The 144179-nt window shown below is 41.4% G+C and overlaps 6 protein-coding genes across 10 annotated transcripts in view; 3 read left to right on the top strand and 3 right to left on the bottom strand.

The window, feature by feature from the left end:
- Nucleotides 1–1833, top strand: part of RNFT1 (ring finger protein, transmembrane 1) — a 9440-nt gene extending 7607 nt beyond the window's left edge. For both annotated transcript variants that reach the window (XM_057397251.1, XM_057397252.1), the window contains exons 8-9: nucleotides 593–694; nucleotides 888–1833. In XM_057397251.1, coding sequence (XP_057253234.1) covers nucleotides 593–694; nucleotides 888–1022 — 237 coding nt within the window. In that variant the 3' untranslated portion in view covers nucleotides 1023–1833. The remainder of the gene's footprint in view (nucleotides 1–592; nucleotides 695–887) is intronic.
- A 3393-nt stretch (nucleotides 1834–5226) lies between these two features.
- RPS6KB1 (ribosomal protein S6 kinase B1) lies at nucleotides 5227–18177 on the bottom strand. Of its 3 annotated transcripts, XM_057397249.1 has the most exons (14): nucleotides 18104–18177; nucleotides 16972–17092; nucleotides 16637–16705; nucleotides 16148–16295; nucleotides 15414–15471; nucleotides 14246–14346; nucleotides 13516–13606; nucleotides 13223–13313; nucleotides 12810–12917; nucleotides 12465–12527; nucleotides 11574–11651; nucleotides 9772–9879; nucleotides 9070–9182; nucleotides 5227–8522 (listed from the first exon to the last, which is right to left on the bottom strand). In XM_057397249.1, exons 1-14 carry the CDS (start codon nucleotides 18133–18135, stop codon nucleotides 8285–8287), a joined length of 1419 nt encoding a protein of 472 aa, XP_057253232.1. In that variant the 5' UTR covers nucleotides 18136–18177; the 3' UTR covers nucleotides 5227–8284. The 3 variants fall into 3 exon arrangements, 1 of the variants encoding a protein (XP_057253232.1); XR_008970636.1 differs by lacking the exon at nucleotides 5227–8522 and having other exon boundaries at nucleotides 9142–9182; nucleotides 9772–10065; nucleotides 18104–18150; XR_008970637.1 differs by lacking the exons at nucleotides 5227–8522; nucleotides 9070–9182; nucleotides 9772–9879; nucleotides 11574–11651 and having other exon boundaries at nucleotides 13219–13313; nucleotides 18104–18150.
- Nucleotides 18178–21778: 3601 nt separating this feature from the next.
- On the top strand, nucleotides 21779–27940 carry TUBD1 (tubulin delta 1). Its single transcript, XM_057397248.1, has 8 exons — nucleotides 21779–21971; nucleotides 22552–22699; nucleotides 23137–23353; nucleotides 23754–23985; nucleotides 24953–25117; nucleotides 25781–25921; nucleotides 26452–26635; nucleotides 27620–27940. Exons 1-8 carry the CDS (start codon nucleotides 21800–21802, stop codon nucleotides 27720–27722), a joined length of 1362 nt encoding a protein of 453 aa, XP_057253231.1. The 5' UTR covers nucleotides 21779–21799; the 3' UTR covers nucleotides 27723–27940.
- Nucleotides 27941–40445: 12505 nt separating this feature from the next.
- Nucleotides 40446–105141, bottom strand: VMP1 (vacuole membrane protein 1). Its single transcript, XM_057397247.1, has 13 exons — nucleotides 105109–105141; nucleotides 102878–103006; nucleotides 98534–98635; nucleotides 96351–96483; nucleotides 93895–93985; nucleotides 91889–91999; nucleotides 79064–79231; nucleotides 74235–74366; nucleotides 60196–60276; nucleotides 56348–56464; nucleotides 53889–53950; nucleotides 42574–42676; nucleotides 40446–41253 (listed from the first exon to the last, which is right to left on the bottom strand). The coding sequence occupies exons 3-13, from the start codon at nucleotides 98607–98609 to the stop codon at nucleotides 41110–41112; spliced, it is 1218 nt and encodes a 405-aa protein (XP_057253230.1). The 5' UTR covers nucleotides 98610–98635; nucleotides 102878–103006; nucleotides 105109–105141; the 3' UTR covers nucleotides 40446–41109.
- A 3003-nt stretch (nucleotides 105142–108144) lies between these two features.
- On the top strand, nucleotides 108145–108714 carry PTRH2 (peptidyl-tRNA hydrolase 2). The gene has a single exon (XM_057397244.1). The coding sequence runs from the start codon at nucleotides 108163–108165 to the stop codon at nucleotides 108676–108678; it is 516 nt and encodes a 171-aa protein (XP_057253227.1). The 5' UTR covers nucleotides 108145–108162; the 3' UTR covers nucleotides 108679–108714.
- A 1354-nt stretch (nucleotides 108715–110068) lies between these two features.
- CLTC (clathrin heavy chain) lies at nucleotides 110069–143588 on the bottom strand. Of its 2 annotated transcripts, XM_057397245.1 has the most exons (33): nucleotides 143429–143588; nucleotides 134810–135017; nucleotides 132454–132722; nucleotides 131964–132125; nucleotides 131069–131182; nucleotides 130502–130675; nucleotides 129457–129654; nucleotides 128601–128801; nucleotides 127848–128000; nucleotides 127424–127546; nucleotides 127001–127138; nucleotides 126717–126881; nucleotides 126450–126630; nucleotides 125351–125514; nucleotides 123523–123648; nucleotides 122822–122964; nucleotides 122183–122417; nucleotides 121721–121843; nucleotides 121479–121624; nucleotides 121129–121312; nucleotides 120595–120787; nucleotides 119986–120143; nucleotides 119624–119788; nucleotides 119423–119530; nucleotides 119143–119310; nucleotides 118828–118977; nucleotides 118446–118577; nucleotides 118167–118277; nucleotides 117320–117490; nucleotides 116819–117040; nucleotides 115760–115780; nucleotides 112765–112840; nucleotides 110069–111478 (listed from the first exon to the last, which is right to left on the bottom strand). In XM_057397245.1, exons 1-33 carry the CDS (start codon nucleotides 143468–143470, stop codon nucleotides 111354–111356), a joined length of 5049 nt encoding a protein of 1682 aa, XP_057253228.1. In that variant the 5' UTR covers nucleotides 143471–143588; the 3' UTR covers nucleotides 110069–111353. The 2 variants fall into 2 exon arrangements, with proteins under 2 accessions (XP_057253228.1, XP_057253229.1); XM_057397246.1 differs by lacking the exon at nucleotides 115760–115780 and having other exon boundaries at nucleotides 143429–143585.
- Between the last annotated feature and the right edge of the window lie 591 nt (nucleotides 143589–144179).

The following is a 144179-nucleotide window of genomic DNA, read 5'->3' as shown; positions in this document are numbered from 1 at the left end:
TGTACGTGTAATAACATACCCTTTTTGTCCCTCTTCCTGCTTTTTAACTGGAATAAACTTTGGTTGGATGCAGACAGCTTTATGCTGAAATACGGTCATAATTGAAGCTTGCCAAAATAACTGACATGCAAGTAACTTGTTGGAATTCTAAGTTTCTAGATAATCTTTCTCTGTAGCAGACATACTGTTTAGAGCCTGCTGTTCATGTCGTAAAATGCGTAGAAGGTTTTGGAGCACAGTTTCATTGAACTTCAAGAACAATAAAGCACTCCTCATTTTCTAAGTGCTATCTTGATCAAATTGGAACTTACCACAGAATTTTGCTTAGAGGACACTGTCAAAATAAATGTGTGGCTTATCCAGTAACTGTGATCAGGGGAAGATACTAACTGGACAGCATGGTATGTAGGAGCAGATAAGCTTTAGGCCCCAAGGCAACTATTAAAAACCACAGCAACATCTCGCTGAGTAAGGACTGAATAGTTTTCCTGACACAGCAGCCCTTATTCCCAATACCTTTCTGTCCTGGTATTTCTCTGTTTTGTTTTGGCTTTTTTTCTCTCTCTATTAACTAAAATCCCTTGTTTTACAGCACTATGGGGTGACAGCTAGCAAGAGACAGTGCTCTGAATCGGATGACATTTGTTCAATCTGCCAAGCTGAATTTCAGAAGCCTATTCTGCTTATCTGCCAGGTAATACACACTATGAGAATTATTTGTTGCAAACTTAAAATTACTTTAACCAGCTGGTAAACCCACCAACATGAAGTTAGATTAGTGAGTGTGTGTCTTCTGATTATTTTTAGAAATTAGGCTATGCAAATTATATACCATCTTATAAATGGAAGAGCTTAGAAGCTCTAAGTTCTCATTCTTTTCATTACAGCACACATTTTGTGAAGAATGCATCTCTTTATGGTTTAATAGAGAAAAAACGTGTCCACTCTGCAGAACTGTTATTGCAGACCATGTTAACAAGTGGAAGGATGGAGCTACATCTATGCATCTACAGATTTTCTAAAGCATGTTGAAACAACTTGGTTTGCCATTTGTTTGTTCAAGCCAAGGTTTTTCAGTTTACTGCAGATAAACTGTAGGTGGCAGAAGGAACGAGTTCCCAAATTCTAGATAACATGCTTCTATGAAACGTTCTGGTACTTAAAACCGCACAGAAAACGTTAACTTGACCTTAAGCATAAGAAAAGTAAGTTTACAGACTGGATGCACAGAAGTCGGCATTGCTTCTCTTGTGATGCTTGTAGGAAACAAGTCCTTGAAAAAATGCTGCGTTATTTCTTGTAGCAGCTTCTTAATGCAACATTTTATCTTAAAAGTTTTCAGTAGAGTTCCACATTGTACTGAATTGTATTTACCTTTCTAACATGACTCAAATCAAAAGGTTGACCTACCAATTTTATTAAGCTAATGAGTAAATTTTGTACTCTGGACTACAGTGAGAATTAGAGCTACTTGTCACTTTTTGCATTAAAGATCCTTTAATGCTCGCCCAACTGATGAGAGAAATGAGCTTCTTATTCATGCACTTGTAACAGCAACTATTTCTCACTGTACCTGGAGATAAGCCATAAGACTTTTCCCCTTTAGGTTCTTGTAGGCTTCTAATGGATCTTTGGCTCAATAGAGAAACCAACCACTATTGGTAGTTTTTTACTTAACATTTTACAAAGTTGATATTTTTAAAACAAATCCTTAATACTATATTTTTGTTGTAACAGGAACCAGATTTTCTTACAGGGGAGAACCTATTTTATACTATATTTGCAATTTGTAGTATGCATAAAAATCAGAGAGAATAAATGCATTTAAATCTATTCGTTTGGTGCATGTTGAATAAAGAAGTAAGATTCATTACGGTTTTAAGTATGACCCTACACCTAAGCACAGAACAGCTCACTGCTAGCTATACTTTTCCTGTTAAACTAATGTCTCTGAAAAACAAAAACCATCCAAATGCTACAACTTATTCATGACTAGTCTTTATGCTAATTGTAGAGCTAAGTTAGATAAAATCTCCCTTTTTTTCCTACTTGTCTTTTTTCACCTTGCTATTCAGCTAAAACTGAAAAAAAACCACTCAAATTATTGTTACAGCAAAGTTAAACTGAGTTGCCATTTACTTGAGCATGTCTTAATAGCTTTATGGAACTTGTAAATTTGGGAAAAAAAAACCCACAACCCTACAATTAAAAAGTTAGAGACTGACTTGATGGGTGATGTAGTAACTCAACTAGCCAGGCAGAGTATCTGAGTACTATGAAGTTGCAGCTGACACAGCCAGATTTATAGGGCATGATGGCACCCTTAAAGGTACAGGTAAACCAGTAGAATTTAGTATAAATTAGAATTTAGATGGAAGATTCAAGCTAAGAGGTATCATTTTATGTTCAGCCTGGGTTTTGCTATAGTGTGCTGTGTATTTTTCTAATTGCATATTTGTTTGAAGTTTACTGCAGTTCAGTGTAATTATGCCCTATGATTGCTTCACCATGGTACTGGAGTGACTGGGCAAAAAGACTCCAGCTTAAAGAAAACAGGCAAAAGCTTCTAAATCTGTAACTGGAAACCTATGGGAGTAGAAGAGGCTGGTTCTCATGGAAGCCATTCCCAGCAGGTGAGGTACATAACTGGAGAATGTGCAGCTGAATGGCATCAGAGCAATCCTGAGGGTGGCAGGGAAGAATGAGAGCTTGGTCACCGCCACAGCTGTGCTGTAAGGGGTTTGTGCCTGTATCTTCAGTTCTGTCCGAACAAACTGCTCTTTGTTTCCCCAGAGAGGTCTAGCTATGCCTTAACTTGCATTTGAAGTTTGTACAAGATCAGAACTGTTCATTTTTAAGTTTCATCAGTGCTTATACTCAGACTGCTGCTGCTGCAGAGCTTCCCTTGAGAGATGGACAAGAACTGAATCAGTCAAAGAACAAAAATCAGTAGGGGGAACTTAAGGCTGGATTTGGAATCTCTGGTGGGACCACAAAGACATTGGCAGCTGACTTGGTTACAAAACCATATTTAGGCTTTCCCAAACTTAATCATGAACATACGGTTGAGCTTCTTTAGCATTTGAAGGTTTTTCTCTTCATACAGGCATAGTGTGGGTACTGTGTAAACACAAGGAGTGCTCTACTTAATTTAGTCAACAAGTAACACCTTTAGAAAAAGCTTTGCTTGTGTGAGTAAAATGAGTGACTAAGCCCAATACACAGCTTAGAAGGGCAGATGTACTAACCAATCCTTCCTAAAATACTGGGCAAACCAAAAATTGTAACTTACTGTGGATTAGCTTTTCCTGAAACACCAATACCAACAGCTTAATCACTCTTTAATTAAAAAATCCTCTCAGAGAAAATACATTCTAAGTTCATCAGACTTACGATGTTAGAACAAGGAAATGCACTTCCTGATGCTAGGAAGTTTATTGATTATTGATTAGATTCTTGATTAAATTAACCACCTACCTGGAATGGGCAGCCATTCATCAGAATTGCAGTAGTCTGTGACAGCGTTTTAAACAGCTTTTTAGAACAACAGGTCTAAATCACCGTGTGCATTCCTGAAATCTTAACTGGGAAGGTACAGATGCTTCATACAGGGAAATTTGACAGAAATTAACCTGAACTAAATTTTCTTTTCCTATAGAATGGAACTATGTATCAGCTACTTACCTCAATAGGTAGTTCAGTATCTGAACCAGATCCTCTACGCTGAGGAATTAAAACCTCGAGTAAGACCAGCATTATTACTAAAAAATATGAAACTAATTTAGAAGTACTACACTTACAATTAGGGAAAAAAAAACCTTCAACCCAAGAACTTGTCAGTGTCACCAAAGACTATTTAATGGAGAACAACAAAACATGGCATCAGTGCTTTAAGGCAGCCCTGGGTTGTTGCTGATCCTTTGGTCTTTGTCTATCACAGAGTAGTAACAACACCTTACTAAGTCAGGGTGGATATTGGGCAGAGATAGGAGTAGGGAACAATTTGTCTTTTATTCTCTCTTTTGATGAGTTTTTTTTGTCCTTCAGGAGAGAGTGAAAATTATCCAAACCCAGTAATATTATCAAACACATTTTATTAAAAATCAAAGAACTAAAAAGAGATTTTGATCAACCAGTTAGGATTTACACTTCATAAACGAAACAAGTCATTCTCATTTTAGTTACAGAGAGGAAAAAACCCAACTTACACCCATGAATGACATCCTCTCTGATCCACTTGTCAGCATCATGGTATCAAGATTCAACTCTTCCTTATTAAGCCCGCTCAGGCCAGGGTAGCTGCCCTGCTTTCCACACACACAGACACCCAGCACACATCTGACTGCAGGAGACACAACAGGAAAGGGAATGACAAGTGGCAATCCACAGGCACTCTTTTAAGAGCCTAAGAACCTTGGTGAAGGTGCCAGCCCTTGGTACAACGGATCAGAACTAGCATCTGTCAGGTCCTTTAAGTTCTCAGTGGAATTCCTCTTTCCTCCCTTTCCCTTCAAAGCTGTCATGAAAGACAATGATTTAGATCCACAGTTAAGACCTATCTAATTCCTAAAAAAAAATAAAATAAAATAAAAAAGGTCACTTGGATTAGCATATGTTTAAATTTGCATTTAGTTGCTATTCACATCCACCTTACTCAGCAGTTGAGTATATTTAGTTACCGTAAACTGTGAAAGATAAAAAACAGAGTAGGGATTACCTTTATTTCCACTAAGGCAGCTCAAGTGTGTTTCTTGAAGACAGCTACAAAGCCAAGTTAATCTAGAAAAAAACAATCTGTGGAAGTTCATCTATTTCATATATAGGAACTGTGTACATTATATCATCAAGGATCTGCAGGAAGACTATATAAGTAATTTGCCTTTTTCTTAACCACTTCTCCTCCCTTACCTCTTAGGATAAAGGATTTCCCTTTAAACTGGGAAGCTGAAACAGTGACTGTCCTGCTATAGAGACAGGATTTTAAAGAGCCAACCAGGACCCCGAAACCCCAGTAGATATCCTTAAAAACAACAGCAGTCCGTCAGTGTTTGATGCACTTCCTGATTAACAGTAAGAGAATGGATGTTTGTATTACAAGGAGACTAAACCCAGGGTAAACATCGACTGTGTAGGTAGAGTGGACTTAAAAATTAAATGCTCTCCAGCAGTTCAGCTTTTAGATAGCAAGACCCCCCCAAAAAAGGGATATTCAAAAGAACAATTGACTCATTTATTTTCATCTTTTATTATGAGCTAATACCAGGATGACATTCAAATGTCAGATGGCACAATTAAGACAGTCTTGGTAGGAATTATTCCAGCATTCCCAAAATTACAATTTAGTACACGAATGGCATCAAATTGTATGCATCACTCCCACAGCGAATTATGAAATTCTGAGTATCTTATACCAGAATAGGTTCTGCATCAAATGGGAAATAAAAACTGCTGGTAACACAGCTGACCTATGAACCTTTTGAGATAATGACCTGCAGAACAGAACAGTCCCCTACTTAACATCTAGTAAAAAAAAATATGACTTTTGTTCAAGTTTAATACTTTTATATGGTTAGCCACAACAGGTATTAACCTCAGTTTTACTATATTTTTGTAATGCTACAAAAATCCTATAAAATCAAATTATAGTGAATTTTTCAGTGATTATAATTAAAAAAGCGCAGCTTGTACAAAATAAAAAAAATAAGATTCTATACTCTAATGAAAAATTTAAGACATTTTTAAATGAACAAAAGAAAGCACTTGTTAAGCTCTCCAATATTCAATGCATTCTGCACTTATCTGAAATAGCCAGACGGGAGCTAGAACTCCACTCCCCTTAGTTCACGACTAGTAATTTTGACACTATTATATATATATAGAGGATCTATGTCTGATATTTTTACAAATAAATACAGGATAAACCATATTGCATAGTGTGTGCTTTCTGTCTGAGTCACACTCCAAAAGTTTCACAGTTATGGTAGGGAATTAAACTTACCACCTATGGGATGAAACCTTGTCAATACATGAAATTTACTTGTAAAACTGATGAACTGTAGTTTTAATTAATCAGTGAACTCAGACAAACAACTCTTGCCATTCTTGCCAGCCATATTAAACCAATTCTACTGGACAATTAACATCCAGCCAACCAAAAAGCAACTGTTAGCTGTAGCTAGGACCAAGAGAGATCTGCATCAAAAAACATATTGTTTCTAAAGTTCCTTTATCCTCAGTAAACATGTTGGGAAGCTGATGTCAGTAACTGGCACAGAGAGGCACAGCTTCAAGTGTTGCATATTTGCAGATATGCATTATACAAACACGTATCAGCACTTTGATTTCAGTTTCACAACATGTCACCAGTGGCCCTATTACCAAATGAAAAGTGGTAACTTGCCAGGACAGTTTATGTCACTATAAGGTAACTTGATTTTCCTTGTAAAACTCAAAAAATAAATTCTCCAACAAAAGCCTTGTCGTGAAGAAGAAAAAAAAATGTACTTCTTTTTGCTCACTCATAACCATCATTTGTTGGTTCTTTGTTGGTATCGACAAAATATCGATCAATCCCTCTGACTTGCACATTTGAGAAAACAGCACTCTGATTGGATTTAACATGGTAGAGAGTTTTATGGCTTGGATCCTATGGCTCAAAAAGATTCAGTATACACAGAGTAAGCAGAATCTATTAAAAAATCCCTACTGTTGTGAAACACTAGAATTTGCACAGTTTGACTAAAGATAATGCAACGTGTGGCAGGCAAAAAGTGACAGGACTTGTATGCAGTTGCATGATCATATACACACACACGCACACACCATACACACGCTAACTAGTGTAAAGCTCTGCAGATATTAACCCTTTCACCAGCTATGTTCATGGAAATGCTTTCTTTAAGGCAGGAAGTATTTAAGTAAGATAAAGTTACCTTTATTTTATTCTTTGTACCTGTAAGTCATTTGTACAGATTGTGACAATTTCAAAAACATAAATAGTGTCCTTAGAACATGTTTCCTAAATTAAGTTGCTAAAGTTCTGACCCACTGTGGAAGACATTCACTGAAAGGCCATTTAACACTTTTCTCATACAATCAGCAAATTTATTGCCCCAGCATAGAAAAAAAACTGTTGATAAATTTAGAAATGTATCATGGCAGGGAACTCCCATTAGCAAAATCTGATTAAAAAGAAAAAAAAAGAAATCCTCAAATTCTTACCCACTGGTTAGAAAAAGGTTTATTTTCTTACAGCGTGTAGAATCTGTCTTTCCTGTGGTGCTTCCTGTGCGTTTCTACTGACCTTGTATTCCAATGCACTTTTTCCTGATCTTTTATATGGGTAAGAATCTGAACATACTCAGCTGTCTCCATCTAAGGATTAGCGTATACAAAAGTGATGTTTCCCAGTGAAATGTCTGCTGAGGACAAGGATGAAATAAGCAGGACACGTGTGTGAGCCCATGGCTTCCAGTTAAGCCTAGAACATAGCAGCACTGCCGTTTGATTAGATCCGTTTCTTTTTGCAGGAACAGGTATTTCAGCTGGGTAAGCAAGTGAAACAGTTCTCTCCCACCCCACATTGCAAAGTTGGTCATCTAGTGATCCGCTTACTGATTTGCTGTTTCATAAGGAGAAGAATCAGAACTAGAGCTTTTTTCACAGCAACCAATTATTTTGTATTTTAATTTTGGGATACTTTCCATAATGAGCTGATTCAAAAAATCTATCTGAAAAATATATATATTTTTATATATAAAAAACCCTCATTATGTTTTGACTGTGAACTACCAATTAGTTTCATCTTTCATCTTTGATTCCACCCTATTGCAGGAAACAGCTTAACCAAGCTTGCATGCTAATTATTCCTCAGATGCAAGCATGTAGGCATTTCGTATTTTGCCTAGTGAAAGGGCTAACCCTCCTTGACACACTCATGACTAGACCAGTGATTCTGAAGCAACATCCTGACCCTTAATACTGTCAGTTTCAAGCTATCAAGCTGAAAAATCCTTGATAAGGTGAGAAGATGTCACTGCGAATCAGTTAGATGATGTGCCTAGAGTTCTGCAATACCATTTTCTAGAGTTTTTTTATGCACCATTGATTGACAGAAAAAAAAAATCCGTTTTGCTTTGCTTTCCAAGTCGCTCTGTGCAATGACTGACTCTTTGATACTGTCACTTTTTAAAAGTAAACCATACCAGCCCTCGTCTTTCAACATCAAGGGGGCTTATGTCCGTTCCTTGGTTTCCACCTTCAAAGGCTTAAAAAAATGGTGTTGTCATAGATTCATGCGCAAGTGCTCTGGTCGTTTGGAAATCATGGGAAAAGCTTGTTTTTTGTATGGCCCAGAGTTTGGTTGCCGGATCGGAAGTGGTGCCGAGGCCTCTCCACAGACTGTCACATCCATTTGTTCTATTCCGCTTGTCTCCATTGGATATTCCACAGGTGTCTGAGTATTTGATGCGCCGGCAGAAGCACCTCTTCCCCAGAATTCCCCAGGGGAAAACTTTACAGGGCTTTAAAACAGGAAATACAAAAATCAGAGATGAAGATAGGCACAGCACCAAGGTACGTCCTTTACACTGCAGGAAGCTGAACTTAAATGCCTATTGAGAAGCATTTCTAATTCTTCCTTCCAGTCCCAAAAGTTTAAGAAAGTTTCCATGTCTCATTTCTACCACAATCTCTGGGGTGAAGTAAAACTCTCTCACTGGAGTAGTGAGGATATATTTCTAGATGACTGCAGAAGGGATTTTTTTGTACTAACGTGATTCTTTAGTGACATCTTTAAGATGCTGTGAAACAATTCTAGAAGGCTGGTGTACCAAAGTCACCAGACTCTGAGGTTCCCTCAGTGCTGAACAGCAAGCACATTAGTATTTGTGTGCCAAACACCACGGATTTGCCTCTAATAATGTTGTTTGTAGAATAGCATCAATACTGCACTTCTGATGGAAGTGATGTGCTTACTGAGAACTAAAATCTAGTGCAGATCTATTTCAGGTACTTGCTGAAAAGCATATTACAAAAAAGAGAGGGTAAAAAGACAAAGCAAAGAGATACCTGACTGGTGTCCTGGGGCTACCTATGAATCTGCGAGGTGATCGGATTTTTGGTTCAAAGGAAAATTTCTCTTTCACGCTTTCAAGTACAGATGGAGCCACGTATGTAAAACCCTGCAAAACAGGAACGAAGGCACTGTCACTTCCAGGCAAGGTTCAACTTGTGCAGTTTTGACTGGCATGAAATAGTGAATGAAAATTATAAAAGCAAGAGTAAATGGAGACATAAGAATTTCTACTCACTTCCTGAAGCAAACAACAGGACTTTAGGAAGTTCCTCATCCGGGTGTCTGCACACCCCAGCTATTTCTACTCAGATCACAGATTCCCAGAGGCATACTCAATTCAATTAATTTTGCTCTATAGAACGGACACTGTTCTTGCTGCGAGACTACGAAAGCAATGACATGTCCTGGGTTCATAACACAACTATGAATTAGAATGCTGACATTTCAGAACGTAAGCAACATTTGTTGGCTGTTTTATCTGTATAAAGAAAGCGTCAGCAATAACCGAAGTATCTTCAAAGTCCTTAGAATATTTCAAACCTGTTGCAGAATGGGTGTTTAAAATTATGACAGTTTGCTTCAAGTATCAGGTGTTAAGATTCACTAGAACTAGTTTAGCTGATATGCCCTACTGTTCCCAAATAACACTACATACCTCTCCACAGTCCTTACGCACTTGGCCTTGGCTCACTTACCAGAAAGACCTGGTTGGCACTTTCACTGAGAGTAGAGTCATCTGGGCTATCAACTGGTGTCTGTCGTGTAAACTTTGAATCAAACTGGCTCACATCCTCTTCAGATTGCTTTGCAAAAACAAAATGATTAAGGGTTTATATTACAGATATCAACCAAATGGCTTAGCGGTGATCAGTGTAGCCTCTGGATGGAGTTCATTCCATAGGTTTTTGGCAGAGCTCTGCTGTAGTAAAACCCTGGAGAGGTGTCGGAATCCTGTCGCTGCCATTGGGAGGTCACTATGGGCACTGACACTGAGAAATAAAGGCAAGGGGGAGGGGCAAAAAATTATGGATCAAAAAGGAACACAAAAAGATGCCTTTTTTTAAAAAAAATCTCAAATTACAGACAAAAACTTTTAGAAATGTAATGTCAGCTTCTTGCAAGTTCAGCCCTTGTCACAACTCTAGTATAGAACAGTTGCAACTAGTAGTTTTTGGATGCCTCTCCAGATAATTTCATCCCACTTTTGCAGATACAGAGGTGTTTATACTGTGAGGGACAGATGAGAAGTCTGGAATAAGTGACTATGAAGAATATGGTTTAATTTAAAGAATAACAAGATGTAATTCCATGATCTAAGTGTAACTGGAAAGGCAACATGTATTCATTTATGCAGGCCTCCACCCTACCATGAAATCGCATTTTCAAAAATCATCTGGTTTGTGCAAGTAATCTTCATAATTTTTGCTAATAACAGGTAAACCCCAAACTATGTTCAGATAATACACTTGGAAATACCAGTCTTGGGTCATTCTGAATTTCATTCAAGATGGCAGGCATAAAAGGTCTGGAGTCCCCATGCTGCAGTATGCTCAACATCAGTGATGCCTATATCAGTTTAAGGTGAGATTTTTTGAGCAGTCTGGAACTATCAGGGTAGCAATACCCATTGCTGCTCTAGCTAACTGTACCCAGAGAGGAAAAAAAAGACACCTCACACTATGAAAATACTAGATAAGATAATAGAGGCTTATTCATCACATCACTGGTTTGAGTGAAACTTTAATTACTGCCTATAACACACAAAAGATGCATTGTAAATATTAATAAGCAAACACAATATGCTTCATTAGGGGATTTCATTTAGTTTTGCTTAGCAACCATTTATCATCTTAGTTTCAACTACGTGCTGACTTAGTTTAATGTTTAGAATTTATAACATTTATGTTTACTGACTTCCTGTATAATGTTTAGAAGCAGAAATTCAGAGGTAACTGCACTCACAAGTCTGTTTACCCTATAGTTTAGAAGCAGGAGGAATTAAAACTGAAGCAGAACCTTCTTCCTCCAGGAGACTCAGAAGAATAAATTAGCCCTTAGCTGATTTTTTTCCACCTTCTCACATAAAAGAAACAAGATCCTATTCCAGTGACCAGTGACTCACTACTCCAGTGAGTACCGTGACCACAGAGTAGTAAGACAGAACAGCGTGCTCATGACAGCCAGTATTTCATGCTCTTTGGAGACTTAAAAAGTTTTTTAATGCTGATACAGCATCAGTTCTCAGGAGAAAAAAAAAAAAACCATGAGGTAGTATAGATCAGGTGGTAGATCTGCTATCTTTATTTGACAAGAGTGAATCTGAGAACCAGAACCTGAAGGTGATGCATTTAACTATTTAAAGTACCAGAAACCAGTAGGCACTTCAGTTTGCCAGAATTAACGTTTGTAAGTTTTAGATTCCACATTATTTAAGACCTTCACTAAAAGCCTTTTCTTAAAGATACATGGAATATCTCGCAGTGTTCTAAGTACATACCAATAAGGGTTTAAAAGGAGGTTCCACCTTTCGTGCCAATAGCTCATCCCAGTTAATGTGTCGGAAGAATGGGTGAGCCTATAAGGGTGAGGAATAGCACAGTCATAACCCGCCTTCTGGGTATAAATCAAGAATCAAGCAGCATGTTTTTTCAGACCTTCTCTGTGGTGTCTTTCTTTCCAAAATCACATACGGGTCTACTGTAATATATTCTGCAGCCCTACATCAGAATAGCTGGAAGAGCTGAAAATTCATAGCATGCCTCCAGGTCGAACAGCATATGTCCCTTTCATGTTTTCCTTTAAAGTATTAGAAAAAGCCAATTTACATGCAAAATATTTTTTAAATTTAAAAGTTAGATATCTAAAAATGATGATACTGCATTAATGACAAATTATCAAAACTGAAATAAGGATGACTCTAATACATTGTTAATCACACCACAAAAAAAAGGTCAAGCTGGAAGCAACAAGAATCAGGCCTCTACCTTAACTTCCAACCATGCAACGCTGAATGCAAACTGATGCCACTTTTCCCTTGGAAAAGCTACACTAGATGCAAGGGCTGGCAGGTTTTTTGTCAGACTGCCAGAGTATCGTTGCTCTTATATTGTTGACTATACAATTAGCATTGTGCAACTAACAGAAAAGATTTACTGGAAGAGAGAGCTAAAGAATAGAAGTTACTTTCCAACTCTTGTAATTATCAAATAGGTAGACAGCTGCTTCTGTTAAGCTTTAAAGGATCCATAGTTTGATCAGCTGTCACATGGGTTTGCCTCTTTGCTCGTTACACTTCAAGACAGACATACTCTCTGTCCCCAATGTACCCTCAAAGCTGTTTTATTTTCAATAAGGTAATTTAAGAATTCTCAAGTTAAGCCAAAGTTACCTGAACTTCTCCAGCATCTCCAGGACCAGCTCCTAGACGTGAAGCAGCATTTCTTTTTAGCAGCTTCATGAGAAATATCCAAAAAGCAAAATTAGTTATACCGTTATGACGAGACTAGTTTTGACATGAATCATCATCTGAATGAATACCGTGCAGAATGAATGCAAAACGATCTGCATGCATTAGAAACCAGTTGTATTTTCAAGGAAAATCACTTTTTGTACCATGCAAAACAAAACTGACTTACTTGGAATAAAATAAGCTTGGACTGAATAGCCATAGTGGTACCATTACATTTCTATTTTCTACATACACATGTAGTACTGACATTCACTAAAATCCTACCTTTTTAAGCAGATCTCTGGCTTCTTGTGTGAGGTAGGGAGGCAAGTTGAGTTTACACTTGAGGATCTTGTCAATTGTCTTCTTTCTATTCTCCCCAGTGAAAGGAGGCTGGAAAGCACCATTGATATGGGAGGAAAAATACAACTTGTTCAGATCTCTTATTTGTGTATACAGAACTCACTTCAGTAATTTAGAAAGCAGATAAAACTACTGCAAATGGGACTTCCTAATAACGGGATGAGAGCAGCTAACGAGACAGTAGTCAGCATCAGTGTAGCTGTGTTTTAGTTACTTCTTACTTGCAGTCTGTATATATACAAATGTATATGTATTTACACATGCATCAGAATTAGAATACAGGTAACTACAAAAGCTACAAAGAGAAATACATGCAATTATAACTGTGCACCTACTGCTCCAGTCAGCATGTCATACATTAGTGCCCCCAAACTCCACCAGTCCACAGCACGATTATGCCCACTCCTCATCAAGATTTCAGGGGCCCTATAATCAGAAAAAATGAAAATATGGAAGTATTTTAACAAGCTTAATTCTAATTTTGACTACAAATTTTCAAACAAAACCACACTTATCAAGTAAAATTTCCCTTAGTGACTGAGCATAGGAACCATCAGTTAAAAAAGGCAGAATTTAGTCTTTACCCCCCAACCAGAGTAATACTTTTCTATTTCATCATGCAGCTCACATGTATTCAATTGTTCCACAGAACGTGTGTGTGACTGTTCCATCATGAATGGATTCTTTACATAATCCGAAGTCAGTCAATTTTACATGACCTGAAATTAAATATATAAAATTTAAGACTCGCCAGAATTCTGAGATTTGTGTAACATTAAAAAACAGGAATTTTTAACATGGATACGTAGTAACTCTGAACTACTTCCACATATCTTCAATAGTCTGACAAAGTGATACAGCTGTAAAACAGAATGAGGCAATCACACTTGCAGATAAAACCTCTGCATTACACCTGCATAAGAAGCTATTGCCACTTGAAGAGAAACAAGACAAACTACCAAACCTTATTCACGTATAATGTATTTAAAGATTGTAGAGCATCACTCAGGTAACAAAATAGGATATCAAGTGTTACTGCTTTCTTCAAGGTTCAGAGAACCTTCAACAAATTGTAAAGTGTCCTGAGTAATTCAGAATAAAGTTGTCTTTGTAGCAAGTCAGCCGTTAAAAAAAATGCCTGTGTCTCTACACATACAACTTGCAGCTTGCTGCGACCTGTTAAAGCCAAAGAAGCTGTGTTTTAAACAAGCAATTAGCTTTGGCAATTCTTCAGTTATACTGAGAAGGATAAGGAACATGCCCATGTTCTAAAGGAAAATCACGTAACAGTGACAAGTTTTGACCTTTGAAGAACTGTTTCCTAATGACTGGTAACGTAACTGTTGCTGTATTTCTACCTTGGTGATTAAGCATGATATTTTCTGGCTTCAGATCACGGTAGATGATTCCTTTTTGATGCAAGTGCCCCAGTGCCATTGAGATTTCTGCCAAGTAAAAGCTGTAAGGAAACATACACCACAAAATCAGACGTATTCAATCATGCAAAGCATCTTAAGCAGCAAGGCTATTACGTACATAGCAACAGTCCCTTGAAAGCATCATTAGAAGTGTCTGACAGAATAAATGAGAGAAACAATGATGCCTTTGAGGCTGTTTTGCTAAAAGGCATACACACTCCAAGATAAACTACAAAATGACACCATTAGCATTAGACTTACCTGTTCAGTAGCTATCTTATCATGCATATATTTGGAGGAATCTGAATTTACTAGTGTTTGAAATGCTTCAATCTGTATTGCCACATCTAGATGGCTAAGTGGAAGAAAAAGTAAATGAGGCTAGGAATGTAATGGGCAGCAGGCAGAGTACATCAAGGCTTTTCTAAGGCATTACTGCCCTGCACAGACATAACTAGTCAGTTCTGTGAAGCCTAATCAATAAGGGACAATTTCAACTTGTTTATATGTAAAATACCACTACTCAAAAGGCTTTTTCTCCTTCATTACCATAATTACCTTTATCACTTCACACACAAATACAGCCATTGGAGTGAATGAGCTGCCCAAGGAAGTTGGGAATGCTCCATCCCTGGTGTTCAAGGCCAGGGTGGACAGAGCCTTGGGTGACACCGTTTAGTGTGAGGTGTCCCTGCCCATAGCAGGGGGGTTGGAACTAGATGATCTTAAGGTCCTTTCCAACCCTAGCTATTCTGATTCTATGACTTGGAAATTCTGTAACTGGCTGGTAGAATGGTGTGTGAATAGAGAAGGAAAAGAAATTTATATCAAGTCTTTCACAATCTTTTCTTCATCACCCAAACCACTTCCTTTACCACAACCATACGGAATACAGCCAGCAACCAGCAATGGACCCTCTTCTGTAGGAAGACTGGAGTTACACCAGCACAAACCGGTAAGTACAGAACACACGTATCTTCCCAAACCCAGTTAACTGCTCTTTTCACTAGACTATGAAATGGATAAGTAGTTTTTCAAGTTAGAACATACAGTTTAAACACTTGAAAAAAACCCAAAACTATTAATTTACCAGAATTGTTTCACTTACCAGGCTGTGTCTTCCATAAATATCCCTTCTCTCTCTAACTGCATAAATAGTTCTCCTCCTGTCATGAGTAAAATCATGAGATTATACTCTAGTTAAGGTATTCTTTTTTAGTCAGTCAAGTCTTACTTTCTAGAAGAACTATAATCAACAGGTATTCTGTCCTGCTCTACAAAAAGCTGTTCCACAAAAACAACTGAGAACTTGCTATCCTGTTAATTCTCAGAATTCTAGCAACCTAAAGAAATTCCAAAAGAAATTCCAGAAGAAATCAGAGCATGTTGAAAAAGCCAACAGCATTTCTGTCCCTCCTTATTCTGCTGTTACAGCTTAGGCAAATTTCTTCTAATCTGCATCCTGTTTTCCTACCCATGAAATAAAGATAAAACTTTCTTGTTTCACAAAGAATCTGCAAGGACTAAAATCTCAGGTACTCTGTATGACTGTACAGAATCTAAGTGTGACATAGAGGAATTACAAGCCTGATGGAAGAAAAGGTACAGAAAACCCTCCTCTCATGTAGTGTTATGAGAAATAACTATTTACATTTCATTCATTTTTAACACACTGAATTAGAAGGTTTATTAATGTGATTCTGTGTATTTCACTACTAACCAATTTTACATCTTAAGACACCGTGCCAATAGTTAGCTGGCCTTCTACAGGTAGACTAAGAAATCCAAATTCTTGATTACGTAAGACACCTATAAGCAGGTAACAGAATTTCGTATACTGACCACTGAGATACTCAAGGATGAGGTAGAGTTTTCCACCAGTCTGAAAGGCATAAATTAAGTCTACAATGAAGGGATGTTTTACTTCCTCCAGTATATTCCGCTCTGCTTTTGTATGAGCTGTATCTTTTGCGTTCCTTACAATCATTGCCTACAAAAAGCAGAGATATGTCAGCACAAGAACATGCTAAACAAGGCCACCACAATATATACATAACGTGAAAGGTTCCGTGTGGAAGTTGAAGTTATTTATTTCATAGAATTATAAGATAATGTAGGTTGGAAGGGACCTCCTGGCCTATTTAAGCTATCTGCTAACAACTGCACAGCCAGAACAATTTCAAGTTTAATTCTAATTCCAACTGCACCCCTGAATAGAGGATAAAGTTTATTTTTGGTAAATGAAATAATCAGATAATTGTAAAAGCTTAATGGAGGGGCACATTATTTTTTTTTACATTTAAGCTGTAGTGAACTGTGAACATTCGTTACCTTTTTAAGAACTTTCATGGCAAATATTTTCCCAGTGTTTGCTCCAGTTACTTTTCGTACTTGAAATACCTACACAACACAATACAAATGCAAACACGTTATGACCACATTTGCCATCAGAAGTTAAAAATCCAAGCTCTGCAAAAGAGAGACGAGATGACCCACAAACTGCACCACTACCTGAAGAGCTAGTGGTCTGAACCAGGACCAGGCTGGGACATTCCCTACTGCCACCAGCTGGCGAGGTTCTGCCAAAGGACTTCAGTCCAACAGCACCAACCCTTTAACTGCCTTCAGTGTAATAGGGTTTACTTCTGGAGAAAAGAGTTCCTTACCTTTCCATAGCCACCTTTGCCAAGTACGCGCAGTAACTCAAAGCACTCTGGGCGGATCTTTTCTGGACCTCTGTTTACACTAGTCTCTGAAATCTCAAATTTTTCACAATGTTCCATGCCACTGGATAAAACCGAAACAACAATATAAGACTATCTAATACTCAAAAAAATCAATCAACTGAAACTAAGCAAGCAAATTACTTTCTGAAAAGCATACAGTGTATCTGATATCGCTATCAGATGTTTTATTTTGGGGCGTGCAAAGCAGTAAGTTGCAACTTGCACAGGAAAGATTACCTGCAAATTTGGGGGATTTACAGTATCAAGATTTCCTTCAAATCCCTTCATTTTAATGCATAATCTCTGCATTACACCAGAATTCAGTTTAAAAGCCCAAAGCCTCAAACTGACTTGGATGTTTGTGTAAGACCTCAAGTAAAGACAAGGCAAGTTGTGTTTAAGTTTCAGATCATATTCAGCAACCCCAAAAGTCATGGTAACACTCCTACAACACAAATATTTTGCAGAAAAAGCTGCAATACAAAAAAAAGTCTCACAACTCTGAATATGCCACAAAAGACTGATCCATAATTTAATGATGCTTCTAGATTATGCTACAGTTCTGCAAAAGACGTAACAGATTGAGCCTGCTAAAGTAAATATCACTGCTTTCTTCTCACAACATAGTAAACTGAAACAATCTGGAAATCTATAAATCAAGTAATGCTAAAGGTAGCTGTCTCCTGAACTTCAAATCAGAGCTTCTGAAGTCTCATTTGCTTCAGACTGCTACGCAGATCTGCCACTGGAGCCTTTAGAGCATGAACAGAACATACATGTTCTGCAGACAGTACATTATCTTCAGATTACAAATATCGTCCAAGCACAAGAGATACGTTGGGAGAAACAAGGATTAAAAGACAAACAGCAAGTTTGGACAGAATTTGTTTTTATTATTATTTCAAGATACAGTTCACAAATTTTTATCTGAAGAAATACTGGAAGGACTAGAAACAACTCAAAATTGAACAAGGGTAACAATTTTTTTCTATTTAACTTAACAATGTAGCAAAATTAGAAGTTATATATAGTTGGCATAAATGATACGGAACATTTTCTAGCAGCAACTTACAGGTCATATTGGCCAACTCCTCCATGGTCCATGCTCTCACTTAATTGACCCTGGGGATGGGAGGGGTAGAAGGAAAATTATAAGAAAAAAAAGCAGAGTTAAAAATGTGTTTTACGACTTCTTAAATTATAACATAGGTCAATATATAATTATGATTTATATGATATAATCAAACAAGCCAAAAGGCCAGGAATAAGAACTTAGCAGCAGAAGATAAGAGATCTACAAAGGTCTGTGTGAGATTTGCAATACTTCCACAGTGACACAGGAAACCACTGTTTTACCTGACTGCATTGAGACTCAACCGCTGAAATACTAGAGGTAAGAACTTTGCACCCCCGGGGTGAATTTGAAAAACACTGATGCACTGCATTTGTTTTAACAGTTGCTCTTATAGACAGATTTTTAAAACCTATTACAGTAAAGGTGGTGTGAATAAAGTAACCAGGGTTTCTACACACTAGAACAAATAATGTAGTGAGAACGTTTTCTCCTGTATTTTATCCTGTATTGGCAAATCCCAATACTAATGAAAGACTAAGCTTTACTCTAATGTTAAATACCCTTCCTGACCAATATCATCCAGATAGATTAATGTATGCAAACGTTACTAACGAAGGTTCAAGCACTTCAAAATCAGAACTAGTCAGTTCAAAAGAATTTACTTTGATTCTGAAGAAAGATTTTCTTCAAAGAATTTTAAACATGATCCCTTATGCAAGATAATGCTTCCCTGTAACTGTGGCTCTAAGAAGTGCAAACCAAGCAGACAGCTGGAATGAACGCAAATAGAACTTAATGGACAAGCTGCTAATAAGCTTTAGACTATACATTAACGTTTTTATTTTTAAAAATAGGTACAAAAAAATAACAACCACAAGTGAGCGAGGAACAGCCTGAAATCTGCAGGCTGGATACCCGTATATTGAGTGAGGTGGGAAATTTAGAGAACCAGAAGGGGAAAAAAAGCAAACATGGAGATCTGCTTTTTGCATTTTCAACTGCTACGGAGGTGAAAACACTGACCCAAGAAAATCAGAAACTTTCAACAGCTTCCAAACTATTTGAACATTAAAGTCTACACAGGCTGGTTTACTTTGGTGGGCAATCTAGAGGGAGATTTTAACTCCTGGTTTCACCTATTAGCACCACAAGCAATTATGGCATCCAAAAGGTCAAGTTTGCTTCCAGGCCAGAGAGTTGCTGGCTTGTATAGTCTGGATAATATTTATTAGGGAAATCCAGATTATCAACATCTGTTTGGATGCCAAGAAACCAATTACAAATCAACAGAGAATAAACACCCATTCCATCCCTACAACAGCTTCTCAAGTAACCCAAGGGTTCTGGGACAGTTTACACATGCGTTTCTCACTCCTGTGAACTATGGTTTTCATTCTCAGTATTACTTTAAACAAAATTCACTTTAGACACCATTCCACTACTTTCAGGATTTCTTCTTGTTTCTCAAGCCCAAGAAATGTAGCGGTGGTCTGGCTGGGAGAGTAGCAGATCTTTAGTCTGTGGCTATACGTGGCTCCATTTCTTACAAACACAAAAATTAACGCTGCTTTTTTTCCACCACAATAATTAGCACAACAAACCATGCACCTTAGGAATAAAGTGCCCATTTAAACGATTCTGCATTTTTGCTACAAAGCCCATGCCTACTCAAAACTACATCTGACCTCTCCTTGCTACTCCTAGGCTCAGAGCTTTCAAGAGGTACCAGGGACCAGCACCACAGAGATCTGACAAGCTAGTCGAGACTTTACACCTTGCTCACTTCTAGTTTCATCTCAACTACTCTGCCTTCAATGTCTTTCTGACGCACACCTACAGAGATAACCTCCAGTTTCCTCCTTACATGTTCCTGACACTTCCCCTTCTTTGCTGCTCTTATATTCCTCTGCTTTTCAGTTCTAATTTCAAGACCACTCTTACTCTCCTTTCTGTGTTTGCCAAAAGGCACCTCAAAACCACATCAGGTTGCCAATGCACATTCATGTCCACATGCCATAAAAAAATTCAGTCACAGCAATAGTTTTAAATTAAATAACAAATTAATTTTTTACTTGGTCCCCAAGATGTATTTGGGAACATGAGATAGAACAAATTCAACTTTCTTGCCACCCCCCTCAGAACCTGTTCTTGGCAGCATTAATGGCGTGATGCAAGAGACATTGTTTTAAGCCAAGGACTTTATTGATCACTGAGGTGACAGACAGTGCTTTTCCCTGTAGGCTGAGAAGCTTTTGAGCTGCCGGCTGTCAAACAATGTCCCTAAAGTTCATATGCAGTGTGGGTATTCCAACTCTGATAAGAGTATCCGGTTATCTCAAAGACACCAGGGATGTCATTAGGATTTAAATAGCAAAAAATAATTGCAGTAGCAGTTTAAGCAACAGCAAATGTTTAATATACAAAACAATATAAAAAAGCAACAGCAACACTAAAAAAATATATACAGAGACCCTGTAATAAAATTTCCCCAAAGCCTCAGCAGGATCTGTAGGAACATTTCCGTTCTACGGTTACAAAACGACAAACTGCAGATTACAAGGTGAACCGTTCAGGGAAGCGTGGGATGGAGATGCACGTTGATCCACAGAGACAGGAAGGGGCCGAGGGACGGGAGGCAGGCAGGCACCGGGAACATGGCGGCCCCGGAGGGCAGGCGGCCTGCGGTGGGTCCCCCCCACACAGATGGGTGGCTGCAGCTCCGGAGGGGAGGGCGCCTTCTCGGCGGAGTACAGCGATAACGGGCACGGGAGGGTCGGTACGCGCCGGGGTTGGACATGAATCTTTTCCGAAGATCATGTACATGGCTTGTTTATTGGTTTGCTTTCTCGGTGCGGTGTAACGCGGCTTGCAGTAACACACAGGCTGGCTTGAGGCTGGGAGGTGCAGACTGGCAGCAGTGCTGAAATCAAGCACGGGATTCAAGAAATAACACGTAAAATGCCTCCAGAATGCAGCAGGATGGAACTGCAGGCACTGGCAGTTACCCAAAGTTACAGATGTGTATGGCACATCTGATAAGGAAAAGTAGCAGCCCCAGGATAATGAAGTGATTAAAAAAAATGGCCTTGTCTCTGTGAAAGGAGAGCCAAAAAGCGAGAAAACAGCTACTGCAAGATGCTGGGGGGGGGGGGGGGGGGAATGTCAAAACATCCCAAAATTGCATCCAAAACTTTGCTGTCCTTGGTGGAAGCAAAAGGAATACTTTTGTCACCTCAGCAGGCTTTGCCGTCAGGCCCATAGCAGGACAGTAGTGGAAGTCGGCTAGGCTTTTGAACAGGCTTCACGTTGCCAAAAGCATGGGGTGCTTCCTTATGATGCTACAACCTAATCTGATAATTTTGTTTGAGCTACAGCTATTTGTTTCTGTCCTGCCTTACAACGCGAAAGAAAGGAAATACAGATTTTACTGGCTCCCTCCAGGTGTAGAGCAACAGTAAACCCATGGATTTCCTCTCGATTGCCATCCAGTTCTGACATCCAGGATAAAGTGCTCACCGGCTGCTTTTCCCCACACAGGGTGGCGGCTGTAGCGTAGCCTTCTCCTCACTAGAGGGTCTCATAAAATGGCAGAACTGATCAGAAATCTTGTCAGAACCTTTTTCCTTCCTGTGTTCTCCACTGTTACTGAAGTCATACTTCTCGTTTTTAGGCCTAAATGCAAAGTGAATAAGAATGTCAATAGTCACAGTTCAGCTTGGTCAATGTGGGAATCAGATTGGTCATGAGGTGTTTAACACTATCTGTAGTGACGTCCGCGACACACATGGGTTGTGTTCCAAGAAGGAGAACGAATCCTACTGTGATGCTTGCAAAGAACGTTTTTTCTGCGAGGAGCAATTTGAAGGTACAGCATTTAAGTGCTTGTTTCCCACACAGGGTCTGTTTTCCAGCCTAATAGCCTAAAGAATACAGAAATAATAGAAGTCTTTAACCTTCAGCTGAAGAATGAGTTTTATCCATCTTCAGTCTCGAAGAATTGTCACAACCCTCTGCCTTCAAAACATTGGTAACAACCATGGAAGCACAATTTGTGCAGTAAATGCCCAATACCACAGAGCAACTGTGGCAGTAACGCAGCATAAATGCATACATAATCTTTCCTTCCAAATCTGCACTTTCACTGTAGATGGATTGCACCACAGAGTAGGACCCAGGGTATCTGAATTTGGTGTTACCAAACACATTAAGTGGATTCTTTTCTTAAAGATATATGGTCTCTAGAGCTCAGATTTGTCTTTGGAATAATAGATGGTTAACCAGACTTTGCCAGGTCCTTCTTTCTGTACTTGCCTCTACTCTCCCATTAATAGTTTGTCTTATGTGGAAGGAATACAATCTGGGCTGTGGTTCAACTTCATCCATCTTACGGAAACATGTTCCAATATTGGCACATTATTCTTAGTTCTGTTTTTCTTCCTGTCCAGTACCTGTTGCCCGGGCTGTGCTTATTGATATGGAACCTAAAGTAATCAGCCAAACCGTATCAATGGCTGCCAGGTCTGGCTGCTGGAAATATGATGATGGATCACACTTCTGTCAGAAGCAAGGATCTGGGAACAACTGGGCAAATGGGTATGAACAATGGTTTCTAGCTTCACTGGGGACTGTAGAGGCTATTGAGGGGTCTAGACCCTCTGGGAGTGGTAGTATTACAGCTGTGTGAGGTACAGAGTGTGTAACATTAACTTGATTTATTTTTAAGTTAAAGCAGCAATATATAGAACAGTGAAATTTCTAAACTGTCTTTTGCAAGATGAAACTGGTGTAACATTTTAGAATCGATTTAGATTAAATCAAATTAGATTTAAGAATAGGAAACAATCAGGACAGTTTATAAACTGCTGTTTGCAAAATATCACTTGAGGACTGTTTACTGCAGATAGAATGGATGACAATGTGAGGTCATATAAATAATAATAAGAAAAGTATGCTTTATGAATAGCTTCACCTTTCTGCTTTTATTTTGATATAAACTGCCACGTCTTGCTGTCTTGTCTGTTATTCAACAGTTATTCTGTTCACGGGCCTAGACACAAAGAAGTGATAATGGATCTGGTGCAAAAAGAAGCAGAGAAATGTGATCGACTCGGTGGATTTTTCACAATCATGAGCATGGCTGGTGGTACAGGGTCTGGCTTGGGAGCATTTGTGACCCAGTGTTTAAGAGATGCTTTTCCAAGCTCATTTCTACTAAACCATGTTATCTGGCCCTACAGCACTGGTGAGGTGAATGTCGTATTTCCCAGAGACACTCTACAAGTTGATAGTCACTGTTTACTTCTAAACATACAATTTCTGTAACTGAAACTAGAAAAGAGGTACATTTTACTTTTAAAAAATGCAACATAACAGAAAGCAACACAGCTAATGTATTGTTTGCTAATATTTGGTACATGTTGTTTCACACCCCCAAAAAAGAAAATTCTCGAGAAGTGCTCAAGTATGATGCAGTTTCATGAGAAGCTCTATGAGAGAAGTAGAAATCTGCTGTTATGGTAGTATCTCAGCATTATAATCAGTTCCCAGAAAGATTTTATTGGCATGTTTGTGTGAAGTGAGATTGATAACATGATTTTTACAGGTCTTGCTCTCCTTCCGTGAAAAAACTCTGTTTGTTTGTTTCCAGGTTATTGTTCAAAACTACAACTCTGTTTTGACTCTGTCACATCTGTACAAGTCAGCAGATGCTCTTCTTGTTCATGAGAATGATGTTGTCCACAAGATCTGTGCTCAGCTGATGAACATTAAACAGATCTCCTTCAGGGATATAAATCAAGTCATTGCACATCAACTGGGGAGTGTTTTCCAGCCCACTTACACAGCAGAAGGTGGCTTGCACTACAGCAGAAACCCATTAGGTATCTAAATACAATATAGCTGACTAGTGCAAACTCACACACCTTTCTGTAATCATTTCATATTGTAAATTTAAGTTCTTCAGGCTCCTTACTCAAGTGTTCAGATACATCCCAAGTTTTAAGATAGGAAAAGTGTAGCAAAAGACTGAATCAGAACTTCAGTCCCAGTTTTGTAGCAGAGTCAGAAACAGATCCCTCAGCTTCTGGTTTCATTCTTTACAAAAAGAACCCTGGTTTCTCCTTTTTCAAGACACTCTTGTACCTATTTTACATTTCAGAGGCAATTTGCACAGGACAGTAATTTTGGACTGAGTTTTAAGTTTCACATTAGGTTAGAAGTTTGTATAAACTGAAACCGAATGAAAGGTTTGTGTTTGGCTCAAGCAGAAGACAGGCTAGCATACAACTTTGTAGCAACAAGCTGACATTTGTATCTTTAAGGGATTAGAACAAGTTAGCCATATTGCCAAGAGTTTTGCTTGTAAAATCATAGAATCATAGAACAGTTAGGGTTGGAAAGGACCTTAAGATCATCCAGTTCCAACCCCCTGACATGGGCAGGGACAGCTCCCACTAAACCATGCCACCCAAGGCTCTGTCCAACCTGGCCTTGAACACTGCCAGGGATGGAGCATTCACAGCTTCCCTGGGCATTAAATTAAAAATTAAACTCTGAGATCTGTCTTTCTCTAGCAGTGCATTGTGGTGAGACTGAGCCAGACTACAAAGTGAGACAAGTCTAAATTGCAAAATAAGAGCAACTAACCTTTATAGAACTCAGTAGTACGTAGCAAGTTTGTATTACTTTGTCCAATATCTGTCCATATATTTGTCAAATTAAAATGTTATATATCCCACTTTGTTTCTTACCTTAACTTGCTAGATCTTTGTAAGATTCCCCACTCTCCTATTTTAGCCTATGCAATATTTTTGTCAAACATGAGCAGCTGTTAATTTCTTCCTTCAGGAGACTTAATGGAGACGTTAGTTCCACATCCTGAATTCAAGATGTTGGGTCTTCGTAACATACCTCAGATGCCTGAAAACTCCCTTGCTTATAGCACATTCAGTTGGCCTGGACTCATCAAACATTTAAGGCAGATGCTCATTGCTAATGCTAAAATGGAGGAAGGTAAAAGACATTCACTCACCTTCAGTATCCATCACTCGTTAAGCATTTGTTTTTACAGAGCTTATTGTTTTGTGGAACTTGTGATTAACTTTAGTCATTTCAAAAATGAGTTGCTGCCCTCAGACAGCAGGAATTTGCCTCTACATAGCCAGCTGCTCCATTAACTATTCAGGCAGCTGCCACAGCATCTCCTGGCTTGCTCCTGGTTTTGCTCCCAGACATCTCAGTTAATTATAGGTATTGAAAGTACGCAAAACAAACCAACAGTTTTTGGCTGGGCACTTAATTTCCATGATTCGTTTGGAACATTCCCTGGATAGTTATTTCTGCTGTGCTTTTTCTTTGTACACCTACTAATAAAAATCCCGCTAAGCTCTCCTATATCATTTACATGGGGAATTCAGGATAGCTTCCAGTTATGCAAAGAATGGGCTGGCAGATTGCTAATTATAGAAACAAGTATGCATTTTCTCTGGTAAGACTAGTGACTACCAGGCAGATACTGCAGGATTAACACTGGTTTTCTCTGAGAATTGTGTAATTGCTGCTTAACTGACAAACTAATATGATTTCAGCTTGGGCACAGTGTAAGTTACCATCTGACTCTTCAGCTAATCTGAATCCACATTTCATGAACCATTACCTTTCTTTTATATCTCATAGGTATTGATTGGCAAGTACAACCTCCACGTCTGGGCTCCTCCGTCCCCTCAAGCCATTCCACAAAAAAGCCTCTGCATTTCAATACTTCCATTGCCAACCTGGTTATCCTGAGAGGAAAAGATGTGCACAGTGTAGACTTAGGTAAGAAGGAAAAACACAGCACCATCGTGATTCTTGTTTCACATCTCACTGTTTTCTTTGCAACCATATCTGTTGAAAGTGAAAAAATCAAAACCCAAGGCCACATATTTGACTCCTAAGGTCAATATTCCTTCTAGAAACATTTTAATGTCCAAGGCCACGTTGTATAATTGCTAAGGGCTGTTGTATTTTGTATTTACAACTCACTTGGATGTTTCCTGAAGCACTTTGGGGAAGCAAGAAGAGGCTGAAGTCCATATTATATGATAGCATTCTTGGCTGTATTGTCTGGAAATATTTAGCAGCTTTTGGAATGATGAGCATAACTTGCAGATGAAGTTCCAATACAAGACTATGCTTCTAGGCATACGATAGTTACATTCTCTACAGGCTGACCACTCTGCAGATTTTTTTTCAAGGCCTGAACTGATCTTGCAAGCAACAGTTAGGTCACACAGGACTGCAGAGATCAAGATGTAAGAGCTTGTAGCTTTACATTTATCAAAAGGTCTGTCTTATTTCTGGTACAGGAAGTTTCCAAGATCCCTCATTATATACATCATGGCTAAAACCCGAGGATGCTTTTCATTCATGGAAAACACTAAGAGCATTTAACAAGTATGAAAAGTCGGCTTCTTTGGTCAGCAATAGCCAGTTCCTGCTGAAACCTCTTGACAACGTTGTAGGAAAAGCTTGGAATATGTTTGCTTCCAAGTAAGTGAAAATAATTATGCTGATAACTCACTAACAACTGCCAATATCTTCAGTGATAGCAAAATCATTGTTATGTACAGCTCCCTCAGTGGAGTAAAGTAGTGGTGAAGAAGCATGAAGATTGTTTCCAAACTTCAGTAGAAATGTCTTTATGCTTGAAACATGGTAGGGCGAGGAACACAGAACAGCGCTTATGTTCTGTGGCTAAGACAGACCAGATATTCCAGTGCCGTCAGTTTGACTATTTATTTCCTCAGTACTACAACTTCCCAGATTTAGTGCATTCCAATGTGACCATTCTAAATATAACGCACAGAAGTACTTTTACTGATCATATAGTTTCTAAATTGCGTACAGACATGCTGCACAGTCCAGGGGAAAAAGTTCTTGGCTCAATTCAGAAGCATTTAGGGGATTTGTGTTTATTAAGGCTCCCACACTATTAGGTTGATTTTACGTTAGAACCAAGAAATCTGGGAAAGAATTGCCTCTTTACATTGATCATCATGCAGCCAAATTACTGCGTAACGGGAGATACCTGCTAAATGTGAGTTTATAGCACAGAAATTCTGCAATTAAAAACCACTAGCTGTGCTCTCAATTCCACCCTGTTACAAAACCACGAGTGATAAGAAGCAAGCTGTCCTGCGCACACAAGTTTAAGCTTTGCATCTCAAATCTGTGTTACTTTTCTCCCTTAATAATCACTTCTCCTTCCATTTCCCAGTTAGCCCAATTTTGTTAGCTGTCATTTTGTTTCCTTAAGCAATATATAAAGTTATAAAACCTATAAGAAATGAGTCATAACTTACTGGTAAGTTTGAATTACAAAATGACACAGCAGAAACCAACCAGACTAGTTATTGTGTGGAAGCCAATCTTCGTTTCAAGTTTTTACAATAACTGTACAATGATCTCATGTGTCAGATTCTTCACTGATTTCTAACGTCTTACCTGTTTTCCTACTGTGACTTCAACACCCAGAGCCTATATTCACCAGTACACTAAATTCGGAATTGAAGAGGAAGATTTCCTGGACAGCTTCACAGCTCTGGAACAAGTTATCTCCAGTTACAGCAGCCTTTGATTATATTTTTTAATAGCCTGAACTAGAGCTTTCCTGAAAGAACCCAGTGCTGGAAAGCCTTCCATCAGCTTCCTGAAGTATATGAATTACTGGACTGTAACTATTTTTCAGTCTTGTAAGAAGTGTGTGCATGCTACAAAAGTAAGAACTGAATATATTAATATGGGAAGGTATTATTCATATTTGATATATTTAATAAATAGCTATTTTTCAAGACATTTGCTGTGTACTGTGGCTGAGTCTTTGAACATCATTTGTGGCACTTGGGTGTTTTTCATAAAGAATGTTTATACAGAAGGCTTTTTCTCCAGGCTAAACTCTCAGCATGTAAACTATCATGAACTAATATGCCATAAAAATTAAATGTGGGATTGACTGCAGGAGTGAGATGTTCCTGATCCTCCAATTTCAATTTTTCATGATTACACTTTGCCCTAAGAACGCTTCAATATTGATAAAAATGCACACGATCAGAATTATTAATCCAAACTCCGTATCATTCAAGATAGATACAACAGTGTCTCACCAGTTCCTATAAAGCAAAGCAGGACTTAAATTCTACTTTAAGGACCTTGACTTTGACAAAATAGTGGAAGTTTGGAACCATCTTTAAAAATAAGGTATGAAAGGTTCTTCATTTTCCTGTCATCCTCATCTTATATTAGAGATTATTATAGACATTAATGAATTATATGCTTTTCTGGCCATTTTACTGTGCCATATTTTCTTTTCCCTCTAGTATATCAGAGGTTTTGGCTACTTGTTACAGGCAAAGCACAGGTTTAAGCAGAACTACAATTCCTGTAAACAATTCTTCCTGTAAAGTTAGAAGTAGGAAGGTTTTTAATTCTTTATTTATTTGAACATATCTGGCAGGAGAACTCCGGTAGATTTAAGAGGCTCTAATAGTATACAATAGATTATATCATTTCATAAGTTAAGAATGGGCTTTTTTGCACAGATTTTACCACGACCACAAGGTGGAGCCCCAGTGAAGCTGCTGCCTGCAAACACTGCGCTGCACCAGCCTGACGGGAGGAACAGACAGCAATAGCTTGTGGGGTCATAGACTGGGTGCCTATAAACTAAAAGAGTGCAGTGGAATTGAGGATTGTGTTGTAACACTGAGCTTTTTTCTGCCTCTGTTAGTTCTCAGTTAATGGTAGGGAGAACTTTTGGAATTCTTGCCATTCCTCCTCCCATGTCACACTGTTCTCCCTGTTAATAGAAATAATCTTACTCACTATTAAATACGTAAAAATGAAAGTGAAAAAATCAGTCTCAAGGGCTTTTCCTTTGACAAGTGGACAAATCTCATAGTTTCCCTTGGCGTTTCAGTGTGGTTTCATGCCAGAGCTCTCAGCTTTTAAAAAGAGGAGCACACGCATTGTATGATGCTAAATACACTGGACATTTGCAACATGGCAAACAATGCCCATGTAGAAATCTTGCCCTGTTAGAGATCCTGATTTAGTTTTTAAATCTGCAAATAATTAACAGTGGTAGATGCAGAAGTGACCTTGTAATTCTGCTAGGCTGCAGTTGGAGCACAGCAGACACTCTCTATTACTTTTGCCTGTATTTTATTTCCTTTCCTGGTTTCATTTACCTCTTCACTTTGTTCAGGCCAGGTACAGCAGCACTAAAATACCCCCTGGAACACCTGTTCTCAAAGCAGCTCTGGCACGACACCTGGAACAGCAAACAGCCTTCTTGACAAGATTCAAGTACAACTGAAACTGAACAAAATAAGTAAGTGCTGAGGCTAAGTTCTCAATTGCTCAAATACACCCACAGTAACAGCCCATCACTGGCATGGTTGTGTCAACGTGAGCCTCAGTGGATTCTGACAGATTTCACAGTACCTTATAGACAAGCTAATAGAGGGAAATTAGAATAATCTGTGGGATGGTTGGGAAGAAAACAAAAGGGAAAGCAAAGAGGAAAAAGCAAATAGGGTAAATGTATCTAATAAATATAAAGCCACTTGACATTTATGGCAAAACATTTTGACTATTCTTCATGCAGACCGCAGTACATAATCCAACAACTTGACCTGTTTTGCCTTCTGTTTTCAGTCAGCTCTGCTGGTTTAGGAGCTCCCTCACAAAAGGGGAAGACATAATAATCATAGTTCATATCCTGCCATACTTCAAGCCCTATGCTGCAATGCAAAATTAGAGTTGTTTGGAAGTTCAAAACTATGTATAACTTTAGTTATATTATTTATGATGTTTTGGGTTTGTTTTTTTTCCACTACATCACTGTCCAGCAGTGCAGAGCTCGGGGACTGTGCTGATCCAAAGGCCTTTTCTAGTGTAGTGTTTCTGTCAGTTTTAACCATTGTCTCTAAGCTGGATATTTTCACAGAAGAAATGGGAGAAAAGATTGTACAAGAAGTTAAGATAAACAGCACAGGCGATTCAAGTCTGCAGGGTACAAAGGGTCAGGAAAGGAGACAGTATGGTGAGGTTCTCCCTCCTCCCTCCTTTAAAAGGCACAGGATGTTTAGCAACATAGAAATACTTTTCCCTAGTGTTTTTAACAGATACCAGACTGAAAACTTCTTCTGGTATCAGAGATGAGAGTAGGCAACTCCATGTCTGAAAAAAAACGACTAAGGCCCAGGAATGCACACTCTTCCTCATTGTTCCACAGGACAGGCAAAAGAGAGATTTAAAAAGCTAAGGACAGACAAGTCATCTCAGAAACAAGGAAGACAGTAATGGGTCATCTTACTGCTATATCAATAAGTAACTTTATTGCAGAAATAACCTCAAGTTACCTCTATGTACTTCTAATTCTGAGCATGAAGCAGATACAGCAGGTGCCCACTGCACCTATGAATGACATCCTCATTTATTCATTCTTTATAAGTACATTTATTATTTATGACTTATGGCACTTTCAGTTAATGGAGCTGGATATTTGGGATCTTTTGCTTGTTTAAGTTTGATGGCAGAATTTGGACCACATCAGGAAACACGGCACACAGCTGAGATGTATAACCCCAGAGCAAAAATTACCATTTCCTTACTTAACCTATAGTTCTAACATATGAAAGCACAGACGAGGATTCTGCAGCTCAAGGACAGAGCTAGGCCAACAGGTTCATTCCTGCTGAACAAGGATATTTCTGTAAGAACTTGTTCACAGTTAGGATTCAGTACTCCTACTTCCATGGGAAAACAAAGTTTTTCAGAGCAGCACTAGGGGATCACAACCAACAGCCAAATTTTGACAACACAGATTCCTCAAAACTACAAAACTAAAAAAACCCAAGGAATTGAAAACAAAAGTGTAGCTGTTGTATGAACTGTTCAATCCTTCCCATTGCTCTGGAGAAGAGATTGGCAGGAATTATTTCTGGCATCTCTAGGCTTCTTCCTGTTAGTGTTTTTCACTACTGGCCTCAGTTCTGAAATTCTCACACCCTTTCCCAAACTAAGCCTTCATTTTTTGATCTATGGCTGGATTCCTCTGTTTTTTTCCCCAGGATGTGGAGAAGGTCACAGTGACAGGAAGTGAATAGCTGTTCTCAAATACTCATTATCTACAATTATATTAGAAAGTGGAGGAGTAATTTTCAATTCTATTGGTAAAAATTACTCATGTAAAGAGTGAGAGCCTCGAAAAGGGCCTTCATCACATTAGAAATCAAAATTAATGAGGCAGATCAAAGGTCAGCACAAGCCAGTGGCTAACCAGGGCAGGAACAACAGAATCAGTGGCCTTGACCTAGCTAGTTTTGGGCAAACTACCCACAGGATGTCCATAAACCAAGGAACAATGCATCAAATCTCACTATTGTTTTTTGTAATGGACAGGTGCAGCTCACTTGGAAGTTGATTCAAGGACTCTAACTATAGCAGACATCTTTAATGAGTAGGATAACTTTTATTTGGCCGCAAAAAAAACCCTAAAAGCAAACCCAAAAATTAACCTGTTACAAATACTTTAAACATAAGTGTTAGGCAAGTGACAGGGCACTAAGGCAGTGATAGATACAACTGATTTGGACTTAAGCATATATTGCTGCTTATAAGGTTAGACTGACTACCAGTACAGAAAGGGTAGAGTCTTAATGTAAATATGTAAGGGGTTTTCAAGAGGATTACCTGCAGAGATTTACCAAACTGAAAGAGCTCAGGATTGAGGGGGAAAAAAAAAAATCTGTGTTTTCCACAACCACCAGGATTTTATCAAGAAGAAACAAGTTATATTCAAATTACCAGCTGATATACTACTGGGAAGCATCAAGGTGCAAAAGGATATGGAATAATTAATTCCTTCTACGTTTGTTAATGAATTTCATATAGATAAATATGCAATCTGGGCCAAACATACAAAGGAAATACTCCCAGAAATTAAAGCATACTTTAGAGGAGCTTGCATTTTGCTGGACACCACTTTAAAAACTGCACACAAGTCACCAGGAATGTGATTCATGGATCTGAAATGGTACCAAAAAACTTCCAGAAGGAATTGAGCTGCTGCCTTTCCTCTGCTGCTTTCAAGGGCAGCCCAACCACAGCTTTACCAAGGCAGCAAATTCCAGCATAGCTTCCTCCTCAAGCCTCCTGCCTCTAGCTTCCTACCCCACCTCTGCCCATGCTCCAGAAGCACAGCCTGGACACTCAAGACAGCTTTTAGCTCCCCTGGATGCAGCTGGTAATCCTGAATTTTAACTACAGAGCCTTTCCGGTCCTTTCAGTCAAACCCGAAGTTCACAATGGTCCCTTCTGATTTCACATTGTATGAATCCTCTCCCTCTAGACAGCCACTTCCCCTCTACCCGGGTGGGGTAATGAGTCACCTACCTCTGTGAATCAGCAGGACCTGCTTAACCCTTTTCCAGAAGCACAAACAGCTGCAAATAGGCTGGTGGTTCAAACAAATGTTACTGCCAGCCATAGGGAACACACTGGGAAAGGTGAAGATAGCCTGAAGTAAGAGATCAGAGAAGCTGCTTCTGCTCATTACGAAATTTAAAGGCAGTTTTTAGAGGTACAAATCTGTTACAAGATCATGGAAGAAGTCTAAACCTTACCCTATGGTTCATACAAACCAGACAGATTCTAAACAGTGACTCCTAAGAGTCTGGTGGTGTAAGACAAAGGTATAGGCTTCTGTGCTTACCTGTTGGTTGCAGAAACCTTCTTGTCTGTTACTCTAAAAAAGCAAAATCTTTAAAATGTGCAGTGTTATACCATAAAATAGAGAAATAAATAAAATCTCTGGGCCAAGACTGCTGTTTTTAAAAAGCAGTAAGTAGAGAAACTAAAGTAAGCCACTGGTTAATACAGAAACACAGACTAAACACTGCTTGAGCTTCAGTGAGCTAGTTTCACCAGTTTCATGACAAAGAAAATACCCTCTGATATGGTATATTTGCATTTAAATCGATGTGTTCTGCAAAAGTGATTATTGTACATACTTGGTTACATGCACAATGTAATGTTTATTCAAAGGCTCACAAAAACACACTTCAGTTGCCTGAGAATGGTGTAATTGTGGTCAGATGGCATGATTTAATTTGAAATTTTGCCCAGCAGTCTCCAATATGTAAGAGATGATTTACAGGAGCATGTAAGCAGAACACCACTGAAGGAGCCAAATGGAAAGCAGCCTTATCCCACACACTGAAGGTGTAATAAAAAACTGACACTGTGCTCGGCTGGCAAGGGTGGCTGTAGCTGTGCATTGTAATATCCTCACGAAGTAATGGTGAGAGCTGGGCAGTAGTTCAGAGCTACTGCTCTCCAGATGGCCCAGAACAATACTGAGTTCAAGAACACATTTTTCCATGTCCGAATGCTCGCTGCTGTCAGGCATTTCTGCCACTTGCAAAGAAAACACTGGGAAATTTCCTCCCCACCCCACTTTGGGCAACTTCAGCCTCTGTTACTACCTGATTCCAAGTCATGTGGTCAGTAAGTGTATTTAATATGTAGTTCTTTGACAGCATAAGCTAGCAATTTCTCCTCCCTAGGGCAAATTTTGGTGACGAAACCTAATGCAAAAAAAAACCCCAAACAGTTAAAACCATAAATTGGGCAACGGATGAACAAAAATCCAGTTAGATACTTTTCTCCCAAAAAACTCCGGTTCCCTCCCTCCCAGATTTTTACATTATTTTCCTCCGTATTTAGCCAAGCTTTGCCACAAAACTAGTATTTCCACAGTGAAGTAAGGTCTTTTCCAACCCTAACTCTTCTGTGATTCTGTATTAAAAAATAGATACAACCTAATGCGTGCTCTGAAAGGGGAGCTTATTCTTCAATGACATGACAAAGGAAACCTGAACTTGCTTTAGTACACAGGGTCCTGTTCAAACTGAACAAAACTCCAGTCAACAGGCCTGAACTTGTCCAAAAATCACTGCTCCAAGGTCAGACAGGGCTACAGGAGGACTGAGAGGAAAAATATGAGAGCCAGCTAGGGCCCTCAGGATCAGCTCTGCCAAACACTTACACACTTTCTTATTCACTTAGTAAGAATGATCCTCTCTCAGCCCCAGCTGAAATCTATTGCCAAAGGATAGCACAGGAGATTTCCACACTTCCCTTAACACCAGGCTCCTCCCTGGCAGCCCTAACAGCTCCAGTTCATGCACAAATGCTGCAGCGTGATTTGCCAGTGGTGGTTGTGCACATGCAGAAGTGTTTAAGCAGGTTTATACAGAAGTTAAGGGAAGCAACAGAATTAAAATCACCAATTGCATTAGCACAGCTGTAGTCAAAATACTGCTTTGAATTTTTTCTTTTGGCATCTGTAACTTTGAACATCACTAAACCCTGCCCTCGGGCATCTTAAAAGTGTCTCTCTTCATTGCAGCTCCCCACCTATTATCTTATGCAACACACATGACTGCATGTGACTGTACGTCACAACAGGTCAGCTGCACTGAGACGAGACATAAAAGTCGAGGAATCAGAGAAATTAAATTGGCTATGAAAATATAAAAGCTATCCTAGCTCTTAAGAAAACAGCTGCAACAAACAAGGCACTGAGAGAAGCATTGTTTCTGAACAGGAGATTTTGTGAACATGGTTATGTTTGTACAATGTTATAAACGTGCATTTTCTCTTTATGCATGTCCCATTTCTTTCAGGGAATGAAAAGAAATCCTGAGCACATAAACCAGCTGTTTTCAGCCTTTTCAACAAATGGAAAGAGCCTCAAGAAAGACAGAGTCCCTTAACACTTGTGCGTGTAAGTGTAAGCCTCACACAAAGTATGTCTGTGTTTGCATTTCAGTTAGTATTTACATGGTTTAGTTAGCAGCAGGTCCCATGAGAGAATTGCCACTTCCTTTCTTGACAACATGGAAGGAAAGCAGAGGTGCCATGAGGCCACTGCATGCAGACAGAACAAGCTTTGGGAAACACATCTCATGTCTTAAAAACTGTCGTATACTTTGTGAAATGGTTTGAGGCAGAGTTCAACCTCCCCAGGACACGGGGCAGGGGTGGTGCCTGTGCTCGAGCAGGTCAGAGCTCTGGCTGATGCCTTCATCCAGATCGATGCCACCTTCCAGTGAAAAGGCTTTGGGCCTTAGAAACATCCTGCAGATCAGCTGGTACCCAAGAAAGGTAACAGGTGAGTACCTGAGATTGATGTCGTCGATCGTAACCGGTCACAACCTTGTGTAAAAGCAGGCTAATGAACAAACACTTCAGCGTGGTGCATAGAATTTGCCCAGCTCCGAGTTATCTTTGAGGTACAGTATTTCATATAGGGAAAAGCAGCAAAATGAGACATTAGTGAGGCCACAAGGAAACAGAGTTCCAACCACCTCACCAAGAGACAGAGTCAGACCCGTGTGGCCTGCTCTGTCATATGAGCATTATAAAAACCCATCCAAACAACAAACCCAAACCCCAAACTGGTGGGCTCTGCACTGAATCACAGGTACTGACCACACAGCCTCTCCCTTGCAGGACACCCCAGCGCCTCTACGAGCTCACCAGAGAAAACCCAACTTGTTACAAGGATGGCAAAGCCATTTCAGAAGCCATCAGCAAAGGGTGTGGTTTGCAGGGCAGTTATGGGAGCAGGGAACAACCCAGGGACCCCTATCTCTTGCCCTTCATCAGGAAATAGCAGCTAGTTTCCTTATTACCAGCTAGCTGCCTGGGCAGCTCATTTAAGCTTCTTGGGAAACCAGAACAATTAAACTGGGAGTGACTCCCTGGAAACCCGGAAGATGCAGCACACTTGCTTACCCATATCTGAACAGCTCCTCAAATGAGGTTTAAAGAAGGATGATTTAATGACTTAACCTTTGATTTAATGCCAATGTAGTCAATGCTCTTTGAATCATTCCACGAGTGAATAGTAACAACACCCCCTTGAGCACTAAAGGGCAGTGTTAAAGGCAAACTAAACCAAAGCTTGCCCCCCTATGCAGGTTCACCTTTGTTTATCCACCAGCAGTGAGGTGGTTGTATAACTTCCCCGCTCAGCAGCCTCCTCACCTTAACTTCAGCACACAGCAGTCAGCTCTTTTGGAATACCATTTTGCATAACTCCTGACACATGCCAAGAACCCAATTGCAGATCTTTGGGCTCTTCCTGTTTGCTTGTACCTGGGAGGCGATGCAGCCGGAGGGCTTTTGGGCATTGGATGAGAGCTGCTACATCTGACCTCCCTTCCTAACAGACCCAGGTTGTTCTGGCCTCTCCCATTCTGAAACACTGTTTTGCTGCTTGTTAATGAAAGCTGAGCAGTTCATCAGTAAAGCCAGTGAAATGGGTAAGAAATAAACACTACCATTTCATGCCCTCGATTAGACATGTGAATTAGGGGAGTCACAGCAAGCTCAAAGACTTTTTCAGTATAATCCTTTCAGAAATGAGTTTGCAAAAGCATACGCCAATACTTACCCTCATTATACGTTAGCAGGGTGTTCACAGGGGAGGCGATCGCTTCACTCCATGTTCTGAAGGTTACAGCAAATCCTCCCTCCACTACACCCTCACCTGGACCCCCCCTGCAAGGGGACAGCCCAGCAGGAAGCCCTCCTGCTTCCCCCCTCCACGCTGCAATCTGCAGAAGGCTGAGCCAGGTACTTGCTGGTTTTATTTCTTCCTTTCCAAAAAATAAAAATGACAGAAAAAAACCCTAGAATTTAAACCCTAGAATTTAAATCTAAGAAGAGCAATTTCAATTCTCTTCCATGTAATTGCATTGCACCTTGAAACTGCTGATTATGAAGTATTTATGGGTTGCCCAGGGAGGCTGTGAATGCTCCATCCCTGGTGGTGGTCAAGGCCAGGTTGGACGAGGCCTTGGGTGACATGGTTTAGTGTGAGGTGTCCCTGCCCATGGCAGGGTGGTTGGAACTTGATGATCTTAAGGTCCTTTCCAACTCTGACTATTCTATGATTCTATTTTTTAACCATGTGCTTCAAGGAAAATAGAATTCCTGTCACCTCCAAGGAGCACACCCAATCACCACTTATTTTTACACCTGCAATCAAGCAATTTTGTTCACTATATTTGTGCTTGATTATCAGGGAAACATGCACAGTATTTATGCTTGCAGTTAGCACTGCCTGCAGTGAGAGGGAGGCTGATCCTGACAAATAACGAAGCCCGAAAGCACAGGAGGGAAGGACTTCTGGAACAACATTAAGCCATCATCAAGTATTAATGACAAGTATCTTTTAGCACGAACAGGCAGCTGGGTGAGTTCAGAGGGAGCTGCTTTAAGAAGAAACACGGGATGACACCGCGGCAGAGGTAAGACACTACAAGCAGTGACAGGGAGCAGGAGGTTTTGATCGAGCCGAGGGAAGCCTGTAACTGGATGATGTGCCCTGACGTGGCCTGTGGCAGTGCCATAGCTCAGCCTGGCCCAGAGCAGCGTGACCTTTCTAACTAGGCTTACATCAGCACCGTTCATGCCCAACGGTGCAGAGGGACGCAGCCGCATGCTTACGTCTCACGCAGCCTTCAGAGCGCGCTGTTGGTGAGGCACAATTCACAGGTCAGAGAATTAGGGCAAGCTGCTGCCCTCCTGCCCTCAGCCTAGGGGTGCTTCTCTGAATTAGGCTGGCAGCACAGCCAGCTTTCTGCTTTGCTCCCTATTTACAGGGTACCTGTGAAGGCAGAGGTTTAGCCATGTGCCACAGAAGAACAGTCTAAAATAAATCTGTCACCTCAAAGTCATCTTTGAGGTTTAACCAAACATTAGTTGTTACCAGGACTGTTACTTCTGTGTGATTTTTAGTCATTCCAAGGGAAAAAAAAGCACAATAATCAGTGTCTAAACATAATCAGCTAAAACCAGTGATGACCAGTACTGAGATTATTCCCATGCAGCACAGCTCACTTTGGGTTTTAATCTAACACACTTTGAAGTAGATGATTGACTTTGTCCTATGTGTAACTGAAAATATGCACAACAAAAGCAAACTTTGGATTGAGGGAGCAAAACACGTTTGCAAATGAAAACTTAAAGGCTCTGGGACTTTCTCTAAAGCTACAAAATGCAGCTGCAAATGTAGATTCACACTCACTGTTGAATGCTTGGGACAACAAATTTCCCAGTGTAACTGCCGAGCTCAAGCTACAGGAATCAAAACAATCCAACTGAAATAAACACCAGGAAAGAGTTAATTGTTTATTTAAGCAAACATGAAACTGTCCATTTGCAAATCTCATTAGGTTTGCATAACTTTCATTTCTATTGGCTTTTTTATCTTTTACCAAGTCGTCTTATCTCCCAGCATCCAAACAGGTAGAAGTGAGTAGAATGACCAGCCCCTTCTTTGAATAGTGTTAGAAAGCTTCGAAATAATAGCATGGCTTACTGGGATGGACACATACAAGAGGAGTTGCAGAACAATATATATATATATATTTTGCAGTGTATGTATGTAAACATATGTTGAAATAAAAGTGGGAGAAAGCTTTCAATTTGTCAGGTGATTTTTCAATAGGCAAGGAAGCAGAGTTATAAGGAGATATTATAAGACACAGTTTATTGACTCGAGCTCTAGGAAGAGTTTGTTTTAACTGTTGTTACAGTCTCCTCATTTCAATCTGACAGCACACAGGGACCTCAGCATGGCAAAAATAACATTCACTGTCATGAAAGGCTTTAAGACTCTACCAGGACTGCGTGAAGTAAATACCAGTGTCCCTAAGGTGAACGGCAGATTGGAGGGTAAAAAGCACCAGAACTGGAGGAAGGAGCAAACACACAGCTTTCACTGCACCAAGTATCCTGATGAAAAATGAAACAAGCAGCTGTGAACTGCTGAATGAGCCCCGAAAGTGCAAAACTGAAGCTCCAGTACATGGGAAAAAGTGAAGTATTGAATGAAGCTGCGAGTTTTTGGGATGTGCCTTGTGCTAGAACCAGCTCTGTGCGGCGCTCTTGTCAAAGACTGCAGTTAGGCCAAAAAATGACAACGCTGCTAGGGCCATGATTTAAGAAATTCTGTTCATCTTTCAAAAAACAACAGGAACAAACGAGCAACCGTTGTGCTTTTAACTGCTGTGTGCGGCCTCGCAGCACTTGCTCCGAGCTTCGGATACTTAGGTTTCCTCTAAGTTTCCCCAGCAGCTCTGTTGCAAGGTGTCCATGTTAAAGCCTCCCCATTAATTCAGTCACATTGTTTGGAGTTAAATATGAAGCATACAGGAAAAACTTTACAAACCTCACACGCAACTGAGATGGAAACTGTAAGAGATGTGTCTTAGGCAGATGGCTGCGCTGCGTGACTGCTGAACTCCTTCCCACCTCAACTGAAACACATTTAGATGCTGTTGATGTTCAATGAAAACAGCTGGAGATGGATGAGCAAACGGTCAGATGAAAGATACCAAAATGTCAGACAGCCTACCGACTGTTGTTGCCATGAGATCCAACAGTCAACATCAGTCTGATAAGCTATCCGACAGGATGGTACGGCCATGGAGATGTCACGATGGTTGGCAACACAAGAGGACATTCAGGTGGGATTGAACAAAATACGTATTTCTCACCCCTTGCTCAAGACCTGCCCTAACGTGCTGTGGGGCTAAACCCAACCTGAGCAGGAGCAAGCTCTCACCTACTCTATGCTCATCTGCCACCTTTTGATAACATTAATTGAAAGTAAAATTAATTCTTGTTACTTACCCCTAGGATAAAAATAAAAAACAACAGTTCAAAAAGTATTAAAGTAATGAGATGAGTACAGCGGCACTGGGATGGATGTCTACTTACTAAGGAGGGAAAGATCCATTTTAATATTAGTTATGTCCATGTACGTTAGAACTGGAACACACACTGATTCCGAACAATGATTTCAGGATATCTGGCTCCAGAAGCCTCAGGTTAAGGCTCTCTGCACCATTACCGGGTTTGACATCTGTTTCCAGTTGGAATCTTTACTTTTCCTCCCTCTCTTCTCCTTCATTACCCACGGTGCTGTGATTGGTGGCAAACATCTGAGAAGAACTTAGGGTACCAAGTCCTGCTATTTAACGTGTGCTTTAACCAGCGAGCCGTGCTTCAAGCAAGTGAAAGCCTTTCTACGTCCTTCTGCTAAGTGAGAAGTTCTTAGGAAAAAGGAAAAAACCAAAAAAGAACGAAGGGCTTCAGCACCGTTTGTGCAGGCAGGGCGAGGAGAGCATGCAGTGCGTGGGATTAAGGCTCAATAAAGAAACCGAGCATACAGAAGTGGAGAGGGAAAGAAACAGCTTCAAAAGACTGACACAAGAAATTCTGGAATGCTCCAAGGTGACTTTATAAAGTTTTATCTTAACTTCGTTCTAAATATACAGAATAAAAAACGTCAGCTTCAGCATTTTGACATCAATCATCTCCGCTAACATCATGAAGGTAAGAGGGGGGCTTTTTCCAACCAAGAGCACGTGCAATGCAGCGGGACACGGGGGGGGTTCAGCTGAAACAGCCTTACCACGAGGGACATGCAACGGTTTGTATCCAACCTGTATTCATTTATATACATTTTGATGGTCTTGAAAGTTACGGAAAAAGCAAACCAGCCACCCTTCAAAATCAAAAGTTACCCTTAGGTCAGCCTGAAGTTAAATCAGGGAACGGAGGGTATTAAATCATCAGGTCTGGAGATAATCTGGATGGACATTAGTGTTAAGCACCATTTAACATCACATTGTCCACCCCGTGTAATACAGCTCAGACTCGTAAAGTGTTTGTATCTTACCTTAGCATTTATAAGTTTGTCAATGAAACGTTTGCTCTAATATCCAAATTGCTTTCAAAATTAAATAAAAACTCGTTATAGTTGAAAATGGATGTTAAAAAGTTTCCCCCATTTTGAATAATGCTGATTTTTAAACACAGGGAAAGATGTGTCACTTTTCATGTCTGCTAAAACCCATTCTGGGTTTTTCTTTCCAAGCTCATTTGGTTTTTTCTTCAGAGGACATCTTCTGTTGCAGTCGCTTGGCATAGCTTTGGGCCATGGAGTTGATTATAGACAAGATAAAATAACAAACCATGACAATCACCAATTTTTCAAACATCCACGATAGCCAGTTTTCCCCCTGAAGAGACAAAACAGAAGGAGGAAAATGAAGATTAGTGGAAAAGCTCAATGGAGAAGTCTCCATTTTCTGGGCAAAGGGAAAACCCTGACCCCAACCAATGTTTTATTATGTAATTTATCAAATTAAACCCAGGACCCGAGTGCAAGCTGACAGGATTCCTGCAGGTCCCTCTATAGAGCTGACTTTAGTCCCCTGAAAGACAATGCAGGCCGGCTTGCCAAAGACACTGCAGGGCAGATGACGAACCCTTGATCATTACTAGTGTCCTCATGAAGTGATTTATTATTCCTAGTATTGTTTTGTCTTTGCTAACAATTCATAGAGCTCAGAATTAGCAACTCCTGACCGTCATTCCCTGTCGTGGCCCTTGCAATGAAAACAATCACGTCATTGGTTAATACTGGGTTTTTCCTAAACTGCATATGCTGTGTTCTCTTCCAGTCAGGGTCCGATTCTTCAGGTGTCCCTGGAAGTTACCGCTGTGACTCCACAGTCCCACTCCCAGCGCCTCCCATGGCTGCCCTTGTACTGGTTGTTGTCAAAGGAGGGCAGCAACGTACTACATACAAATCACTTCAACACACCGAACAGCAATCTGCATATTCAGTTATTCTGGCCTGACCCTCCCTAATTTAACCTCTTCTGTGGTAAGAAATGGGCAAAGAAACATTTATGAGAGCTACAGGGATGAGATGTGAAATGTGAATTAATGGATTTTATCTCAAAATGCCTCAGTATCCTGAGGATTTTCAAGTCAGAGGTGCTCCGATCCCGCAAAAAATTCCGGGGATGTTTTCCAACATAACTTTTTTTATTAATTTGGTGGTTTGGGTTTCTTTGGTTTTCTTTTTTCCATACTTCCCGCCCCCCCCGCCTGTATGAAAGGGCACTTCTGCCCCTTTGTCCTGGCTATAAACACCTGATTTTACTTCCCCTTTCGGACACTAAAGGTGTGGGGATTTGGTTTCTCTTATTGGGTATCCAGCCACAGATCCCACTGGCTTCTGCAGTACCGAGGCTGAAGTTTGTTGCAACTTTTTGCTGCTTAAACTCATCTTTCCAAACAGGCAGCTGAGATAAGGCAGAAATGCGCCTGGTCTTGCTTTACTGTTTTCTTTTTGCCTTTAAGTCCAGTTGCACGCAACTGCAGCAAGAGCTTTAATTCCCAGGTTGCTTCTACAATGAGATTTTAAGCTACTCCCTGGGCCATCGCCAGGCTTTGAAAACAAGGATCCATCAGTAAACCTGACAAGTCAAAAGCCAGCCAGAGAAGGGAAAACATGACATAGGGAGGGAAGGAGGCAGGGAGGTTCTTACCTGGGGCACGCCAGTGTCAGATCTGTGGTGAAGTTTTATCCTCTGAGCTTCCAAATATTCTTGAAATGGCTTCTGAAGAGAAGGACCTACACTTGGAATAGCACTGATGCAGAGTTCATCCGAGAGAACAGGACAAAATAGGGAGAAAAAAACAAAAACAGAAAAACAAAACCATTGGGGTTTTTTTCGTTTTTTTTTTTCTTTCTTTTTCTAAAACTTACCACTGACCCAACCAGAACAAAGCTCGGTCTGAGCTAGAGCTCAGAGGGGCACTGCTATGGGAGAAAAGAGATAACCACGCAGTGAAGTGCACTGCATCTTTTTGATGCATCTGAAAGGGGAGCATTTCCCCAGGTCCTCAAAAAGGGCTTAAAAAGAAAAAGCCTTCAGAGCAAAGCAGTGACAAGGCACTGCTGGTTACACAGAACACTGCTGCGAGCGAGAGCATTTCCTTATAGCCAGGGAGAGGCCAGCTGAGGCTGTGCACTGCTGCGGTGCTGAGAATCAAATGAATGACTTCTGAGAAGTCCCACATTTATCACCAGCAGTTCCTGTAAGAACTGGTTTGAACCGATTAATAAGGAAATGACTTGTGCTTGTGTCATCCCCCAGTTAAAAAAGAAACTGCTCGCCCTATGACTTGCCCCTATCTTCTCCGAGGAGACGGCCCCTTTCTCAAACTAAGTCCTTATTAGGACAATCTGTGCGTCATCCTTACCCAAAAAGAATGCATTAGCAAATTCTGCAGGCACCTCCCACAAGTCAGTGATTAACAAAGGAACAAAGAAGGAACTATGAACCCTGTTCTGAATCATGCCACGGTTTATGGCAGATGACTTGCACAAAAGCTACAATACGTTACTGAACACCTTGTCCTTACATTAACGTTAGAAAGATCACAGATACAGGTTTGGAACCAGGAGCCCTCTGCTGCCTCTGTTGCGGGAAGGTGCTCCCACCGGGCAGCCTTGCAGCAGCCTCCAACCTCCATCCTGCAAACACCAGAGCCTGCCCAGGCTCCACCGACCCCAACCTCTGTGCCCTGCCTGAAATCTACACACAGGGCTCTTTAGCAAGTCCAAGGAGCCTTAATAATTGTCAGGACACTTTAAAGAGCCCCAAGCAGAAGAAAGGAGCACAAGCAACACCACGAGCTGAGCTGGTGTGGTGAGAACTGTTAAAATGGACAGTTTAGTTATAAGGAAATCGAGATGGTCCTCCCCATTCAAACAAAAGCAGAAGGCTCTCTTAATTTCTGCATTTCAACCCTTCCGTTTTGAATCTCTACACAAGTACTTCAGGGAGGATTGAGTGAAACACTTCAAACACCAAGATGCACACAGTTTTACACACTCATCTCCTCTGGCAGTGACTGCAGGAGGGCTCAGCAGTCTCCTCAGCCTCCTGACACAATCTTCCCTTTTCCAGGCTAAAGCCCAGTTAAAACCCCACAGCTCCCCACTCTTAAGAACGTACGAAAAGGCGCAGACTGAAGCAACACCGTGACTCGCCCTCCTCCACTACCTCTATTTCCTTCGCTAGCCAGAGGCAAAGAATTTCTGTGAACATATTTACAAGGAGAACGATTTACAATCGCTTCCCTCATGATTCACCATCCCGATGGTACAAATGGGCGAGGAAATTCCGCGCCTGCACTGGTGAAAACGCAGGGGGAAAAAACCCCACCGAAACCTGAGCAGAGACCAAAGCCCATCCAGTGCCTGCTTTACACAAGAGTACATCAACGTTGACAAAGGATTCCCGGTTTGTCAGCACCATCCCTTGGGAAGCCGAGTGTTCCGGGTGAAACCTCTCCCAGTGACTCGCTCATCACTCGGAGTCACAGTTTTAAGGGTTACACTTTGAGGCTTCTTTTCTTTTCCAGATGCCACTGGGATGCCCAGAAAAGCGACTGAAAAGGAACAGTTTACTTTTAGCCTTCTGCAGGGTTATAAAATGAGGACTATTTAAATGATGAGAGATGAATGACTAACAGAATGCTTGGTTGCTCAAATGATTTCTGAGAGCCGAAGCACATCAGTGCCCAGTTCACATTCAGCAGCCGAACAAAGCCATGAAACCCAAGCTCTGACAGCATGAGGAGATCCTGGGCACCAACACCCAATTTCACCATTTTTTCACTAAAAATATTCAGGTTTTTTTTCCTTTTCCCCTTTTGTGAGCATAACTGAGAATCAAGCACACAGCAGGCATCTGAATAAAGCTGTTTTGAAGACCTGAAAGACCCTGACTGCAAGGACCCTGGCTTCTCAAACTGCACAGCCACAGAGACTTTAATGCTGAAAAAAAGGGGCATAAATGTAACTAAGGAGTCAAATGAAGCAGACCAACGTCTGGGAAATAACGAATCCACAGCATGAGGAATGCAATTCCTGAAATCCCATCTCAGTGGGACAGTGTCGGCCACTTGTACTCTTTTGACAAGAGTCAATAATTTAATCAACCAGCTAAGGTATATGTCACCTCATATCCAGAGCGCAGACATAATCTTACATCTTAAAAAACAATCTCACATCCAATCTTAGACTTAGAGCTAAGCCTTAAAAATCAGTTTTCATTTTATTTAATTACAAACCAGGCAGTGCTTTTTCCCCTGCAGACCTAGTGAAGTTCAACCCAATAACCCTGTTCTTACCTAAGGAGGAGGGGGAAGACTTGTGTGCACATCTTCAGGGGTTACACTCAAGCCAGATACAAGTACATAGGCAGAAGGGACAGATTTGCATCATAATTCTGTGCGGCTTCGCAAGGACTTAAAGACAGACCTTCAAAAGCCAGTTTCAGGAGTCAAGATGCAAACCACAAGCCCATTTACACATCCGACTTCAGAAGGGAAGATAAGCCTGTTTGTCGAACCATCTCAAACCAATTCCTTGCATTTTCCTTTGAGAATCAAGCCTATTGTCTTTCAAACAGGGAATATGAAAGAAAATAAAAGGCCCTTAGTGCACAACAGAACTTTGTTCATCCGCACTCTGGGGGCTCTATCTGCCAAAACAAAACACACAAGAAAAGCCCCAAACACACAACCTGCTGCCCTTCTTACAGCTCTGGGCAAGCTGCTTAAGGACTTGAGCTTTAAAAGGGGAAAACATAAATAAGAGGTCATTCACTACAAGTTGTTCACCGAAATAAGCCACGAAGTCAGTGGCACTGGTGGTTGCCATTGCTATTAATGAATTCTGCACCTAATCAGCAACAAGGATGCACTCCTAGAAGGAGCGGTGCTGCTCTTGTGTCCTTTCAGCACAATTCACTTGGAAAGCAAAGAGGCTTGCTGCACTTTTACCAGGAGATCCAGACAGAAACTGGGGGGGAACTCTGAAGAAATTCTGATTCAGAGGAAATTTCTGAAACAGCGACCATTAAAGCACCAGATTTTGTCTGAGTTCCTCCTGCTCCTCTGCTGAAATCAAACGCTTCACAAGGGACTGAAACTGAAAACAGGCTTCCAAGAAACTGCACTAGCTTTTGGTCCAGCCTCAATTCAGTAAAATCATCACATTGCAGTAAAAAACAGTGTTAGCACTCTAACACTGCAACACAAGCACCCATTGAGAACTCAGCTTCACTGAACAAGCCACTGCTGAAGCCTGTTTCAGAGTTACCCGGTATCTGTAATTAAACAGATGCAGCTGGTTGCTTCTGATTTCAAGCCATGATTCCTATGCAAATGAAAAATTATATTGCCCCCCCCCAATAACCCCAAATTTCACATCTCTCTGAAGCAGCACGCACAGGGATCCAGCCAAGGCGCTCCAGGTTTAAGCATTACACCCTCCATGTACAGATTGTGTGAGTTTGACTTCGAAGGCTTCCATTCGGTTACAGCGAAGCCGTGTTTAAGACACACCACAACTGATTCAGTTGCTTTTCAAAGAATGACCGAGCCTCCATGAAGTCTCCAGCCAGGAAAAGGCAGGAGGGATTCTGGGAAACCTGGTTTTTAACAGAATCTTTGGAACTGCAGGTAGGAGCTTTCTCACTCACCTGGGGGTGAAGCCCCAGCCAGGGAGGGAACAAACCAAGTAAGTATTTCCCTGTGTCAGTGAACAAGGAGGAGGAAGTTAATCAACACATGCCACGGCATTTTTACTGCTATTAAAACTACTTCTTTAAAATGATTCTGTCCTGATCTTGCCTTTCTGAAAGGCACGGCTTTAATCTCACCGGATCTTTAGGAGCAGAGGTTACTCCTGAGCTATTGAAATTTCCTAACCTCTGTTTTCCGAACTGTGAGTGCTCAGGTAACTAATGACAGGCTGTGCTGAATGCTGCAGTACGGATCTCAGGCAAATGCTGCAGTTCAGTGTCACTGCAGTAACACTGCACTATGAAATCTACCAGTCCACGATTTCGGATATAAAGTTCCCATCTTACAAACACACACTTATGCCCTTGCCTGCTTTTCCAGAGGGAAATGATAGATCTAGCAAGTATTTCCAAGGATTACTGAAGCTGCCGTTGCAGAATCACCTCTTAGGAACATAAACATGATGGGGTTCACTGCTAATCAAAGTTTCTCATTTGTAAAAGGCCTCTTGGAGCCGGTGATGATTAAGCAGCTGAGTAACTCTAAGCAGTTCTTAAAGTCCATTTATTCTGATAGAAAATAAAGATGTAAATACCAGCTTCAGGAGCATCCAGTTCTGAGCTTTATACGTACCCAGCGGTACCACTGGAATCAGTCCCATTGATCAGGAAACGTTCAGCACAGCAGGTTTAAAAACACGGAGGTTGTTTGACCATGGAAATAATAATGTGAAGGGAAGTGAGCAGCGCAGGCATCGAAGAGATGGTGCAAACAAGCCACCAGGCTGAAGCGCACCGAAGCCCTGCTTGGGAAGGTGATGCAATATTGAGTCAGAGCCCCATTTTATGGATGATCTCTGGAATAGCCACAGCTGTTAATTTGGGAAAAACCCCAATGTTTAACTGTTCATATGGGGACTGGTGCTCTCAGACCGCCTGGCTCTGTCCTCGTCCGGACCCTCCCCGGGTCTGGGGACAAACAGCATCGTACACATTTTGCTCAGATTCAGCTATTTGGGCTACAGAAAAACATCCTTTTAGGAAATGCCAGCGCTACAATCCACAAGGACACAGCATCAACAGCGAAGCAAACCAGGAGGAAAACAGCATTGTGTAGTTGGTTTTGTCCCCACAAACACATTCAGCATCTCAGGGTCCTGCTTCCCCAGAGCAAGCGTGGCCGAAGGCCAGGGATTATCTCCTTCTACAAAATAGGGAGTTAAGTGGCAGTGAAGAATGTGACAAAGGAAGGAGGGAGCGTGCTGGGCTGGAGCTTCCAGCACCTCCAACCCTCTTTTAATAATGTCTTTAAAGCAAGCCCAGCTCTTGACAGCTAGGCCAGAGGGCCAGAGCAAAGGCTTCCACCTTCTAACAATTGCGCAAAAGCTCATTAAATCATCACACCCAACACCCATTCCTCCCACAGTTTCTCTGTGTTAGATTCACATCCCTCCATTCCCCTGTAAGAACATAAGGAAAATCCCTCCCACAGCTCAGAAGCAATCTGAAGGCATTTGGTAAGAGGCACCGTATTTGGTTATTTTGGCCATCCCTCCCTCAGGAGGAGCTGGCAGTTTTGTTCCAGCGTGGCACTGACTTGGGAAGTTCAGAGACTTTAGAACCCACTGCAAAACAGATTCCGACAGGAACATTTTTATGCCGCTGGACCATCAGCAAGGCTCATTAATTTGCCCCCCGTGCTCACAGCCTGCACAGAGCACCTTGCTCCTGCAAGTGATCTGAACCCTCAAGGGTTAATTTTTTCCCAGACAGTGATCTAAACAGGCCCAACGGTTAGTATTTTAATGAGCTGTCATTTCCTGTGCTGATAAAGATTCTCACAGTATTTAAACCATCCATTTCCCTGAGGCTCCACCAATACCAGGACCCGGCAGTGACTCAGTGGACCTCCGGCTCCCTGACTCAGCCCCACACTGATGCTGCTGCAGCAAACCTGGACCCTGGCTCAGGGGGAGCAGCCACAGCAAAACTTGGGCTCCCCAGTCCCCCAGGGAGTAACCACAGCCTCCAGCTTCCATCCCCACCACCGCCACTTGGGCCTCAGAACATTCGGTGACTTTGAGATGTTACCTGCGTTCAGGGTTCTAAAACTGCAGAAAATAAAGCTGGTTCATGGTCAGGATCAACAGAAGCATTTTGGAGGGTTCCAAGGCTGTGTGGCAGAGTCACTTGCTTTACGAGACGAAGAAAGAAAATGTCTCATTTGAAGATTACTAAGCTAAAATTGTTACACGTTTGACGTCATTTTTACCTTGAGCTATGCTCCAATACCCACGTTAAGCAAGCTGTCTGCAAAACTGTTGGGTTTTTCCTCTGGGACATTCTGTTATGTTAAAATCAAGGCTTTCAAAAATAGGAATTGCAACATCTTCGAACCGCTGGTTCAGCTCTGCTCAATACGGCTCTTTGTAAGGAAACTTCTGTTTGTGTTCTAAAGATGGATTTTTGAACACGATTCATAATAAAAAAGGTTTGCTTGTTCGGAGTTAAAACCTACAGGCCTTTTGCAAATAAACCTGTATAATTCTGTTGTGATCCACTGGAAGGTTTTCAACACCAAAGCTACTCAGATTTCATCCACATCTGCGTTCCTTTCAGGGCACTAAAGCCTTTTTTGTGCAGACTGAATCCATTGTGTAGAGGGTGTTATTACGAGGGCACAGTCCCACAGGTTTCTGATATACTTGTGGGAAGAAAGCTGTTGATTTACTGCACCAAGGAATGTCAGGTGCATGGGGATAACCTTCCAGAAGCAGCTCTCTCTGGGGATCCTGCGGTCACTGCTCAGTTATCCATGTTCTCGATGTTACTCGTGGTTGAATTCTGCTCCACAGGTTTTGTTTTAAATGCTGATCAGAACCTGCTTTTCAAAATCTCCTTTACTGGCGAGGCCAGTTAACAGGATATGGACTGGCACACATGCAAAACAAAGGGCCACCCAGTCAGAAGGAAGGAGTGGCAGATAGGGCCGGGCTCCTTTGCAGGGGGTATGCCCAGAGGACATGAGGCAGTGAAGACAGGCACTGGCCATGCGATGCAGTCAACCCCTGCTGAAGCCCCCCCTGCCCCAAGCACCACGTACAATGCAAACCCACAAAAGGGCTCATCCCACTCCAGGCCAACTGATTCCTGGTGCCCTTTCTATCCTTGCAGATTCCTGGCTTGTATTGTAAGTAGCAATCTAAGCCTACATTGTAAATTAGCCTTGAAAACCATACACAATTGTTAAGCAAACTCTCAGTTACCTCAGTCACCATCATTTCACTTGTACTTTTTCTGTGAAAGGAACATCGTGCTCCTTACAAGAGTCAACCGAGATTAAGTTGTGAAGCAAAGAATTACAGCACAATAAATAGCAGCAAACTGGTTTGTCAAGGCAGCGATTCAAGTCCCTGGTACCAAAAAGCTGGTTTTCCTTTAAGATGTGCAAGCATTCAACCCGGCCCGCACAGCCAGTAAGTAAGCATGAACATTTGCTCCCCAAAAGGTAGGGGGTTAAGAAGCCCTTCAGAAGCAGTGATATACTGGGGGAGGTTGCTGAGTGACACTTCACAGTGTTATGACACATCTCACCCACGGATCACAGCACTAACAGCTTCACTGCTGAAATCTGTGGAAGCATGCAAAGGTTTTGTTACATGCATTTCACTTGTTTCTATTTAAACTTCAAATCAGTTTATTGACTCAGCTCACTAACCGAATACATCAGTTTCTGCTGCTCTTCAAATCAGGCGTATTTGCTCCAGGCAGTCATTCACTCCTTTTGTTAAGGAGATCGCATACCTGGTGTATCACATGAGCACTTCTCAGTGCTCAGCCTCCCTCTGAGTAACTCTCACAGCCTGCAATTAAGACGTTCTGCAGCCTACAGGAGTTTACTGTTAAGGTGCAGAGGGAATGTCTCTGCCTGAAGGGCGGGATGTGTCCAAGGGATGCAGCCCTACCGCTTGCCACTGAAGTTCAGATGCTCGTGAGGCAAAGGCCACGTGCTGCCTAATGCTATGTAAAGCGCGTTTAGAGGTCTGTTGAAGTTCTAAGGTGATCAACTCACTGTCACAAACATGCATTACAAGCATGCTGAACTAACAAAGTTAAGGTGAGATTGTTTTCTTTCCTGACATTCCACCAGAACTGATGGCAGGCGTTTCTGAGCATGGTGTGTGCTTTGAGAACCGTTTTTCCTGGGAATTCTTAATCCACGTCTGCAACTGCCACTTCCAAGAAAACACGACTGTGATTAAAAGCAATGTGCTTAGTGTGACTTCACAAACACTCCTGCAGCTGCAGGTAAAAAAACAATAAATGGAAAGACTTAGGAGCCAGAATAAACCCCACAACACACATGCTAATGAAACATTTTACGTGGCCTAGGTTTGGCCCAAACCCAGCATTTTACATGGATGATCAGTAAGTTGAACTCTTGTGCAAGTGACGGAACACAAGACAAAACTGACACACCATCTTTCTTCACCAAAGCTTATGAACACAACAAAACCTGAGGGGGAACATTATCCTCTACTAGCATTCTAGACAGCAACAATACCACTGTAAACTATTAACTGCCAGAACAGGCTGATCATCACCAGCCGCATGTGAGCTACCAGTATATTTGTAATCCTCCTCAGCTTTGATTTCAAGACTTGTGCTCAGGTTCCTAAACCCATACAGGTCTCCTTGTCCCTTCCCACAAGGTTTGCTGCACCTCCTGTCCTTCTCACCTTTTCTTTCAAACACTGGCTACCAGCAGTGTTTTACCACCATTTCTGCAAACAGCTGCTTAATTTCCTGCCACATTTTCTTTTCCTCTCTTTCTTCTCTTAATCAATATGAGGAGTATTTTAAGAGTCTTTTGTAATGGAGACCTAGACAAAATTGTGCAATCAGATTACCCTAAATTATATTTAAAAAGCCTTGTTGCAGCAGGCTGGGTGTGCAGCGCCAGCAGCATCCACTAACAGAAGCAAACAACATCTGGGCTATGGGCAAGGTCCACAGGTGAATCATTTCTGCTTCCTGACCAAGACTCGTGGAGTTAGAGACATTTTCTCTGGCTTTTAAAATCAAATATTCTCAGCCTTTATCTCATAACTGAATCTTCTGTCTGGATTTTAGTTATTCTGTGTATTAATACGCCCATTATTTTAACGTATTGTACTCATACATTTCCTAGTGAAAGAGCAACATCCCAGGCAAAAATGTCTTAAGCCATTGTGTCGGGTAGAATTTGACTAAAATAAAGTTACCGACCATTAAATGAAACTGCATTTTAATTTAATAACAAGGGATTTAATGCAGGCTATTGTTGAACATGTTTTATGCTCCGCTCTAAAAGAAGCTGATGAGGTAATGCTAGCAGACAGCTTGACAAAAGTCAAGGATACCGGGACATTCCGAAATCTTGCTGTCTCCCGAGAACATTTTTTAACTCTGACATCAACCATCCAATAAAATCTGAATCCAGCAGAGGCCTTGTGAATGCATTCGAAGTAATTCAATGCAAAATTATCTCCAAGACAGATGAAGCTGGAAAAAACTACTAGTTTTGGCTTGAAGAGTTGCAGGAGAGTAAATCTGTGGAAGCATACCTGACCTAGTAACAGATCAGAAGTCAGCAGGAAAGCCTCTCCTGTGATTGATAACTGACTAATGATGGTTCAGAGTAACCACGCTTTTCTCTCTTATTTCCTTTAAACAATGTTCAAAGCAGCAAATGAATTTTGGAGTTTGGTACACACCAGACACGCAATCAGAAGATCAGGAAGTACTAATGTCAGGATTCGTTTCATTACTGAAAGGCCCTAGAATGTTTGGTGCGACACTCCTTTTTCTTTGTCTAGCATTACTACTTCAGGTTTACGTATTTTAAAAGGAATCATTTCCAGACATTCCTCCTCTGAAACTGTTCTTGTGGAGTGTGGCTTTTTGGATGTTACCTGAAAACAGCTACTACAGTTTGTGTAGCAAAGTGTCCATCAATTCACACTATAAAACAAGTAAAAGACCTTGCAAAAACAGAAAACACCTTAGAATTTATCCTACGGATCAATAATATGTACCTAGTGAAAAACAAAACCACAGAAAGTGAAGAAAAACCCCAACCCACAACAACAAAGCTATTTAAATGTTAGAGACCCACATTTAAAACTTTAAACCTGCATCCCTGACTTTAAGCTGATCGGTGTGCTGAAAACAGGCAGTACCTTCCCCCCACCCCAAGAAGACAATTTTTCCTTTAAACAATAATGCATGAATTTTTGATGCAATCCACCTGATCTGATCTAGCTGCCTACATTTAAATTAAGCTGCATACTTTGTTCGCATTCAAGCAGTTCATGAAACATCTACATGTTCAGAGAGGTGCTGTTGCGATGCCATTTGCTGGATTACCAGGCAGGAACTGTTAACACCAACAATGCATCTTAAAATCACAATGAATTTAATGACCGAACAGATAGGTATGAAGCAAAAATCTAACATTTCACCATTGGTGTCCAACCTCCATTTAAACCCACTGAGGCAACATGGAAGTATGTTGTTTTACTTGTTCTCCCCCCCACACTAACTCTTCCTCACTAATGCTTTTGCTTAGCTTTCCTGTTTTAAACTGAGATTTTAACTTAAAATATAAACCAGGAATCAATTACTGAAGAACTCAGTCCAAAGAAAAGATAAACCTACAAAAAAAACAAAACCAACAAAAACCCCCCAAACTTTCTCAGAATCTGAACCGTTCACCCATGAAAACTGTCCCTTCTCCTCCCCAAAACCCCAGGAGGATGGAGATAAAACTTTACACAGCAAACTTCTCATTCTGGCATTTTATGAGAGATTCAATATTTTAAATGTATGGGGTAGTTTAAACTATAGAAAATGTTTACTGTCACCTTGAGACACTGCATAAAGCACAGCAGTTCCTTCGGTTTTTGTCACAGGATCACACTACAGCATTGAAGAAAGTCCTTAAAACAGCCTGTTTGCAGCTACCAGTGTGGCGATCTATAACTGGAAAAGTGGCATCACATTTCGGGGTGAAAGTTAACTGTTGGTGCTGTATACTCAGGCCATCTGACCTTCGGTGCTATTATGTTTCTTGAAGTGCTTGAAGCCTTTGAGGGGAGGAATGAAGTTGCAAGGAAGACCTAAAATAATGTGCTGGCCAAAGCTTGCGCTTCGAAGCAAAGCGCAGTTTTCAGCACAACTCCAGTATTTTTCCACTTAATGAATGTTAAAGAATTACTCACCCGATTAGGGACACCATCTGCTCCACTATATGTTTGCTGAATGTTATAATAACGAAGAGTTTCTGTAGGAAGGAAAACATCAGTTAAGAGAAACATCTGATCAAAAGGGAAGCAGAGACAATGGGGTATGACAATTTAGGTTCCTTTCCAGCCAGACAGCTCCTCCAGCACTCACACACGGTTTTCCCTTCCCTTTTCAAGATCTTTATTTTTCAATACTCTCTTCAAACAGAGGCAGGAGAGCAAAAAGCTCTTTATGATTCTGTTCCCTCCTAGGCTTCATTTCTTGCAGTGTTTGTGTAAGCCTGTGTTACTAACCATTCGCATCCTCCCCAAACTTCAATTCCCAGAAGCTCAAGGTCACTTTACTCCGTCAACAATGTTTTAATGGAAAAACAGTCATCACTGTGCAGAAAAATTCACATCCCCTTACACAAACACACGCACTTAAAGATCGCAGAAGGGAAAAATAATAGAACTTTTAGTCCCCTGGTTTGTGTGCTTCAGACAGAGACAAAACCAAAAACTACTTAGTGAAGAGCGAATTAAGAGCCACAGGGTACCTGTCTGTCCAAAACCCTTTAGGATGTCAGTCTCTAATGCATCGGCCTATTTGGAGCAGAGCAATTCCAATAAAACTTCTGTGACATAGCTTATTTTGCAGAAAATCCCAATGTCCGGAATTTTACCACTCCCTTCTCTTCTAAGTTCAAATTTTGTTAAAACAGCCTCTGCAAATTCCACTTTTGGCACACTTGACAGCTTGTTCTTTTGCAAAGGGTGAGCAAGACTGTGCGCAGATGAGTATGCACACACACAAACGGTTCCCACAGTCTCCTTAAACCCATTTAAACATGATCTAACGAGAACTGCATTCACCAGTCTGGAAATAAGGGATGTGACTGGGACTACACAAAATGGTTTTGTGGAGGAAGAGGCCAGTTAAAAGCAGCTCCGGGATGGCCACTGCACCCGAGTCACTCGCTTCCTGTCTAGAGAAAGATTCATTAGAAGCCTTTTCCATGACTCTTACATTTCCTAAATTCCAAGTTGCAGCAAGATCACTACAAAATCAAGGCTATTGCACAAGAGTGTGCTTGAAATTAAGCATTGCAGAAAAGAGACTCCTAGTAACTAAATGTATTACAAAATAAGATGGTTTACCAACTGTACAAGACACTGGGAAATATTTTTTCACTTGCATTTGATGTGAGTGGGGATTACTACAAATTACATGGCAAACATCGTGCTAGCTAAACAAGGCAACATAAAAGGAATATTACACAAATACTGTTCACTTTCCTATGTTGCCAGAACCGAGTCTAACAGTACATAGATTTAAAAGCAGAAAAATTCAGATAATACAAAGTAAGCGTGAGGGGAAAGTTGTGCTAATTGCACATGAAGGAATTTTCAGATCTGTTTGTTGTTTCCTCTCTAAGGACTAGACAAAGCAAAATAACCATTTACAAAAAAAAAGGAAGAAAAAAACCCAGAGGGTTGAAAACTGAAATATGTTCAGGGCAAAAGGAAGATTTTCAAGCAGCTTGAGGAGGGTACTAGATGAGTAATTTTATAACACTAATAGCTTCTCCTATTTTTAGTGTAGGAACAGCACAGATTTCCAAGCAACACAGCTACAGACACTGCACCAGTCCTAAGGAGATGCTTAAAAACACCCAAATCAAGTCCCAGCTGAAAACACTGGTTGTAATCATTACAAATGGAGCACTGTAGCTCATGATATAGCGCTAACCACACCTCCACCAGTAACGAATCACCAGGGAATCAACACTTCATCTTTCAGTGCACAAAATGGTGATATATTTTAAATGAGAGACTCAACATTTTTGAAGGCAAATGGAGATTCTGATTGCTAAATTCAGAACATCCAATAAGGCTCCAAGTTAGCAAGAAAAACTGGACATGCTCTGAAATCAGGCCCTTTCAATATATAGCCTGAGGACACCAAGTATTGCTAACCATTCTTGAAAGCTCTGGATGACATGCCCAGAGACTCAGACTGCTTTCTGCAGGGCCTGAAAGAAATGGGGTTTCCATACACGCTCAACTGAAATAGAAGGAAGCACTTAAAAGTGCCGCTTAACCAGTGAGGGGTAGCTGCAGTGCTCTTTGAAATGAGTATTCGTTACCAAAAAGGCAAGTTCATTATGAGTACGAAGTCCTTTCAGTCTGGTAAAAACCGTAGGTAAATAACTTGGCTAACCACCAATTTCCTGAGCGGTGTAGGCAGCGAGCTCATTAGTTTGTAGCTATAAATTATTCAGTTTTGAGCATAAGAAGCCGAGCAGATCCTTTATTGTAAAACCTTTGCACCAAATTAATTTCCATTACTCAGGTCAGGAAGGGAGACTCCAGAATTCATTACCAACACGGTGTAACAGTCAGAAAAGAAACAAGTCCTCACCCCAGAGCCCTGAGGGAGGTGTAGTACTTGCCTGGATGTGCATTTTAATTACTGCTTTCCCAATCAAGGTTGCACCAAAGAAGGTCCAGAAGGGAACCAGAAAGTGTCCACATGTTATCCCAGCCAGGTCAAACAGAGGGTTTGGAATCTATGAGGTGCAAGGGAGAGAAGTTTGTGAACTGCAGCACACATTTAGATGAACAGGAACGCGACAGACTTTGAAACTTTGAAAAATGAACATTTTCCCCTTATCCAACTTGATCCAAAAAACTCTTGCGTCTTAATACTTACAAAAATGCTAATGTCGCACCACATAACTCAAGTTATAACTCCCATAACTCTGGGATTCAGCTAGACAATATCCCAGACAATTCCATTCTCATGGTCCCTCCTTACCCCTGGATTTTAAAAAAAGCTAACAAAAAGTTTTCCATGTGAAATGCACAGAAACCACAGTAAAGCCACTCTGAGTGATTTATCAAATTTTCTCACTGACAAGCACATCACTCTTGGAGGCCAGTGTTTAAAGTGATCCCCAGTGACTTCCATCTGAGAAAGTGCATTAAAATGTGGCATTTGTAGTCATATGTATCCAGTTTAAAAGCACTGATTAGATTTTATTAAGCATATGCACTTCATTTAATTTTAAAATATGCTTTAAACTGTTGGCTTGATGTTTGGTATCGTGATACTATCTGTAAAATATTCCTGAAATTAAACCAAGAAAGTATCCACATTCCAACCTTTTACACTTAGCATGCAGTTCAAGGGCAGTCTGTCTGAGTGACCTCATGGGGTATGTGTAATTCACAGTAGCAGTGTATTACTGGGCTAATATTCTGCAGTATTGGTGTTGGTTTGTTACACAAACAAAGAAGAGTGGAGGCTGTTAAAGACCATAAAACATATTAACTTTGACTGAATGGAAATCTGGAATCTCTGAGAAAGCTTATGAGGGTTGTACATAGCTGTTACAGACCAGCAATTCAAGTTTATGAGCACCCACATCACCACCTGCATAGGAAGAAATCTGAAACAGTCTCTAATCATGCCCCGAAACGGTCTCTAAACATGCTCCACTTCAACCAACATGATTCTTAACCTCTGACAGCTGTCTTAGGCATAGGAGGCTAGTAAATTATTTACTTATACCACAGCCAGATAATTCTGCTCTTCTGAGCCAAGTCTGCTCTAGGTCTCAAGAATGTTCTTGGTTGGATGGTTCGAGGGGTTTTTGCAGGTTCACAGTCCATTTTAATTTCTGTATTGCTGTCACCACAGAGGGAGCAACATGCTCTAGGCAGGGGTAACTGTGGATATCATCAATACACTAAACATATCACAGTAAAAGTTACTCAAGTCCTCGTTGGGGTGTTATTAGCTGGCCAGCGAGGTTTTCGCTTTGGTTTTGGAAAGCAAAGGAGTACATGCAGTACTGAGAGTTGCCATAAAAGCCCACAAAGACAGGAGGGCAAATTCTCACAAGTCACAGCAAGCATTTTCAGGGTTAATTCTGGCTTTGTTCCTTCCCTAGAGCTGCCTTCACATAGAAAATAAGCTCCAGCCAACAATATGGCTTTCTTATTGCCACCAAACAATATTACATTCAGTTGACTTCACTGGATAAACTTGCAAAGTCTTAAATTCAATTTGATTGTGTTCTTATGTAACATTTAGCAGCCACTGCTTGACAGACAACAACCTGCAGGCAGGACAGTCATTACCACTTTAGAAGCAAGCTCTCTAATCATAAAAAATACACCCAACTGCCATTATAAGGGGGGCAAACAAATGAGACACCTTCTGGCACATGGAGAAGCAGCAACAAGCAAGAGAAACCCTGAAACAAAGCCCTGAAGCTCATGGGGGGGGATGCCTGAATGCAAGGAGCACACCTTTGGGGGACTGTGCCTCGCCTAGAGATGCAACAGAAACCTGTAGCTGTGAATCCCTTTGCTTTATCAGTGCCTCTGCCATGTTCAGCCTCACCCTTTTCACTGCTACCCTGCAGTTCTTCTGCAAACACATTTACAAACCCTCAGGTGTCCTGTGGTGGAGTCCTGATTCCTCATCCCGCTCCCAGCCCAGGACAGCCCACGTAAGTCGAAGGGAGCTTAGAGTGCGTGGAGCAGCGCAGCGAGTAGGTAAGAAGTTAAGCAAATGTTTAAGTATTACCAAGCAGGAACTACGAAGAGTTTACACATCACCTCACGTGTTTACCAGCTCCTTCCTCACGTTCTCCATTTATCCACACTTTTCCTTGTTCAGCCACTGCAGAAACTCCTCCCTGCCATCTACAAGCTGTTGTGATTACACAAGGCAGACAGAATAGCCTATGCAGTGATGTCTCACAAGACAGTGACTAGAGAATAGCGAGTCAGAGGCAGCAAAGGAGAAGTTTAAGAGCTTACTGACTGGAAAGATTTAAAGAACAGGTTGTAACCTACATTTCCACTCTAAGACAGTTCAAAAGATGAGCAGACAGAAGTTCTGTTCCAGCAACGTTAATGAGATTAATCCTTTCCAGCTAACACAGGTTACTTACATTTGAGCAAAGAGTTAGCATTGTCACTTCTACAATTTAGGAAATTACAATTACAAGGTGCTAGGCAAGTGTGGAATTAATACCTCATCAGCTGAGCAGCTGGCTAATGGCTGTGGTTATTCCAGAAGAATGGGATCGTAGGGGACCTACACTTCCCCCATCACCATGAGCACATTTCTGTGCATCACATCCCACATTTTGTGAGATAGAAGCATAAGGAACGTATTCCTGCCAGTTTTCAGTAAGCTTCCAGATTGAGATTTAAGCCTCAACTGGTTCAGTTCCTCTCAGAAACAGTATTATCCTAACCAAAACACTCAAATATCATCAGTGGAGATGCTTGTATGACCTCTAACTTAAAGAGGAAAAAAACCTACAAGTGGTTCATAGTTCATGCAAGTTATGACTTTGAAACATGCTTCCTTGTTCTGCTTTCTAGTTCCTAATGACCCAAAGATATCTCCTGAGCAGACTCAAGAGGAATTACTGTGGATGGATACCCTAAACAGGATTTATACAGGTAGTTTTCCACTCATCAAGCTGCATATACCTTTGCATTTGAAGGTGTCAAGCACTATAAGCTACAGCACATGAACACCACAGTACATAAAGAAATTATAGCAATGTTCCAGCAGAATTTATAGGTAACAATACAGCTCTTGCTGTATCTTGCCAGCTAATAATCTGGGCTAGGAAGGTCCCAACAGGGTAACTGTCAATGGGCATATGATCTGATCTGCCAAATACCCACTAACAAAATGAGCAGCATGTGCCCCTCTCAGAGAGCATGTGGCCTCAACATCAAATGCCAGGAGCACCCCTGATCTGAAACAGAAACATAGGGATGTCTCCAGTTTTAAGAATGTCTTAGTTCAGTTTCTTGTAAGTCATCTTTGGTGAACTGACCTGTTTTTATCAGGTTTCACCACACCATGTTCATGTGTAGAATGAATTGTCTTTTGAAAAAAAAGGCAACCATTCTTTTGTGATGGACTAAAAAGGAAACAGAACTCTTCCAAACCCATTATCTTCCAAGGAGAACTAGTGCCAAGAGGCCCAACGGTGAAGCTGAAGGAAGGGATAACAACTGTTCACTCTGCTTTTATGCAGCATTCACTGTGTTTGGTACTAATCTAGGACTGGAGTTTCTCCATGCTATTGTACTTGCCGGTACCACAACCATCCCAGTTCTCTAAGCACCACAGAGAACACAGAAATAGCAAACAAGGAATGAGGATCCATCTGGACTTGAATAAAACCAAGTCACAGTTCACTGCATTCATTCTGATCTGCAGTCTCTGATTACAACCCCTCTGTTACTGAAATGAACTTACTGAAGCACAGGCCAAAATGCCAAAGAACCCAACCTTCTGCACCAGGTTCTGGACAGCCAGTTTAGCCCGGGAAGCAAAATCCTGCAAACAAGAAAATAAGGTATTAATGAGGCAAACCTCAAAATGAACATACCTCAAAATCTCTGTGTTTTCAGTATCAATACTCCATGCTTTGGGATTAGTTGACTAGCAACTGGGAGAAGTTTTTAAAACACAAAGGCCAATTTGAAACTCTTGGCTTAGAGGGAAGAGAAGGAAATACACACTGCTCACTGTGACCACCTGAGCACCCACATGCATTGAGTTCTGTCTTCCAAAACTCTGCAAGTGGCACACTAATATGGAAATGGGGTTTCTAGCATTTATTTCCCTGTATCTTTGGAACGCTAGGCTGCTAATACCTTATTCCTTCAACAAGCAAAGGGAATGGATTCCTTCAACACCATTTACAATGTTAAAAAGGTACTTTCTCAAAACACAAAGTCAGAATATAATAATTCCATTATATCCTTCCATCTTTTCTCTGAAACACAGGATCTCAATCACAGTAGCTAATTTCAGGCACCCTCTAAAATAGAAGTGTAAAAATCACTAAATCCAGAGAGTTGAATCTAAAATACTTTAAAAGCAACAGAGGTGACAGAGGTTATAACACTGGAGCTATTCTTTACAAAGCCATACTAAGAACATGCTGCCTGCTTTTATTTTGTGGTCCTCGCTTTCAACCATTCTCATGACAAACTTTAGCCCCAAAGTTCACCCAGTACACAGTAAACATTTTAAAAAGCAAACCTAAAGATTCTCACAAGCAGCTTGAGTGAATTTCTATAAGAATAAAAACCTTTTGAAGCAAAACTGCCCATAAAATTAAAAACAGGGTCAGTCTTATCTACCCAGGCTTGACAAGAGCAGTTATAGAAAGCTCACTATCTTTGGGAATAGCAAAATTGAAGAAAATAATTATTATTCTTTCAAAACCTACAAATAAGCAATAAAAGGCTTCTTGTCCAGTAGCAACAGTCACTGATTTACATTTTGTAGAAAGCTATAAAATTCCACAAGGAAATACCTTTAAACAGTAACTGATGATACTGTAAGCCCCACACTTCAACAGCGTAGAATTTTGAACATCATTAATTATTGATTAAAACTCCAAGAAAATTCATAAAAATTTAATTTAGGCCATTTTAACTGTTACAATTCTATTGAAACATTCAGTGCTACATGCCAATGACAATGCAAGTAATGACCATTGCTTGACAATGTCATGCATATTTAAAGCCTGAACTATAGACCTGACAATTTTCTATGCCAGATAAAAACCAAACAAACGAACAGAAATCTGTGAAGGACAATTACTCTTTTTACTGCCTTTTTCAAGCAGTAACTGTTCCCTATTACAGTGCTTTAAAGAGAGTTTAATTCTCAACTTAAAAAAAAAAAGCAACTTCTTGAAATAATAATTTTATTTATTATACTTGATGCTTGGAAAAAACCCAACAACTTAAAACAAATACTTCAACTTAAAGAAAAATGCCAAGTAAATGAGATTTCCTTCACTTTACAGTCTGACATTTTTAACCATAAGAGAACATAAAACCCCTTTAGAATACTCTGTCAGGGGTGCACTTGCTAATTTTCACCAGGAGTAACACCCTGGCATTGTGAATATCTCACTGCAAAACGGAATAGTTGAAATATTCAGTCTTTTCTTGAAAACTTACTCCTGCTAGTTTTCTGTGCAGCTTCTAGGATACACACAGTACGAAGGAGTGTGTATCCTAGGGAGGCTGATACCAAACACTTGACTTTAGGTTAGTAAAAATGGCTCTGGAACAGGTCGATGTGACAAGTAAAGTAAAAGTTTTCATGTTTTTTCAATAAAAGAGTGCATTTTGACACAAGTTGTGGTAAATAACAAAACATGGTGATTTCCCAGGGAACCAAGCCCAAAAATCTTGCAACATCGAGGGCAGTTCCTTGTCAAACTAAAATCCTCTCATCATTATTTTCAAGTCAGTAAACAAAACTGAAACATGGTAATATATGATCATTAATATAGGGCAGCACTAACATCCAGAATCGGGCCCACTGAGGATTTAGGACAAGAACTGAAAAAGATGCAAGACTCTTCTGCAGAGTGTGATCACAGAGCTATCAGCAAAGGAAATCAAATGCAGCACACTAAGGAGATGACAGGTATTCTAATTCCTTAACTCAATAGAAAAGTAGAAACATCGCTTCAGAATTTACCTACAAATTAATTTAAAATTAAAATTTGTGCTAAAGCCCAGCAGCAACACTGTCCTTTTTACATCAGATTTTGCTCTTTGAAAAGGTGAACTGAAAAAGCAGTGCCTTACATAGGCATTTCATAAGATGCCCCCCTCCCGTACTCTACAACAAAGCTGAATGTAACCATGATATTTTCAGTTCCTATTTTGTTCACCATTTCACAGTGCTCAGGGGGTTAGAACAATCTTTTCACTTTTATAAGCCAACAAAATTTTTTTCACAGCTCCATAAATCTCATTGTAAAGCAGCTTTAAAACAAAACACTGCAATGCAATTATTCAAATACGTACAGGGCATATTTCAATGGAAGTTGTTTCTATTCTAATGTTAAGATATCTATCCATCATCTTAGACTGCACTGCTAATATACTGTTGTATTAATTTTCACAAGCTGCAATTGGAAACAAGCTCTCTAGCAAGTGACCTATAAAGTAATGCTTGCAGCACAGCTGGTTTAATAAAATATATTATACAATTACATCTAGATTAACTGTTTTAACCTAGTGTAAGCACAGGGCACCACTTTTCATCAAATTTCTTAAAAGCAAAAAGTCTCCCTCACCCCCATTTCTGGCTGCTGCAAAATTAAAGTTGCCTTAAAACTACTTTCCCCCCCCTCCAGCTAAAACCACCATTTTTGTTATAAAAGCAATGATGAAAGTGTTGAAAAAAGCATTAGAATTTTGCCTCTCAAAAAACCCACCCCAACCAGCACTGGGGCAGTTTTTCTCACTTTATTAATTCATAACTTTCTTTTTTTTTTAAGTTATTTCTCAGTTGTTTCTATAAGTTTTTCTTTTTTTTAAATTCATTGTCTATTCCCAACTGCTTGTAGAGAGCAGAGCTACAGCTCTCAACATTTCAGACAAGAACTTCTGGTTTGTCTGTTTTAAACTTTCTAAATCAGCCAAGAGAAATGAAAGATTTTCCCCCCCTATTTTCTACGATCGAATGTAATCATAGCGATGAGTAATTTGCAGAATAATATAGACACCATGGTTGCATTAAAACTATGTATTTGCAGTCTTGACATTCACTTGAATAAGAACAGCTCAGAAATACTTGTTTGGTTGCTTCCTTAACTTTCATTCGTTAAGTCTTTGCAACATCTGCAATAATAATAATTTAAAAAAGCCTTAAAAGTTTCATTTCTCAGAGAACACAACCATCAGTTTCACAACTTTCATCTATTTCACAATATAATTTTTCTGTTGTAAAGCCTGCACAGGGAACAATCTCCTCTATTTTTTTTTTTAAGCATCTGAAATAAAAGCAAAATAACTTCCATAACTTACTGCTTTAAAAGAAAAAAAAGTAAAAAAGTAAAGAAAAGTTCAGCTACTTACAGACAAAACATTTTCCCCCAAAATTAAAGCATCTAGACTGGACTCGACTCTCAGCTAATGTGATTCATTCGCTATAACATTTCAGGATACTTTAGCTCACTATGTCCCTTTCAAAGATAATTTGTTTCTTTGGTTTGGAAATAGATTTCCTGTGACTGCTACAATACAGGCAAAGGAAGGTTAAATGATTAAACATTACTTCATTGGGTTAATCATCAGATCTCAAGAACTGGAATGGAAATAAGAGGCATAAAAAGGTCAGAGCTGAAATACTGATTCACAAGTCACAGCTGGCGGCTCAAGGAAGTTTGCTTCCTATCTGCCTTCAGTAAAATGGCACACTTTGTTGATACCAGCATTACTGCATGTTGCAAAAGCAAAAATCCCTCCCAAAACTCCAAACCTAAAGGGATAGTAAAGAGAAATTACACGTTTTGCTGCTGAGCAAGCTTTACCTCAATATTCCTCCTGTATTATAGTACAGCATCGAGTATAACTTAACATGGACCATTTATCCCTATTAAAAAAACCCTCCTGCTTGAAAGAGCAAAGGGACAATTCTGTCTTAACTACAAGGCTTTGTCCCATCCCTCTGTTCTATTTTGCTTCCATTTATAATTTAATCTCTATTTCTTCTTTGTCTCTTCATTATGAAGTTGCATAAACTCTGTATTTGAGCAAAGAACATCTCACTAGATTTAGCTAACAAGCAAAGGGAAAAAAAATAACTACAAAATCCACTTTTCTCTTTTCCCTCTGTAACACTGATTTCTTATCAGAAAACAGAATGGTCACGGTTTATTGCTCACACTGAAATTTCCTAATTTCCAAGAACAGAGACTGTCGATGGATCCCTAGCAAGATTACCAAAGAGCTCTGAATAATCGGCACTGGACTGGTCTCCAACAGAAGATACTTTCTCAAGACTGCACAGATGAGCCTGTAATACAGCAGCTTATTTTCTAACATTAAGTTGCAATTGGTTTTTAGGAGCATCGAGAAAGCTGTGACTCCCTCGCACAAACCAGCTCTTCCTTGTATGCAGCAGGGAGGATAGCTGTCAATACCTGACAAGCCTGATTCAGAGCTCGAAAGATCTGAGGCCCAGAAAACCTTTTCCTATCACCATTTTTTTCTGCTGTTAATACATCAAGCACGTTACAAATACTGGTGTTATTGGTATAGTGGTGGATATAGCACAAAGAAGAAGGCCACCAAAGGAGGGAAGGAACATAAGAGACTAAATCACAGGTTCATAGCATGTGCATTTTCTAAGAGTAAGAACAGAGTGCTGTAACGTAGGATACAAGTACTAATGCTCAAGCAGGATATTGATTACCTACCAGATGGTAGCCTTAAGTTCAAAATAAATTTCTGGAAGGCCTGGAAGGGTTTATAGAGGATTTGTTACTCTAATAAAAAACAGGATCGGGAATGAACATTAAAAATACAAAGACATAAACAGAAACCTGGAGTCAGCGTGTTGCACCTTGACGGTTTTCTACAAACAAGGAGAACACTTAAGTTGCTGTAGCAGTAGGGTGCTGGCATTAGGGTGCTTAATGCCAGCAGACTCCCCTGTTGCCAATGTGTAACTTACATGTGAGGGAGAAGTGGACAATCCTTCACTATCTGAGTATAATTTATGCTATATTTTCTTACTAGAAACAATGTTTAATTATGCAAATAATAAAGAACTTTTTTTTCCCCAAAGACTGAAGATGATGTATGAAGCTACCATCTCAGATTATTAAAATTATAAAGTCCTTAACATTTAAAAAGCTGCCTACAAAGACAGTGCTCCTTTTTATGTAAAAATCTGAGTTATGTTAAAAATGAGCTGCACGATATTTTGTTTCTTCAGCTTTCTATTACAACACAATGGAATCAAACACAACTTATGGGAGAATGACCATTTGTGGTTAGGCAATGAATTCTAGAATTTCAGAAGACTGGGAAGAATTATTAACTCATTGATATAACATATTAACTGCAGAAGAACAGTTTTAAAGAAGTCCCAAAGCTACCTAAAGGCTGAGAGGTTACAACATATATCCATGCTAAGAAAGCAGTAGATCAGCAACAGTATTTAATGATCCACACAGTACCCTGGAGTTAAGATGAGGAGAACAGAGATCAAGATACAGTTGACAGTCATTGCCCATCACTGCAAACAGTTCATTACTCAGTGACCAAGGAAACCATTTCATACTTCTGCAAGACATCAAAGGCAGCAGGAATATTTTGATCGTGGTTCATGACAGTACTGATCTCCCACTCCAGCTGCAATGACTCTCAACATCTAAATGTGTATGGAAAGGGCTACGGATTTCTGTTCTAGCTTTCTCAAAAATACTTCCTGCTTACTGTAAATACGGGGCAAACTAAAAGGGGTTATTTCCATCTTGATGCCTGGAGAGAAGAGGGTGTGAGAGATAAGGTGTGAACTTATCACTCCAAACTCTGGGGAAAAAAAAGCCATATCATGGAAACAGGGCTCAAAAGACAGTTAAAAAAGGGTTTTCAAGGATTACTGAAAGCAGCTAAGGGAAGGTGGCAGATCTAAGCAAGCACTCAAGTCTGATAAAAGAAAGGTATTTACACACAACAGGCAAAGCACAGACATTCCAGATTAATAGGACTGGCTAAAATTCTGAGCTTGGAAAGAAAATAAATTTCACTTCACAAGAAGTCAGGGTTTTCTGAGACATTAAAATTTGGAACAGGAATTGGGTAATGATGCAGGAAAGTTACAATAGAAAAATAATTCCATGGTGAAAATGAAAACACAGGTTTAGAAAGTACAATATTAAGGCAACTGAACAGCAACAAAATAGTGCCTTTGACTTCACAGGCTTTACCAAAAAGCAGTACCTACAAAACCTCACTAAACAGACTATGTCAGAGATCTGAGGACTTAAAGCTTGTAAGATTTCAAATCATCATGCAGAATATTCGTAGGCAAGGATGCCTATACAGTAGATACTATATACAAATCCCAAATCATCAAGAAATCAAGTATACAGGTCAATTCTTCTACCAGCCTTTCCTAGGACAAAAATGCTGTACACAGGTTGTTAAGGGAAATGCAGAGATTTATTTCTGCAGCTGTTTGTGTTCAAATTCTTGACGCTGGTTGCATGTGAAGGGGTGAAGCTGCAATCCACAAAGATAATCAGAATGATGCTCATCTTTGGGACTTTGTAAACTCAGACATATGAGTAACTACGATTAGTTCTTGTATTAAAAAAAAAAAATTGAAGTTTCTCCATAGAAAAGGCAGTTAAACTTATTGTCTCCATAATCAGATTTTAAAACTGCTATAAGAAGAAACCAACATAAGAAGCAACAGATAGACCAGTGTTCAGAGCCGAATCCTTTGCAATTCATATGGGAGCAGAGTGTAATAGAATGAAGTGTTCATTCTAACAGGAAGCTTTGCTTTCCCTGATCATTTAATTTTAACCTGTCTTGAAGCAAGAGTGTGAAACTTTTAAGCATGAGTTAATGGGTCCATGATGTGGTAAATAAGACATCCCATTAACATGAGCGGGAAGGAAATCAACCACCTCTGGATTAAGCAGACTAAATCCAATACCATGCTGAAATTTAGAAGAAATGTATCAAAATGAACACGTTATAGAGCTTAGCAAGTGAATAGGCACTCTCAAACTTAACACCAGCATTCTCCACAGCTAGAACTGAAGCTCTCAGACTTCTACATAAAAAGTCCTTTTGATTCACGCTAGAATAAAGAAATTTTGTAAAGAATAAGACACAATTAAAGGAAACAGTCTGAAGGAAGAGGAAGGAGCATGTCCTTTCAGTCTTATCAGATCTGCCCTATAGAGCAGTAGCCCTTTTAATCACACCCCCTGCCACCTCTACTCCTCAGTTCAGGTCTGCACAGTAGCAAGAAGCAACATTCCCCTTGACACTTTGCAATTTTACAGTGCACTAAAGAAGATTACCATTTCTTTGCTTGCTAAAGACCTACTTCCTATCACATCTTGTAGGAGATGTGGCACCTAGCAGTGCCTGCAGTCAATTCTGTGGAAGACAGTTGTCAGTCTGCATGCCAGGTAAGCAGCAAGGCCCGTAGGACAGTCCAGCATTAAAAGAGATTACCCAGGGAGGCTGTGCAGTCTCCAGTCTTGGAGGGCTTCAAGATGAGACTTGACAATGCCCTGAGGAACCTGAGCTGATCTGAAATCTGTGCGAGAAGTTAGACTAGAAACTGCTTCAGGTCCCTTTCGAGATGAACTTTTCAGTGATTCCATAACGAGATACTAGCAGGCACCTACTGAAAGAAGAATGAAGTAAGTGAACGTCCTATCGCCCTGGGTCCCACGCATCAGCCATTGACCCCTGCAGCTTTTGCTTCTGCAGCTGAAAGCATATGCTGGCCTTGCCCCCACCAACATGCTGGCTGCCTAAAATACCACTACAGAAGCACAGTGAGGGCAAATCTGACAAATCAGAGCCAAAGTCAGCAGCACTGAAAAAAATACACTGCTCCTTCACAGAGAACTTACTTCTAAGTTAAGAAAACCTATGCTCAGAAAACATGAGTTTGACAGTAAATGAGCTACTTCTTACACTGCGGACAAGTCCTTTTACACATGCAAGTCTTCCTACTCAGCCTAGCCAGCAGATGTACAATGCTAAGCATACCTCTTGCTTGTTGGAAGTAGCAAAGGTTCCCAGACAGCTTAGAGAAGTGGTCTGCATACCAGACTCTTGTACAACTCAGATATTTAAACAGTGTCTGGAGCAGGAGCAAAACCAACCAAGCCATTTTCTTGATTATGATACCATAATTAATGTCTATCAGTTACTGAAGGCTCTCCCTGAAAAAAAGTATTTTTGAAGCAGCTTATGAGACCCAAACTTTTGATCATTTATTGGTCTTAGAATACTGGGCAGTGAAACACCAAGTACTTAGGACCAGATTTTTCCCTCAGAAACTTGTGTTGCACATTCCTGACACACACAGGACGGGGCATGCAAATCCAGTGGCAGAGCTTAACTAACTGCTTCTCTGTGACTGCAGTGCAAGATTTCCAGCCAGCTTGGTGACATTCTTTCTGGAGAGGACCATTTCTGTTGTAAAGCGAGAGATGGGCTACTGACAAAACTCCCCCGAGCTAATATCCCCATGCTGAGTGAAAATATTGCAAAGTAATACAGATTTCTTCAGTGGCTCCATAATTTCCAATTTATGTATTTACTAAAGTAATTTTACACACTTTAATGTCAAAATGACAGAGGAGTTTTAGGGAACAGAAAGAATATTTGAAGAAGTTTAAAAAGTCATCTCTAGATTACCATTAGCAAAGGTAATGTAATGCTCATTGCTGTTTTTGCCTTATCTCTAAGCAGGTGTGCAAATGAATAGAACAATGCAGGCACAAGGCTACCCCATTCTCTTGCCAGTGTCCAAAGAAGTACAGCAAGGAGGTGGCTTACACATTTGTTACTCATAGCTCCTATTGTCTACCCTCTGCCTACATTAACTCTTTGCTGCCTCTTTTCTCAGGAAACCCTCTATAATGTGTTCCCTTACTTAAAGCTTTTATTGACTCATCCCAAAGCTTTGGAGAACAATTTAAAACTAAGCTGTTCCTTAGTATATTTACTGGTTATTATATTGTCCATGGAAAAAACCAACCACATTTACTATTAGTTCACTCTCAGTTTTCCATCTCTCTCTAGCATTCATGGGAAGTTTCTAAAGTAAAGCTTTAGAAGTAAAGTAAAACTAGTTAGTTGTGAATTTCCATTTAATTATGGGTCGTGGTAAAGGAGGTTAAGATACCTCCCCTACATATATTAACAAATGCAGGCATCAAAGCTTCAGGAGCACAGTGTGCGGAGACAAGCCTCCTGCTGGCAACCCAATCAGGCAGCCTAGACCCAAACACCAGCAATCTCTTGTTCAGCACCATTAATAAAGAGAGGGAGCTGATGAAGAAAAGGGGTGACTGGAAGACTGAACAAGACAAATTATGAACAGGATTTAATGCTGGGTTTACCCAAGTTATTTCTGGGAAAGCAGAAAAAAGAAGTCGAGGTTTTCTAGTTACTGTATGTGACACTACCACTTCCATTTTTATGACAGCTGCTTTATAAAAACCTGCTTGTGGTCTGCTTTAACTTCTTTTTCTCATACCAAATACCCTTAAAATATTAAACAAGCCAGCAGCAGGGAATCCTTTTCAAGCCAGAACTTATCAGGTACTAGTTGTTAATTTAATCATGGGAGAGATCCATCTTTAATTTGGCCATCTTCTTTTACACTGCTAATTAAGTAGCTTTTTTGCTTATTAGTTGAACCTAATCATTCCATTTGGATTAAGTCACAGTGTCATGTCAGAACACAGTGCTGGGTTCTCCAAGGAACCATGGCTGGGTGTGGTAACGTACTTTGTTCTGCTTCTGCAGAGAACCCCCACACGAAGATGTGGAAAAGCAATCCAGCTCAAGACACCGGACCTTTCAGAACTGTGGGAAAGATGGCTTTAACATGTGTCTGACTGTCACTATCATCAAAGTTCATCAGTTTAACTCCTTGCAGACAAGGAGCCGACGCTCTGAGCAGGAAGTTGCTTGGTGGAACTCCTGATGCAATGCAAACTGAAGCAGTTGCAGCTTAGTTTAATACAAACCCTCTTGAGTCCACGTTGACAAATTCTTTAACAAGCCCTGTGGTTACAGGGAAGCTGGTTTCAGTCTGAGTCACTCCTGTTCAAACAGTTTACTGGAAATGGAGGGGAGGGGGAATTTTCAGAGAAGTCATGTGATGGCCAGACAAACCACAACCAGTAAAGGTTCAGTGGAGTCAAAAACAGGTCCCAGCAACAACTGACGCTCAGCGTGCAGATGGCACTCAACCACTTACAAACGAGTCCTGCTGCATCTCAGCATTTCTATGGATTTAACCCTTTTCCGAGTTTGTGTTCTTTCAGATCAGTACAGTTTGGAAAGTAAACAAACAGCACTGGCTGATAGTATCATAGGCAACTAGAAAATATTTTTACATGGAAATTTGGCTGCAGCAGCGCTGCACAGAAGCAAAGCCTGATGTGTAAATCATTAGTTCTTAAAAATATGCCACTTAATGAATCCAAACACTTACAGTCATTAAGGATTAGATGTACAGCAAAGATATTAGCTCTTTCTCCTCTTAGCAAGAAGTACCATGATGCAGCAAGGGCCCACGCATTACATGTTATCACTAGGTACCTTGAGGGAAGCTGGTATTAAAAACTTCATTTTCACCAGAAACCTCTGTTGGCTTTAAGTGTTTCAGCATGACAGAGAAAAGATGAGAATACTTAACAACCAGCAACTGTTAAACTGGCAAAAGAGAGTCCCTGCACACGTGCATGTAGACATGAAACTGTACTAAAGTATGCTTGCACTGTATTATTACCAATGTGCTGCCCCAGCACTAAGTAGTAGACTCACTTCCCCCTAATTGAGAGGTTGGTTTGAACGGCTGCACTGGAGATACTGCCCACGGCTAAAAGGGGAGCTCTGATAAAAAAAACTTTGCTCTGGAATTCAACTGAAAGAGAGTTAACAGCAACGGAGATACCATTTCAAACATTTGTGATTTTCAAATGCTGCCTCAAGTATTAACAAACCAGACCGGGTTGCTCTGTCTCTATAGCATGCTGGGCTCTGCATTGTGTGGAGCTCTAAGAAAAAAGAGCCCTGCTTGTAAACCACACTCCTTCTCGAGGGCAAAGTTGCTTGATCCCAACAACAGCAGCCACAAGGCAAGAGAAGCTCTGATGCTCCCTTTATGTAACTGGGACTAACTCGCCGGTGTGCTCACCCAGGGACAAACAGAAAGAAGAAGTGACTGTTCCTTTAAAATGAGGGGCTTTTTCTGAAGTATGCTAATGGAAAGTACAAGACAGACTTACACATCATCTGCAAACTAATCAGTTTGCTCAAAGCCCAGCTCAAAGAGACAGGTCACTTGGATCCGAGATTTATGACAGAAAATCCATCAAGAGACTCTTTAAAGTAAATAGCATTTTATCCTCTGTAACTTGGAATGGGGCACTAAACCTTTAAGCTGTTTAATCCTTTTAGGTTCTTTTCTGTGTTGTATTTTAAAGCGCCAAGCCAGCAAGCACATTCCCCTCACAGATCCTTCAGGCTGGATGTTAAATTCACGATCTATTCTCACCATAGAAGAGCCTCATCTGTTTCTCAAAATTACCATTGTTTTTGAGAAATAGCAGCTACAAGCTTTCTAAACAAAACACACGCAGGCAGAAACGTCAAGCCATTTGGCTTTGCCTTGTAGGCATATAGCAGCTCAGCAGAAGTAGAGGGGGAAGCTATTCTTCCAAATCTAACACCCATTTTCGTGCCTTTCAAAAAGGCAGGATGAAGCGAGACCTTTATCCTGAAAGAAGGCTCCTGTCACTTGACGTCAAACGTTTGTAGAAGCCTCCATGGCATAGGACACTTGTCATATCCCCCTTATGCTTTCTTAAGCATAAAGCTTCAACTTGGGAGAGTGGGAAAAGCTGGTGTAGGTAATAAAAGTTGTTATTCAGCTGCATAAAAATAGACATCGTAACTGCTCACGAATAGCAATTCCAGAACAAAGTGATAAGCTACGCTGAAGACTGGGATTTACTAAAGGTCATAGGAGAAGGCAGGCCTGTCTCCCACAGACATCTAGCAAAAACACGCTTGAAGCCAGAAGCAAAAAGGAAGTCATATTAGCAAATGGAAAAACCCGAACTGTCAGTTTTATGAGCACAATACAGTTTAATCGGATTGTCAAGGCCTCATGTTAAAAGAGTTTTATAGAAACCAAACCACAAGTGCAGTTTGAAAATATGATTTTTTTTTTCCTGGCCATCCATCCATCCATCCATCCGCAGAACAACATACTTCCATCCAAACCCCAGTGCCAAGGAAATAAAATCAAAAGGACTGGTAAACAGCACCATCGCTTCTCTCAATTACACACCACCAGTCGCTTACAAAGGGCACTCAATGCAGCTCGCTATATTTTGGCCTGTCCTGACAAAATGCTCTCTAGCAAAGATTTTCTTCCCAAGAATCTTACTGTGCGTTCTGGAAACCACCCCTGGCTGCTCCCACAACTGTGCATGCATATAATTTGCTGGGAGAGTTTCAGTAAACACAGATAGCATTTCAGCTCTCGAGTCATGTATACGACTGGTTTCGTTGGGCTTTTTTTTTTACCACAACTTGATTTTTATACAGTTAGGGATTACTTTGCAAAGCAAAGACTGATGAGAGAGTAAAGAAAGCATATTTCCCCCCCACACACACTGTATCTGTAAGGAAATAGAAGAACTTACAATAAAAGAAAAAAACCTTTGTAACTTTCTAGTAGGGGAAGGCTCTCAGGAAACACAGGGGGTACCGTCAGAATTACTAGACTGTGCCCTGTATTTCCAGACAAACCACTTTTTCTCATGATAAACGCTTCATCCATTCTTTGAAGAGGAGGAAAAAAGTAGAAGTATGTATTTGTATAAAGAAAATACTTTGGCAGAACAGTTTAAAGACAGCAGTGCATGGTAAATAGCATCTGCCGTTTTAATAGCAGTCTCATGACCCATTTCAGCTCAGTGGCAGACAAAACAGGGTGAGAAGGAAAAATACCAAAGAGAAATTCAGTGGCAAGTAGTTTGAGGAAAAAATGTGACATTTCTTCTAATTGAAAACTTGCTGTGAACAGGACTTGAACTCCTGACCTGAATGAAAAGTTATCTATAATAATACCTGACTGACGCACAGCATCAGTTGCAAACTATGTTGTAACACAAGCAGTTTTCAGTCCATCAAGAAAATAAATGACAAGAGAAACAAAAAGGGATTCAGAGCGGTTTGGTTACATTTTCACATCAGGAAAAATATGTTTCCTCAGGCTGATGAATGGGTCATGCACTAGCCCTGAGGATGTTAGTGGCAAAGCAGGCAAATGTCATCCGAAGGGGATGAGCTGAAACTGAAAGTCATCTCCTGGCCCAGAGAGGCTTTAAATGCAGCTATAACAACCATGATTATGGAATAGCACATCCTCTACCACTGTTCTCTTAGCCTGCTTCCTCCCTGCATTTACTGTGCTTGTTCTTGGAAGTCTAATTAAATGCAGTATTTGTAGCAAATACTTTGGCCGCACTACTGTATCTGCTTCAACAAGCTGCATTCTTGTCTTCCCATCACCAGAGGTATCTCTGCCCTGTGGAAGATCTTTTTCCATCCCTGGGAAGTCCCTTGTGAACTCACAACAACTGATTTTTGGCCCATTCCCACTTCATTGGAATGGTTATTTACTCCATCTAGTTGTTCCATGTTTTATTAATTCTGTCTGCTGTTTTGCACTGTTCTTACTTGTGCAGTCTCTGCATGTTCCAGCATCTCCTCAAATTCCTGGTACTCTTCATCATCAGGTTCAGCACCAGATAGTCGGGCGGCCCTCGCCATAAAATATGGAGGCAGCTCCCCAATGGCTGTGCCAGCACCCTGGGAAAAGAATAATTCTGATTTATTTTTGTGTTTATTCTTAAATAGGAAACATGTGATATGCACAGCCCTGTGGACATTTCAAATGATCAGAACTGATGAGACCAGCTCATCAGTTTGCTTTCATCCGCCAGGCCAGACTTCTCACTATTTCAAACATAATGCTGTTCCTTTGAAACCCCACCTTTCTCCTTTCCCTGTGTAGCAAAATGCAGTTTCTCTCAGCACAGCCTATTGTGCTGCAAGTCAGTGGCTCCTGAGCCATGATCTGCAAGGTCAAAACGACGTGATCTGTGCCTCCCTGGGGCCCTGCAGAGTGGCACGTTGCCCAGCTCCGGCCAAGCTCTGGTGGAGAGGCTGCAGCTACTCACTGTGCTGCAGGCGGATAGCCAGGGGCCCCGATGTCCCACACGATCCCTGACTCAGCACAGTGCTGCCATCTCACCCCACTGCATGATGCCAGACACATTTGCTGGCATGTGACAGCCCTTGCTCCTGAAGCAGCATTCGAAATGATCTGGGAACTCCTCCCTGGTGCCGTCATGCAGTTTACTTGTTCAGTCATGAGACTCGGTGCAAGTGTTTATTAGAAACTAGGCTTGAGTTTTACTACAGCTGTGGGCAAGGAAAATAAGGTTAAGCAAAGCATGCTTTTTTTTCTCTCCTTTAGATGGAATAAAGGAAGCCGAGATGAAAGCACGGTTGCTTTCTCACCACAGGAAAATTATATTTGTTTTCTCAGGACATCAAATGACTCATTTCAATCTTGTGGGTAAAGGCAACTTCAGCTTAACCAAGGAAAAGAAAAGAGAAAAGAGAGACAGCTAAGAGTGAACATATGGATAAACAGAGGCTAATGAAACAGGAACACGGACTAAACTCGGAATGGTTTAAATACAGGACAGGTAATAGTACAATAGTTGGGCACCACACTGGAAAAGTGTTAGAACTTTGCTACATGCAGATGGCTTTTCTCTCTTAGGATCAGGAGCAACAAATGCTTTTCTACTCCTTTGAAGAAGTGTGACAGCTTTTCAATTTCCTTTGTTCCTCCTCCATATGCAGCTGCAAGCAAGGGAGAATTCCAGCTGCTGTGGATATTCCAAATCAACAGGTTGTGGTTTTCAATACCGCCACTCTCTGCAGTTACCCCGCTGGTACATTCTTGGTTTAAGCATACAGAGTGCACAGCCTCACATGTTTATGCCCGTATTTTCCATAGAAGAAAAATTTAGATGAGTGCAACAAGCTGAACTTCATCAATCTGCCTCTTTCTGGCACAAGGGAAGATAAGCCTGAAAACAGTAGCAACAATGCTTCAGAAAAATTAACTTGAGGTTATGTTCTCAGGGTGATGCAAGAACAAAAAGTCACATTGCTTCTCCTGGCTCTGCCAATTTGCTTTGGCTTCATTTTGCTAACCGAGGAAGAGGTTTGCATGTGTGTACTGGACATGAACTTGCTTTAAATTGGGTAAGTCACATGCTCTTTATTACAAAACATTTCAGAAGCGCAACAAAAATCATATGATTTCATGTCTGCTGGAGATAGGTTCCTTAAGTGCATCGAAAAAAAGGGCAGCAATTAAGGGATCCAAACCAGTAACTATTTAACTGCTTTTTGTAACATGAGCTGTCCATTTTCACCATTGAACTTTATGTGCCAGTTTTACGTGGAGATTCCTTGGACTAGCAACATATTGGAAAGACAGATGCTAATCAAAATACTTCTAAACAAATACATTTAGAGAAGGAAACTGGGAAATTACTCCATTAGAAAGAGTCTTAAACAGATTTTATCCTGGTCAGGACACAGGCAGCCTGTTCTGCTAATCCTGAGCAATTAAACATTTTTATTCTTTCCCACTATTTCTTGTAAAAACAAACAAAAAAAGCTGCAACACGTTAAAAATGTAGGGCACTATTGAATTCCCTGTCCCTGTGGGATGGAAGGCTGTGAAAACTGGCATACACCTAGCAGATTGTTTTAGAGAGTCCTTCTGCAGGCCAGGACTGGTGGAGCCAACTGTTATGGTGATTGAAAAAAGCATCTCTTTCATTTCACCTAATAATTCCTTAGATAGTGATATTTAATCCTCGTAACACTCATTATCAGCAAAAAAAAAGACTATCACTGACATGCAGGGGACTAGTAATGATTTTAATCTCTGGGAAAAACTGTACCTGATGTAAGTTGGCTGAAACAGCTGCCCATGTTTTTGTGATCTGAATCAAATCCCCCGGGCCGATAAATCCCTGCACTCAAATCTTGCAGGATACTTAGTCTGGGTAGCTTTAGTCAGAGGTCTGCAAAGTCCCCACTGGGACCGACCTGCTTTCACCATTTCACATGAGAACATATTGCTACCACCCTCCTGTCTCCCTCCAAATAATCAAGGAGATTGGCCAGATTTCACATTGGAGCCTTTCAGCATAATTTCACTTTATGAGTTTAAAGACAACAGGCTGCTGGTGGTGGTGTGTCTGTTCTTCACAGGGCTCCATGTGTTGCATTAGGAGCACATCTATATGCATCCAATAATTCCTTTTCTTTAGCATTTATCCAGTATTTTTCATAATTTCAGGTTTTACATCTAAATAGAAGTTACTGGTTCCATTAAAAAAAAAAAAAAAAGATTTGAGCTCCTTCAATCATACCCAGATAAGGAATTAAACCTCATATTCCTGATTTCAGTGTAAATTATTGAGGTTTTTTTATACTAATGTTCCGATTTGCAGAAAATTGGCTTTTTTACGTTCTGGAAGTCACCATTACTTTTGTGTTAAGTGGACATTTGGTTTTAAGAGTGACAGAATAAAAAGTAAGCTTCTTCAACAGCTTCCATAAAAAGGTGAACTGGAATTATGACAAAAGAAATATACTGGAAGAAGCAGCAGCAATTGCCAACTTGATTTGGCTTACAGGAAATTAGCAAGCAATGTTTATGTACTCATGCAACATTCCAAGAAAGCATAACATTACACTAGACACCACTGGTAGACAGAGGATGCTCCCAAGGGAAAATCTAGTGGAGACAGAGTTCAGTGTGAAAAGGTAGCTGACAGTGAATTTGAAGGCGAGAAGAAAGGGGGTGGATGGGGAGGGTTGGGGAAGGGAGAGAGTGGGATACAAATGTTCTGGCTCCATCCCATTCCCTTCTCCTTTTCCTAGCCTGAATCCAGAAATGCAGCTCAAATGGGAGACTGACGGTACTGCTTGTTCTCCCTCATGGCTGCTTAGATGGATAGATGCTTTCAACGCTTGCAACTCTATTAACTCATTTCTAAACTACTTAATTCTCATCATAGTTTAGTTATTTTACTGAAGATTAAGCAATGGATGTTTACTCAGAGCTACATTTTTATTTTGCAACCCTAGAAACGTAATTGTAAATGCCACTTTTATTACTCCAGTCTCCATTAAACAAACTTAAGCACAGGAGGATGAGGAAGAAAACAAAGAGAAATCTTGTACTTATGGTCTTACAAGTACTTGTATGTTCAGCTACTCATCATGCATTCAGGCAATTCTGTCCTTTCCTTAGAATGAAATTTAAGATGTACTTTGCTTCTTGAGAAGGCTGTAAGTCCACTTACTCAGTTACTATTTTGACTTTGATACTGCTATACATTAGCCTGTAACGTGTGCAACCTAACCCGAATTTTTCTAAGTAAAACAGCTGCTGGTGATTTTAAAAGTCACAGTGACCAAAGTTGCCTTAATATATCTTTCCATATCATTAGAAGGAATACAAGGGCAGACATCACATCCCATGTGTTTTCAGAATTTCCTCTCTCTCCATTTGAATTGTACAACTAAGAATAATTAAATCATCAGCTAGAACAGGAAGCTGAGTAAAATAAAGTTAATTTGGCATGTAGTTCACAGCAGATGCATCTGTGTCAACTGCAATTCAAAATAATCTACAGGGCATGAAAAAAACATCTTAGCTGACCAAAATCCTTCCAAAACCTCCAAACTTCTATAAAAAGAGCTGTGGGAGAGGGGGTGGGGGGTGGAAGGGAAGGACAACAGAAAGGAAGTTCCAATGGCAGCGTTTCCTCAGACCCTGATTCACTGAAAAGCTAACCTGCTTTTCCTGTTTTAGTGAAAAGTTTGCCATGAGGGAAACAGGCAGAGAAACAGAAATATAAAGATATGCACCATAAAACTCTCATTTAATCCAATCTATCGATGCAACCCAGAAGAATATTTCAGCTATGATATTAGGGGCTGAGTCCTTCCTGTGAGTAACTGCAACTTCACTCCAGTTACAGGCTCCAAATTTCCTAAATTGTTTCTTGCTTAACTGCATGCAGTGTTAAGACCTGACAGCTGCAGGATCATTTGGGATGCAGATACCCTTTCTGAAACTTACCTTCTACACCAACAGCTTTGAAGCACATGAGCCTTTTCTGCTAGCATTTAGAGAAGTAATCAGCACTGCAGTTGATAAAAGACTGCTCAATAATATCCTATTACTTCTCTGTAAAGGCATTAAAATTATCCAGGGCTAGAAGGTTGATCAGGAAAGCATCTATTCACATTGTATATACACATGATGCTGCTGGCAGTGCAAACCATCACTGTTTTGCTAATTCAGTAATTTGTGTGTTTGCGGGACACAAATTATTGCTGGACACAGAAATTAAGTGCATTAAGTTAAAATTGCTCAAGTTTTATAAACCAACACTTACCCACATGCAGGCCTCCAGCCTGACTTTTGAGATGATAGCCCATAAAGAAATGGATCCTTCAGTTGCCTCCTCATCAGGGCAGATGATCTGATCCGGGTAAGGAGGCTCAGGAAAATTAACCGAGTTACATTCATACGCAGCAAGAGTAACTGATGCTATGTGTGGACCCTGAAAAAACACACGTAATTTCAAAAGCATTTTAGGTCAGTTATAAGAAAAGTTAAAATTAAAACCCCACCTTAATCCCTGATGGACAGAGCCTAAGTTAAAATTCAGTGTTTCTCACTTTGGGCATTAGTAATGCTACCTATGTAAAATGTTGGGGGTTTTGGGTTAAGGAGCCTTTCAGCTTTTGCCATGCCACTGTATACTAGTATGAGGTTATCAAGGAGAAATGAGAATCCTTACTTCTTAAAACCAGGAAAATTTTCAAAACTTTAAAATGTTCTCCTTAAGGTATTTATGAGCTACAGCTTTATTAGAGCAGGTGTTTTCCCTACTGCTGCTTTTAGAGGATGGAGACATTCAAATTCTATATTACATTTTTCTTTAATGACTGGTCCTTTACAACGCCTTACAGTGAATTCCTTCACTTTTGGGTACTCCTCCAAAAAGCAGTTGCTTATTTTGTGCCAGTTTGCTGCATATACACAAGAATGATCTTTCTGCTGCTTGCTGAAATTGGTTTGAAATAGAATTCAAAACTTAAACATTATTTAAATGCCATATAACTGAATTACTTCTAGTCTCCATCTTACAGGAAAACATTATTTCAGAGAAACCTCCAAATAAAACTAGCACACAAATCTATTCAAGAATTGAATTGCTACATATTTAAAAAAACCTAAAAGAATTGCCATTATTTTAATACAATAGAAGTGAGAAGCAATTCTAATAGTCTACGGCCTGAACCCTAGACTTGTAGCTAAAAATGAAATCCCTTCGCAAAAGGTCAGGGAAGCATTGTCTGGGGAAGAAGGAAAACTACGGAAAGGAACTAAGAAGAAAAGTACTGAATTGAACCAAATCTTTCCATAAAGTTGCAGATTTAAAGAAATCTTCAAGTTTTCTTTACGTGCAGATCAAATTACACAAAGCTTGACTTCTGCTATTAATTATTTCATGGGTTTTAACATCATGCTGGGAAACGTATTGTCAACTATTTTCTTTTACGTTTTTTCCCTTAAATGAGTCATATTTATTAGGCCAATAAGGGACCCACCCAAATCAAAGCTAAATTTCTTACAGAAGAGTGAGCGTGATAAAACCTCAGCACTGCCATTCCCCTGCACAGCGCTTCCAAAGCTCACTTTGAAATGGAGGAGCCAGAGATGTATGCAGAGGACCCTGCAGGTTTCATTTGCACATTAAAGGGTGAAATTCCACAGGAGGCCTCACATAAAAGGTGAATCCATTGCTTTTTCTAGACTTGCTGGGAAAAGATTTCAGTTGGGTTCAGTCACATCAACATTTCAGGTCAGAGTGGAGAGACCAGAGCACTGGACTTATGCAATTACATTGACACTGTGATCTTCTAGTGGCAGTGAAACAAGAATGTTGGAGAAAAACACCCCAAACCAGTTGTATTTTCTGTATGACAGTTGTGACTACTGTTGTCACATGTAAACAATGCAAACCAAAACCATTCTTATGGCATGCAATCAGTACAAGCCAAGCTGCTCTGATACCAAACAAATTCTTTTATTTATTCCTTGTTACGGGAGAATAATTCAAAGTGCTTTGGGTTACATGAATACACAGATAGACATAGCCTGCTGAGATGGTAAGGCACAGTCTGTCTTGCCAAAGGTTCATTGAAGTAAGACTGAAAAAGAAGGGATCCAGAAGTTGATACACAAAAGTGATTTTGATATGGAATGGAGAACAAAGAATGGATGAATGAACCTATGACTAATAAGATATAGTATTGACATTTCTATAGGCCTCAGAGGCAGTGAACTCCTTTTTGGTGCTTGTAGCAAGATCATCGCCGTCCCCAGCAGGTTCATATCTAAACAAAACCCACATCTCTTTTACTCAGTGAGGACAGACGCAAAGAGAGTAGAAACTTTCCTAAAATGGTCAAGTACATTCATAGCAAACCTGGGAACTTCTTTCTCCACCGTACGCTGAAATTTAGGGACCTTGATCCCATGCCCTGCTTGCCCCTCCCCAGCTGGACAGATACCTTGGGGCAAAACAGGTCTCAAGCCATCTTCTTAAATGAATGGTTTTCACCAGTAGAAATTTGCAATAAAACGCTCTTGAATAGCAAATCTGCATGGAGGAAATCCCCACTGTACTTGAGTTGTACATGACCACTTCCTATGTTCCCCTGAGAGTAAGGGTAAGGTTGCTGCCAAGGCAGTGAGATACGGTGTGTGAATTAAGTACAGTTTTCAGTTCCACAAAATTTGGAAGACATACCCAGGCACAGTCTAACTACAGCCAGCTGCAATGGGAGACTTAGTTTCAGTTTTACAATAGTAAGAGACAAATTTAACCATGACTATAGCAAGGCCTCCACCCCCTTGCAAGGTTTCAGTGTTGGCATTACCAGCATTTCTTCTCAAACTGCACACCGGGTGTACAAAGACAAGATACAACTGCAGGACAGCAAGCAATGACAAAATGCCTAACTGGAGACTGCTTGCTCCATGAGCATCTTAGAATCATGGAATGATAGAATCAGATAGGTTGCAAAAGACCTTTAAGATCATCAAGTCCAACCTCTACCCCAGCACTGCCAAGACTGCCACTAAACCATGGTACTAAGGGCCTCATCTGCAGGTTTTCTGAGCACTTCCAGCAATGGTTATTCCAGCACTGCCCTGGACTGTCTGTTCCAATGCCTGAGCACCCTATGCAGAAGGTACTGTTCCTAGGACAAGGGGTAACGGGTTCAAACTTAAACAGGGGAAGTTTAGATTGGATATAAGGAGGAAATTCTTTCCTGTGAGGGTGGTGAGGCACTGGAATGGGTTGCCCAGGGAAGTTGTGAATGCTCCATCCCTGGCAGCGTTCAAGGCCAGGTTGGATGAGGCCTTGGGTGATATGGTTTAGTGTGAGGTGTCCCTGCCCATGGCAGGGGGGCTGGAACTAGATGATCTTAAGGTCCTTTCCAACCCTAACTATTCTATGATTCTAATATCTAATCTAAACCTCTCCTGGCACAGCAGTTTCCCCTCAACAGAGTTGCCATCCTTGAAATCGCCTAATGGTCTCCAAACATTGCCGCGTGTTAATACAGCTCTCCCAGTACCAACAGATGTCTGCAAAAGGAAAGATTTTATGAGTAACCAATGGAAAAAAAGGCATTTCACAAAGCAGCTGTAAATGGCCAATGAGCCACCTGAACACTACACCAACTGGACACAATTCTTCCACTGCAATGTAAACAATTCTATAATGGAAAAAAGTTGGAGTTATGGAACCCACAGAAGCCACATTTTAACTGGAATAAGAAATAAAGCATAGACGGTTCACTTAGAGTGATGAAGTGTGGAGCACTGGAACTTGGAGTCAGCCAAAGGAAAGCAGAAGAATCCTGTGTCCTCCTCTGGCAGCGCAGCCCGGCTGTCCTGCTAGTCAAATGGACAACATCGAGAGCTTGGCAGGCTGCATGCAACATCTCCAACATCTGCTTTTGTTCTAGCTCAGCTAGGAAAGCTTACACAGAGCAATATACTTTCACAAAGCCGTGGTTACCAAGCACCTCAAAACAATGGCTGGCTAAACAGGACTGGTTGCAATGAGGGTGGGGGATCGGGAAGAGTGGGAGGGTCACTGCATGTTTCATAATGGAGGTGCCATTTTGCTTTATATTTAGCAATAGTGGTGGTTTAACTCTGCATGGAACAGGGAACCAACTTCAAATGGGCTTTAGGTGCCACCTTTGGAAACTCCCAGTCAATTTACACTCAAATGTTTTCTCTGTGCTCCTTCCTGCACCAGAAGGATTGATTCTCATGCAATTTTTTAATCCTCCTCACAAACAATACCTCCTTCACCCTCTCCTCCTCCTTCCCCACACAGGGCCACAGTAAATACTCCGAGTGTTTTGCCTCTCTGCAGTAGCTCAGTTTATTTTAACACCTTAGGAAAACCTCTATGATATTCCCTCTTTGACTCTAACTACACCTTTACCTTTGAAAAGGGCCTTTGCAAACCAGCTTCAAACCCTGTAATACCAGACAACAAATAATATACGCAGGCGATTTAGTAGACACGCTGCTTGCCAAACCAGGAAGAGTTGCTGAAATTCAAGGCATGTAAGATCCTGAACACCAAATGTCTTTCCGTCACCCTCTTCCAATGATTTTTTTTCCTCCTTTCTCTTTTAAGTTGCAGGAGGCACTAACAAGGGTGAACAGAGAAGAAACTGAGAAACATTCTGCTGACTCGAGTGAGAAACATTTGCTTGCCACTACTGACGACCAGAAGGAGCCTGTGGTTAGGCTGGAATGTGATTTGTTAGAAATAGCTGTACAATTTAGAATCAAACAAGACAAGATCTGGTCATCAAGATCAACTCAACATAAATCCATTTTTAGCAATAGTAGTTTAGGGGAGTTTGGAAATCCCTATCTAGACAACCCTAATGCCTCACAGAAGGTAACTTCGAACTCTTGAACCCCCCAAGTTAAAATAGACACTGCTAAACCACAGAAATAAATTACTTTAAATCCTGTATCATGAGATTTTTAGGAAGTGCAATCTTTCAATCTATAATTTATGCTTGGAAATTCATCAGTGCAAGTAGAAAGAGACGGCAGGCACATGTAAAAGAAAAATCAAGAATTTAAAACCCACAGAAACATGCTGATATGTATAATCCTCACAACAGAGGAATTTTCACCGTAAGGAAAAATGACTGAATATCCAGTTAAAAGTTAGTAATCTTTTCACATTATTAACCATTCTGTGCACCTAGACTGTGAATATAATAACATCTATAAACAAACTCCATATCAAGCGTTGGTTTCTCACATGCCCCTTCACAGCACAGCCATCCTGCTGAAGTGATGCGAGCACAAGAACAACTCCATCTAATTTTAACCTTTTATTTTGGGGGAAGATACAATTTTAGACTGGCTCTAACTTAGAAACATTTCACAAAGAAAAGCGATACGTCTGCCAGCAAGAAAATATTACACTGAACTCACTGCTGAACTTCATGCACTAAAAATCTGCTTCCTTCCATGGATACACTGCTTTTCATACTGGGTTCAAGACTCAACCCTTCACAGGGGGAAAACGTGTCATGCTATTTGATTAAGATAAATTGAAAAAGTAGAAGCTTGCTTCTCATGGGAAACATCCTGCAAGTGTTGCCCCAGGCTGCGACTCATCTCATACTTATCTATGGAGTCAGTACACCTCTCAAGAAAGTAACACCGCATTACAACATCTTTTATATCCTCAAGAGCAGTGGACAACTACCCACAAAGAAAACTGCTCTGTGATTAAGAGGGGAAAGCTTGATTTGGAGGTGACCATTAAATATGTCAATCTAGACTGTCTGTCTGTGTTACAAGATTAAAGTGTCTCGTGATTTTATACAATGTCTGGTATGCAGTGCTGGCTATACAACGGGGCTCAGAATGAAGAAGGATCCTGTACCTAGGGCATCCTCAAGTGACACAAACATCCATCAAGTGGTCAGGGCTAGTTTTAGCACATTGTCACGGCATTTCAAGAGATGTATTAATTTTACAATCATGTGTCTGTTAGCAAGTTTCTATTCCCACTTCAGTCAAGCCTTGCCCCACATCACAAAGCTGATGGAAATTCCAAACGATGAGCCAAAAGCTCGGAATATGACTGAACAAAAACCACTGAGAGAGCAGGCACGTGGTACCATTGCATGTACAACAGTGCCACGTTGCTGCTTTGAGGAATAACACAAAAAGCAGATATTTTGTAAGCCTGTACCCACACTACATTCTGTAGGAGCAAATAGACTGATGTCAGGAAAAGGCAAAATTGGAAGCATACAACTTTATACTCCGGTGCTGACAGAAGACAAACATAATCTGTCAGCATTCTCTCCTTGCCCTTTCCTAGCTATCCACTCATTATTTCTGAAGAATAAATCACAGCATCTATTCAAATTGACATTAGCAGGGATGATTTGCCTTAATGGCTCTAATTGGAGATTGTCTTGCTATCATTATTTCCAACCTATTCAAGGAAGCAGTGACATGAAAAGTGTAAAGTTCAGGCTGTGCATTAAAAAAAGAGAGCAGAAACTCCCAGGGAACACATGAGGAGATAGTACAATGTGACCTCCCAGCAGAGTTATGAGATGCAGAACCAGGGAAAAGGAAGTCAAGAGCAGATAATGAAAACAAGGTGTCAGAATCTAAAAGGTAAAGTACAACAACCTTCAAAAGGGAGAAGAAGGTGTACTGATCACCTAACTCCTCAGCTCAGTACAAGTTTAATCACTACACCTGGCCAAGATGCTCAATACAGCTTAAATATTAATATGACATTGATATTTTGTGGGGTTCTGGCAAGTCAAAGTAAGGTAGCTAAGACTGCACAGATGGAGGTGCTTCAAATTCGCAGCTTCTTACCACAGTTCCAGCTTCAGATAAACCACCCAGACTCTGACGTACGCCACTTCCAGCAGCACTGGAAGCCATACATGGAACTCGCAGCCACACCACGTTGGGCTGACTCGTGAGGTCCAGCAATTCACAGTGGGGCAATACAGGAGGTTACTGCTTCCAGCTGTTCCAGCCCCTCAGCCAGAGGTTACCACCTGGGACTGGCAGTGTCTGCTTGGCAGTTGCCAGGCTTGCACTCAGCCGAACTTACAGCACCATCGGTTTCAACTCACGTTAACACACCAGACTGAGGACTTAGCCCAAAGTCCCCAACCTCCCAGCCTGAGCTGCAGCAGCTGAAGGGATTGCTCTTCCACAGCATGATCTAAACGTAGTAGAGGCGTTGGGTTTATTCCACACAGGTATGGGTATCCAACACACAGAAGCACAACGGGTGCATGCAGAGGGACTAAGACACCAAATGAGTATTTTTCTCCTTGAAAATACCATTTTTAATCTCAGATTTTTTAAATGCATGCAAACCCCCAGAAGATTTCAGAAACACTCAGGTTACACAACTAACCTGGCAACAGTTCAATTCACTGGCCCCTTCATCACTGTATTATTAACATTAATGCTTAAGCAGAACAGAGCCCATGAGCAGGTGTTCCCTTCAAGAGACGGTTAGCAAAAGTGATTATTATTTTGAAGTTCTATGTTGATTCAAGTATTCCAGGATGTTTCAGTTCATTGTAGAAAGCTCAGGACAGCTGGAGGAAGTAGGTTTAAAGGCATGAAGGAAACAAATGAGAGAGGAAGAGTCACAACCCTCGTACAAAGAGGATCCACTTCAACTTATTTCAGAATTGATTTCTGTCTTCTGCACGCACTGTGTGTTTTTCTTTCAGCCTCCTTAACAGGCCAATAGCAATCTCTGTGCTCAGATTACTAGAATTTGACAAGTGAATCAAAGAACAGCAGAGACTGGAAAGGAACACTTCACTTAGCAAAAATAATTCAGGGCTGGGAAAGGGAGCACTGCTGCACCCTCCCACCTGGCCGGGGCAGCTCAGCTTTTGTTTCTCTTTTTCCTTTACACACAGAACCCATAGTGTTCTGGGTTACTCATGCTAGTTTTGAACCATCCACGTGGAAAGAGCAAAACTGCTCCTGAAGCTGACAATCACTATGAAAACACTCCTGTATTAAAGTCATGAATCAATAAATGGAGGGGAAAAACAAGATAATAAGTTCCATGGATTTCCAAGCTTTTCTGCATATTTCATGAAAGTGGAGTAAGCTCCATTGTGTAAGCTCCTTCTTTTTAGAAGCACTTTGGTAATTTCAGCAGGAGCCTCCTTACAAGCTCAGCTCCTGGAATTAGATTAGAAAGAGAATTCAGGTTTATTTTTAAAAGGTTTCAGTAGTCCTGTCAGGAAGAGGGGTTTTTGATTTGTGGTTTGGGTTTTTTTAAATTATGGGGTTTATTTTTAATTACTTTGAGATCCTTTTGTTTAAAGCTGATGAGGTCACTATTGCACAAGGTGTCTGGATTTTAAACCTTCAGATTCTAACCTAACCCGGTTCAGACAGGGCCAAAGTACAACACATTTCAGCTGCAAACCACCACACAAAAGTGGTGAGAGCCAGAACGTGCCAAAGCCAAACCCTGGAACCAATTCAGAACAAAAGCAAGACACCGAACCCTCAAGCCCAAATAGACTCAAGCTGGTTTCCTAAAGCCAGCTCTGTCAGTAAGGACACTATTTCTAATTCACTTCTCTTTAAAGGCAGTTTTCCATTCTTTTCCATGGCCTAAAAGTATTGCTACGCTCTCTTGCAGACTGCTACAGAACACCCCAGAGTAAGAGCTGACAAACACACACATTACAGTTCTGAAGAAATCCGAACTCTCGTGTGACACCCCTCCGCCCCAAACATTCCTATTGCACCTCACGTTTCCTGTTTGTGTTAGTCCACAACCCGGCCACCAGCAAAAGCCTTTTCAGCAGTTGTTCCACTTGGCTCTGTCAGCAAGCAAGCAGAGATCCACATTTCAGACACAAAAACACACACAGCCAAAGCTCGCGGCGCACTTTTGACCTGCGCAGAACTTGCTTCCATTCATCCCCCTCCAATACAGATGTTAACAGACCGGCCGCAGAGGGGGCGTTTATCACCCGCTTCCTGAGCAAGACTTTGCCATGGGCATTCATTAATTCTAAGCCCATTTTGTTTGCCCCAGCCTCATCTTTTGCAATCCATTTACCAGAGCTGAACTGAAACCAGATCACGAGACAGAGCATTGTATGAAGATGGCAATGGCAGCGGGTCCCAACCCGGCACTCCACCTAGTGTTCCTTGGTCCAGTGCCCTCCAGCAGCTTGTTCATTTCACTCTGTGGCAGCAAACCGACCTCTCCAAGACACACAAACACACGAAATTCCTGATGAGTTATCCTCAGTCATCTTCTTTTGGTAACTGAGTGACTCGTGCCATTTATGCTTTAATACACCACCAAGAGAAAACATCTCAGGACTAAGAGGAAAAAGCTGTGTGCTGCTAAACCCAGTGTTTAGAGTCATTAATCATAACAGCTTTATTTCCTACAGAACTAGATCATGATTACTATTTTTAAAATGCTGTTTCTAAAGAATTGTGAAAAGCCTTTCATGGACTTTGGGAAAAAAAGCCAGCAGCCTTGTTTTCAAAGTGTCAGAATAAAAAGGGTTCTTGGAAGAGTGGCCGGCTTCCCTATTCCTGCACTGCAGACCTGCTCTGTGCCAGCCCTTAGCTCAGTGCTGATTTGCAGCATGAGAACTGTTTCCCAAAAAGACATGTAAAATTCTGCATTTAGTGCTGACTACAACTAAGGAAGCAACATTAAACTAGGAACCAAGACGGCAGAGAGAGTTCAGACCTTTTAAAACAGAGTTCTCGAATCAAAGAAACAGTAATAAAAAGCCTATTATCAAACTAACAAAATTGACCTTTCCCTCCTACAGGGGTGTTCTGGTGACCAGCAAAATCCAAATCAGATGTGAACCAGAATTAACCAGGGGCAGTAACATCTCTCCGCACTGGGACTGCTTTTAAAGCTACTTCAAGCAAACTGTTTCCAAGCACTCTCCTTCTCAGCTAACCCCAGGATCTCTTCTGGCACTTGGAATTCACGCTGCTCCAAAGAGCTGCTGGTGAGAGCTGCTCAGAAGAATCCAGACAAATGACAGTTTTCAACATTGGGAAAACAGCTAACAAAGCCAGGGAAAGCAAACAGCCAGAGTCATTCATATACTGCATCTGTTGCATAACTACCTCTGTGATTTGCCCAGCTAACAGGCTGTGCCTGTGAACAGTTTGATGTGGAAACAGTCGCAGGCAGTAACTGGAGGGCTCTATTTAGGAGAGGTGCACCTGTGTCACAGCTGCAGCACTGAGGCTCACTGTCTGAGCAGGTGCCCACATGCCATCAATTCCTACCCCTTGGCCCTTCATGGCAGAGACAATGCTGCAAGCCTCAGCAAGAGCTCTGCAGCACATGGGTGGGCCCGAGAGCATTGTTCTCCAAGCATGTAATTGCATTCCCAACAATCTCACTGTACATACACATTTAAAATGAGCAATTAATTAAAAGCAATTTTGAAAACACTTACTGAGCCTGTTCTCTATTGCCAGCAAATCCATGCACTAAAGCAGAAGAGGATGTGCTGGTTTGTAACTTTTCATTTCTTTGAATCAAGAGAAGAATAAGTTTTACCATAAAGAAGAAATGTGATTAAAGCATAGGGAACATGAAAAGTAGATACAGAGTAATGTAAGAGTTAACATAGCAAGTTACCAGGTTAACGTGTTGGATTTTGAGAGACAACTGCTGAACAACTAACAAAGCAAAATAGTTTAAAACTCCTCTTTTTGAAAGCTGGACAGCCTAATTGCATTGTTTCCAGATGGGTTAAATCCAGAATACCATTCTGAAATAATTTACCACTAAAAGATGCATCAACAGCTTTAAGTTAATACTCCATGTTCCCGTTCAGACAAGGCATAGGCCCAAACTGAGGAGCTACGAAGCAGTGTATTACTACATTGATAGCTTATTACACACACATATTGCTGATGCGGCTGTATTGACAACATTATCAGTCCAGATCCTTATAATGGCAACACCCGACAGGACAGCTCTGTTTTTACAGCCCCAGTGCCATCTAGTGGCTACAAAGCCACATAAATTCCCCCAAGTTATGAACTGTTGGGTGTTCAGACAAGCCTTCAGTGCACAGAAAGTGCTGACTGTGCTTAATTCGATCACAGATCACTGAATCCTGCACAGGAGAAAAGAGGAAAACGAATCCCTGCTTCTCTTCTTACACTCAGCGCCTTCATGGAGTTCCCTCAGAGTAACAGAAACATGTCTTAGGTATTTAAAACTAACTATTTCTCCTGTAGTGCTACACATTATATACTGGTCGTACAGCTTTATTACACTATATTCTATAACCACTTTCTAATTATCCAGTGCCATCTACTTTGTCTGGTTTTTATGCCTCCTAACAAAGATTTGTAAAACCTTCCCTCCTATGTTCCAAATAGATACCTTTACTCACAATATTAAACTAAATTTCATTTCCTAGGTGATACACTTCCCTGTAGTCTTTGGAAGGCTGTTCACCTCCTATACACCCACCATAAGCTATATCAATAAGCCAACAGAGAAGCTGTATTTTGTATAGACATTATTTTAATGTGAACTCAGATCAAGGCTTAAATATATCCACTAACTTTGCATATCCCACAGGGAAAGGTAAATGATGTGTTATGGAATTTAATTTGATTTCTAGTAAAGTAATTTAGAACTATTTAAACACCTGGATTGTTGAATACAGAGCAAAAGAAAGGTCAACTAATTCCACCTTCTTTTAGAAAAGAGGTGGTGCTGTCTTAAGAGGACCTCTTTATGTGAGAAAAATCATCTTGGAGTGGCCTAGGGTATAAAATAAAAGCAGTTTTGCTGCCCTCTCTCTGTCCTGCTGCATAGGCTGGCAGAGGACCCGAAGTGAGCTGAGTTTGACAAGCTCACCTCATGCATCACTCGATGATGATTTGCGTCTGCAGCGAGGCAGAGCACCTGGTTTCAGGAGTGATGATTTTGACTGATTCTCCCTCTGTGCAGCACAGGTGTCTTACTGTCCCCAAGCTATCAACAGCATCATCTCCAAGTCAGAAAAATCCATGTATTGCCAATTCACTGCTGTCTAATAACCATCCAGTGCTACATAAAAATGTTTAGACACTGTATTCATTAGCTTTACTGAATGTTCATTTCCAATCATTTAGACTGACAGCAATATTTTTGCCTAGAAGGCTATGCATGCATAAACTTATTTCTGTTTAGCAATAACTTCCTTTCTCTTATACCTTCTGCCTCTGCAGTCTTTAGGAAAGAATCTACACTAAGAGCAAGGCTATGACTTGCTAATGCAAATGCAGCCCATGCAGATGCCATTTGATCGAACAGGCACTGCCCTGCTGTGTGGAAAAGCACGAGTTTCTTGTTTCTTGTAGTGTTTTCTGTGTTATTGTTAATGATTAAAGCAGTTCTGAAAGTAAACATCTTTAATTGTTCAAAATACAAGATGACATTTGTTGCATAAACTGGTTTTAATTATCTTGTGGCCATGAATCCTTTTCTTAAATCCAGGACAGTGGTTTCATAAACAAGGAATTAATCCAATGGCCAAAAGCAAAACACACCCAAACATTTCCCTGTCTTTCCTAGCTAAGTTGAGAAAAACAACCTCATATAACATTTCAGAACAGGTATTATCTTCGTAGCCATTTTTCTTGCTATTATTTTCAAAGCAAAATCAATACTTTAGCATAGCTGCTTGTTTCAGCTAGAAATGACCATTTCAAGCCACAAAAAAGAGTATGCTGTAAAATTTCAAATGGAAACATTGGAGCTGCACACAGGCCAGAAAATGTATCATTTAAATCAGGAAATCAGAGGATAGAGCATGCAGATTCTGACTCATTGTTTCAAATGAGGATTAACAACAGTTCAACAAACGTATCATATACAAACTACAAAACAAGGTTATACAGCATAGAATATTAAGAGCATTTGCTAGAGCCCAGGAACATTGCACCAAGTATTTCTTTTCCTTCAGAAGTACTTAACATTAAGGACTCATGGAATATTCTTTATTCACATACTTTAAAATATGCAACAATAACCTGATTCAGAAAGAACACGGTATGGAAATACCCTTACCAAATAGAGCAGAAAGGTGTGGAGACCTGTTCCAAGTCCAACAGAGGACAGAATGCCCAGTCCTACCCAGTAGGCACACCAGAAGAACTTCTTCTCCATGTATCGCACATACTGAAAAAGAGAAGTCACAGAAGAGAAAGAAAAACCAAGAACGGTGATATCTCCTAGGGGAGAAAGTTAAAGCTACAGAGTTATCTAGATTACAGTTTAAACCACGACAACAGTTGAAACAAAATCCCAGATACTTCTATTTGCAATTTATTACAATTACAGCACAGCCATGTAGAGAAAAGAGAGCACTTCAAAAGGAAAAGCTCACACACCTTAGATTCAGCAAGTTTCCAAGAAGATAAATGAAAAGCTCAGGCATATGAGATGTGAGCAAGGAGCAGCAAGCCCCAGTATCTACTAGAGCCCAAGCAGGGAGCACACAGCTCAGGGAATTGCCTGAGCAGATTAAATAAAGAATTAACTGAATTCTTAGAATTAACTGCACTCTCAATCTGTTGAATGCTTTATCTTGAATTAACAGCACTTTCAGTCTGTTGAACGCTTTATCTTGGACCAGTGAGTAATCAGGTTTGTTACTTTTAAGAAAAGATTAAAATGTTGGTTGTGCGTTGCACACATAAATGAGGGATTATGGGGAAGTCACAGCAAATTCTGGACATAAAAAGTCCACTTGGGTACACTGGAGAAACAGGAGACAGTATCGCCCTCCCACTGCCACGAGAGCAATGTGAAGGGGATGAGCCAGGTCATCAACTTCTCTGCATCAGAGCCCCAAGAAGAGGTGCCATGTTATACTATCTAGGTTTGTTCCTAACAGGCTCAAGAAACCCTTGAGCATCACTGCTCAGCCATGCCTTGGTGCAGAGGAGGTCCAGCAGCCAGTCCAGTGCCCATGCGCCCCAACACCAGTTTGCAAGAGCCATCTAGTGGCAAATGTTGAACGTGTCACACTCCAGCCTTCATGCTGACAAAGCCACCAACCAAGGCAGTTTTTAATGAACTGCTTCATGGCGTTTGTGCATCAGGAACAGGACACCAATTTACCATCTACCAACTTGCTCTGCGTGTAAGTGCTTAGATCTCAAGCGTGGGATTAAGCGAGCAAGAACGTGATGAGCTGAAGCAACTCATTTCCTTGCACTGCAAGACCCATCCTGGGAAGCCAGGATTCAAGTTCCAGCCCCAAGTGTCCCTCAGGCGGTAGCACACCAGAGCAGTTTGTATGTAGCAAGTTCTCTGAGACTGGGAACCTGCCGATTTCAGAGTCAGAGTGAGAAGATGATTCACCTGCACAAGGAAACACTCTGCAAGGTTTAAAACAGCTGTCTGCCCTCAGGGAAAACTCAAAGAGAAAAGGGGAGAGGAAAGGTGCAGACAACACTATCACCTCATGCTTTAGCAACGGCTTACACTTCAAATGATGCAAAAGCATGAGTCTTCACGTACACCAAAGCACAAAAAAAGGTTTTTAAACAACCATATGAAAACAATGGGGGTATGAGAAGCATCACAGAAACAGATTTGAACCATGAAACCATTTTATATCTAGAACTATGCTTATCCTAGCTGGTCAGAAGGCCCTTCCAAAGAAGCAGATGAAACATTTATTTGGAACCCAAAAGTTCTATTATGACTCAATTTAACACTGTGTCTCAAGAGCTCACACCACTATTAAAAGCTTGTTAACAGCAGATGTGAAGGGGGGCTGCAGCATCAGAGGTGTGCTTATTCGGGAACAGATGAGAAGTGGAACACCTACAGGCATAACAGAATAGATCAAACAATACAGCTCATCATTCCCCATCTCTAAAACACAACTCATCCACACACAACAGAGAGGAGTCATGACATGAGAAACAAATATCCTTAGTGAGTAGGAGTTCAAAAGATACATTACTATTTCATGGAGACCCCATTCAATTACCAGGACACCCACTTTAGCACAGGGACAGAAAGTATTAGTCACTAAGGAAGGTAACTTGAAATCCTCATACCTGTTGATGTGTTCCTTCAATGCAATACGTAGCTGTGAGCACTGCGAGCATCAGTAAAAAAGCCACCAAGATACTTCGCCGATGCCACAATCTTAAAAAACAAATGGCAGTTAGGGAGTTTTCATAATTTAGCACACATTTCAAAGCAACTGAAGTTATCCCACAGTCTGGGTCTGTGTGGATGCAGCCAGCAGGGACAGTAACAGCTGACAAGTTTGCTTGAAAATAAAAGCATAAATGTCCCCAAGAAAAAAAAAAATCTCTGGACCCTTTAGTCCTTAAGGAAAAAATCTCTGCTTTGCTGTCAAATGAGATCAAAGTTTGCAGGGTTTTGTCTGGGGGGAGGGGGGAGGAGAGGGGTTTGCTTGTTTGGGTTTGGTTTTGGTTTTTAATAAAAGCAAAATAACCACCTGAAAACGAACACAACCTGAAAACAAATAATCCAGCTTCTGCAGCCAAGAGAGTCCCAAACACAGCGCCACCAACAACATCCATGATTAAGCAAAGTGCAATGCAGGCATTGCACTGGTCCTGCACAAGGGATGAGCAGTGGGTGGAACACAAGTGCCAATTTCACACTGGGTACTGGTGGGTAGAACCACATTGACAGCAAGAAGAACAAATCTTTACACTATTTTGGTTCCCCTGATGTATTGAAATTAATCTCTCTTAACAGCTCAAAATTTAATAAATACAGTTTAGCCAATTATTAAGCATAAGGAAGCTATTACAGTAAGGGAAGAAAAGTGTTTTCCTGTGTAAGCTGATACCCAAATACCTTTGAGCCTGTTAAGTTTTACATACACAGTCTGCTTGATGGGTATGTGGCCACACACAACAAAATTAGCAAATACATTTACTGTTTTCTGAGAAACACTATTATACTGTCATTTAATGATATAAAATAGCAAGCACAAGGACCACTTACAAATCTCAGACATGAAATAGCAAACTCTGAAAGTAATTGATCTATTTAGACAGAAAAAGATAGAAGTGAGACATGTAATATAAGAGTCACAATGTTTGCTGTTAAGCAGGCTGAAAAAACTCAGTGTAATTTTCGTTTCATTTTAAAATAATTTGTGCTGCTTTTATTAGTATGACAATTGGATTTAAGTGATTGTCATAATTTAAATCACAATTTACTTACAGTGGAACATTGTCTATCTGAGGTCTCAACAGCTTATAATAGTCAATATTATTTTCTGCAAAGATATTGTCATGCTAATGCCAGACAATGTAAATGTGCTGCACAACAGAGGGTGCGAGCGCTATCTGTAACGGAATTTGATGTCTAGGAAGCCAGGTAATAGCTTAAAACAAGACCTCAAATGTTATCTCTGCTGGGTTTAAATAAATGCTTTAAGGTTGTCAGAAACGGCTAACACAAGACCCGATAAAACACTTCTTTAGAGCAACTCCTGATGATAGTAAACCAAGCAGGTTTGGGGGTTAGGTTGGGCAGGGTGTAAAAGAGTGTTAAAGACTGCACTACATAAACCTGGTATTTTTCATACAAATAATTTCAGAAGATCAAAATGGAAAATGAAAGTTTCTCTCCATGGATCTTATGTGTCAGCTCCTCAGTCATAGGCCAGAAGGGTCAATGAGCATAGCCCATTACCACCAATGTCAGCTCATGCTGCAAAGGAGTGCTCCAATGGCTAGAATCACCCACAGTGATATTAGATCCTATCTTCCAACCGGGAAAATGACTGTAAACTCAATCCCAAACACAAGAGATTCCAGTAACCAACACAAGCACTAGGGTGGCTGCTACTCTTGGCTTTTGTTTGCCTTTTGACACTCTAAACCCTCTCAGTCCTTGTAGGTTAACAAACAGCTATGCATTTCAGCACTAGCAGGGGATGTTAGGACTGCTACTCACATGTTTCCTAACTGAAACAAAAACTTTTTATCCAGGGTGTAAATAATGCTTAAGGAAAGTGCTTTAATATATCATTTCTTCCTGTGAAATGGACAACATAGCTTAGAAGCAAAGTCCTCTCTGCAGCATCATAAACAGCACTGCAAATTCCACATACTCCTGAACTCTGCCCTATTTGAAGATCATTCACCAACACTAGGACATACATTAATAGATCAGTACTTAACACTGTAGTCATAAGTACAATATATCTTGCCTTAAGGATCCCTAACCACTGACTCCTTCAAATTGCAATATTCAACTCTTCAGAAAGTAAGCTTGCAATTTTCCTCTACTGACACCTTACTGTATTTACACTTATGTAATTGAGGCAGAAGGTCTGAGTACACAGCTGCAAGTGTGAGATGTTCCAGCAGCCACCTTTAAGGTACATAAATAAATATGTTTTCTGAAAGAAGAATTTTAAAGTTGTGAATCATCAGGGAAAGTGAGATGTCAGAATGACCTACTGAATCAGAGCATGGGTTTCCCCAGAACGCTTAGTAGAACTTAAAGAAATTATCTTTACTTTATGGTCCATTCCTTCAAGTTTATTAGAGTTTCCAGGAAAAAATACTGCAAGGTAACAAGCGGTTGTCTCCACAGTACAATATTCAACCTCTCTTCTCGGTCCCTTCGCTTCCGTTCACTCAAAGAGGAATCTGTAAATGGAAAGCAACAGAAATGTAAAGCACAGGCTGACAGTTCAGATCCCACCCCCCCCCCCAAACTATACTGACTTTTTTTTTCCCCTGCTTTGTTAGGCAGTTAATGTGAGCTCCCAATCATCTTTTCTACTAATCACAAAGCATTTGCTCCAAGTGCATCAGAAACCTGATGGCTTTCTCCTTCATGCAGCTGGCAACCATTCAAGAATCTATCTGGCCCAGGGTGCAAAAAGTCTGGCCTATCTGTTAGCCTTTATGCAAGGTACTGCGCTACCAGTTACAAATCAACTAATATGTCAGGCCAAATGCGACTCTATTCCCTGTACGGAGACCACATCTCACTTTGAACTTCTGAATTTGGCTCCCTTCCAAAGCTATGCTCAGACTCCTCCAATCAAACTAGATTGAATTACACATGATCCTTACACACTTCAGTCAGCATGCAACTGGGTAACAGCATCTGCCCTCCCAGTCAGGATCCTCAGGCCATAGCAAGCCTTGCCACACTGCTCAGCTTCTCCAAAAGGAGCCCACCGGAGAGGAAGTGAATCCTGCTTTTACATCACAGTCCTTCACTGGGCTGACACTGTTCATTTGCTTGCTTTCAACTGCAGTTAAAAGCAGCTTCGGTTATAAATGCAGACCTCAACACTGCTATAACACCAGTCACTGTACACTGCCAGAACAGGTACAAAAGAAAGGTTCTAACAAAAAATGTGCCATTTTATGCTTACAGTACAGTCCAGATTAATAAAAACCCCAGCTATTTTATGGATGAGAATGGCTATCAGGCTAATGAGTGATAATAATTTTTAAAATTTTAAAGAAAATGAATTCTGAAATGAGAGAAAAATAACTCCGAAACAATGGAAAAATACTCAATAGTGCAAGTATCCAAACAGACACCAAGCTTGTTTTAAACATCATTTGCTACACAAAGTCAAAACACGTATCCTGTTTTGCATACATTTAAAGCAATGCAATAATATTCATAAATCTTAAATTTGTAAAAAGCTGTTGCATTTATAATATTAATCTCATCTGAATCCTCAGCATGATGTAGTATTTCAGTCTTACTCCAGTAATTGAAACATGCTGCCTTATCAGATGCTAATATTTACATAGAAATTGCATACCTCATCCGTCATAGTCCATTTGATTTTATATTCTTTAGCTGAACTAACAGAAATCTTACAATGGCAGATGCTGGATAACATCCACAGTCCCTCACAGTTACAGAATGATTTAAGCCTTTAAGGCTTTGATTTGTTCCATACATACAGTTCCTCTCTAAATTTTGCTGTGTTCATTGCTTCATGAATTTCCATTCTCTACTTGTCTAATAAAAACGCTCCAACCTTGTTTTTTCTGACCTTGTTTTTAGTAAAGGTCATAAAAGACAATGGTGTAAGACTGCAGACAACTTGAGAAATCACTTGGTTACAAAACTTAATTAAATATGGAACTGGCACATTGAAAGCTGAAAGAAAACAAACCAAGATGAGGACAATTTCTGTGCTGTACTACACAGCACAGATAATTCAGAGACACAAGGCTCTTCGTGAAATGCTCTCAGGTTATTTTTCATGAATCCTAAACATTAACCTAAGCCTACTTCAGATGTACCAGTAGGAAAAACAGAGGCAAGGCTGGAGATGAAGCAGTTAATGTTTTGTTGGTGATTTGTAATTGAAAACTAATAAATTACAGTGAAGCTAAATGTCAACAGAAAAGCTAGAAACTGGGAGACTAATAACTGGATTTTTCCCAGTGTAAAACAGATTTTTATTACCAAGTACTAACTTTCCAGTGCCAAAGGGTGGGGCTGGACAGTCAGACTTTGACAACCACGTATTTGCCAACATAGTTCAGCTTTCTAGCTCAGTTCTATTGCAGCCCCCATTGGTACCCAAGTCACCTTTACAGGGCTTACATCCAGAGGAACTATAGAGTAAGAACTCCGGAGGGAGAAAAGAATGTAAAGAGAAAACTGAATGGAAATACATAGCATAAAGCTGAGAACATCAAGTCATTTTCCACCTACCTGTAAAGTTTCCATTGTGCTGTTCTTTGATCATTCCTACACGTCTCTGGTCACAATCTGTTCCATTCTCTGCCATTTCATAGATCAGTCAGGTATGGGAATCTTGCAGCAGAAGAAAACCAAAAAGCACAATGTCTCAATTTCTTGTTATAAAGACTACATTTACTTCATAGTCAAAGGATACAGGCATACATCCAGCAGTTCTCCAAAGCCAAATCACAGTTATCCCACATTACACCACCAGAGAAAGTGATTCAATTCCCACAATGACAGAGATTAAAACAGTTCCACCTACAGAAATCTAAATTTTTTACTTAAATGACAAAACTCCCTCAATTTCAACAGTTGAACAAAAGCTTGTTAAACAACCTCTTCTACTACTCAGCTCACTGTTTGGGCTCCAGCAACAGCAGAGCTTCGCACAAACCTCAGTTCAATACTAACAGAGAGACACTTAAGTTTTGATTCTCATGTTAGAAAGTATCCATACTGACAGTAAGCTTCCAGGTAGGTAGTATGCAAACAGACCTCAAAAACCTCACAGTCTAAAAAACTGGCCCTCAATATGGTAACTAAGATACAGAACTGCATCTCATGTTTTGCACAGTCTCGTATCTCTAAACCAGGAAAGCTAAACCCTTCAGTAGATGAGAGCTCTCTGATGGAAAGCTGTTTCGAAAAGCATACATTCTGTCTGCTAGTTCAGCCAATGGTTAGATCAACCTTAAAAAGCCCCAAAGAACAGTTGTGGTATTCCTTATCCAGGAGAGTAAATAGTGCAATGATTGGAAGCCAGCATAAACTGGCATGTTGCAAGAGGTTTTTTCTCCTTAAAAACCAAACAAAACCTGAACAGCTGACAATCTTATGCAATCAAACACAAAGAAAGTAGCCAGTCAGATCCCTTGCTTTAAAACCCCTCTTTGGAATCTTAAAACAGTTTCTGGAATTTTATTTTGGAAGAGTCCCACAGAGCTAAAGCATCTTATTTGCATTGCATTTCTCCCTGTAAGCAAACATGATTTACAGCTTCTGACATGCTGCTTTTGTTGGAAAGAAAAGCAGTGTAGTATTAAAATGACAGGTTATATAAAACTGTCTAGTGGAGGAAATTAAAGTTTTAGAGAAAAAATACCTCCCCTGTGATTTATGTCAGGCTTAAGAACCATGCAGCAGCTCGGGCTTGGTAAACAGGGGTGAGATCAACTCTTTGACTCAGACTGCAATAATGCTGTCAATTTTGTTTTAATAAAATGTTAAAATATTTCAGATACTGTATTTGCTTAATACTGCCAGGGCTACACACATTGGTTTTAGACAGATGTTCTTCTGAACAGGTACAAGCCTTGTGTATTACTTGTAATACAGACAAAATTGCTAGCTAGAAAGTGATTATTATTTATTACTTAAACTCAACAGTAGTCCTTCCTTCAGCACCTTCCTGAAATGAAATGTGCAGCAATAGAAATCTGTCTACTTAAAACAAGCTAGCAGAAACTAATTTCTTGCATGTTACCATTTTTAGTCATTGAAACTTGGGCCCCAAAATATCCAGACCACCAAGAAAACTAATAGAACAGCCTTGCAAAAGTTTGCTTCTGAAAAATGCTGAAAGGCTCCATGGTCAGCCAGGGACAACAGAGGACTGGCCCACTGCAGTAGGAGGCTTTACAGCATCACTCTGCAGTCATTTGCAACCCAAGGTTTGCTCTGAACTGCTATTCAAACGCCAGAGAAACGTGAACCTCGTCTCCTCAGATCAGTTTTATAGCAGTCTGACACTCTGGAAGTCAGCAGAGTCACAGCAGTACTGAGTGGTGGATAACCAGCCAGTTGCTATGGTGATACCAGGATCAAATGTTTAGCCATCTACTAATTTCGTTAGGACAGGAAGTCCCTGTAAATGGTAGACTGCTTCTACTGACTGCGCTTATGTGGGCTTATTTTTATGTATATAAAAATATGTATTTATACACATAGAATGTAAGCTATATCCACACATCTGAATATTGCATACACATATAAAACTCAAATTGCAGAGGGGAAATATTTAGCTTTGGCATCCACAGTTAGAAAACCTGATGTTCACAGAAAAGCTGCTTAAGAAGCAAAAGCCATCAGAGCTGTTCTGCCCACATCACCCTTAAAATAAAAAAGTTCTGGCTTAGGGAACTTCAGTCACATTTTGTTGGTTTAAACATAACAAACATTAAAAAAACCCAAGAACTTAAGTGGAAGCTGCATGTTCCTCATTTTGAAATCAATCCTCTTTCCTTGTGCAAATCCAGCCTTCAAAATTAAAGTCTCAATTGGTTTGGTCTCTGCTTTCATCTTAATTACATTTACAGAAAGTTAATTTACTAATACAAACTGCTCTCCCTGTTTGATGCTAAAATCTGGGCTGTGCACAACGCTTCCTCTCCATGAACTGAATTCCACAGAAATCCATTAAACATCTTACTGGCACATAAAACCCATCAATCTCTAGGGATCTCAGGTGCACTGTTACATGCATATTACAGCTCTCACAAGCTGAACTAATAGAGCCAGTTTTACCCTGCCTGCTTAGAAAGGCATTATTCTGGGATTAGTTTTGCATAACTCCACCTCAAGTACACAAGTCAACAGTGACAGCAAAGCAGACACATAATCCCTTTGCACACTTGTGTAGTGAACAGCTGTCAAGGAGGTCTTAAAGTTCAACCATTCTGCAGAAAAGCTCTAAAAACTTGTACTTAGATATAAAGATGACTAGGCTATCTGATATGTATCACATGACAAGTCTAAATGGGCTGCAATTAAGAAACCAAATTTTACTGGTTTCAGAGAAAACTCCTTGGTTTATCGAAGTCTGATTATTTTTAAAGCATCTTAGAATAGGGCACTGGAGGATGCACATCCAGAAAGCTCGGCTCTCGATCTGCTGTTCTGTTTGGTGCCTATTTGAATCACTAATGTCTTCTGATAGAGATTAATGGGAGTGGGAGTCTGACCCAAAATGGAGTTATCATTCATTAACTGAGTCCACATTCTCAAGTCTATACCAAACCCATGATAGCTCACCACAGGAAATTAAATTCTAGTTGCTAAACAGAACTTCACTTCTTATGAATGCTGAAAAATACAGAGCCCATATCTAAATATAAATTTGCTTAATACATGGAGTAGTATAATATAAATGTTTAATAAACATAAACCCAAACTATTTAAAAGAGAAAAAAAAAAAACAAACCAAACAACAACTTAGAGCAGTTTTTGCTTGAGGGTTGCTCAGATCATTTGTTAGATCTGTGCTCACACAAGAACTTCTTTGTAGGGCTGAACAAACAGCCCACAATGCACTATTCAGCTTTAGCGCAAACCATAACGTTAAGTATAAAAAGACAATTATCACTAGTCAAAAATGTAAGTTGGTTAACAAAAAAGGCTTATGGCAACTGTGACTGGCACTTCACAGCATAAATGAGACAAAGCAAAACAAGCCATTAGAGCATGAGAATGTACCAAAATTAGGCACCGCAAGCTCTACACTCTGTAATCAGAGAAAAGGACAAAAGCTTCTTCTTTGCTGAAGCTCTGGGGAGCCTGCTGGAGCACCCAAACGTTGGGTGCACTTATGTAAAAGCTTAAGAGAAGGCAGTTGGGTGCCTGTGCTCTCACCCATAGGTGCCAAACATGGACTCATGTTCTATACTAAGGATTTTTTCGAGACTCCTTTCCAGTGTGCTGGAACAATTAAAATTAAACTATTTTAATGATCTCAATGTTTTCCCAAGCACTGTTTGAATCGCTTACCACTTCTCACTTAGAGACCCTAGGACTCTGACTCTCATGTCCATCAAAGTTACTTGTCACACAGCTGCTAGAACCGGATTTATACTCAGACCATTTTGCTGATGTTTTCTCCCAGCCACCTTAGCAACACACCATTTTGTCACTTCTTGCATTTTAAGCCAAATGCTCCAATCCTGCTGGTATCTTGCTGCTTCTTTCTCCCCAGCCTTTCTGATAATCATTCCCTTCTTCCTTATCTACATCACTGTTCTTCATAGAATCAATTCTGTGTTCTTCAATTACAATAAAGAGAACAAAAGAATAAAAAAAAACAGACCTTCTCAGGTGGATAGTAATTGCACTAAACTAGACAGCGATACACATCTGTAATACAGTTTGGTTTCAGTCATCAAATGCTCTGCTCAGGCAACAATTTTCAAAGGGACTAAGTTAGCAGTTTCTTGGCAAAGTAAGACTTTGGAGAACACTTCCCTTCAAAAGTCAAAGACTGCCTGGCACAGGAATACATTCAGGTAAAGGATGAGATCAGTCTTGTGAAACATTACATACCCTTTCAGCTCCGTACAACTATGTCACTCTTCACTACTTCTATATCTGAAGCCAGTAGAACAGACAACTACGTCCTCAGCTCTGTAGACATTCAAGACCAAAGCGACCGCTTCTCCAAACCTTCTGTCCCTACAGAGTAAGATAACACTGTTCATCATGTGATATAAAACTGGCACAGTCCCTAACTTGGAGGTTAATAACTTCCCTAAAAATGACAGGAAATACAAAATGTAACTGCTTGATTTTTTCCAGTCCTTAACACTCATGGGAGGCATTCAATTAAAATAAATTAGGACACATCAGAAAGACATTCAAACCTCCACAGAGTTCACTATAATGGGTGACTTTGATATCAGTGCATTTATTCCCATACTAAAAATATTTTTCTAACTAAAAGAGTTTAATCCCTCAAAGGAAAAGTAATTCAGTTAAAGACGACAAGTTTCCATTTTGTGGGTTATGCCTGTCTACACCAGACCTATTTTCCAATTCTTAGCCAAATACCAGTTCAGAAAAGTTATCTGACAATTTGAAGCTAAAATTTCCAGTTTTCAAAGAAGACTTTGGGAGGTGTTTCAGGAAAGAATGATTTAATATTGTTACAACACATGTTTCAGGGGTGCCACGCATTTTCTTTTGAGGTTACTAAGAGTTCTGCCCCTCCTGTTTACGGCCACTGGTTATTAAGCTGCTCTCTCTGGTGGACTTTCTCAGGTGAATCATGAATATTGATGGTTGCCTATGTAGAGCGCAGCAGTAGAACTGGGTGCTATAATAATACAGTAGAGTCATCACACAGTATTATAGATGAAGAGGCACAGAAGATGGTAGGAAAGATAAAATTCATTTTGTTTGGGTCTCTGCAGTGATCTCTTGCTGAAACTTTAAAAATAAATAAATAAATAAAAGAAAAGAAAATGGCAATAAGCGGGAACGTGAATATTATCAGTGTAGCATCCCATGCTATAACCAGCTCGCAGATCAGTCCCGTGCTCTTTACATTGGCAGGAAGCAGCAAGCCTAGGGTGCAGACTGCAGCTGACAGAAAAAGACTGCTCCACTGCTGCTCAATTAGCTCCTGAGAAAAGCACTCCAAGGTTAGCAGCAAGGGTGAAATACATTGCTGAGGGGGTGACCCATGACCACCACAGGACACCTCCTCAGAATCACTGCTGTGCTGCCATGCTAACTTCACTTTCCCAAGCGCCCAGCTTCACCATATCTAGATTTTGAATGACAGCATTATAGTACACTGTACTTCAAGCCCTCTCTCAAACAGGGAGTCAGGGACAAGAACTACCACAGCACTGATCAGTGCTATGATAAGGTACCTCTTGGGGAGGGCATGACATGTATGCCCAAGCAGCCCTTCCACCAAAACTGATGATTTGAAAAGTCTGATATGAGCAGAGAGAAAGGTTTTGGAGAGAGAAACCACAGAGCACTACAAAAAAAAGACCATAGCTTAATATTCAGGTGACTGGACAAGTACCTTTCACATCCTTAGTTCCAAAGGGCTATACACAAATCCATGCTCATACTACCTGCCAAGATGTTTGTCTCACAGCACTTAGACAACATTCTACATTCAGGTGGCAGTCAAACACTGCTATCAGCCCCCCTAAGCTTCCAAAAGGCACAGAGGAAATAAAGGTCACAATTATTGTGACAGGACAACACACCCTGCACAAAAAAGCCTTGCAAAAATTTGGCTGGGAAAGAATGAAGAGTTAGAAACGTAAGAGTATAAACCCAGCCTTAAGCATCACCACCTGGCTCCTCCAGCAGCTTGTGCACAGTGTAGATTTGGCAAGAACTCTGCCTTTTATACTATCTTGTAAGTGCTGGGAGACAGGGTCCCCACAAAAAGATGTCTGAACCTGCCCAGCTGTTCTATCCAGAGTGCTTCTTCTGAAAGAGGAAGTACAGCACAGATGAAAGGGAATGAATAGAAGTCACTGCCAAGCCCCACAGAAAACTGTAGCTGAAACATGCTCCTGAGACAATGACTTGTGCTTTTCATAGATGGTACCAGTCTCTAACTGTAACCAATTCAGGTTACACTATGGCTGCCTTGACCATTCAAATGTGAATACAGATTCAAATTCACCACATACATGCTGAGGCTAATTCTGAGCCTTGTAGGAGAGAAGACAATTCTTCTAAGAAGTCTGAAATAGACTGAACAAGTGCCTGCCTCAAAACAACATATTCCTGTTTCCTGGGTCCACGTGGACAGTGCAGCCTCAAAACCAGCAAGGTCCTGCCCCATGACTACAGCTGCAACCTGCCACAGGAATAGAAAAAGTTCAGTGTTGGAACAGCTTCAAGGCTGTGCCCTTTGCTCTTATGGAATAGCAAAGTCCATCCAGCTCACACTTCTCCACAAGTACCAGAAGTTAAAGTTCTACTCTGCAGGTAGTAGTACATTTCCCATCACCATTATACCAGAAAAACTGGCCTACTCTTACTATACATCAGTAAGTTTTCTGTTTTAAAACCAAGACTTGTTAAGAAATAAGATCTCAAAATATGCACTATTTACACAGAACAGTCTAAGGAGAGCTATTCACAAGATGTAGTCAGACCTCATAGCAGCCACCCAGTATCTGAAGGGGGCTTATAACGATGCTGGGGACAGACTCTTCATTAGGGACTGAGTGACAGGACAAGGGGTAATGGGTTAAAACTTAAACAGGGGAAGTTTAGATTGGATATAAGGAAGAAGTTCTTTACTGTAACGGTGGTGAGGCACTGGAATGGGTTGCCCAGGGAAGTTGTGAATGCTCCATCCCTGGCAGTGTTCAAGGCCAGGTTGGACAGTCTTGGGTGACATGGTTTAGTGTGAGGTGTCCCTGCCCACAGCAGGGAGGTTGGAATTGGATGATCTTAAGGTCCTTTCCAACCCTGACTGTTCTATGATTCTAAATACTTCTGACATTCAAAAGATGTTTAAAGACAAGCACAGGATAAATGTTTCAGGGTGGGAACAGTACAGACATTCCAGCTAAGAGGCTTGCTTCCAGTATACTCACCTTCCTCATTACCACTACCCACTTAAAAGTTACTGAGTCTCCTCCTACCCTTTCCCATAGAAACTACAAGTACCATGGATTTCGGCTGTTAAGTAGGACAAGAAGCTTACCCCAAATTAGTAAGTAGTGCTCACCTCCCATTGACTGACTGGAAACCTGTTTTTCTAACCTCTCATCTGAAAACAGGGGATGAAGCCATCACTACAGCTGTCACTTATGCCCAATAAGGAATAAAGACAAGTCCACCCATGCTGCAGAAATAATGGATTGAAAGAAAGGGGACAGACATACTGAAGGCCATTTTGATAGGCCAAGTTAATGCACTAAGAAGAGCTTGCCTATGCCATCACAAGGTAAAATGGTATAAAACATGAGAACCCCCAGTCAACCTATCTGGCAGGAACCAGGGTGAAACCACTTCAGGAGAGCGTAAGTCCTAGCAGTAAAACTGCACCAAAAGCCACTGCTCAAACAGAACACATATGCTTCAAGGCATAAATGAGTAGTATTCCTCCACGTCAGAGTGCTCAACCCATATCACTAACATTGACTAAACCAGGACACCCACCTGTTGGCAAGCACATGCCAGAGAACACAAGGACAGGAGAGAACCCTGAGGAAGTGCTGCATGTGCAGGTCAAAGCAGATAACCTGGATTCACAGCACTTTGTAAATAAAGAGCCACCATCAAACAAACTTGCTAGCCCTTCCCTCAGGTCACCTAAATGACTTGCCAAACATCTAAGGGTCAAAACTAGAACAAAATGGGAATGTTAGTGCTATATTATCTTCTGCAAACACCAGATGACATTGGCCAGAGAATTAGGAACCAGACAAACACATCCAGGTCCTTAACTTTGGTCAACAGGAATAAGACATCGAGAGTCTACATGGATTTGGGCCTAAATCTGCAGAAGGCAGCAGCAGTCTATAGGAACACGATGCAGAAGATGCAACCATCGGCTCAGAGGGAAACACAACACATTTCTACTGGAGAAGCACACAAAGACCATCAGCGCCTGACTCCGCAGCCAGAAGGATGAGTTTCTCACTGTGTCATCAGGCACCGTCCCCTGGGCCACAGCAGGGCGATTTCACCGTGCAGTCACCGGGTTTTGTCCAGCCTCAGGTGAAATGCCCCGAGCACAGCAGGTCTCCGGCGGGCCAGGGGATGAATTAGCAGCAGCAGCGGAGCTATCGCCCTGAACGGCAGCAGCGAGGAGCTTCCTCCCGCACTTCAAGGGCCTGAGGCGGCTTCCCCCCGCCCCAGCGCTCAGCCAGCGGCCACCTCCCGGCTGCCTCACCCGCGGCTCCCGCCAGCTCTCCTGCCTGGGCCTCTCTCGCCACCCCTCCGGGTCACGGTGCCCCGGGACGCCGCCGCCACCCCTCCGGGACCGGGACTCCCGGCCCGCGGCCGCCGCCGCCACGGCCCAGCCCAGAGCGCGCTGTCACCGCGGAGACAGAGGTGAGGGGGGAAGAGAGCGCGACCCCGGGCCCGGGTGGCCGTGAGGGGAGCGGCCCCGCTGCTGGAGCTGAAGGGGCGGGACGAGGGAAGCGCCACGGGTGCTGCCGAGGGGCCCCCGCCGCTGTGGCAGCCCCGGCCCGGCCCCACCGCACTCACCACGCTCCGAGCCGGCGGCTCCCGCTGGGCCCGGGCCAACGAGGAAGTGTGGGCGGGGACAAGCCCGCCCCTTCCCGCCTAACCCCCTGTTCGTCACTTCCGGCGCGTCTCACGCCCTCCCGCTCCCGGCCGCCTTCGGTAGCGTCATCCGCGGGCGGCGGCGGCGGCGCGGTGTGCCCGGTGTGCGCGGGGCAGGTGAGCGCTGGGAGCAGGCCCGGGGCCTGGCGCGGCCTCGCCTCCGCCCCCTCCTGCCGCAGGGCTGGATGCGGCTCCGCTCCGCACCCCGGGCAGGGGCCCTGAGGTGAACGTGGGCTCTGCCTTAAACCCTCGGCGCTTTACCGCTTCTCCCAGCGTTTTTAAGCGTGAATTTCGCATGATTCGCGGGTTTGTTTCTTTGCTCTGCTTCCCGAGACGTTGTTCGCGCACCGTCAGGGTGCTGTGGCGTTAGAGCTGTCGCTGGGAGCGGCTGTGGCCACGTACCCGGGAAGGCATCTCTGAACTGCTTCCCCAACGCGTGTGTAACGAGCACCGTTTGTCTCCACGCACCCGGGTGCGCGCTCACCCGCTGGCAAACCCCCGAGTAAATTCTGTTCTCCCCTTCTTTTCACAGCCAGTCTCCGGGTCCCGTCATGGATAGCCTCTCCCAGCCCGGCCTCCTCAGTGTCATTGCAGGAGTTGCCTGCGGTGTGTGCCTGGGATGGGGCATTCGGGGGAGGTTCCTCCGGCAGCCCTTGGTGGGAGGCAGCGCAGCCGCCAGCAGCAGCCTGGGCAGTGAAGCCATGGGAGAGTCCGGGGAGTTCAAGATGGTGCTGATCGTCCGCAACGATCTGAAGATGGGGAAGGGTAAAGTAGCAGCACAGTGTTCCCATGCCGCTGTGTCTGCCTACAAGCAAGTGCAAAGAAGAAACCCTGAGCTCCTGAAGCAGTGGGAATACTGTGGACAACCGAAAGTGGTCCTCAGAGCTCCAGATGAGGAGACACTGATCCAGCTCCTGGCTGATGCAAAACACCTTGGACTGACTGTGAGCTTAATCCAAGATGCAGGTCGTACTCAGATAGCTCCAGGCTCCCAGACTGTCCTTGGGATTGGACCGGGACCAGCTGATGTGGTAGATAAAGTTTCTGGTCATCTAAAACTCTTTTAACTGGGGACCAAAGAAGTCTCAACACATTGGTATGTAGAGCTAAAATCCAGGTTTATGGATTTTTGCTCATATGTTCTCTCATTATAAATAAAATAACCAGGTTTTGTAAGAGATTCCACGTTTGTTTCTCCAGCTTTTCTTTTCCTCATTTTAAGGTGGGTAAAAAGATGCTGGGCTCAGTGGGGTTGAAGGAAGTAAAGCCAGCAACATTTTTGATACCTATAAGAAGGAACTCGGTATATTGAAGATTCGTGCAACTGAAGATTTTATTCTGGGTTAATGGCTGAAGAAAAGCCTTTGTGAAGTTTAAATTAATTTGTCCCATATGCAAAAATGTCAGGTTTCTCCTCTCTACCTTAACAGAAGGTATTTTTAAAGAGAAATTCTTTAATTTGGAAAAGATGAGCTGCTGTAAGCAGTTAAAATTGACCCGTACAACTGGGGGTATGTAGCCACCTTCCTTACTCATTGAGTAACTGATGCAATAGCTTGTAGCCAAGTTAAACTGGCTTTGCAACTGAGGCCTTAACAGGCTGTAATCAGGTCTGCGGAACAGCTGTAAGCCTTGCTCCTTTCTGGATGTGTCCATGCAGCTGCTGCACTTGCAGTAATCTGCAAGCAGTTAAGCCAAGTTCTAGGCTGAATAAGCTCATATAAACAGCTTGTCCTGCAGGGACTAAATTAAATCATGTTTTACTTGGGATTAACAGGTTCTCCTGGGTATAAGGAAGCACGCCATCACAGCAGGTGTTGGGCAGAATTCAGAGCACACTGATCATGGCTCTGCAAATCCACTCTGCAGCTCCACTGTAGCTTAAACACCGTAAAAGGCAGGTTCCCTGCACTTGTAAGTAGGGGGACTTTGAGACTGTTTTTGAACAAAGCTATTTTGTGAGAATTCTGCACTTTTACAGCCTTTTAGCCATGTCTCACAGTTGAGTACCTGTGAAATAGGTTGTAGAAGAAAATAGAAGGATTTGCCTCCATCAGTCAAATTCACAAACTCAGGGAGCTGAAATGCAAGCATAAGCAAGTGTAACAAACAGAACAGGTTTTTGTACTGCACCTCTTATTTAGGCATAATACTTCTCAAAGACTGAGACTACTGACTGTAGATTTCTGCTCCAGACTGAACAAAAGCCTACACACACTTAGAGCCTGTGGCAGGCGAGTTGCCTCCAGGTGCCAACACCCATCATGACACTGCTGCTGCACTGACAGGACCCCAAAACCTCAGTTCAGGTTTCACAGGAGGAAGCAGGAAGGAGATGCAGCTACAGAGCTGGAACCTGACACTGAGAATAGGATGGCTCCTGGTTAAGAGACAGAAGTGCCTACAGCTACCACAAATAGGGCTCATTACACTCAAATATGACAGTATTCATAGAGAAACATTTAAGTCAATTTTATTTGAAGCTAAATATGTTTAAGGCAACTTACATACCTAGAACATGATCTCAATTTAACTGACATACCCTACTACAGTCCTAATCTATCACCTGGTCAAATATGCTGTAGTTGGCCACAATGCAGCCAACTATTGAAAAGTGCTATTTTCTTCTCTCTGGCATAATCTTTCTATAGAAAAAGCATTACATATTTTCTTGTATCACCCCCTCAGTGCAAGACACCACTACCGGTCTCCATTGCTGCTCTTCTAATGGCCCCTCATACCTTTGAATGTACGCGCTTGCACGTCCTGTACTAGCACTGTAATACTTGGCTTGAGTTTGAAGGTCCTGTTTGAAAACAGTAAAGTGAAGCTACCACTATGCAGCATGTCCACAGTCCAGTAATTTATTTTTTAAACTGAGTAATTTCAAATTGCACAAACAAAACTGAACAGCAATATGCTTGAATTCTCTCTTCTGTACACTCAAAACAGTGATCTAAAACACCACAATATCCAACATACACAAACCTCAGGGCAGGGTTAGTAAATACACAGATTGGAATCATGGTGCTCTGTTCCTGAATGGAATGTCCCACAAAAGCACAGGATACAGCACAACATAAGGTCATCTGTTACATATGGAGTGAGCAAAAAGACACTAGCATTTTCTATATGCATAACTGGAAAAACCTGCATAGGTTAAGAAAAAAAAAACTTCAACCAACTTGTACTCATTTTAAGTCAGGCAAGGTTGTCTGTACGCATTTTAAATTCTTTTTTGAGCTATGCAATCCAACCAAGGCAGGATATGCTGATTAGTGTTGTCTCTTGTCAGCGGTCTTGCAAGGTCAAATACAATCTTCACTTTAGCTTTCTCCGAATATACAGTGATACTTAAATGCTGTTTAGAATAGACAGTACATACTGTAAGCTGCTCACATACAATGAACTTAAGATTCAATATTAGAGTGTAACACTATAGAGTGCAAATCAGAATCTTCACAATAGACTTAATGGTAATAAGCAGTCCTGCAAAAGCCCACTTGAACAAAGTCGTTTAAACTATTCCCCTTTTAAAGTCTAAATGACATGGAATGTGAAAAAAGATTTAACGTAAGTGATTCAAATAGTTTGCGCTAGAAAAAACAGTCCTTCATGAAGTAAAGGTTACAAGAACACGAGGCAGAACTCTTGCTTTTCCCTGTTATGAGTTAAAGCGGGGAGGGACGGTGGAAGTTTCAGTAAGAAAATACACTAGCTCCAAACTGACTTGTGCTGCATCTCACATGCTGTACCCAAAGCCAGGCTGCGGTTGCCCATATGGGGGTGCGGTGTAGCCATAGCCAAAAGGTGCTTGTGGAGGAACTGCGACACTGGGTCCTGCTGTCAACATTAGCTGGGGCTGACCTGGAAGACAGAATGGATTCATCTTTATTCCTTGGTACCGAGAGATCAGCCAGCAGAATGCCTGCAACCTCCTTGTAGACATTTGTATGCTTAACAGTAAGTCCCTATTGACCTGGTTTGGGGTCTTCAGAAGCCAGAATGGCCATTTCCCCACAAAACCTCAGGATGACAGATTCTATGGTTACAAATACTACACTGTGAAGTACCGGGACCCAGATTCTTGAATTCTGGGGTAAGAAGTTTAAGTTCTTAGACATCTGATGCTGAGAGAGAAAGGAACAGCTTCCTGCTCCTTAAGCAGCAAGTTCACCCAGTCCCAGAGTCAGTCTGGCTCTTAAAACAGCACTTCCTGCTCCAATTGCATTAGTAACTCTGCCTTGCTGAGGGCCAGAGCCCTATGCTAGAGTGAGCCTGATGCAAAGGCTTGACCCCTGCAGCACTGAAGCAGAGGCACCTTCCAGAACATTCTCATAAACCGCATTCACTACTTTGATAAGCAGCTGATAGTCAGACACTTACACTTCAGTAAGACAGCCCAACAGTATGCAGTTTTTATAGGGTGGCCAAGACACAGCTCCAGCCTGGTTCACCCTTACAGTAGCCAGCAGTCAAACATTTTAAGAACATTAAGAGTGCACACACAACTGTTGCAAGATTTTTTGCTTTGACAGACAGTGTTGATTGGATTACTTATTGAATCATAGAATAGTCAGGGTTGGAAAGGACCTCGAGATCATCTAGCTCCAACCCCCCTGCCCTCAAGGCTCTTGTCACATTAGGACTCAGAACTAGGTTTTGTAACATCACACCCTGTGGCTTTATTGCTAATATTCCACACTTCTTGTACTGCTTCGCGGTGTGGAGACTAGAGCTGTCAACTATACAGCAAAGGCTCCTTTATTACTGGATAGAAGTCATATTCTTACTAGAATTAGTGGGATAACCTCAGTACAAAGGAAATACCCAAGACAGACAAAGCAAGTTGAGCAACATTCAAATAACGCACTTGCTAGAAGTCTGGAATTTTACAGCTTCCGCACTCCTTTCCTTTAGGAAGCATTTCTTTAATAAGGTGGGACAATCTGAAATCCTGCAGCTCATACGCTCCTGCTAAAATTGGATTAGAGTGGTACTTTATCCAGTAGTTTGGAACACATTTCTTCAAGACTTGATTTCACACAAAGAACATTCCCATTTCCAAGGATACCCTTGGAAAAGCCGCAAGTAGAAGAGTGGTGTTTTTAAAGCAGAGCACGCTACTGACAACACATGAATTAAAGCATTACCATAAACAATAGGTTGTGTTTCTGTAGCTTGCTCCTCTTCCTTTCTCAAAGACTCTGATGCATCCAGTTTATCCACCTGGAATGGAAACCAACAATTAAAAAAACTCTTCTAAGAAGAGGTACTTACTCATGGCAGAGAAGTGGAAAAGCCTTAGTGGTATGTTAACACCCATCAAGAAAAGGAGACCATTTATAAGTTAAGATCAATTCAAGTAGCAATGTTGGTACTGGTGCAGTCAAGATTGTCTGTTTCCTGAACCCCTAATTGAGGGATTTGTGGAACTTCTTTGAAAGCTCACTCCAGGTTGAAGCTTAAATGAAAGGACTTGAGCTACTGCGACATCAAGTAAGCTCATCAGTCAGTGTGGCTCCACCTACTTCAAACCAACAGCCTTTGGACACAGATTTTAGCCCAATGTCAGTTGGAGACCTTTGGCGTTGGAACAATTGCTAAGATAATGCCCAGACCTGGAGGAGTTTCCCTGAACATTGAGGCAAAGGAATCTGAAGTTGGTATTTGTGTACAGCAGACTGCAATAGCATCCGACATGTCACTTGAGCCTCAAGATTTCACTTTCCAAACTCATTCACTCATGCAATTTAAGTTCAAATGCAGAGAATGCATGTGTATAAGACTTGCTTTTTTCCACTCTAAAACTGTGTGGCAGTCAGCCTAAACCCACAAATACTCAACTTGTTTGAGCTTAATTCACAGTGACAAGACAAGACTAGCCAGCTTCCCTCTGCTGCACAGCAAGTGCCATTGTGCTGTTAAGCCCACCCCTAAAGAAAGGCAGGAGAAGAAACTTATTCTTATGAAATACTCCTTGCTACTAAAACAAATCCAGGGAAACTCAGCGTTACTACAGTGTAAGGCAGGCCCTGAAACTGAAACCACAAAAAAAAATAAAATCAAGAATTGGTATTTGACCTGAGAGGTAAGATTTAGAATTAAGTCAGAGACAATCATGCCAATTACTTTTTAAGACAGTAAGACAACTCACAAACCAGATTAATCTCTCACTTAATTTCCTTAACAAAGGAGTTTGAAGACAGGTTTCCTGCACTTACACAGGGTCAGCTACGCTAGCATTCATGAGTTGAACAGTTCTTAGCTTAACTGCTACATTAGCAAATACTTGCAGGCAGCTCTAATGGCTTTCTTCAGGTTAGTTGTGAGTTACAACATGTGTTCCAAAAACCTGTTAATCTGTAACCTCAATTAGAGGCATACATCCAGGAAGTGGCATAAGTCCTGAGCTTCACAAGTTCATTCATTGACTGGGCTTTCACAAGCCTTTTTGTTGCCTCACACCAGTATCTGGCTTGCTGCTCTCAAAGTGCACAGGAGTGTTTGCCAGTGCTTCAAGACTCATTTCCAGGCACCATGCTGAGAACTGCGCTGTGTTTAAGTCAAATAGCAACACACTCAACACAGAAGCACAAGTTTACAGATGCAAATCCAAGGAAAATGTGCAGAGTTTGCCACTAAGCAGAGGCATTTGGCTTACACACACTTGGAAAGTCTCCAGCCCAGGACATTTAATGCAGTTTTGATGCCTCCCCTCAGAGCTAAACAAATACTGACAACAATAAGCGCAAGTTTGAAACCAGCCTGCAGGATGGTTTTTACACCACTTGCTTGAGCATCACCAGGTTCAGTACCCTACAGACTTGTAGCAAGAGTGTTTTAAAGGCTTTTCCACAGGGACTGCAATAAGCTGCAGAGGAAAAGTAACATGCATTCAATGTTATTGTGTTATGTGTGCATGAAAAAGAGGCAAAAGTACTGAAGCAAGAGTGAGGTCTGAAGATGACTGCCATACAGGCTCCCCCCAGAAAACCACACGCAGCCCACAGCAATGCCTTGTAGCTTAAGGAATAGTGGGATGTAATTGCAATGACTGCTACACATGCGTAGTCTATGCAAACACTGCAGTTCAATTACCTTTTTTCACACACACGCTTTTTTACTGCCTCACTTACTAGCTGCCGAAGGACCTTACACTACGCATTTTAGTCAGGTTAGCCTTGAGTTCCAGTGGTGTAATTACAGACATCTTGTCACCAAAAAGGAGTCTGCATTTAGTCCATCTTCAAGCTATTGGTCAGTTTGTTCGTCCTTTCCTCCACCACATTAATGGAAAACTCAACACTAGGGCTGACCTCTGGTCTAAGGAGAATCAGAGTGGTATTTGTACAGAAACAGACAGAAATCTAAGGGATTTGTCCTTTGGAAGGGCAAAATTGCACAGCGGAAGGCAAGCCTCAAGAGCAATAAGCTTTTTGTTTTGTTTGGTTTTGTGTGTTTTTTTTAATGAGGTAGCAAGAGAAGTTTAGTGAAGCTGAGGGGCTTGGAAAGCAGTCTCCTTTGCACAACTACAAGAAATTTACTACAGGGAACAGAACCATAGACTTTCTCTAAGAGCTGAAGTTTTAAGTTGCTACGTGAACTAGAGCACCATGTGGATTAGACTAGCACCAGAAGAACTGGACACCTGAGTGAGGAAGAGTGAAAAAGTCTCTTCTGAAGCAGCTAGTATCTACGCTGCCTACTGTCAGCACGCATTAGTAATGATCAGAGATCAGAAACTGGATCACAGTCCTTGAACTAGCAAATGCCTTATCAATTTATGGTTCAGAGAGAGTGGTGCAAGACTTAATGATTTCTTATTGTAGGAGGTTCTTCCAGTCAGATTGATTGTCCAATAACAGCACTTATGTATCCCTTTGATACCAAGTTGACTGTGATCCAACCGATCACTTGCATACCCTTCCTGAGGCTCTATTAGCTCATCAGTAGCAAGTCAATCTACTTTTGTCCTACAGCACTAGCTACTTTTAGAGTTAAACAATTTGCATATGCTTTAGTGATATTGTTTGGGGAAAAAGCAGTAGCAGCAGTGTAGTAAACATAGGAAAGAAAAAAACTCATGCAGAATCCTTAGACTTAGTCCTCCAGACTTAAAGATGGAAAACAAGAATCAACTTTCACCTTTTCCTTTATTGCATCAACCTGCAAAGGAATTCAGAAGGTGCAGCTTAGAAAAATCAAATTCCATATTTAGCATATAAAAGGTAGAAACAACAGCGTCAGGGAAGAAATTATTAAGGTACAGGTGAGTAAAACCAAAGATACACCAGAAGTATCTGCTTTAGAAAGGCAGCTCTGCTTGTTGCTAGATCTTACTGCATTGATTTCCTTAGCTATACTACAGTCATATACTAATCCTTTAAAGATTAGTATTTCATGACCTGCTAAGAATCCTACCCCAAGACTCCTACTCTCAAGGGAAGCCTAGTATTAGCTTGGTACATCAGGCATATCTGACAAGCAATGTTACTGCTTAGATAGCTCCCCCCCTCTCCCAAAACACAACATTTAAGGATAGCAGATTGGCTATAGGATTACAGAGTAGTCCTGCCTTCAGCAGTAACAGCCAGGCAAATCTTCTAGATAGGCACTCTAGTCTGAGTTAAGCTTTTACTTTTCACAGAAGGAGTCCTAATCATTAAGGAATGTATTCTAAAGCTTCAGCTGGGCAAATATTGCTAGCAACACTTGGTATCTGGTTCAGTCTGTCAGAGCATTACCAAGTACTTTCCCCACACTAAGTTGCTTCAAGCAAAAGCTGAGTTGTAATTAGTGCCACTAAGCATCAGAGCCACATTTTAGAGTTAAATGCAAAGCAGACCAAGTTAACTCAAGATTTAGCTATAAAGCTTTTTTTGGTATACAGTCTAGAATTTAGTTAGAGCTAAGATTCCTGACTGACACAGCATATGAAAAGCCTAAATCCTGGAGCTACTTTAAGACACTGCCCATGGTCAGGCAAATACTACTGATGTAGGTTCTGTAATTGGTAGATAGGGTGGAGTCTGCAAGTGTTTCAGCCTCCTAGAGGGCGAAGTCTCTCCCCAGATGGACTGAAAAATAAGGGTGGACATGGACAGACACTTGACAAAGCCCAAATCAATGTTAGTAGCAAGCAGTCTCAAGGCATAGACCACAGTGACTAAAAGCTTTCAGCATTGGAGAAGCACATACTCTTACCTTGGTCAAGTATTCCTTCATGACCTGAATGAAGTATGGCATGGCAAAGTCCATGATGTTGTGCCTCCACGCTGTTTCCAAGACAACATCTGGCCTTAGGAGATCATAGCAAGTGAAGAGACAAGCACCAAAGCATTCTCTCTTGTTCTCCTGCAAGAACCACTGCAACAACTCTTCTGCCAATTCAGTATCTTTGGACTCTGAAGCATACTGCATTGCATCCTGCAACATGAGAGAGCCTGTTTAGCCTGAAGTACCACAGTACAATCATCAATACTGACGTGCTATTTAACTAGCCTGCAATCTATCACTGACATTAACAGAGAGGAGACAGTCTACCACTTGTTTCCAAGAAACCTGCCCATCTACTGCACTTCTGAAGTAAGATTTGCCACATTAGAAGCCACCTAGTGGCATCCAAGAAGATGCAGCTTTACTAAAAAAGTCACAGGCCGCCAAAGAAGCCAAGTATGCTAAACCAGACCTCTGTGGTGGCCTTACCTTATACAGTCTGTCTTTCTTACAGAGCTCTACACTCTGTTTCCAGCGATTATTTCCTTTGAAGAGATAAGCAGCAATCCTTCGGAACTCTATTAGCTCATGTTTCTCCAAACGTTGAGCAAGAGAAATGTTGTCAAAGTTGTCATAAGCATCTATAGAAGTCCTAAGAGCCTAAGCAGAGAAAGAAGTTATTCACACCTCAAATGTACAACTGCGTCCACAAAAATGCAAGCATTTTCCATACAACTTAATTCTGTATTCCTGATTCTAGGAGGATAAAGCATTCTCACCAGACCTGAAGAGATTTCTGAGAAGCCAGTGTTTGATACACATGTAGTTTAGGATGTTCCAGTTCGTGTTTTCCAGTACTGATTGCTGAGGTTCAGAGCCTCTGAGTACCAGACAGCTGTTCACCAAAACCAGTAGAACTAGACATCATAACTGTCTGCCCTTTCTGTGAGTTTTCCTTAACATCCACTTTTTGCCTTAAATACGAACTCGTCTATCACACTCAGAGCAGCCAGTCTATCCCCAGAGCCCAAAAAGCTCTCAGAAAGCTCCTAACAGTTCTCCTCTTAATCCTTGGCTAGTCACCACTAGTTCAGTTTGAAGTGCCAAAGAACATTTACTTAAGGAACTCAAGTTCAGCAAGCAGGTAAAATCTACTGAAAATGAGGGAGAAACCTGTGCTTCCAGACATTACAGACAGAACATCAGGTTAATACCGACACAGAAACCAGCTTGAGTAGAACTTTGCAATTCAGGAATAACTGCTTCTGTTATATGCAGACTATGCAGCATGCAAGTTGGCACCTGTTCCAGGCACTAGTTTCAAGATGAGACTTACCTGGTAGTCTTCTTCAATAATGAAAAGGTTGTTCAGGGACTCATTCACCGATTTGTTGTTGTGATTTTGAACAGAGCGCAGGTAAGGTTTAACCAGTGGTAGCTGTTTAACCTTCAAGGAATCAGGTAGATAAATTTAAGTCAAAATTAACTTTCTGTAGAGGTCTCCCAGCATCTTCCCTGACAGACAATGACGTAGCCAAGTATCTTAAAGTGCCACTAGAGCTAAATATTTTTCCAACTGTAACTTTTTCTTTGATTTGAACAGTAGGAAAATTACCTTTGTGAAGAAGGTGACAGCACGAGTGTGGTCAAGTCGGGGAGACAACACCATCAGCAGATCATTGAGCAACAGAGGTTTAAATTCCAAATAGAACTGAACTGCCTTGTAATACAGTTCCACATTGGCCACCTAGAGATGAGTAAGGATGCACATTCAGAGCAGAAGCATAACTGCAGAGAATCTTCGATATTCCAGCACAACTCAGCCACCCATCCAAGACTCACTCTTGTCTCTAGAAATCTCTTTAGTTACTGTAGTTTACTTGCTTTGAAATTGTGCAGTACTATCAAGAACTCTGAAATTTAAACGGGCTACTAGTGAAGGAAAAAGAACTGAAGCAAACACAGTGAAAGGAGGTACAGTTCTTGCTGAGTAATACCTTTGTGATGATATCTTTGAACTGGCCTTCTTTCCAAGCATCTGTTGGGTGATTCATCATTGTGATTATGGCATTATCATATTCTTCATACTTATCATACAAGAACACCAATTCAGCCCAGAGGTGGGCTTGTTCTGCAGCTCTCAGAACCTAAGCAAAAGGCAGATCAGAAATTCCAGTTAACATGTATTGCCATTAGTGCACATCAGTGCTCAGGCTTTAGCACTATTAATAATCCCAAGAGCAGATACTGCAAAAGCTAAGGTACAGGCAATCCCAACAGATGTGTTTTAATTTAAGGCCTCAGACTTTCACCTTGGGGATGTTGACTCTGGACCAGAACAGCTCCAAGTGCTCCCTCATCTTCTGTGGCTTGAACTTGGAGTAGAGAATTGCTAGCTCTGTAAACATCCCCATGTGTGCCCGCTCAAGTCCAAGTGCTGCTTCCAACATAGTTATCAGCTCTTCAAAGTAGCCACGATCCTAAGACAGAGATGTCCCATGTTAGGAGCCAACCTTGCTACATTTCCAGTTTTCAACAGTTACCATGAAAGAATTTAGACTATGACCATAAAACAGGAGTTAGGCTAGTTACCTGGTAATAGTTAATGAGCTCTTCCAACTCATCTGCATGCACTACAATATGAAGTCCACACAACTGGGCCAGGCGGAACTCTTTTCCGTCAACACAAGCAAAGCAGACCTGGAATTGACAATTATATTATTGCTTATCATCAAAGCTTCTGAAGAGGCTACAGCTCTGAAATCCCTTAAATTATTCAATCAGTAAGTTTACCTCTTTCCATGTGCGAGTGCTGTTTGCTTTCCGAGCACCATCCACAGCTGCCTGGTATTCACCTAGGTGAACCAAAGTTGAGGCTAAGCGGCCAAAGTTGGACACATTGTTATACAACAGCTTAGCTGCTTCATACATCTTTTCATCGTAACAGCGATCGCCAACCTACAGGAGAACATAACCAGGTTATTCTTGCAGCTTTTCAGTCAAATGCTTACATAAAACATGTAGTGTTCAAGCCATTACCAAAATGGAAACGTCTTCAAAACCCAAGAGAGAGAGAAGTCCCAACACCCCTGTGGTTAGCAAGGCCTAAGGAGCCTGCTGCTGTGATTCAGTAAAACAAACTCAGTCTCACTCACTTGCTGGATATGTGCATTGTTGGGTCCATTGATAAACTCCTCTAGCTCTGCTAGACGGTTTGTTTTAGCAAGAGCAAAGATTAATTCTGTTTCCACATACGACTCCCGGGCCTTCTTGCGTGCCATCTGGAGATACTTCACCAGTTCCTCCCAGTTTCCTATGAAACAGAGTTCAGAACACTTACCTTCCTGCCATTGAGAACATGTGTGCTGAAGCTATACTACCAGCTCTACCTTGTCCAAGTATTTCTACAGCTATTCCCCAGCAATCAAGACTAGCCTTCATACTGCACATACTATGTTAGATTAATAGTCACCTTACAATAGGCCTAACTAAAATCCTGGTATTTAACTTCATGCAAAGACCTGCTTAGTAGCACCTGCTCTACCAGAAGTCTCCAGCTAGCTAAAGAAGGCAGTTATAAGCCCACCAATTATTTGCAGATGGAATACGCTATCTTCCCCTCTTCTCACTTAGGACAGTTTTTGAAGAACCAGATTCCTCTACTTGCATCAAGACACAGGTTTAATACAACTGCAGTTTGAGCAGGCCATGCAAAAGAGCTGAGCAACACCAAAAGCAAGGCTTTAAATAAAATTTAACCATACCACTGGCATTGGCAGCTTGAACAACTTCCATGTACGAGGAAGGATCATCTGCTTTAATATATGAATCAATCGCTTCCTTTACCATCCCCTTCTGAAGCTGTGCTTTAGCCAGCTGACTCCATACAGCAGGCTCATTGCAGCGTTCAGCAAATTCATACGCACGATCCAGGTTGCCAATATGCTCTATTAATACCTAAAGAAAGGGTTACCATCATCAGCCACTATCTATAAAGGTCAGTTTTTACAAGACACTGTGCCGTGGTTTATGTTACTTCTTCAATGGATTCACAGCTGCTTTTAAAACAAGGGCTACTCTATACAACCCATGCAGCAAGAGTGACAGTAGGCTTAAGGTGTCACTTACTAGTGGGTTTAATACAAAACATCTGTTCTACTTCAGAAGAGAAAACACTGAACAGCTTCGGTCACTTTGCTAATTGGTGTTAAGCACTGAAGTCACAGGTTAACAGCAAAGTCCTTGTGTGAGGATGTACATGTCACAGGGAGATACTACAGACTGATGTTTTTCAATACCTGTACAGCTGATGTGTTGACATCAAACTTCCTGAAGATAGCAAATGCCTCCTCGAAAAGCTCATTGCTAATAGCTATATTGGCTATGTCTGGAGCATCATAGTTATCCAGGCGATTGATGTATTCCATGACACGGGTGCGATCAGCCTTAATAGCTGTAAGAATGAGAAGGTTCTGCAGATTCCTAAACAGAGAAAGAAAAATATTAGTACATGTCAAATAATGAACAGAAATTCACCCTTCCCTCTGGAGAAGGTATCAGTTTCTTTGCTGTTCCACATTACAGCAATTTAGTACCTCTACCAAGTATAATTTCAAGTTTCCCAAGACTTAATTTTGACTTTACACACCTGTGCTCACTGAACACAGAGTTATCAAGAACTATTTTCTCCAGCAGTTCAATAAGCTCATTTGGAAGATCTGCAGTCATGAAGGCCTTCACAGTAACAGAGACTTCCTCAGGGTCTTGCGTCTCTGACAGTGCAGTCTGTACAACCTGTAGGCATAGTCAAGGCATTGACATATCAGCTAAGTGACACGCTAGCAAGTCAGGTTGGGACAGCAAAGGATTTTATTGGTTTGTCAGTTATACCTGGTCAATCAGTGGTCTTCTGTAAGGGTTGCTTTCCAGCAGGACACTGGCCCACAGTTCAGGGTCCTTACGACGAACTAAGTAGCGGGAAAGACTTTTGAAGAGGGAGTTCTCATTGCACACCTAGCAAATGGCAAAGTTTATTCAGAGGGCAGTCACAGCTATTGAGCCTACAATTGATGAGCTAACTGTATTGCAACATTAAAGAAGCCTGAGACGCATGCTAGAAATCTCGGGCTTTGACACTTTGATTAGCCTCCTATCCTAGGATGTCCCGGGGAGTCTCCCAATTCTTACTAAGATGCAGAGGGATATTAAATAGCTACCTATTCTATGAGACATTACTAGTTCCTAGCTTAAAACTTTTTAGGAAATAAATGCTTCTGACAGTCTGAGCAATCCACATGCCACAATACTCAGGTTAGAACTTAACACACAATACAGCTGCCTTGGCATACATACATTGATAAGTTCCAAATCGCATTGTCCACGCTCATAAGCCACACAGGCCAGGTGAGGGTCCCTCTTTTCACAGTACTTGCCAACAACACGACTATCGTAATAAGGATTCTCACGCAGGAATCTTTCCGGGTTGTTGTTGCTATCAATGTATATTTTGGCCAATGCATTGTGAGTCGCAGGCTCCTCACAACCCTCATGAATTCTTGCTTCCAGCCAGGGCAGAAGCAGTTTCAGCCTAGACGGAAGGAAGTAGGTTTCATATTAGAGAGACTGAGTGAATAAGCAAGTATCCACTTGCACAGTATCTTCACTACAGAAGTCAGCTTCAGTATAGGACAGTCAGTAAGTAAGAGTTATGGTACTCCCCTTTGACCTGAATTCTGTTTCATCATTACATGGTGTAACTTTCTGACACTGTGAAGAACATCACATGACAAGAACTATCAGCTGGAAGCTGCTTAAGGGAGATCCGCACATCAGGCAAGAAGTAAAGCAGACTCTTGCTACTTGCCCAGCCAACATAAGTTTCTTGTTCTGTCAGTATCAGCTGTACCTGTGTAATGAGGGCATGCATGGACAGATGAGCAGTACTACTGTTACCAGTCTGGCAGCGTTAAGAGACTTGCGAAAGTTTAATACCTGTTTCTCTTCTCAACCTCTGCAACAAGCTCATCAGTTGAAAATTGACCTCTCACTACAAGAATAAGGTTCTTTATCACATCTTCAGAGCAATCCACATCAAGCAGTCCCCCAATAACAACAGGCAGACGACTTGGATTCACCTAAATGGGATTATTTAAAGTCAGTGTATTGTCATGCAGCATAGGCAATCAATACTTATCCCTAGAAGTAGACATGAAGGCTGTTTGTTAAGATTCTTATCCTCCTGCCTTTACTCCCAGCTTCCTGAGGTTTCAGACTAGCTTGAAAGTCAATTCTTCAGTGAACAGGGGTTCACAGCACAGTTCAGTGGCTCACTAATGCTCAGTCCCCACAGGAGAACTCCTGAGCAAGCCAATTTGTCCCTGCAGGAAGTATAAAGAACTTTCCCACTCCTAAAATGCTGGAAGTTAGAGTGACCCTAAGAACTCCAAAGTTATTCTACCAAGTTTCCTTCATCAACGGGTACATTAGCTGGGGTTACTGCTCTGCTTGGCTGAGGAATAAGAGGAGACCTGACTCACATAAGGGCTACCTTTCCAGAGGCCACCAACAGCTACTTAAATGACAGTCTCAAGTATGAGTTTGCAGAACTCTTAGAAGCGTAATACCTATAGATCCATATAAATCTAGAAAGACTGATCAGTTTTATTCATTAAAGCCAACGAACTGTAACTTACCTTCTGTACATATATCTCAATATATTTTTGGAGATTATTTCTATACAAATACAGCACCAGGTCGTGCACAAAGTCAAAGCGATCACATACAATGATGAGTGGCAACTGGTCAGTGAGTTTAGCTTCCTATAAAGAGAAGAGCTTTAGTAATTTGGTTTTGTTCTTTGGCTTAAACAGACAAATACAGTCACTTAAACTCTTAAAGCAGCTGAATTTGGAAAGCCAAAATTCAACACTCAACCAAGTAATGACAACTTACTGTTCAACTAATTGTTTGCAATAGGTAGCAAGTAGGAGTACTCACACCCACTTCAGGGCCTACAGCAAGAAGCTTTTTGAAGTTTAACCCTGCTCTTTTGCATGGCAGAGTCCACAAAGTTTTACAACACATACAACTATTACAAGCCTAAGCTATAGACAGCATTTTTAGTTGCCACTGATGTTTGGTGTGCAGGATTAGCACTCTGGGATTTCAAAAGAATTTAACCGAAACTAGATTAAGTTGTGGCTCCTAATGTAATAGCTATATGGCACTCAAAGTCAACTCTGTATATATCTTGTGATACCTTCTAACTATGGATATAGATAATGGTAAGACTCCAGCTAGCAGCAGTAGTACTTAAATTGCTAATCAGATTAGGTATCTAAAAGCATTCCAACTTTCAGCATAAGATTATACAATGATTACAGTACAGAAGCTTAGTCTATGTGGCAGACAGTATTCCGGATGCATTATTTCAGATCACTTATTCGAACATGCACATCCCAGAATATAATCCTACATGTCAATTACACTTAAGGACTTTACACAGGAAGGCCTGTACTGGGAGATTTACCTGGTACATGTCCTGCACATTCCAGACATGGAACAGCACAAAAAACAATAGCTTTCATCAGGAGTTTGACAGCTTGATAACATCTTAGGTGGCTCAATCAATTGACATACCTTACACCTCAGTGACACCAGGTTATTTTTATGGAATTCTCATTTGAAGAGTTTTGCCATCTTCAGATATGATCAGCAAAATCCAAGACTATGCTATGTAACCAACAAACATGAAGGCAGGAAATGCTCCCAGATAAAAGTTTTTCCCTCCCACACTGTTTCTCAGTTATTCCTAGCAGTGTTGTATTTGTTAATAAGCTCAGCGCTAGCAACAGGCTACAGAGTCTGAACTTGAGCACACAATCTTCTTTTCACTCTTCAGAAATGTTTCAACAATGCTCCAAATCCTAGCAAGTCAGTTATGTACTTACACTGACTGGCACATCCTAGCAGAGCTAAAGTGTGGTTCACTTGGCTGAAATTTCAGCAAGTAAGTACAGTGAGATAGATCAACCCTGAACTCTAACAGCATTTATGGAATTAATTTACACAATTCACTTGTTGTTACTGTAACTGCTCAGCTAAAGCTGATTACACTGTAAATAAACATAAAGTTACGAACTCATTTGGCATTAAGGTTGTTCTCAACCTCCAAGTAACCCATTTCCTACTTTATAGCAGACATCTGTAACAAGTTCTAGATGAGCTGGTGCTGTCACTACAGTTTGGGAGTTCAAGCCAGGTTAACCCTATTAAGAGCAGCAAGGACCTGATCTGACAGCTTCTCCATTTTTTTAGGTATTGTTCCAGGTTCAGGCTTCATTAAGAGGTACTGCCGACAGGGTAGATACCTCTGGTTTAAAAGGACAGATGGATCCTTAAGCACAAAGATTAAGATTCATTTGTATTTTCACACAGCTGCCTCATTCCACTGATGACACACACCATGTTTTATCAGAACCCCAAACAGGCCAAGACAGTCCAATGCTACCCAAGCATTACCTTGAGGAAGTTTTTAACACGTTCTGGATCATAGCAGTTACTTTCCCTGCAGATTCTTTCCACTTCTTTAATTTGTCCTGTCTTGCATGCAGCTTGAATATATTTGAAATGCACATCTGGATCCTGGCTGAAGTTTACAATAGAGCCCAGGAAATAAAACAAACCTCGGAGGGAAAGAGTCACCATGTTATTCTGCTAAAGCATTTGATTTTGATCACTGCTAGCTTTTAAGCAAGGCTTCCAAATTAAAATACATGAAAACTTGAATCTGACTACTGCAGAAGTTTAAGAAGAACTGAAAAAGAAAGATTCCAGCATTGTAATTGTTTTAGGAACACCAGACTACCCTAGCAGAGTTGAACTTCTTGTTGCTCTCCACGTATTACACAGACTAATGTGTTACATGCAACGTCAATACTGATGTATCACCAATTGTCATAGGTCAGCTTAGATAAAACATCCAGCACATGCCTTCCATACACCCACCACACAGGAGGCAAGGAAAAGTTTAGAAAACCAAAATTAGTTGTGCCCAGCAGCTATCATCACACCTTTCACTAAAACACACAGTGCAAAAGCTGCTTGCCTTGACCCACAGCTAGAGTTCACTGAAAGCTGATGCCATGTAATACTGGACTACTTTAGATAAGTGACAGCCAAGTCACTTAGTCAAGAAAGATTCGCTCAGCCACACATCTGCAGAGATTTAACCACCAACATACTGCCATGCTGACAAGATTACACACAACTAGTCTTGTTGAGAAATACAAAAGCCTGAAAGCCAAAGGCTACACAAATTTAAGATGACCATTTTGGACAGAGGACAAAGACCAGCAGCTTCTTCAGTTAACTCTTTAGGCTGTCTACAGCTCCAAGCTATTTGGTAACATTTCATAAAAACCAAAATATGCAACACTGATTATTGGTGCCCCTGTTAATGGGGGAACTTTAAGGTTTAAGTCAGGTTTCAAGACAGTTTTCAGGCCTAGGTATTTAAGTTCAATATTGGTTTTCTGGATTTCAACAGACAATCCTTCATACACATGTCTGATGAGGTGAGCACTAGCTCCTTTTGCTAGAGGCAAGGGCACAAACTTACCTTCAAAGCTCTTGAAAGACTCGAACAGCTCAATAAGTGACTGTGTTGAAAGCTGTTCATGGTATTTTGAAGCTACCTGGACACAGATCTGCAGGTTCTGACGAATGTTAGCAGACAACATAGCACGCAGACACTCCAGGGAGTCTTCTACTGATAAGGAACCAAAATAATTCACTAACCACTGCAAAGACACAGAAGGTATTTTAGGCCCGAGTAGAACACTCTACACTGAAGTCAAACGTAGACTCAGAACGTTTGATCTCATACCTCAGGATTGAGAAGATGAGTGTGAACTACTGCACGCTTGATGTCATATAAGTCTGTGAAGTGTTCAAGTGCTCTCTGTAGCAAGCCAGCTTTCTCACACAGCTGAGCTATGTGAGCCCGGTCATAGTGAGTAAACATTTGGTTTCCCAGTATAGCATCTGCAACCTAGAAGGAATAATAGAAAGTTTTCATTTAGATCCTGAATTCTAACACTTAATATGGACCACAACACAGCATCCAGTCTAGCCACCAGCAAGCCTGATCTAGTAATTCTGAAAACATACCTGAGGTGCATGCATGAGGTTCATCTCAAGTAAACGTGTTTGCAGGGGGCCTTCCGAGGGACGATTATTCTTCAGTGCATCCAGCAAGAAGGCTGTACATTGCTGAATTAAATTATATTCCATGAAGACATCTACAATCTGGAAAAAAATTAAGCTTTATTAGAAGCTGGAAGCATATTTACACAAAGTAACATCAAGTGCAGCTCCCAAAGCCAAAGTCTTCATTATGGCACTGAAATAAGCTACCATTTAGCATTCTTAAAAACAAGCAAGAAACAGCATTGTCCTGATAAGGGAAATCTAAACTCATAGTTTGAAAAAAAATTTATATAATTTTTTTTTCCTCTTTCTCTTGTGGTGAGAAACCACACCGTTACCAATTTAAGGCCTTGAACTTAACATTTCACAGCAATAATTACTTACTTGTGTTATGTCTGCAAGAGGCTCTTCGTCTTGAACAAGCATTTGTGCAAACTGCTGTCCTTGATCAGGGCTGATTCTCATTACATTCCTCAGCAAAAAAATCCAATCTGGAGTATATCCAACCTGAAGAGATAATGAAAAGTAATAACTCAACAAGAGTACACACCTTGTTAAATAGAGAGCTCAGTAAAAGCTACTGTCAGTAGCTTACACAACCCAGACAGGATTTCCTCATTTGGTACATAGGGAAGTATGAAAGGACACACGCATGAGGTCTATCAGTAATTATTCATAACAAAACATTAGGCCAAAGTAGGCACTACACAGACTTTCAGATTCCCCCACAATTCCTTTTACTCACTTCAGAACATACACTGGTTATTCTTAATCACAGGACAGATGTGGCAATTTAATTTCCTCTCACCTTCTTAGCATACAAAACAATCTTCTGGACTTGTCCCGTTTCAGCAAAACACTGGATGACTTTGTTAGGTACGTTGGCTCTCAGATAGACGCTAAGTGCTAGTGTAGGATCTACAGATTTTACAAGGTCTCCCAGCTCCTCTGAGCACTCCAGCTGTTTAACGATATAAATACAGTCAGTCCACCCTGACCATGCCAGGCGACGCATTAATACAATCTTCCTCATTTGTCTTCCTTTTGAACTTCTCAACAAAACCCCCAAAACCAAACCATAGGGGTCAGCTTGAGAGCATTATCCGCCTCTTTCTGTAGTGATCTAGCGGACTCCGTTCTTTACGCTGTTCTACAGGAGTCAGTACTATATTTGTAGAGCTAAAAAGAATCAGGTGATACATTATATCAGCATGTTTCTTCACCTAATTACAGAAATGTAACCACAGCTCAAAGCATACGCAAGACAGTATCCAAACACAAGCCTAAAGTTGTTGGGAAAGAGCAGCAGTTCAAGCAGCTTTCCACACTGTTACCCTGCTGTAATTTTAAGCAGAATGACTGAAGCTCTTGGAATATTCAATTCTCTTGCAGTAATGTGGGTCATAGATACAGGTAGAGTGAACATACTTTGCTCAACTGCTTGATCTCACCAGCACATTAAGGAGTTGAATGGGTGAGTTTTCCTGGGGAGGGGAGGAGGCTGATAAGCCTGTATGCCCCTTTCCTTCCAGAGCTCTAAAGAAATCTACCTCAAATTTACCTTATCTTCCTTTAACCATTTTTCCAAGAGCTGTTTGCGGCCCTGCTGAAGCACTGGTCTGCAGAGCTCCAGCGACTCATACTTATTCAGCTGCCCTTGGTCAAGCAGAATGCCAAAGTATTGGAGTAAAGGGGAAGTCTGTCCTGGCTGAGCTGGAACACTCTGGAACCGGCGTATGGTGTCTGGAGTACGCAGGATTCCCTGCCAGAAATAAGAGATGCATTTTAGTTTTCTGTTCAGCTACTGTGGCTTAGCAAGAGTTCCTCCAAAGAGCTGAGGTTACAAATGTTTGCCCCAGTGACACTGTTTGCCAGCCCAGAATAAGTCAAAAGCAGTACAGTTGAACATTGGCTCAGACACTGACTTCAAGATGATCTAACATAAGATGTGCAATAGCAACCTATTGAACTTGTTTCAGCAGCAATGCAGATTTAAGTTTGGGAGACATTCCTACAGAACTGAGACACCATGTCCTTGCAAGCAAGTTCCTCTAATGTGAGTTTAATCTCTTAGTCTGTTCTTTTTATCCTTAGATGCAGCCCCAGCTAGAGGCTATCTTCTCAGAGACTTTATTTAATCACTGGAAATGTTTACATTAAGCCTTATATAGACATTACTTCATTATTTATTCCTTTCCCCCTCTACAGACATCATACAAGCTTTAAAACTTTCCAGCATACAATCAGTACTCTCGGCACATAACATACAGGGTCTTCCCAGATACTTTAAGTACTGCATTAGGACAGGAGCAGTAATGAGATTCTAGTCTTGCCACTTAGGAAATTCAGCAAGCTTTATTGATGCACGAAGCTTAAGCCAGTAAAGTTCAGCACTGTTCTGAATATCAGTCTATTACCTTTGGGGCATTAGCTGCCACTTTTGCTGCCTCCGAATAGTTCCCTTGTGCAAACAGTGCATTGAATTTTCTGGCAAAGAGTTCCTCAGCACCGGCCAGGTTGTTGCGGACAGCCATTCGTAAAGCTAGGTCAGGATTCTGCAGCACATTTGTGATATAAGGAATAATATTCTCTTCTTCCACACACACTGAGAGCACCTGAATAAATCATCCAGGAAAATTTCCAGTTAATACAAACACAAAGAACAAACCAAAGGCTAAGCTAACCTCCAAGAGGAAAGGTAGGGCATACATGAAAACTTTCCATCCCTTGATAACTGCAGTCTTGCAATTTTATTTAAGAAACAGACCTTTAGTTAGAAAGAGCCTCTAGATCCAAATACTGCATCAAGACAGATGATTAAGTTAAGCTGAGGTATTTACAGCAGTCAGAAATACAGGAATATAAGTACTGTCTTTCTGTAACCTGTACTCAATGTCTAAGGATAAACTAGGGACAAGTCTTCTACTCTGTACTACCCACACTCAACAAACACCAACCTTTGCAGTCAATTCAGTCTAAAGGCCTAGCTGTACAATGTTAGTGGATGTACAGTGTTAGTTTAGATGTGTATGCAGATGAGGTAGCAAATTTGGGGCTCAGAACACTGTCAGGCCTCAGATGTTCTGAGCACAGGGTTCAAACTTAACATATTAAAGACTTCTATTAGCATGTGCTCTGCAAGAGGATACAATTCGCCACCAGAAGATGGGTGTATTCTAGCTCCATTCTCAACAGCAAGACAGTGTTTAGATTTGTTTAGATTCACTGACTGCCATTACAAAACCCCCAAAATTATGCAACCAGAACCAGAGTTGTAGAAGACATTAGAAGTCAGATAAGCTGCACTCCTGTTCAACTATCCACTACTACTATATTCCTTACACTATTAATCTCGCTTGTTAATTTCTGGAATCTTTTATACACTGATATAAACCCTACAGTGTATCATTAAGGGCCAGTGGGATTAGCTAAACAAGTGGTTTCCCAGCCAAGCTTCCTTACTTGTCCCTTTCTGTTCACGCCAATAATTCCAGCTGTTGCTTCATGCTGTGCTGTAACAAATATGGTCTCTCCACTGATTCTGTTCATGTAGATACAGGTGCCAGTTTCCAGGTCATACAAGTGGATATAGCCATATTTTGTTATGAGAAACACCACATCATGCTTGTCACTGATCTGCAAAACAGGCATAAGCAAATTTAGTATTGCACAAAACCAATTAAGTACTTCAAAGAATCAGCACACAGCTGTGCCATTTCTGGACAACCAGAAGTGCTGTTATATTTTTACTTAATATTAGAGTACTATCACAGTAGAACAATATTTCATAAGCTTGACATACAATTAAAAATACATTAATACTTCTTCCATAAATAAGAACACATCGCCTTTGAATGCTGCCTCAGTCGCCACCTTTGCTTAACACCACTGAAGCAGGAGCATTCCACCTGCTTAGTGCCAAGCCTCAGGTCAATATACTGGCCACCCAGCTTTTCAGTGCCCTGTTACAGTGTCACATCTCCCAAGAGAACTAGACTTGTTCTTGTCTCTTGTTTACAGCTGTCATACCTGCATGGCAACAGGAAAGTCATTTTGTGCTTCAGGAGGAAAGAAGACATCCACTGCTTTCTTTGGAAATGGCTGATTCCCAGTAGGTGGTGTGCCAACTTCAATGATATGGAGCTGTGCAATAGATAGGATTAGTCTGTTAGTTCTTGTACTTAATTTATGTAACAATAGATTCAACAATGAGGATACAGCAATTCTTTCACTGATGAGCCTTAATCCCAAGCTTATGCAAAAGATAAACTAAATCAGTCTTCCTAAATATTTTTACTGGCTAGAAGTGTGGCATACTGTATTCATGTACCATAGATGAGGGAAACAGGTAAACATGATCTTCAGTTACTCCTAGCTACTCAGAAGTTTAAGGATTCAGTTAGGTCACTTTACACACACTCTTTCAACATGGTTAACACTCCACACTGACAGTCCTGAGGATGTTTCTCTGAATCTAGCTTTGGTTTTCCCGTTTTAGCTGTCACAGAGTAGCTCACTTAATTCCAGTGTTAGTATTAGAGCACTAGTTACTTGTCACTAGTGTTTAATTTTTTTCATCCAGTAATTTGGAAATAAGTTAAGCCTGATACTGGGGATCAGCACCAAAGAAAGATTACAACAGCTTTTCCCTTAAGCTTAGCCTGTGAAGCCAAGAGTCACATGTTTCAAACAGCTAATTAGGCTGGCCATGACATGCCACTTCATGAGCTCAAAACAGCTCCTGCTACATCAGGTACTCCCTGCTGTAAAGCTCTGTATGCACCAGTTTTCATACATATTACACTGACACAGTCCTTCACCTTTTTCCTAAAGGCAACTTCATGCATTAAACCACTTGTTTTTGTGGGAGCAGACAACCAGGGTTAGTCATTAAAGATTACAACATATTTAGAGCCAGTCTTACCTTACCCCCAGCCTGCCCTCTTACTGCAAAACAGAAGAGAGTAGATTCTTCAGCATTTCCTTCCATCTTGAACTGCGCAAAGCTAGCCGCATGTCCCTCAATTGGTTGTGACACTTTTCTATCCACAGAATATAGCTGCATTGCTCCCACAACACGATTTTGCTAGACAAGACAGAACAAGAGTCAGGGGTAACACACAGACAGTAATTTCATTCAAGTTAGCATTGGTAAGTATGTTGTCATACCCAGCTGAAGTACCATGCCATGCTTCTCTTACACAGGCATCACTTAAGACTGAATATTGTACTATGCTTATACCATTACTGTAAGATTTTGACTTATTTATGTTTATTATTTGATGATTAAGACAAACACTTACATTCCCAACAATGTTTAAGAAAAAAAAATCCCTATCAGTCTTGCTGCTACAGAAGGAGGAAACAAGACAAGCTGTGGGCTTCCACAGCAGGCCTCCCTGGTAGCACGGTACCTGTGCAGATATGCCCGTTAGCAGTAGCCATTTCTGCTTAGCATCAGTACGGTAGTTGATGATCTGGCAGCCAGCAAGACTAGAATGGCGATCAAACATTTTCACAGGCTGGGACTCTCCCTCCATACTCCAATGGTAGACTGCATTATCCGTTACAAGGGCAACGGTATTCAGAGAGATCCACTTCCAGAAGGTGACATCGTCTGTCATTGTATGAGCCTTCATTTTGCTCTTCATTTCAATGTTAAATATTTGAAGCGTCTTCCCAGCTAGAAAACACAACATTGTTAGCCAGGTTAGTTTCCACCTGTTCCTTCAAGCACTGGTTAAAAGTAGATGAGCTGCACTATGACACTGAACCCCCCATGAATTCCTTCAAGAAAGCAGTCAGATACTGGCAGTATCTTCAGTGACCAGCCATTACTTTTAACCAGACCACACTCCTAGAGCTAATTTTATCAATTTGTCACTACTGAGCAACCAAAACAGATGTGGAATACAAGTTGGTAGGAGACAAGAGCTTTAGCTACACAAACAAGTTGTACAATACTTCATGTACATCAAGACCAAGCTACAATAATGCTGAGTCTCTTGAAAGTTATGAGGGCTATGCCAGTGCCATTAAAAACTATGTCCACATCTGTTTTAAGTATAAGAAAAGCACAACATGGAACAGTCAAGTCAGCAGAGGGCTTTCATAACTGATTCATTAACCAAAACCCTTGGGTTGCACTAATGGGATACATAGCTACTGGCTGCAAACCAGACTAACAAACTGTACAAGGAAAGGAATCTAGGGACCAACACAAGCTCTAGAAGGTAAGAGGAAAAGTTCTCCTAGTTACACCGAATGGTGCATACATACATCCTGAACAGCCACTTGCAGAAATTCCTACCAGTTTTTACAACACAGTGGCATATAAGAAATTATTTTTTCCTGTTGAGAAGGTAAGGAAGGTTCTGACCAACTTCTAGTTTTAGGAGACAGCTATTTAAGCACATGCTCCTGTAGCCCAAGGTGAATATAAAAGACCATGTGAAACTAGGTGCAGGCCAGAATTTCTGCTGCAGTTACTAACTGTACTTGGCTTGATAAAGTCACAGTGCCATACAGGCAAGTGCCTTCACTCACCAAGGATTAGTTTAGTTAGAAGACATTATTAATTCTGCTATTGACCCAAGATGCAGAGCCAGAAGTTTCTCCAGGGCTTGAAGAAGGCTGTCTAACAGTGTTACTCAGGCTACAGGCTAGCAGTTTCTATATCTAGTACATCTGGACCTCCACAGTGAAGGGAAATGACATTCAGGGAACATGTATTCTACATGATTTGCAAGGTAGAAGAGGCAAAATTTAGACTTAAGTCAAAAGGGTCAGTCCTGATTATAAAAAGCTTAAAATCAAGATCCCTATAGCTTAAGTACACTCTGAATCTTCAGGATTTCCTTGTTTGGGAGGGCATGAAAAACCTCTGAATTTTAGGCTTTCAGCTGCTTAACCACCACTGTTCAGCCATGTGCACCATAGATTTGAGCCATTTTATTCTGCATCTTCTTGTCATAAGACACAAAAGGAACTAGTACAGTTAATTGAAATAACTCACCATCTGCACACACAAGAAAGCATTAAAGTTGTGACAAAACAGTAGCACAGTTAAGTCAAACTTAGACAACACTGAATACGTATATATCTTTTTATTAGCAATACATGCATTTCTAGACTGACAGTATTTAAGGCTTCTTGGGGAGAGACTGAGATTTCTAGAAACTCCAGAGGAATGCTTGTTCTCTGTACTACCAGAGATAGCAAGTTAGCTGACCTTGTGCTTTATCCAGCACCCAAGTCTTTCCTGCATAGTTTAACTCTTCTTATCACTGACTGATATAATAAATATGCAGACCGGTACACCAGCCTCTTCCAGCAAGGCCAGACTAAGGCCTTCAGGAATATTTCCCCTCCTCCCCAGTCTTAGTCTTCCTCTCTGTAAAGAGAGGCTTAGTTGACAGACCTTATACACTGAGGAGATCAGCTCTCACTTCCCTCTAGCATAATTCCAGAACTGAGCCTACACTTCCCTTCCAGCTCTCCCCGCGCAGAAGCTGTAAGCGTTCCGACCAAAGCAACAAACCCTCATCCTAATGATGAGCAAATACCAGAAAACTTCAACTGAAGCTTACTGCCCAGCTGTCTTCAGAGTAACTTAAAACGATTTAAATTTGAGCTCCCAATAAGCTATGGAGAAGCAGTAAGGGATCCTCCCACATAAACTGCCTGAGACTTAACTCAGTCATAAACTAGTCTTACAGAAAGCTCTGCATCCATTTCAGACATTTCTTTATCAAGACTTCCATACCATACCTTTTAATGCAATGACTTTACTGGCAGGGTTCATGATAGCACTGTCAGCTGAAATTGGTCTTCGGATGGGGTTGCTGGGGTCATTCATGTCAATGATCACCACTTGAGCCTGTTCTCCTACTTTCTCTCTTATGCAGATGAATTTGTCAGACTCCATTGTCAGAGTGCTGAACCCAATGTTTGCTGGGTTGATGCCCAAATTTTGGAGCTGGAAGAGAAAGAAAAAAAGGCTTAGCATTATGTTACTGCTTCAATACAGCCATGAACAGCTTTTGTGAAAGCCACAAGAGACACAAGGCTTCATGCATCTTTTCCTGACAATAAAATCATACTATGCAAAATGGCAGGCACACAAATTCTTGTGCTTCTTCAATTAAGCCCAGCAAGCTTCCTGAAGAAGCCCTTCAGCATTCAAATGCTTGATGCCTTGTCTTCAACGTCCATTTACAACTTCCTGTTTTGAGAACTCAACTTTTGGGCCCCTCATATGGTTTGAGGCACATTGAGCTTGCCTGCTCCTGGTAGCTGTCCTAGAGTTGCAGCTTCAGTAGTCACTCACCAGCTTTGCTTCCAGAGTCCTAACTTACTCCACTGAGCCTGGCAGCTCTCACTGTTTCAAGCTTAACATCACATGTGAGGGGAATGAGCTTTATCTTTATCCTTGTGGAGTTAAAATAGCTACCTGTGTAGCAATTAGCCTAGTCCTGTCTAGCAGCAAGGCTGTATAGCACCCAGGAGGCAAAGCTAACATGACACGGATATTATTGAAATTAGAAATGGCTCATGCACAATCATGCTTCACACAGAAGATACCAGTAAACCACCTCCTTTTCTGCTAAGCCAGTCTGCTTCTGTAAACCTTTAGATGCATCCCTTTTAATTATGTTTTAGTACAGCTTGTAATAAAACACAGTTTAGGTAGGAGCCCTTCATCACGTTTTTAACAGGCTAGTGTGTTAGGATGTCAGCAGTGAAACAGTTTATTCCATGTTTAACAGTGCAAATGCAGAACAGTTCACTGCACATCCAGATACCCCGCTTCTGAGAGGATACACCTTAAAAACTCAAGCTCGGTTTTCTACTGCTGCAGGAATTATCACTTTAATACTTCAAATATTTTTCTCTCTGGGAAACAACTTCAAGCCCAAGGTCTCCCAAGAAGGGCCAGACCTTCAAAGCCATTTTAGTACTAGTTTGTAGCAAAACACTAGGCTCTTATCAGCTGTGCTCTGTGCCAGCTCTGAGGTGACCACACCTCAGCTGCTCTGTTCCTGCCTACTTGCAGCTTCCGATAAAGAGGGTGTTTTACTACACTTCCCCTTTGCCATGGCTCTTAGGCAGCACATGCAAGGAACGTCTAAGCCGTGTCACACCCAGTGAACAGAACAAGCTTCACAAAGAGCACTCCAAAGTATGACCTATACCACATAGTGAATCAAGACAGCTACATCTTGGGACAGTTTAAAGCCGAGACTCTAAAGCAAGTCAGTTTTAACTCCTTGGGTTTGCTGAAGGAGAGAATTTCTAGACAATTCACAGGGGTTGTGTATGGTTCTTTGGTAACACTGCATTTAAGTTCTTTCTCCTGAAAGGCACTATTTCACTGAAGCTACTTTGCTCTTAAGTGAGGACTTCACCATTTGAAGCTCTTCAGTCAGGTTTCAACAACAGCAAAACCACATTCAGGGTCTCTAACGTTTAAGGGTTCACTTCACAACTAACTCACAGGACTTAAGGTCACACAGCTTTTCCTTTTCAGAATATTTTGAGGTAAGACTATAAGCAGAACAGATTTAAATGTAGTTCTTGAAATCAGACATCAAGCTAGTTACCACAACTGACTAGCCATTCTTCCACACCAGAATATCTACACTTCCTGTGACTTAACACAGTGAATGGCTTCATTCAGAAACAACTCTTTTTACATCCATCCACCTGACAATAAAGCCAAGAAACTTTCAGGTGAAAGACAGTGTTTTATCAGCTCTTCCAAGAGAAGACTATTAACGCTACAGCTATTTAAAAGGATAGTGTTCTCTAGTAGAGAGTTTGTAGATCAGCCAGGCATGGCTATATGCAACCCAGTCAAACCCTTCAGGAGAAAAGGTCTGAGGATGCAAGAGTTTCATCTGATAGAGCTGGAGAGACTTATTAGGATGTAGTGTTTATTTTTGCAAGGGCTGCAGGCATAACAAGTGCAAAATCACTTACCAAGTATTCAGTTTCCTTGTAACTGGTAGAGGAGGGTAGTTTCAGAGTGCCAAGTACTCCCTCCACCTGGCAGTAACTCACAACACTATGCAAACAAGCATTGTGGACAGAACAAATCAAAGCAGTAAGTCCTAGCAGACGGCAGACCTCCTCAGGAAGGCCTAGACATAACCTCCGAATCAAAGTTGCTTGGATACTGTAAGGCAGATTTATTTTAATCATGATCAAACTGCCATCTGAGGTATCCAACCCTAGTGGAAGAGGGACTTAAAAAAGGACAGCATTTTCAGAGGCTAGATATTTCTTTGAAAAGATTTACTCAATTGGCACTGGAGCTCTGAAGAAAGCTTGGAGAAGCTTTCTTATGGAGGCAAGACCATTAGTAAGGTCTTTAAGTACACAAGCTCTTTCTGCTAAGATCTCATCTTTTAACCTCAAGAGATCCAAGCATATGAACCAAGTTGCTTCAAGCACCAAGGCAGGAAGTTGACTTGATCCATGACAACCCCTGCATTTGATTACACAAGAGCTCACCAGCCAAGAGTGGTACTTGCTTTGTTCACCTGGTAAAGCTAATGGTAACTTTTCTTGACTGCACTCTGATCTGATGCTCAGAACTCATGTGAGTATACATCATTCCCAGAAGTATAGGTTCTTTTCTCCCCCACACAGGCTAAAGTTCAGGAGTGTTTATAAAGCTAAGCAAACAGAGAGTAAGATTACTATCAGGAAGTGTGATACTCTTATTATGAAAATGTCAGTATTACTCCACAGGCAAACTCCTGAGTTTGCACTACAACTGAGAGTACAGGGCTTTATGGCAGATTTTCTACCCCTTCTCCTCTGACCACAAACGGAAAACATACCAAATGTTTAATATTGCATTCATTTAGGTCCACCACCTTTCACCAGCTCATAAGCAAGTACAAAAGACTGGGGAAGAAAAACAAGGAATTGTAAAAAACTCCTACATTATACTATGAAAACCACTTACTTGCCTTTCAAGCAGATACAAAAGCACTACTTGCTATCTGTGCTTGGGCAACCAGTTTACAGGGCAAGTTAGCTTACACCAGCATCTGTTAGAAAGCTCAGTTATACCAGTCTCCTGAAAGCATGTTGAGAAGAAAGTGTTCTATGAGTTAGCTGCTCCATTAGAGTGGAATCGCAAAACAGGTTGCCAGAGACAGCAGCATCTCCTCAGTTCAGCAGATATGTCACCCTGAAGGGCTCATCTAACCCAAGACTGGATATTTCAGTCAATTGCAGGCTGTACTGAATCATCACATTCTGTGATGGCATTTATCTCAACAGCATTGAGACATGAATCATTATAACATAGTAAGTGAAAACCTGATTAGCAAAATTGTTTTTTCTCTGGAAGATGATTCAAGTAGGTTCTTGGTAATTTATTCAGAGAAGTTGTCCTATTACATGCATGTTTGACACCAAACTGCATGGTAAAACTGCTGACAAGAGTCTCTTTGTTGACCCCTTCCTGGAACATTTGCTTTCTTGTCACAGTTTGCTTAGCTGTCAAATAATTTCTCCTTGCCTACAAGGAAGGGCACAGAACTGCTGAGTACACATTTCACCTCGATTCTCACACTCAACAGGATATAACCACCATTCCTGTCGCCACAAGCAGCTGCTTAGTCTCTACCCAGAGACTCCTTATCTACATGCAGCTAGAAATCACATAGCTGGAAAATGACAGTCAACAGAAAAGCGCCCATGAGAAGCACAGAGCTCCCTGATGCGCACTGAGTCACATTAGCTCTATTGCAAGACCATGCTTTGTCCAGTTTTGACTGAACAAGGCAGACACCTGGCTACATTGCAGCCATTCGTTTAGTTACATCTGTGAAAATGAGCAAAGCAAGCACGCCACACGAGATCTGTATATGCACTGATCTGTTTGAGCTACCGCAAACACATCAGTGTAACATGAGCTCCACAGCCAGTCAATGGCTCCAAAGTACTTCAAGCTTACCAGTACAAGGTAAGAGTTGGTGTTTGTGACAGGCTAGGAAGTTATGTTTTCAACAGATAAGAGACCTCTATAATGTTCAAGAGCTCTTCTATATCCTTCCTATTTTCTGCCTCACCCTCAACGGGCTGAGGTAGCCATCCGGTCTCAGCAGCCCCAGGCAAGCCGTGCTGTGACTATTGCAGCTACAAGCCACTCGAGTGCAGAACCACTGGCTTTTGGTTCAGCCACCCCCGCACAAAGTGCTAATGAGCACCCCCACCTAGACAAGCAGGCCTCTTGACTTCAGCACCTGCTGTGAGGGCCAAACCAAGAAGAATAGCTTCTAAATCACTTAACTAATTGTTCCCATCCAATTAGTTGACACACACACACACACACACAGAGCTCAAGGCACCTTGATTCTTCACGGCATTCTTTGTTACAGATTCTCCATCTGCAAGAACACTCCAAACTCGCTGGTTTTAGGAATTCAGATCCACTAAGACGAAGAAGGCAAGAACCCCACCAAAACAGCATTCAGCACAGCAGGCATCCGATTCCTGACCGAAATTACTAACAAAAGACTTAACTGCTTCAAGCTAATACTGTTATAGCAGAGATTTAGTGGTTTAGGATATATTAAACAGTCTCACTGCCAGCAAAATACATGGAAGAACTTTGTTGTTTGTCACTGCTAGAGTGAAGTAGCAAAATTCTAAGTTTTATTATACCATGCTATCCAGTTTTATTCAGTTAGCTCTTTGCCATAGCTAGCTATAGTTCCAAGAGCCATCCAAGTACCACCACACTAGATCAGCACAGCTGCCATTCAAGTTTGTGCCATTAATGACCAATAGGTACAAGAACCCCATTCGTACGTAAAAGAGTAGTTCTGTCTCAGGATCAAGTGCACAGCCTCAGCTGACAGGTTTCCATACCGTCTAGACAAGTCTACAATTTTCTTTTAAACACACTGAGGTTCAGAGGAGCACTCATTGATGCCTGAAGTCACACCAGTTAGAGCGGTGTGCCTGGCCCAAGGTCAATTTTTACATATTTCAGGGTAGTGGGGTAAACTAATTTGCAATTACAGTTTGTCACTTGCTAACTAGTCTGGCTCCTTCTCGCTCATCAGGAACTTGTCATCTTAGAACAGCTCTGTGCACCTACTACAGTAAGCGGCTGTGGTTTACTTTCACCCTCAAGTATGCAGTCACCAACTTATGGAATGCATAAAACCTGGGTATGAGAAACCAGATTTGCAATCACTTAACATACCGAACTCTGATCTCCCACTGCATACCCCCGGACTGTTTCCTCACAGCTAATTGAAAAGAAAAAAGTAGCTTTATAACAGGAGTCCAGTAGTTTTGATAGCAAAGGAATCAAGTTTCTCCTTGGAAACTCCCAAGGAGAAGGTTTCTGCACAGTGTATTGTTGATATTCTTTTGTGCAAGGCAGGCATCTACAATAGACAATACACAGATAACATCCTGCACATCTGCAACTACTGAGATTTCAGAGCTATGTAATGGGACAAACAAACCAAACCTGAAGCCTGACTACACATTTTGTTTTCAGACTTCACTTGGGAACTATTCGGAAAGCTTACTTAACCCTAGAAGCTAAATACTTACCACATCTTACTTGCCCAAACTAGACTTTTAGCTCAAATTGCAGGCACAAAGCATGCTGTACTGTGTATCCAGGAGACAAGACATTCAGGAGCACCACAGTGCAGGGCTTCTGGAGCCTTCACCTCTTCATTCCCCTACCACCCAGCCAAGAGACTGACAGAAACAGACACCACCAGTGCACCTTGAGCAGCGCAACATGGAGTGCAACTGTGTTCAAGCTGGAGATCAGGACAAGCTTTGTACATAATTACATGACTACGTTCTGACCTGCAGTAGTGGATCCATGGAGAATTAGTGTCATACCACATGTACTGCTGACTGCCAGTCTTCCAAATCAATTAAAAGCACCTTTCAGTAACTGCCTAACAAGAACTTTCTCCTTCATACCCATCACCTGCCTTTTTATGAGTATGGCTCCAGTTGGATACCTTGTCTTTTGTTAAGCACCAACTACAAGCTTGCAAGTGTTGCACAACACCTGTATGACAGGTTTCCTAGACAATGTAGGTCAGGCACAGTTCAAGAAATTTTGAGTCCATGAGGATCTCCTATGAACAGCCTGGAATAGGATAAAGGAGCTCTAGGTAGCAAGAACGCAGTAACATCCATGTTGCTCCTCTCAACATTTACTCCAACAGTAAGTCAGAAGTTTCAGGATGAAAGCAGCGTCTCTGACTAGTCAAGTTCCTCTGAATTTTTTTCAATGAACTAAAATGAGGAAGTTCAGCAGCTACAGCAAGCTGAAGAGTTCTGGGCAACATGCATGCAGGACCAGACCGCTAGCCACCAAACCTTACCAGCTTACACATGCAGCTGTAAAAGATACTGGTGAAGCCAGTGCTCTACACTAAATAGGAACAGGGGAAGAAATACAAATAAATGGATAAATCAGCCTTTAGTCAGAACAGTCACATTCTACAAGTGTTGGCCCTACCAGTACTTGGGGAGTGAAGCAGATAAGTTTCATTATGTAATAGTACTCATGTCATTAGAGACCTGGTAGTGGGTCACATGCAAGGTTTGTATCTTAAATAATGCATCACAGATACATTCCTACAATACTTTATTAAGAGCTGGGCTACCCAGAGGGATGAGTTTCACCCAAGTATACTGAGCCTTCTCAACACCCAGTTCTAGGCCATACCACTACCAGGAGAGGATGCTTGCTCAGATCTGAAGCTCTGGCCAACACATGGCTGCTCCCAAAAGAAGAGTCTAGGGCTACATCTAAGCTGTGATTTCTGGCCTGGTTTTAAACTGATACTGAAATAAAATTACCAAATGCTCAACAGTTACCTAGCTAGATAAAAACCAATCACAGCAGCATTCTTAAAATCTAAAACTAGCACTATGGGCAGTGGGAATTTACACAGCAAAGTATTTTGCAATTGTTCTTTTAATAAGGTGTCTATGAATTAAATTCTTTCCATCTGGGTTAGAAAAAGGTCACTATAAACAAGCAGAGCCATCACTGTGTTAGTGCCCACCACAGTCCTCATTAGTTAAGCACAAACTGCATACAGACACCAGCACCAGAGGACCCTGCCTAGGTAGGTCCAGGTAACTTTTATTAGACAGCTGCTCAAAAAACACTCCTCAGTACTAAAGCCAAGCTTAACACCATCACAGCTACAGCAACTGCAGACAAGAAGCGCAGCTCTTATACTTCGCCCTATAGGCTTGTCAGATAGGAAGTCACATTGCACAACTGGATCCTGCTTCCAGACCCCTCCCTGTGCTCCAGCTTCACCCACAAACATTAAAGGTGTGTGCTCATTTGAGAAGATAATCTTGCATTCCTGCAGTAGAGTGAGTTTAGATTTGTTATTGGCACTTTTAGACAGCTGTGTTAAACTAAAGGCCATCACATGGAAGTAGCCTATTAGAATGTGGTTATGGTTTAATGATGCCCAAATGCAGCCTTTGTTGGAGGCCAGCAGGCACTAGACAGAAGGTGCAGACCTGGCACTCGGGTGCCTGCACTGCCACAGCTGTACTGTAGGGAAGCCCGCAGTAGCTTCCACGTTTCACTGCAATACGTGTATTTTCTTCACGGAAGATGTCATTACAAGCCAGAACATCGATAAAATGATTTATTAGGTCCTTACAAGAACTCCTACCCTCATTAGAAAATACTGAATCAAGTAAACCCGGAGCCAGCTTGGTCACCCCGTTAATCCCCCCCGCCCTGCGCACCCCCTGCCGAAGCGAGACTCCCGCTCGCCGTGCCCCGCAGGAGAGGGGCTCTCTCCTCGGAAGCGAAAACGAACCAGCCGCGCTCTCCCCTCCCACCGCCGCACCGCCCAGCAAGTGCTACCATGGGCACGGCGCCAGCCTCGCCTACACCACCGGTACGGACGCACTCCGCCACCCGACCGTGGGAGACCAGGCGGGGACCGGGCAAGGGCAGGATGCCCAACGCCCGGCAGCAGGACCCGCACCTCAGCCCCTCACAGCCTCCCGGTTGTCCAAGAGCCCCGCGGCGCCCCAGCTTTTCCCCTCCGGCCCAGGCCCTCCCGGAGACAGCAGCGGGCGAGCTGGAAGGTGCCCTTCGGGACGGCGCGGTAGGCAGCCGGAGGCGGTAAAGAGCTACACGAGCCAGACACCGGCGAGGCCCGCGGGAGGGCGGCCGCCCCGCAGCCGGAGAGGCCCGGACCGCCCCACCGGCCATCAGAAAGGAATCGCAGACAGGCCCAGGACCTCTCGCCCAGGCACCGTCCCCGGGCGACTCCTCCATCCGAGGGAGCGGCCGGCCCGCCCGCCCGCCCGCCCCAGCACCCAAGGCCCCTCCGCACCCACCTGGAGATGCTCCTGGAAGCGGATCGGTAGGATCTGGGCCATGGCGGCGGCAGCAGCAGCAGGCTGGGGCTCCAGTCCGAGGCCGGACCGGAGTCGCAGCTCAGTGGGGTCCGGGCGGCGCGGGGAAGCGGGGCCGCAATGGCGGAGCGAGAAGTGAAGAGCTGCGGCGATACGGAAGCTGCCTCCGCCGGCGGAAGGATACCGCCGCGGAAGGAAGAAGGCTCCCCTCACCTGCCGGGACCGGCCTTAACTGCACAGGCCAGGCGGAAGGATCAAGGCGCGCGGCGTGACTCGCACGCCGCGGGACCAATGGGAGCGGTTCCGTGCCCTGCACTACAACTCTTATTTAGAAGAGAAAACAGCAAGCGTAAGCCGGCACCGACCTTCCCTAGGGCTGCTGCAGGCCCTGGAACCCAAGGATGGATGGCCTGAAAGACTTCATCATGAACACGTACAGTACTGTAACGAAACTCAAAGCTTTCTGTGTTTACCCTGCACTGTTACTCCAGCCCATGGAAGGATTTCACTAAGGACTGCAGCATTCCAAGCTTTACTGGACTGCATGTGCTAGAAGGCACGGGTGCCACCCCGGCAGAGCTCACCAGGCTCTGCTTATTTTGCAATCTCATGGTTATTTCCTCAGACCATTTTTGCTTTGCCTGAATTCACAATTTCAGAGCCTCTGAGCAGCTTTGAAGAGGGAGGGTAACCTCCTCCAGATTAAGTAAAAAAAACAAACCCAAACATACCA

The sequence above is a fragment of the Pezoporus wallicus genome, unplaced genomic scaffold (assembly GCF_028554395.1).
Source record: "Pezoporus wallicus isolate ANWC-B61680 ecotype Strahan unplaced genomic scaffold, APGP_CSIRO_Pwel_v1 contig_8856, whole genome shotgun sequence".
Lineage (NCBI taxonomy): Eukaryota > Metazoa > Chordata > Aves > Psittaciformes > Psittacidae > Pezoporus > Pezoporus wallicus.
The sequence above is the reverse complement of the archived record's forward strand: the minus strand, read 5'-3'. Positions and strand labels throughout refer to the sequence as shown.

Bases quoted from the DNA above. Each gene is read 5' to 3' on its own strand.
- RPS6KB1 (XM_057397249.1), bottom strand. From the start codon at position 18,135: ATGGACCATGGAGGAGTTGGCCAATATGACCT. The intron at 13,314-13,515 runs GTGAGCTGCATG...TTCTGATTATAG, and splicing joins TGTGGAACAATTGAATACAT to GGCCCCTGAAATCTTGATGA. The intron at 12,528-12,809 runs GTAGGATTTTAG...TTTCTCATGAAG, and splicing joins CCAGAGATCTGCTTAAAAAG to CTGCTAAAAAGAAATGCTGC.
- TUBD1 (XM_057397248.1), top strand. From the start codon at position 21,800: ATGTCAATAGTCACAGTTCAGCTTGGTCAATGTGGGAATCAGATTGGT. The intron at 23,986-24,952 runs GTATCTAAATAC...TTCTTCCTTCAG, and splicing joins CTACAGCAGAAACCCATTAG to GAGACTTAATGGAGACGTTA. The intron at 26,636-27,619 runs GTAAGTGAAAAT...TTCAACACCCAG, and splicing joins TGGAATATGTTTGCTTCCAA to AGCCTATATTCACCAGTACA.
- VMP1 (XM_057397247.1), bottom strand. From the start codon at position 98,609: ATGGCAGAGAATGGAACAGATTGTGACCAGAGACGTGTAGGAATGATC. The intron at 60,277-74,234 runs GTAAGAACAGTG...TCTTGTTTGCAG, and splicing joins AACATGCAGAGACTGCACAA to GATTTTGCTTCCCGGGCTAA. The intron at 41,254-42,573 runs GTAAGAACCTCC...TTGTCTCTTCAG, and splicing joins CTGACACTGGCGTGCCCCAG to GGGGAAAACTGGCTATCGTG.
- PTRH2 (XM_057397244.1), top strand. From the start codon at position 108,163: ATGGATAGCCTCTCCCAGCCCGGCCTCCTCAGTGTCATTGCAGGAGTT.
- CLTC (XM_057397245.1), bottom strand. From the start codon at position 143,470: ATGGCCCAGATCCTACCGATCCGCTTCCAGGAGCATCTCCAG. The intron at 121,313-121,478 runs GTGTGTAAAGTC...TTCTCTGTTTAG, and splicing joins TCTGTGTTCAGTGAGCACAG to GAATCTGCAGAACCTTCTCA. The intron at 120,788-121,128 runs GTATTGAAAAAC...CCCTTTCTTTAG, and splicing joins TCAACACATCAGCTGTACAG to GTATTAATAGAGCATATTGG.